Source organism: Setaria viridis, chromosome 3, assembly GCF_005286985.2.
Source record: "Setaria viridis chromosome 3, Setaria_viridis_v4.0, whole genome shotgun sequence".
NCBI lineage: Eukaryota > Viridiplantae > Streptophyta > Magnoliopsida > Poales > Poaceae > Setaria > Setaria viridis.
This window is the reverse complement of record NC_048265.2, coordinates 14,575,672-14,712,527: the sequence shown is the minus strand read 5'-3', so window position 1 is coordinate 14,712,527 and position 136,856 is coordinate 14,575,672. Positions and strand designations below refer to the sequence as shown.

General features: G+C 45.5%; 15 protein-coding genes and 2 non-coding genes across 25 annotated transcripts; 11 read left to right on the top strand and 6 right to left on the bottom strand.

Moving 5' to 3' along the window:
* The first annotated feature begins 5,032 nt into the window (after positions 1 to 5,032).
* Positions 5,033 to 6,065, top strand: LOC117847240 (uncharacterized). Of its 2 annotated transcripts, none has more exons than XM_034728410.1 (3): positions 5,033 to 5,227; positions 5,348 to 5,409; positions 5,598 to 6,065. In XM_034728410.1, exons 1-3 carry the CDS (start codon positions 5,128 to 5,130, stop codon positions 5,724 to 5,726), a joined length of 291 nt encoding a protein of 96 aa, XP_034584301.1. In that variant the 5' UTR covers positions 5,033 to 5,127; the 3' UTR covers positions 5,727 to 6,065. The 2 variants fall into 2 exon arrangements, with proteins under 2 accessions (XP_034584301.1, XP_034584302.1); XM_034728411.2 differs by having other exon boundaries at positions 5,040 to 5,227; positions 5,601 to 6,065.
* Positions 6,066 to 28,825: 22,760 nt separating this feature from the next.
* Positions 28,826 to 30,143, top strand: LOC117849644 (uncharacterized). The gene has a single exon (XM_072292731.1). The coding sequence runs from the start codon at positions 29,115 to 29,117 to the stop codon at positions 29,793 to 29,795; it is 681 nt and encodes a 226-aa protein (XP_072148832.1). The 5' UTR covers positions 28,826 to 29,114; the 3' UTR covers positions 29,796 to 30,143.
* Positions 30,144 to 30,737: 594 nt separating this feature from the next.
* Positions 30,738 to 38,339, bottom strand: LOC117849643 (myb-related protein 2). Of its 2 annotated transcripts, none has more exons than XM_034731260.2 (7): positions 32,756 to 38,339; positions 32,471 to 32,675; positions 32,322 to 32,398; positions 32,184 to 32,241; positions 32,019 to 32,106; positions 31,853 to 31,922; positions 30,738 to 31,534 (listed from the first exon to the last, which is right to left on the bottom strand). In XM_034731260.2, the coding sequence occupies exons 2-7, from the start codon at positions 32,673 to 32,675 to the stop codon at positions 30,794 to 30,796; spliced, it is 1,239 nt and encodes a 412-aa protein (XP_034587151.1). In that variant the 5' UTR covers positions 32,756 to 38,339; the 3' UTR covers positions 30,738 to 30,793. The 2 variants fall into 2 exon arrangements, with proteins under 2 accessions (XP_034587151.1, XP_034587150.1); XM_034731259.2 differs by having other exon boundaries at positions 32,471 to 32,678; positions 32,756 to 38,125.
* Positions 38,340 to 39,467: 1,128 nt separating this feature from the next.
* LOC117850632 (E3 ubiquitin-protein ligase SIRP1) lies at positions 39,468 to 41,793 on the bottom strand. Its single transcript, XM_034732489.2, has 2 exons — positions 41,470 to 41,793; positions 39,468 to 40,654 (listed from the first exon to the last, which is right to left on the bottom strand). The coding sequence occupies exon 2, from the start codon at positions 40,636 to 40,638 to the stop codon at positions 39,637 to 39,639; it is 1,002 nt and encodes a 333-aa protein (XP_034588380.1). The 5' UTR covers positions 40,639 to 40,654; positions 41,470 to 41,793; the 3' UTR covers positions 39,468 to 39,636.
* A 3,394-nt stretch (positions 41,794 to 45,187) lies between these two features.
* Positions 45,188 to 45,326, top strand: LOC117851128 (small nucleolar RNA Z247). The gene has a single exon (XR_004639488.1). It is a non-coding gene; the product is annotated as a small nucleolar RNA Z247 (small nucleolar RNA).
* Positions 45,327 to 52,527: 7,201 nt separating this feature from the next.
* Positions 52,528 to 56,475, top strand: LOC117847537 (NADH--cytochrome b5 reductase 1). Its single transcript, XM_034728754.2, has 9 exons — positions 52,528 to 52,735; positions 53,336 to 53,477; positions 53,587 to 53,677; positions 53,788 to 53,865; positions 54,511 to 54,591; positions 54,684 to 54,773; positions 55,829 to 55,894; positions 55,997 to 56,083; positions 56,167 to 56,475. The coding sequence occupies exons 1-9, from the start codon at positions 52,624 to 52,626 to the stop codon at positions 56,257 to 56,259; spliced, it is 840 nt and encodes a 279-aa protein (XP_034584645.1). The 5' UTR covers positions 52,528 to 52,623; the 3' UTR covers positions 56,260 to 56,475.
* A 2,028-nt stretch (positions 56,476 to 58,503) lies between these two features.
* On the top strand, positions 58,504 to 68,179 carry LOC117849070 (type I inositol polyphosphate 5-phosphatase 10). The gene is made up of 18 exons (XM_034730673.2): positions 58,504 to 59,087; positions 59,564 to 59,644; positions 59,821 to 59,896; positions 60,223 to 60,282; positions 60,387 to 60,456; positions 60,534 to 60,638; positions 61,088 to 61,709; positions 61,792 to 61,985; positions 62,064 to 62,172; positions 62,309 to 62,457; positions 62,869 to 63,074; positions 63,961 to 64,162; positions 64,281 to 64,338; positions 64,445 to 64,549; positions 65,386 to 65,443; positions 66,936 to 67,111; positions 67,295 to 67,352; positions 67,432 to 68,179. The coding sequence occupies exons 2-18, from the start codon at positions 59,615 to 59,617 to the stop codon at positions 67,725 to 67,727; spliced, it is 2,574 nt and encodes an 857-aa protein (XP_034586564.1). The 5' UTR covers positions 58,504 to 59,087; positions 59,564 to 59,614; the 3' UTR covers positions 67,728 to 68,179.
* A 2,712-nt stretch (positions 68,180 to 70,891) lies between these two features.
* Positions 70,892 to 72,691, bottom strand: LOC117849949 (uncharacterized). The gene is made up of 3 exons (XM_034731698.2): positions 71,894 to 72,691; positions 71,703 to 71,807; positions 70,892 to 71,286 (listed from the first exon to the last, which is right to left on the bottom strand). Exons 1-3 carry the CDS (start codon positions 72,303 to 72,305, stop codon positions 71,159 to 71,161), a joined length of 645 nt encoding a protein of 214 aa, XP_034587589.1. The 5' UTR covers positions 72,306 to 72,691; the 3' UTR covers positions 70,892 to 71,158.
* A 4,613-nt stretch (positions 72,692 to 77,304) lies between these two features.
* LOC117849947 (ADP-ribosylation factor 2) lies at positions 77,305 to 80,562 on the bottom strand. 2 transcript variants are annotated; one of them, XM_034731696.2, is made up of 7 exons: positions 80,402 to 80,562; positions 79,765 to 79,925; positions 78,906 to 78,976; positions 78,468 to 78,587; positions 77,994 to 78,112; positions 77,719 to 77,800; positions 77,305 to 77,624 (listed from the first exon to the last, which is right to left on the bottom strand). In XM_034731696.2, exons 2-7 carry the CDS (start codon positions 79,910 to 79,912, stop codon positions 77,619 to 77,621), a joined length of 546 nt encoding a protein of 181 aa, XP_034587587.1. In that variant the 5' UTR covers positions 79,913 to 79,925; positions 80,402 to 80,562; the 3' UTR covers positions 77,305 to 77,618. The 2 variants fall into 2 exon arrangements, with proteins under 2 accessions (XP_034587587.1, XP_034587588.1); XM_034731697.2 differs by having other exon boundaries at positions 79,765 to 79,920; positions 80,402 to 80,549.
* A 1,204-nt stretch (positions 80,563 to 81,766) lies between these two features.
* LOC117850508 (ABSCISIC ACID-INSENSITIVE 5-like protein 2) lies at positions 81,767 to 84,555 on the top strand. Of its 3 annotated transcripts, none has more exons than XM_034732341.2 (3): positions 81,767 to 81,915; positions 82,090 to 82,939; positions 83,165 to 84,555. In XM_034732341.2, the coding sequence occupies exons 2-3, from the start codon at positions 82,106 to 82,108 to the stop codon at positions 83,456 to 83,458; spliced, it is 1,128 nt and encodes a 375-aa protein (XP_034588232.1). In that variant the 5' UTR covers positions 81,767 to 81,915; positions 82,090 to 82,105; the 3' UTR covers positions 83,459 to 84,555. The 3 variants fall into 3 exon arrangements, with proteins under 3 accessions (XP_034588232.1, XP_034588233.1, XP_034588231.1); XM_034732342.2 differs by lacking the exon at positions 81,767 to 81,915 and having other exon boundaries at positions 81,940 to 82,939; positions 83,165 to 83,236; positions 84,208 to 84,555; XM_034732340.2 differs by lacking the exon at positions 81,767 to 81,915 and having other exon boundaries at positions 81,941 to 82,939.
* Positions 84,556 to 87,038: 2,483 nt separating this feature from the next.
* Positions 87,039 to 91,609, top strand: LOC117848261 (uncharacterized). Its single transcript, XM_034729598.2, has 8 exons — positions 87,039 to 87,348; positions 89,115 to 89,203; positions 89,434 to 89,497; positions 89,922 to 89,999; positions 90,318 to 90,394; positions 90,482 to 90,548; positions 90,633 to 90,740; positions 91,312 to 91,609. Exons 1-8 carry the CDS (start codon positions 87,277 to 87,279, stop codon positions 91,339 to 91,341), a joined length of 585 nt encoding a protein of 194 aa, XP_034585489.1. The 5' UTR covers positions 87,039 to 87,276; the 3' UTR covers positions 91,342 to 91,609.
* Positions 91,610 to 93,387: 1,778 nt separating this feature from the next.
* Positions 93,388 to 98,667, bottom strand: LOC117848262 (histone H3-like centromeric protein CENH3). The gene is made up of 7 exons (XM_034729599.2): positions 97,820 to 98,667; positions 97,679 to 97,704; positions 97,540 to 97,579; positions 97,035 to 97,156; positions 96,863 to 96,937; positions 94,636 to 94,711; positions 93,388 to 93,685 (listed from the first exon to the last, which is right to left on the bottom strand). The coding sequence occupies exons 1-7, from the start codon at positions 97,917 to 97,919 to the stop codon at positions 93,633 to 93,635; spliced, it is 492 nt and encodes a 163-aa protein (XP_034585490.1). The 5' UTR covers positions 97,920 to 98,667; the 3' UTR covers positions 93,388 to 93,632.
* A 3,798-nt stretch (positions 98,668 to 102,465) lies between these two features.
* On the bottom strand, positions 102,466 to 104,989 carry LOC117848260 (histone H3-like centromeric protein CENH3). 2 transcript variants are annotated; one of them, XM_034729597.2, is made up of 7 exons: positions 104,766 to 104,989; positions 104,641 to 104,666; positions 104,485 to 104,524; positions 103,897 to 104,033; positions 103,711 to 103,788; positions 103,375 to 103,450; positions 102,466 to 102,849 (listed from the first exon to the last, which is right to left on the bottom strand). In XM_034729597.2, the coding sequence occupies exons 1-7, from the start codon at positions 104,863 to 104,865 to the stop codon at positions 102,800 to 102,802; spliced, it is 507 nt and encodes a 168-aa protein (XP_034585488.1). In that variant the 5' UTR covers positions 104,866 to 104,989; the 3' UTR covers positions 102,466 to 102,799. The 2 variants fall into 2 exon arrangements, with proteins under 2 accessions (XP_034585488.1, XP_034585487.1); XM_034729596.2 differs by having other exon boundaries at positions 103,897 to 104,030; positions 104,766 to 104,988.
* A 7,744-nt stretch (positions 104,990 to 112,733) lies between these two features.
* Positions 112,734 to 118,260, top strand: LOC140222162 (uncharacterized). The gene is made up of 3 exons (XM_072292365.1): positions 112,734 to 113,240; positions 115,544 to 115,607; positions 117,635 to 118,260. Exons 1-3 carry the CDS (start codon positions 112,820 to 112,822, stop codon positions 117,780 to 117,782), a joined length of 633 nt encoding a protein of 210 aa, XP_072148466.1. The 5' UTR covers positions 112,734 to 112,819; the 3' UTR covers positions 117,783 to 118,260.
* On the top strand, positions 113,244 to 115,446 carry LOC117847150 (probable sphingolipid transporter spinster homolog 3). 2 transcript variants are annotated; one of them, XR_011897763.1, is made up of 5 exons: positions 113,244 to 113,928; positions 114,403 to 114,500; positions 114,591 to 114,667; positions 114,903 to 115,016; positions 115,089 to 115,446. XR_011897763.1 is itself a non-coding variant. In XM_034728315.2 (5 exons), exons 2-5 carry the CDS (start codon positions 114,425 to 114,427, stop codon positions 115,117 to 115,119), a joined length of 270 nt encoding a protein of 89 aa, XP_034584206.1. In that variant the 5' UTR covers positions 113,244 to 113,928; positions 114,403 to 114,424; the 3' UTR covers positions 115,120 to 115,446. The 2 variants fall into 2 exon arrangements, 1 of the variants encoding a protein (XP_034584206.1); XM_034728315.2 differs by having other exon boundaries at positions 115,117 to 115,446.
* Positions 118,261 to 121,300: 3,040 nt separating the features above from the next.
* Positions 121,301 to 121,439, top strand: LOC117851129 (small nucleolar RNA Z247). Its single transcript, XR_004639489.1, has one exon. It is a non-coding gene; the product is annotated as a small nucleolar RNA Z247 (small nucleolar RNA).
* A 4,786-nt stretch (positions 121,440 to 126,225) lies between these two features.
* LOC117848288 (helicase-like transcription factor CHR28) lies at positions 126,226 to 134,847 on the top strand. 2 transcript variants are annotated; one of them, XM_034729631.2, is made up of 11 exons: positions 126,226 to 126,435; positions 127,339 to 128,132; positions 128,262 to 128,434; positions 129,666 to 129,737; positions 129,821 to 129,895; positions 129,982 to 131,020; positions 131,540 to 131,670; positions 132,057 to 132,278; positions 133,021 to 133,521; positions 133,625 to 133,834; positions 134,371 to 134,847. In XM_034729631.2, the coding sequence occupies exons 2-11, from the start codon at positions 127,511 to 127,513 to the stop codon at positions 134,473 to 134,475; spliced, it is 3,150 nt and encodes a 1,049-aa protein (XP_034585522.1). In that variant the 5' UTR covers positions 126,226 to 126,435; positions 127,339 to 127,510; the 3' UTR covers positions 134,476 to 134,847. The 2 variants fall into 2 exon arrangements, with proteins under 2 accessions (XP_034585522.1, XP_072148826.1); XM_072292725.1 differs by lacking the exons at positions 126,226 to 126,435; positions 127,339 to 128,132; positions 128,262 to 128,434 and having other exon boundaries at positions 129,695 to 129,737; positions 129,968 to 131,020.
* Positions 134,848 to 136,856: the final 2,009 nt, after the last annotated feature.

Genomic DNA, 136,856 nt, shown 5'->3' with positions numbered 1-136,856 from the left:
ATATGGCGTTGTACTGGTAGGGTACATCCACCATGTCACTGACAATGTCCTCCATGTGGGCATGTTCTCCAAGGCCGAAAGACATCGGTAGTTGGATTTGGCCTAGGGCCTCGACTGCTTGCCCTCAGAAACCGTGCAAAGGGATTCTAGCCCGAGTGAACTGGGTGCAGGAGAGCCCCATTTGATCAAAGGCTGAGGTGAAGAGGAGGTCCGCCAAGCTCCCCCCGTCAATGAGAATGTGTTGGACTTCCATCCTGATGACGTTGGCCGAGATGACGAAGGCATCGGCGTGGGGGTAGAAGGGTACGTTACAATTCTCTGCTTTGAAGCTGATTGGGATGGTGGCATAGTAGGGGAGCAGGACCTGCGGGCGTGAGGTCACGTGTTGGACATCCCGCACGTACTCACGCTGGTGGCGCTTGGACTCCAGGGGCTGTATGGATCCCTCGGAGATAGGGAGGACCGCGAGATGAGTCCCTACCATGTGCTGCACGTCTCGAGCAGGCACCTCTTGCCTCGGGGATGGCAGAGGGGCTTGCGGCTACCCAGGGGCGGTGGCGGTGGCGGTGGCGGCGGCATTCCGTACGCCACTGCGAGCGACCACTGATGGGCGAGGTGCGGCATCAGAGCTGGAGGTGCGCTGATCCAACCCATGGGCGGGGGTGCAGCAGTGTGCATGACGTCCCTCCTTGTGGCAGAGGCCTTTCGGGCAGAGGCGGCTGCTTCAGCCTTGCAAGCAACAATGGAGGGGCACTCTCGTGTGGTATGCCCTCCCCTTTGCTCGTGGATGTTGCAGTATGGCTTTGACATATCCCCGTAACGAGTCTTGCTTGATTCAGCTCAAGGCTTAGTGTTCCGAGATCTGCAGGAGGGCTTTCGGGCGTCGGAGGTCTTTTCCCTCTTCCGGTCCCCTCGAGATTCCTCCCTCTCTCGGGAGGTCTCCACCATTTGGACCTCCCAGTAGGAGCGACGGGCGTGATCCCGCCACTTGCGCTAGTCGTCCTTCTCCCGGGGATGCTCCAGAAGAGAGTCGTGATGCCTTCTCTCCTGCCTCTTAGGCTGGGACTTCGAAGGGATCTTCTGCTGCGCCTCGCGGAGCTCGTCATCCTCCGCACGCGCGTACTCCTCCATCTTGCACTTAAGTTCCAACACGGTCTGAGGAGGACGCCGAGAGAGGCGTGACTGAAGGGAGCCGCTACGCAGCCCCTCCTAGGCAGCGTCGATGATGGTTCTCTCGCTTAGGCCATATTTGGGAGTCGGGGGTCTTCCGGGAGAGCCCCAAACGACTTGGACAGGGGCCTTCACCCTCTCTGCTATCCCGTGGGCCGTCCCACTCTCATCGCATCTTACTGGGAACCTCAGGATTCATCAGCTGGCTCCTATGTGCTGCCTTTGAGGGACCCCAGGGGTTCGCAAAACCCTTTCTCTTCCCTCCTCCATGGCCTCCCGCCTTCCTCGCCTCCGTGGCTCGGGAAGGTAGGGGAAGGACGGGGTGATTTTCCGTAGGGAGAGGTACCTCTGGAAGCACGGGATTGCTCTGATGGGAAACGATTCCTCCACCCCGTGATCTTCGGCTAATTCCCCAACAGAAACTCATGTGAAACTTCTATTAAGATTGGCTTAACCTTGTAGCCTGACAAGGCCTCAAAAATCATTTTACCCTCTGCCATAGACAGACACAAACACAATTGTGCTTGCGCTTGCGATATGGAATGGTGAGGCCATGATTTGAACACGTGAGTCCCTTGCACGCCCGCCATCAACTCCCCTTATTCCAGGGGTGCTGCCGCGGCCAACCGCGTGGGCAACCTCACGTCCTTTTCACGACCGTCTAATCGCGGCCGATCCGGCGACCCCGGGGCCGCCACCGCGGTGCATGGCTTCGTGGTGGGCCCTTCGGGTTCGCAGCTTATCTGCTTCAGGTTCGGGGGAGGCCCTCGGTCTATAGTAAACGCACCCATTTTTCTTGCGATGCGCCCCCGTGCTCCAAAATATTTCTCCACCAAGAAGAGAAAATTCAGAGATCGTGCCGGTATTGAGGAAACACGGCCGCCTGGCATTTTGCGAGGAGCCCCCCCGCCGCGTGCCCGCAGCCCGAGGTGCTCCGTACTGAGGTGCGGGGCTACGTGTCCGCTTCGTGCCCCTGGACGGTGCGCTGGACTAATTCATGGCTTGTTAATGGGGGTTCTTCTCGCGGCCTCCCGGGCCTGGCCACGTCGCCTCGAATTTGCAGCCATCCAGGGCTGCCACCGGAGCGCATCGTTTTGTAGGGAGCCCCTCGGTTCTCGCCTTGTCGATTTCGGGTCCGGGGGAGTTGCTCCACCCCGAGGTGCTAGGCTACGTGCCTTCGTCCTGCTGGTTGGAGGCCTCAAGGATAAGGATGCGCTTGATTGTCCTGTGTTTGTTTGTGTTAGATACATAAAATTTGTTGCAGGCGGCAGTGGTGGCGTGTACGTGTGCATTGGCGCAGCGTTGACGTGTTCTTTGCTGCGTCGACGTGTCCTTTGCTGCGCGCATGTGGCCACCGACGCGTCGGTATGTAGTGCCTTTTTAGTTTTGGGTTCTGTCCATATATATAAACTCTTCGCTTTACTGTAGTGGTGTGTGGAGTCCCAGAGTTTCCCCTATTTTGAATCGCCTGCTGTGATCATGGCGTGGTCTAGGCTGCACGATATTTCACCGACGAGCAAGAACTGGTGCATGCGTGCTCATATCGCTCGCATGTGGGATTATTGCGGTGCTCGGAATGGACAGCCTGCTTTGCATCTTGATTCGGTGCTTGTGGACAAAAAGGTGTGTGCTTCTCAGTCGAGTTGTAGCTGTGTTTGTGTGTGTGTGTTGATCTGGCTTTTGGGTGTGTGCAGGGGGACGTTATGTACGCAGAAGCTGGTGGGCGTGATGTTGATAAGGTTAGGAGTGCCGTCGAGGAAGGTGATGTGTATTCGTTTAGTAAGTTCCTTGTGGTCAATATGAAGCCTTCCTACAAGCCTTTTTGTGCAAAGTATATGATCAAGCTTACCGCGTGGACGAAGATGGATCGTGTCGAACCTGTCATTGAATCATTTCCTCGATTTGTGTTTCACCTATCACCACTTTATGATCTTTCTTCGCGGGTAGAAAGTCAGGCATATTTTACAGGTCGGTGATGTGATATCGATTGTTAGGTTATTTACTATTCTTTTAGATTTTATTTCCCTCTTACAATGATTGTGTGTGCTTTCAGATGTTATAGCAATGATAGTTGGTGTGTCTGATGTTACTCATATACGGGTAGGGAGTAACTCGGTTGATACACCTAGGAGAGTCATCAGTCTCAAGGATTTGAAGTATGTTGCTTGTTCGTTGGACTTAATTATATTGGTTTTTATACGTGGCTATTTATATTTGTATGTGCCATTGGTGATGTGTTTTTATTGTATGTTTGCAGTGGTGTGGAGACGAAGCTTGTTCTACGGGGAAATCATGCAAATGAGTTTGACGCTAAGGCGGTTCATCTGCTTGGTCAGGAACATGCTGTTGGTGGGATATTTGTTGGGACTTTGGTCAAGTTGTACCGAGGTTAGTTTTTGAATTGGCGTTGTCTTCTTTGTATTGGTTGTTTTGGGTGTTTGCTGCGCCAGGTTTGGTACTCATTTCATGCAGGTGAGGAGACTTTGTCTAGTGGGTCCGCTTGTAAATGGTACCTTAATGAAGATATAGCGGAAATAGATGAATTCTATGAAAGGTGTCCCTTGGATATTTTAGATTTTACGCCTAATTCGTCGATGTTGTGTCTATTTTTGTTTGTGTTTGCCAGGCTTAGTAATAATTTCACGAAAATAGATTGGATTATCGATGAGCAAGGCGGTGACCACCATAAGTCTGGTCAATTGCTGTAGAGGAGTGTGTCTGAACTTCGAGCTTTAGATCCTTGGGAGGATGAGCTTCAGATCCTTGGGAGGTCGAGGTAACTTAACATTTCTGTTTCCGTGCAGTTTCAATGTTGACGTATGCCGTAGCATTTTATTACGATGTGTATTTATTTCTCTTGTAGGCTACCACTTTTCTATGTACTGTGACAGTTCTATGTACTGTGACAGTAGTGAGGATTAGCATCGCTGAGCCATATATATTATACATGGGACTCATCGAGTTACATGTCGGCATCACGCCATCATCAAGCTGATCAGGCAGGAAGGACGATCAAGTAACAAAAAGTGAAGAGTGAACTGCATCACGATCCGTCTGTGCTGGGATGCCCTCACAAATATCTATCTTCAATGATTTGCTAATAAAGTAAGGACAATAGTCTACTCCATCCATTTCAAATTATAGGTGGTTTTAGGTTTTTTAAAAATAAATTACTTTTACTATGCACCTAGATATATGTCATATTTAGCAAAATCTATATATATTAAAGTTAAAATGACTTATAATTTAGAATGGAAGGAGTACAAAATAAAGGCTATCAAAGATCCAGGTGTTCTGAATGCAAATTTCAGAGAGATAAATGTACAACCAGGAACCATAGTGGCATGGCAAACGGCATAGCCCTGCTGTCCAATTTATGATCCGGCATGTCGTGTAGGTTTTACCACATAGATGTGGTGTCACTAGTCAGTATTTTGCATCTCCATGTTCTTATAAACAATGACCATGGAGCTTCTACACAGCTCAACTTAAAAAAGGCCGTGAGTTCTAAAAAACCTTAAATGACCATGAAAAGTTAAATTATCATTAGTTAATTTACTGACGAGCGGGTTTTCTATTACAATAGTCTGCTGACTAGTGACTTGTCTATTACTCTATTACAGTAATTTACTGACAGTTGAACTAATTGAGTTGTCTAGCATGCTGCCAATTGTTAGATTTGCTCACTGCAGTCCATAAAAAAACGAGCTGTAAAAAGCTGTATCTTACCTGGTGCCGTGCGGGCCACAGAACATTCACATTCTAAAAAAAGCAGGCAGCAAGATTAAGTTGACCTTTTAGCCAGAGCGAGAGGATGCCAGTGAGCTAGCAACGGCGGTGGTCCAACTATAAAACCCACGGCAACACCACCACCATCCAGCGTCATCTCATCCCCGTTTGGCCATTCAGAATTCCTTTCGCCTCATTCCGAACCCGCGGCTGTGAGCCTGTGACGAAATGGCGCGCCACGCCGGGAAGCCCTTCCTCTTCGCGCTCCTCCTCGTGCTGTCCGGCCTCCTCATCCTCCTCCCGCTCGCCTCCTCCGTCCCCACGCCAAGTGAGTCCCGGCCGCCACCATGCAACTCGATCGGCCATGGCCGGCCTTCTAGCTCCCTCGATCAATTCCTTTCTCGGTTGCTGATTCTGTCTGTGCGTTCGTGGCTTCGTGTGGTTGCAGGAAGCTTACGCTTGGGGAACCCGCAGCAGCACCCGCCGGCTCTGAAGCTTGCTTTTTCTCAGGTACCAGTTGATTCCTCTTCTTTCTCTGGTCTCCTGTATAGCTCGCTGTCTGTTCTTCCTCCTGGATTTTACACAACAACTACTAGCCAGCAACAACAAAAAAAAAAAAAAGGATCTTGCAGGATAACCCACCCTGTAGAGTTGATGGAGCAGTGGTCCTGAATTCCTGATGGCTCTGTGTTGTAAAGCAGGAGATGGCGATGGCGGCGAGGAACCTCGGCCGGCGGGCGGCTAGGATGGCCGTTGAGGTGAACGACTACCAACCGTCCGGCCCCAACAACCGCCATGACCCGCCCAAGGGTCCCGGGAGAGCGTGAACACGGAGCTGGACCCAGCAATAATCCTTCATCTTCACCAAATCACCAGTAGTACAAAGTTTGCTCCTGTGTTCTAAAATGGTAGCAGAAACGGAATCACCTAGTAGTTACAGAAGGGGTGGGTGTGAGTGTGATCAGTGCCTGTCCATATACCGTGTCCGTGTGCGTGCGCGTGTGTCGGGCAGCACATCGATCGGCTGGCTGTTCTTAGGTTTGTTCGTCGGAACTGCAGGTCGATCGGTTTCTCGTGCTGCAGGTGTCGAGAATACAGTGCTGCCAGATAATTCAGCCTCTGTTCCTCCGATCTTGTCATGGATTATTTAGAGCACAAATTTGAGATGAGTGGCATCATCTGGCAGTGGGGTACGATGCATCATTGCTCCCTCCTTCCTTGCAAGTCCTCACCTTTTTTGTTGCGTCACGGCTGCTCCCGCCCGCCGCCGCGGCCGCCGCCGCCGCCGCCGCCGCCGCTCGTGATATACACGTACTTACGCGTGCGCCGCTACAGGGCCACGACGGCGAGATGGAGATGACGCCGAGCTGAGTGTAGCCCGCCGGCCCGCCCTGTGGATTCTCCGTGACCGAGATGACTCGTGAGCAGCCTCCGCCAAGCTAGCTAGAAAAGAGCCTCGGCCACGTCTGCTCCGCTCGTGTCCCCCCTCCCGGAGCGTGACGCGGGGTGATGCGGCTCTGACTTGGGAGGGACCGAGGCGGAGAGCGACGCCTCGTGTCGTGTCCTCCTTGTCCGGTGGCGCGCGCGGCCCTGTGGGCTGACGGAGAAACCACAGGGGGGGCATTGACGCGCTCGGGCACCGCCGCTACGCGCCGCTCCACGGGTTTTGACTTCTGGGGCGCCCGTGAGGCCGTGATCGCGAGCTCCGCAGAAGAAGATGCGCCGGCCGGGCCACCACGGGTCGCTGGCTGAGAGCGGCGGGGGGCAACAGCGACGCGCTGACATGTGGAGGGAGGGGACGCCGGGCGCTATATGTTGCAACGGCCACTCGCTCATACGCCTCTCGCTTGTGGCCTTGTGCCTGGTTGCCTTGTTGGTCCTTTTCTTTGGAGATAAGCGAAGATCTGATGGGAATGCGATCCTATGCTAGATGCACCGTACTGGTACTGCCACATCGCTGCCTGGCTTGATACACTTGTGCTACGTGGGCTTGTTTGGTTGGAAAAGTGCTGCCTGAGACTTGCCCTGTAAATTGTTTGAGATCTACTTGGTCAGGCAAGTTGATCAGTAGTCCATTTAGTTGGAAGTCTGTGCATGAGAGTACTAATAAGAGAAAATGACATATCGTGTTTTGTAATACCTATATATGATTATGATTAACATTATTTTTTATTAATTTAATAAGGTTTTTAAAAACACGTTTGAAAAAATATCCAATATTTTTTGTGTCCAATATTTTACACACCATATATTGTAAATGCTTCTATGGAAAAGAAAACAAAAAATAAATCGTACTTCAGCTCACTGCAGTAAACATTGGACTTAACTAAGTAGCAACTAGCAATAAAAAAAGCTTTAATACATCATAAGGACCTGGCAACCTGAGCTGCTGGAGTCAAGCACTCGATTTTGGATGCCTGGACCTGCGCGTTGTTTCCTGCGTAAGGCAGATTGGTAGGACTACATCCAAACAACGCCCAAGAACTTCCAAGCAACCTTCCAACCAGGCAAATCATGCTAAGGACCGCATCCAAACATGTCCTGTATGCGTCAACTTGTGCAATGGCATTTTATCATAATTCCAGATTCATTAGGGGAGCCACATAGATTTGCTTAGGCCGGAGTGTCACATAAAGAATCAGTATTGAGAGTGAGCTAAAGAATTTTATCCCCTCGTAAGATGGATTTACTCCAAAAAAATTGTACACCAAAAGATGGATTTACTCCTCGTAAGAGGGCTTCACCTCTTTCTTATTTATAAGGCACAAAAAATTCAAAAGAAATTAGCATAAGGGAGGGCATTTAGTTAGTATTGGGGAGGTCTGAGGTTTAATGTGGGACTACCTTAACTCCAATGGTTTTAACTCCAATGGTTTTAAAGGGGTGACAAGGAGCACTATGCCGTAAAAGATTTGTGCTGACGAGTAAAACACATTTGCGCTGGCAGGTTGCCTAACCACCAACAACCTTGAGCCAACAGAAATGGGCATCCATGCTGGTGGGTGAGCGCCCGCCAGTAGAGATGCAGATCTGTGGTGGCGTGCGCTGAAGACACCCGCCAGCACAGATTGTTTTCCTTTTGAATTTTGAATTTTTCCAACCATTTTTTATAATTTTATTTCCAAATTCTAAAATTATTATTTCCCACCAATTTAAAATATGTATCTCCAACCACAAAGAAAATTAAAACATGAAGAATATATAAATTTTCATAACATTAAACACTATACAGGAATATTACATAAATATGAAATATTCATATTCACTACTACATAAAAAACAAAATAAAAATATATAAAATATAAAAAGAAAAGAAAAAATAAAAAAAGTCGACGCGTCCCGCCGCCTGCGCCCCTGGCCTAGGGCTGGCCATTGCTACCGTGCGCCCCCCCGCGCCGCTCGCCTGGTGCCGGCCCCGCCCGCCGCTCGCGTGGTGCTGGCCCCCGCCCACCACCCACACCCCCGCGCCTAGGACCAGCCTCCAGCCCGTGCTACTCGCTTGGTGCCGGCCCCACCCGTCACCTGCCGGGCCGAGGCCGCCACCGCCGCGCGCCCGCACCCTACGTCGGGGGCCGGCTGCCCACGCCCGCCGCTCGGCTGCCTGCGCTGCCGACTGCCCACGCCGGCCAGACTGCTTGTGCGTCGGCCAGGGCTATGCCGGCTGCCTATGCGCCGGCTAGGGCTAGGGAGAGAGTGAGAGATGAGCGATGAGTTTGAGACAGATAAGGTCTAAGCGTGTGGGAGGGAAAGAGAGAGACAAGGTGCTGAGCCGGGCCAACCTCGTTCAACCAATGGGAGATCATCATTTCAGAGGTGTGGATCGCTGATGTGGCAACCACCATAAATTTAGAAAGCATCTGTGTTGGCGGGCAATAAGACGCCCACTAGCAGAGATGGATCTCTACTGACGGGCAGCATTATAGCCCGACAGCACAGATAATTTAAAAAAATAAAAAGTTTTTTTAAAAATAGTAAATGAATTCAAACATGTCTGAAACTTGTACATATGAACATACATGTCACATAGTGCATCTAAAAATTACAGTCAGATACAAATCATAATTTTTATGAATTAGTTAGTTCATATGTTACTATAGTACTAAGTTAGTTCACAAGCTTAAAGCCTCACTTGTGTTATATGAAATGTTGTTGGTGAAGTATACATTTGTGAATAATATATATTCCAATTTTCTTATAACATATTAAAACTTTTATGTCAAGATTGTGAACTCATAAAATGATTCCATACCAATTTATATATAGTTTTTGGATCACGTTTAGATATTATTAGAATTTATTTTCACTAAAAGTTTTAATAGAAGTGATAAATGTACCTAAAAACTTTGTGAATCTTTCATGGACTTTCACGGTTGTAGTTAAAATGAAACATGTGTCTTTAACGTAATTTTTCTGAAATTTTTTATCTTATTTGTGAAAAAATTAGTTCAAATACATATTAATTCCAATAAACATCCTTATAATCATTTAAACCTTAGAATAGTAAATTACTTATAAATTTTTTGCAACGCCTACACAACAACATAGGCGTAGTCTAATATATATTAAAAATATATCATGATATGTAAAATAAAGTTTTTAACTAGTTTAAAATTTTTTTGTCCTTCCCATCCATATAAATTGAAAAGACCCGCCAGCAGGCAGGTTTTGACGGAGTGAGCCCAGACCCTTTTATGCTAGCAGGTGCCAACATCGCCCACCAGTACTGAAAATCCCATGAGCCAGCACAAATCTTTTCGGCGAGACTACCCAGCCTAGAGGCAGGAAGAGCCTGTGGACTCCATTGGCTGCCGTGGTGGAAGACCGGCAGTCCTCTCCACCGAAAAGAGAGCAACTGGCGAGGTGGGGCAATGGTTGATCCAGCAACGTACATATGGTAGATAGAGGAGGATGGGCTGGAAGAACACAATGCACTAGTTGTGAAGACGATGCAAGTATAGAACCTTTTTAATGGTGCATGAAGGCAGCCCAAGATCTTAATTAGGATGGGAAAGGCACCGGCGGAGCTATGTACAGGCCAACCTGGGTCATGCCTACCTACTGTGTACAATCTTTTAAGGAGCCATGCGTACATACCGCTACTACTCATGCATGCACGTTTGGCACTGCTGCTTAAAATCTGCATGGCGTTGCATGACCGCATGAAGTCAATCATCTCTTTACTCTTCTATGTATAACCTTCTGAATCCATGTGAATTGTTATGGCTCTTTGACCGGGCACACCTATTACTAAAATTCTCAATTAATTTAGTTTAGGTCTACCCATATGAGTTCGCAGTTGCAGATATCAGGGGGCTTGAGTCCCCTTGAACCCTTGAATCTGCCCAGTCACTTCGTCTTCTTGAAAAAATAAGGTTTACATGGCACTTCAATTGTGTAGTTGTTGATTAGCATCATGTTAATCCTAGCTCCGTCACTGGGAAAAGGGATAAAGAGTAACCATCAAGTTGTCGAGAGGTAGAGCAATACTGCATGTGGGATTAATGTGTGGGCGCGCAGTCTTGGGGGTGGAAAAATAGAATGGGATGGAAGTAGAGACGTGGGTTAAAAAAAAGGATAAAGTTGATCTGAACCATTGGATAAAATCATAAAAGTTAACCTACGAAATAAATAAATGCAAGTTACCTATGGAACTCGACTGGACCTGTTCGCTTCAGCTTATAAGCCGGCTGAAAAGCTGAAACGGCTGATTTGTTGTGAGAGGAAAATACTATTTGATGGCTGGCTGAAAAGTTGAAACGGCTGATTTGTTGTGAGCGGAAAATACTGTTTGGTGGCTGATAAGCCAGCTGAATAAGCTGTAGCGAATAGAAGTGAGTCTATAAAACTTGAGATAAAAATGAGGTGACATATGAATCAATTACTACTGTACCGACTCTAAAAAAATTTTATATTGTGGTGGTGTAACAAAGAATCCTTAAATTATTCTAGTTGGGCTAATTGTCTACGTATACGATCACCCTAAGTAGAGGCTCCAACGTATGACCAATAAAAATAGGTGGAAAGAGATGCACGTTAAAATGGTATACAAGTAATTAAATAATTGAAAATACAAAAGAGGAGGGGTAGGGAGGGGGAGAGGGGCACCTATGACAGTAAAGGGAGGGGCACATAGGCTGTGGAGTTGAGGTGGACACGATTTATCCTTTATTGATGTGCCGTCAAGTTTGATTTTTGGGCACTCTAGCAAAGTTAGCTTAAGAGTTTAATTTCACCTCACTTTGAGCCTTTGAGATTCTTAGAGCAGTAACAGTAATGCAACAATCTATTGGAGGAATATTGGAGGAAGAATCGGACGCTATAAGCCTATGTGTTGTTTTTAACTTCTTTTTAGACGAAGGAAAATAAACCTTTATTTAGTGAGTTCCGGACTTTGTGACAAGTTGTATATAAGATCTTGGATGTGTATTTCCTGTCAATGCAATTTTTATCTTAAAATTTTTGGAGTTCCCCGATTGAAGATATATGTAAGACTATACGCTGCGTGGACGAATGCTTTTGCGCACCTAGAATTATTGGAACCCTTATCATTAGCGCAAGCTACACCGATGCACGGGGGGTAGCGGGGTCCCTCCCTGGGAGAGAAGCGTACAAAGCCGGCGCTGTCTTTGGGCGGCGTGACGCTGCCCCGCTCGACCGGGACAGCAAGATTCCCCTACTCCCGCCGGTCAATCGATCGATCGATCCGCTGCACAACAGCACTCATCCAACCATTCACCGAATCACCGATGGATCAGCTCCGCGTCACGGAAAAGCGTAGCCGCGGCCCAGCCTCACCGATCCCTTTCTCTATCCTTTGACTTCGCGCGTACGTCTCGAATTCGCATGCGATCGATGCTGTAAATGCTGCAGAGATTCGTCGATACGTTGAGACTCGGTGACACACACATTCACATGTGACATGCCGCAACTCGCCCTTAGCTCCACGTGTTGGTGGCGCGTCGTTGCGAGGCTATCCGCTTATCCATCCGAGACCCTGCCCACTTCCACTCCACTGGTCGACACGACAGCAATCTCCTTTCTGCATGGTGACCGATCTCATCTCGCCGTAGTGTGCATGGTGGCTGCTGGGCCCGTGGGATGCGCAGCTCGATTCCCAACCCTCCACCTCAGCTAGTTTTCATGACATTAAATAAGGTGCCACATAAGCAAAGATGCTGAGGTGACAGGTGATTTAGAGCCTGTTTAGGAAGGGGTGTTAAAGTTTAACACCCTCAGATGAGGTGTTAAACTTTAACACATGTGGGTGTTTGGATGGGTTGTTAAAGTTTAACACCTTGGCTGGAAAATGACTGCATTACCCCTCAATAAATGCTGTCTAATACCCCTGTGCACAGCTGGTTGTTTGGCGCCAAGTGCTGGCGTGCTCACTTTTGGCGCCAGGAGCTGCTCCTGCTTGTGCGCGGTTGCTGCTTTCTTTGGCGCCAGGTGCTTTGGGCTTCATTTTTTTTTATCATTCGGCCAAATGAAAGAAGTGAAGGAGAAAAAATATTCAAATTATTTTGATTGTCCTATACACACGATAGAACACAGAGACTACACAAATGTTGTCAATGTCATTACAACACAATCAAACAAATAATCTACGATTTGTTGTACAAAGCATTAGCTAATTCATCACGAAATGCATTCATATTACAATCTTCATCCCCTGCTTAGGTATTTGTCGCATGTCCTTCGTCGTTTGGCACTTCAACCATAGGAACGTAATTTTCATCCCGATCGCACATACCAAAGGCATTATCGGCTATATCATTCTCTCGTATGAAATTATGAATTACCATGCATGCTACTATTATTTTACTTTGTTTGTGCATTGGAAAACTTGGTATACCCAACAAAATCCTCCACTTCATCTTCAACACTCCAAATGATCTCTCGATAACATTTCTAAGGGACGAATGGGCGTAATTAAAAGTCTCTTTCATACCTTTTGGCATTGGGCCACTCCTAAACTCCGGTAGATGATACTTAGTACCCTTGTAGGGTGCAAGGTAACCCGGACGATTTGGATAACCCGAGTCAACTAGGTAAAATTTGCCTACAAATGAAGACAATTTTCATGAGGTTAATAAAGTTGCCACGATCTACTAGACAAATGAAAACAAAGCAAGTGTACCTGCAGGAGGATGCGGAAACTTGTCACCATATTTGTTTAAAGCATCATTGAAGACTCTCATATCATGAACCGAACTAGGCCATCCACTCACAGCAAACGTGAACCTCATGTCGAAATCACAAATAGCCAGCACATTCTGTGAGGTATATCCATGTCTCCCGGTGTGCTGAACCACCTTATCATTTGGCACCACAACCGGTACATGCGTCCCATCTATAGCTCCTATACAATTGTTGAAGTATGGGGCAAAACGAGGGTTTTTCAATCTTTGGTGCACGATCTTAAATTCTGGATCCTTTGGCTTAATAATATCCACTGCTAGCTTAAGAACACTACACAAAACATTATCGAATGTACGGCTTATTGTTTCTAAGGACCTTACAAACCGGTCCTCAACCTGTCTAAGGGATTGTGGTGCACCAATTATCCAAAGGAACATTCCTAAAGCCTCCATCGTTGACATTCCTCTAGTTGCCCTCAACCCATAGATGTCGACCAACAAGTCATGCAGCTGGTGAAACAATGGGTTTGACATCCTAAACATGTTGTAGCAAGCGGTTCTGCTAGACAGTGTTTCCTGCACCGATTCTATACCTGACACAGTAGCAACCCTCTGTGGACCTTTGTCCATGTAAGTTTCACAATACGTACCAATCATGATTGCGGCCGTTAACATGTCCCGAGTCCTTTTACGACAATACTGTTTCATCCACATGAAAGCAAGAATCTCTTTTGAAAAGTCGTCATCTGATGAACTTGTCTCATCATTATCAAAGTAAGAATCCTAAGGCAGCAAAGAAAAACATGTCAGCACATTCAATCCATTAACAGCACATTCAATCCATAAACAGCCACAAAGCAGCTACTAATTTAGCCCATTCAATCCTTAAAAAATGAAAACAGCCACAAAGCAGCCACTAATTTAGCACATTCAATCCTTAAAAAATGAAAACAACCATATTTTTAGCACATTCATCCTTAAATAGAACAAACATTCATATTTTTTACATATTCAATCCATAAAAATAGCAAACAGCCACATATTGTTCAAACAACCAGACTTACTACATAAAGGAACTCTAATTCCCTAAAACAGCCACATTCACTCTTTAGGATAACTAGTTACTGCTAACAAACTGAGGCACATTCACTCAACAATATTGTTCTCTTTGCAATATCTCTTCAAGTGACGCAGCCTTCCTTCAGGAATAGGTATGTTGCAAAAAAATTCCCTCTCATATGGATCTTTGAATAAGTGTCTGCCTGCATAGAACTCCACACTTTCTGGGGTTGCTCCACATTCCAAAGCCAGCTATTGACACTTCTTAACAGACTGAACCATCTCTTGCATAGGGTTGAGCTTCTGTCTTTTCTCATTGAGACTGGTTGCAAGACTCTCCCCCACATTCCTGAATAAGTTATCATCTTTATCAGAGGTACTCAATTTCTCAACTAGGCTGCTCACCATCTTCATCAAAGGGCTTTTAGATTTCTTTCCAGGACTAGTGGTAGTGGACATGGTGTTGGTGCTACTTGCCCTCTTCTTACTGTTATTGCCGATTGGGCTATCTTCATATCCATTAACAAACCCATCTAGACCATATTGATCTTCTTCCTGTACATCTTCACCATCTTGGTCCTCATCCTCTTCACAACCAGCCACAAAAGAGGTATAGCTATCCACTAAAACATCATGAAACATCTCCTCTAGGTGATCAATGTAATCTGGAACACCATACTGAAATTTCTTACATTCACTATATTTGCCCTGCAAATGGATTTTGATGTTATACATCAATGCACATAAAAGTTACTGCAAACTGATTTCAAATTTAGTGAATGCCCCTCACCTTGGTGTCTTTTTTCCACCACCAATCTGGGGCATATATACTACCATCCCCATTCCTTCCAAGACCAGTATCTTTTTGTATTGCTTTCCAGAAAGTATGCAATGTTTTCAATTGATTAATTCTGTTCCTGATCTGGGACTTCTGATGTCTCAACCCAGTGGCCATGTGGTATTTCTCAACAACTGTCTTCAAACCACTTGCAGTCATAGATCCTTTGGGACAGTTGCCTGATCTAATCTGCTCAACCCATAAATCACACAACAACCTGATATTTTGTTCTGTCCATTGTGCCCTGTCCTTATTTATCTAGTGCATAACAGAGACATAGAAACCCATCACACACAAAACAGGTAACAACATTGCACATTATCACAGTGTAAAATTAACCATCACAAAAACAGCCACTAATCCTGTTTCTGAACTATAGCAAGAACACACAAGAACAGCCACTAATTCCTGTTTCTGAACTATAGCAAGAACACACAAGAACAACCACTAATTCCTGTTTCTGAACTATAGCAAAAACACACAAGAACAGCCACTAACCATCACAAAAACAGCCACTAACCTTCACAAGAACAGCCACTAACCATCACAAAAACAGCCACTACCATTTCATCTTTCTGAACTACCAACGTGGACTAATCAAGGACAGATGAAAAGATCAATAGGATGAGTATCAGAACTAACCTTGGAGGTGGGGAAAATAAGCTCGACATTCTGTGCACCACCTTCTTCGTCGTCAACATCAACCCAATCCTCTCCACCAAAGGATTGGGTGTAATCAGCAGTGGATGTACCACCACGACCGCCGGAACGTCTTCCGCGGTCGTAGGAACGGCCTCCGCTGCGTCCGCCGTTGGTACCGGCACCGCCGGGCAACGAACCAATGAAGAGAGGCCTTGTCGCATGTACTCCGCTGCGTCCGCCGCTGCTACTGGCTCCTCGGCTACCGCCGGTGCCTTTGCTACCGTCGCCGCCTCTGCCGTCGCCACCTCCTCTACCTCCATTGCGAGGCCCGCGTAAGCTGAGGGTACGACTGCCGCGGCCCTGGGGTGCTCCTTCTCCCCAAAGAATCTCGGAGTAGGAGTTGTAGTCGGTGAAATCTTCGGCCTGGGAGTTCAGATCCAGGGCTTGCAAGCCCTCACGAGGAACTCCAGAAGATTCCGCCTGCGAGAAGAGGTTGAAGGCGCCGGTGGGGAAAGGTGGATCCGCGTGGGGGAAAAGATCTTGCAATCCATCATCGCCGTGCCTATCCATAAGCCCCGGGGAAGGGTTCAGGGCAACGCGGCGCACTCCTAGCGGTGTAGATGCCGTGGATCTGGGACGCGGTGGGGAGAAAACGAAGAAGGGCGGGAGGGGAGTTCCTGGAGGTGGGGTGGGGATGACGGCGGGGGCAAGAAATGGATTGGGAGGGGAAGGCGACGGGACGGAGATAACGGGGAGAGGGGACGGCGGGAGGGGATGAACCGCGAGCGGGATGGATGGCCGGCGGGAGGAGATGGCGGCGGGCGCGGAGGAAGCGATGCGGGAGGGAGGGTGGGGAACAGAGCGGGAGGGGAAGGAGTGGGGGACAGATGCGGGAGAAGGGCGTGCTGGCGGCGGGTAGGGGAGAGAGAAGAGGAGAGAGGGGGGCAACCAGGGAATAAGTGGGGAGGGGACCACTTTTAACACCTTTGGCACATTTTAACACCCCCTCCATGTGTTTATGAAAAGAGAGGTGTTAAATTTTAACACCACTCTTTTAACACTTGTGTTTGGCAACCAAGGTATTAAAAAGGTGTTAAAAGGGGGGTGTTAAACTTTAACACCCCCTTCCCAAACAGGCCCTTAATAAAGAGAGAGGAAAACAATAAGAAACTAAGAAAAACGAAACCACGTCGGCTCATCATCCAACGAGCAAGGATACGATCCCGAGCGCGTTGGGAGTTCACCAGTTTCCTCTCCACGCATTTTGTGAACCCCACCATGACGCCGACCTTACCGCGCCGCCAGGCCTCGTCCGTGACCTCGCTGCGCCATTGGACCTTGTCCCTGAGCTTGTTGCGCCGCCAGACCTCATCTCTAAACTTGGCACTGGACACGGACATCGTCGGCCGCTGGGACACCCTCACCGCAGATCTCACGTAGGCTCCCAAAAAGGCCTTCTACGACATTGGCTTCATGGGCAAGGTCGAGGAAGCCTCGACGAGCGGAGACGTCATCACAAGCTCATCTGCTTCTGCGGTGTTGGCTTCGCATGCGAGGTCGAGGAAGCTGAGGACGAGCGGAGAGCACAGGTAGCCTTCATCAATTTCTTCGTATGCGTAGACGCGACGGTGGGGATATGTGGTGTTGTTGAGCTAGTACTTGACAAATGCGGCGCACGAACTAGGAGACCACCAGCCGAGGCTTGTGAGGAGTATTGCCATGAAGCAAGCAAGCTAGATATCCACGTAGAAATTGAAGTATAATTTCACAAATCAAGTCATGAATCGTACAAATTGAAATTGCCTTCCACTCAAATCTGACACACCTGTGACCGCCGGCGAGCTGCCGCCGACATGAGCAGGACAAGCACAACGAATTTGGGGATGGGGAAGGGCGGCGAACCCTGACCTACTGAACTAGAGTTTGTATTTTGGATAAACAATTGTTGTTTGATTACATGGCACAATACCCCTTTAACCCCCACGCGACACCGACCATTCAGGCCCACTACACAATCTAATAACACCCAAGCTCTAAAACATATTTGTCCAACTTCATCTCCTCTACATCCTTGGCGTCATGGTCATGACATCTCCCCTCCCTCCAGAACTTGCTAGTCCTCCAGCAAGACAACCTGGGGACCGACGCTGAAGAACGTACCAATCCTCCCATGTAGCAGCTTCAGGTGGTAGATGAAACCACTTGATCAAGGCCTGTGGAACAACTTTGCCTCCCTTCTTCACCAATCTCCTTTGTAAGACAGCTTCTGGGACAATGTCCTTGTCATGGAGCACTGCAACTTTTAGCAAATCAGAGAAAACAGGAGTATAGTTAGGCAAAAAAAGGTTTCAATTATGAAACATGGAACACTGGATGAATGAGTGTGTCATCTGGCAAGTCCAATTTGTATGTAGCCTTGCCAATGTGATCCAAGATTTGGTATGGCCCAAAATACTTAAATGCCAACTTGGGGTAAGGACGGTTGACCAGGGATGATTGTGCATATGGTTGAAGTTTCAGGAGCACATGCTCCCCTACCTGATATTCATGATGACGTCGTTTGCTGTCAGCAGCAGTCTTCATTTTGTTCTGTGCTCTATGTAAGTGCTCTTTCAGAATTGTAGCCTGTTCTTGTAATTGCTGAATCACTTCGGCCACTGTTTGAGTTGTAGTAGTAGTAGGTTCAGGCACTGCTCCAATATTGGGGTCAGGGCCATGGAGTCCTTTGAATGGTGAACAACCCAAAGATGTGTGATATGAAGTGTTGTACCAGAATTCATCTTGTGGTAGCCAAGACTTCCACTGTTTGGGGTCTTCATGAACTGCACATCTCAAGTACATTTCAAGGCATTGTTGACTCTTTCTGTTTGCTCATCGGTTTGTGGGTGATATGTTGAACTCATAATCAGTTGAGTGCCCATCGAATTGAACAATTCTTTCCAAAAGGTACTAGTAAATACCTTATTCTTGTCAGACACAATGGTTTTTGGCAATCCATGTAATCTGACCACCTAATCAAATACTGTTTTGGCAATGGTTCTTGCTGTGAAGGGATGCTTGACTGGGATAAAATGTGCATATTTAGTGAACCTGTCCACAATAACTAAAATAACATTGAATCCCTCATACTTGGGTAATCCCTCTATAAAATCCATGGAGATATCCTACCAGGCACCTTTGGGGATTGGCAGAGGTTGAAGTAACCCAGGAGGTAAAGCATTAGAATGCTTGGCTTGTTGACACACAGAGCATTGCTTCACAAAATCCTCTACATCTTGTTTGAGGCTTTTCTAATGAAACGACCCCTTAACTCTATGAAATGTGGCTTGGATGCCTGAATGCCCACCAATAGCACTAGAATGCAATGCAATAATGATTTTTATCCTAAGAGCAGAGTTGTTGGCCACCCACAATTTACCTTGATATCTAATGATTCCCTTATCTAGAGTGAACCCCTATGGATTAGGACTCTGAATGGCCAATTGAGCCAAGTACTATTGAGCTTTAGAGTTAGTAGCATAGGAATTCAACAACTCCTAAATCCAATCTAGCTGAGCAAAAGAAATAGCTTGCAGAGAAAATAGATGAGGCATTCTGGAGAGGGCATCTGCTGCCATGTTTTATTTTCCTCTTTTATACACCACTTTAAACTGCAGACCCATTAGCCTGGCCATAGCTTTCTTCTGCATCTCTGAATGGAGATTTTGTTCAGTCAAATAGGCTAGACTTTTGTGGTCGGTTCTGATGGTGAATTCTTGATTCTGTAAATATTACCTCTATTTCTCCACTGCCATAATTAATGCCAAGAATTCCTTTTCATATATAGAGAGATGTTTGTGCTGGTTGGATAGTGCCTTACTAAGAAAAGCCACTGGTTGATCTTTTTGCATCAGCACTGCCCCAATTCCCCCTTCACATGTGTTGACACCGAATCATCAGACTTCTATAATTAGTTTCGGAACATGAAGCCTTCATACTCCAAAACTGGGGGGCCTGTGTTAACACCAAAATTTAGAAATGTGCTCTGAAAGGAAGGTATCGGCCGATGATGCAAAACAATAATGAAATCTCCTAAATAAGGCTGAAGAAAGAAAAAGCAAGAAAGCTAGAAGATTAAAAGAAGGAAATCAAGTCACTTGCGGGAGGTTGAATAAAATATTCTGGAGATTAAGTTGGTTAGGGATAAGCTTGGTTAGAGATAGAGTTGGATTAGTTAGAGATAGAGTTTTTTTTAGGAAAGATTTTGTACATGACTTTCCTTGCATGTGGTGCATCAGAGGCCATCCGCCCTATAAATATAAGGGTCGTGGCCATTGTAATTTTCATCACACGATCAATATACAACACATTTATCCTTTATTTACCTTTTCGGCTTCACGCCATTTCATTAGGAGTAGGAGTAATGTAGCTTCTCAATGAGTTTCTTCTAGCAAGCTGGGTTGCATCGACCTCGATCTCCGGCGAGCTGCAAAGTTCCGTCACCAGGTGTTCTAGGCTTTAACCACCGGGCGCATCGCTGTGGTTTCGTCTAGTTTCATCTACCAGTTATCGAATATCTTGGATCTTTGACTTACGGCGCATCACTTCTATCTTGATCTACGGTAAACCAGTTATCCTGCCTTGATTAAGTCTGCATCGGCTGATATTTATCTGTTCTATCGTCTTGCCATTCAGTTTGCTTTAATTAGCTTTAGATCGGTTCATTATAGATGACAGATCGCTTAATAGCCTGTTGCATCTTAATCTTGGTTACCCCTTCGAGTGTTGTTGGGATTAAGTTTCGTTATGATTGGATTCATCGGCTGGTGGGGTTCAGATTAACATCCTGCTAAATATTTCTAGACTGCAACTACCGGACGCATCGCTATGGTTTCATCTAGAGATATTGGTGGAGAGTTTAGTTTAGATCTCATCGGTTTGTGGCTCTAGCTATGGTGGAGCGGCAGCTCAATAGCATCCTGTTTTCTATCGGCCGCCTAGCCGATGGTTATCACAAAATATATTAAATCGGCTGGATGGCTGATGGATTACTCACGCTCGTCAAGGATCATATCGGCCTGATCGGCCAGTTGCCTCGGACTTCAAAGGATTATTTTCACCTTGTCAGTTGAATGATCAAACTGACTGGCACGCCTGCGCACACCACGCATGCCGATCTACAGGACCTGTACCGAAGTGAAGCAAGTCTCCCAGGTCCTCATGTGGTGATGCAGGGTCCACCACCATCGGGATAAATGGTTGGTTGAGATCAGGCAAAGCCGGCACTGGAGTGGAGGACATAGCTTGCTTGAGAGCTTCAAAAGCATGTTGAGCTTGTTCATTCCAGCCAAATTGATTTTTCCTTAATAATTGTGTCAATGGTCTTGCAAGCAAGCCAAAATGTTGAACAAATTTTCTGTAATATTCAATAACCCTCAAAAATCCTCTGAGCTCAGTGACTATTGTTGGAACAGGCCACTTCAACATATCTACAGTTTTACTGGGGTCTATGGCTACTCCCTAAGCAGAAATAATATGACCCAAATACTCTAGCTGTGTTTGTGCAAAAGAGCATTTATTGGCCTTCATGTAGAGCTTGTTATCTCTTAATTTTTAAGGACTAGAGTTAGATGTGTAATATGTGCTTCCAATGTGGACTATATACCAAAATGTCATCTAAGAACACCATAATAAATTTTCGTAGAAATGGAGCCAAAACCTCATTCATGATACACTGAAATGTTGCTGGGGCATTGGTTAAGCCAAAAGGCATTACCTTGAACTAGTAGTGTCCTTGATGAGTTTTGAAGGTTGTCTTATATTCATCTTCTTCTTTCATTCTTACTTGATGATAACCAGATCTCATATCAAGCTTTGTGAAGTATTGGGTATCAGCCAACTCATCCAGAATCTCATCAATCAAAGGTATTGGAAATCGATTTTTGACAGTAATGGAGTATAGCTTCCTGTAATCAATGCAAAACCTCCAGCTGCCATCTTTTTTCAGCACTAACAGTATTGGGCTAGCAAAGGGACTAGTACTGTGAGTGATCAGGCCAGCCTCCAACAATTCCTTAACCTGTTTCTCAATCTTATTTTTGTGGTGAGGTGAATATTTATATGGTCTGGAGTTAACTAGTATAGAATTTGGGAGTAGTGGGATTTGATGATCATAGAATCTTGATGAAGGTAATGTAGTTGGCACTTGAAATACATCCTGAAACTCCTGAAGTAATTTCTGCACTTTTGGGATATTTTCACCTTGCTGTGGAGAATGTAGTGTTTCCACGACAGCCACAACCCAAATATCATTTCCTTGGTTCCATTTCAGCACTTGTTGCAGTGGTACTTCTTGAAGATAGTGTTTTGGTGTTTGAACTCCCTGAAGGATAATTTGTTGGCCTTGTTCAGTGAATTGTAGAGTTTTGTTCTTCCAGTGGCACTCCATAGGACTATGTGATGACAACCAGTCATAACCCAATATGGCATCATAAACCCCCAATGGTAAGACCCTCATGTCGCTGTGTAATGTATGACCATTGGTCCACCACTCTAGCTTGGGTACCCAATGATATGTTACAAGAATTTCCCCATTGGCCAGCCTTACTTGTCTTGGTACTGTGGGCAAAGCAGAAATCCCCACTATGGATAGAAAAACCTGACTGACAAACTGTGTGAACTGCCACTGTAAATAAGGATGAGCATGACTTTATTATTCATTAGTGCTCTAACTTTCATTGTATCACCTATATCTATGCCAACAATAGCATTTAGTGACAATTGACAGAAGTCTGTAGCAAGAGCATCTTCTATTGCTAGTTGATTGAGTACTTCTTCTGTTAACACCACATCCAGATCATTAAGTGCTAAAGCATTGGCCTGAGCTTGTGGTTGAGATCTCTTGGTATGTACATTTTTGTGGGCAACATCAAAAGGTTCAGCACAAAAATAATAGAGTCCATTTGCTCTCCTAAAGTCTCTGGTCTGTCTTTCTCTCCACAATGCATTAGACTGAGTAGTTGTTCTGGTGTCCTCTTTGGTGAACTATTGTATCTGTTTGGGTGCGCTACTTGTCTTGTGCCATTTTGACCTCCCTTTGTCGACTACTTGTTGCTGTATCTTAGTTAACAAAATGGCTCTCTCCATGGTTGCTGGGACTTGAGACTGCACCACATTGCCTACCTCCAATTTGAGACCTATGATAAACTGTGTAACAAAAAGAGATCACCCAATTCACTATTGTGCATTGTAATCTAGTACTGCAGGTCCTCAAATTGTAAAATGTACTCTTCCAAAGAATCAGTTTGCTGCAGTTCAAGTAACTGAGTAAGAGCTTCCCTGTAGTCATTATCCCCAAACTTAGCCTCCACTGCTTGAATGAAAGTATCCCAATCTCCCAAGCTTTATTTCTTCTTATACATTTGCAGCCATTTTGCTGCATTATCATCCATATTCATAGAAGCATAAGTAGCCTACATGCTCTTTGGAATATCAAAAATCTTGAAATAGTCTTAGCACTTATCCTTCCAAATACAAGGGTTTCTCTCAGTAAATTGAGGAAATGTCATCTTGGGCATAACCATTCTAGAGTTGAATTTGTCTTCGTGTGCTTTTGTGCCTGAGTGACTCTCAAACTTGGTACCTCAGTTTGTAGGTGCTTCCTTAGGTGTGTGGTGGTAGAATGGCTGGTCCATTGAAGCATCTGAAGAAGTGGGGCTCTGTGGTTCTTGTCGTGCTGCCATCTGTGCTAGCGTCAGCTGTGCCACGGCCTGGCCTGTACTCTCCATCTGTTTAGCCAATAATTGCTTATCCTGGAGCATTTGCTCGAGCACCTTTGTGGTCATGTTGAATCTGGTATCCAATTTGTGCTTATTGACATCGATCTCAACAACCTTCGCAAAGAGCAAATCCAAACTCTTAGTGACCTGATCCCACCGAGCATCATCTCGCTTGGCTTGTTCCTCCATCTTTGACAACACGAAACGGGTCTGCACCGAGGGCTTAGGAGGAGCTGTAGTGACTGCACCCGAAGCCAAGCAAAGTGCAAAGTGTGTATATGTTACCTCCAGTCAGAGGCACGCAGGGCACTGCTCCAAGCCGAGGGGATACTGCAATCACCAACTGTTGATGCCAGATTTTGACACATATAGAATCGGCGTCAAAAAGGGGAAAGGATCAGCTGATGCGGCAAGTTGAAAAGGTCACGATTGGGAATCCGCTGATTGGTGCTATAGTTGGAGATCGGCCGATTGGCGCTGTAGTGTTTTGGCGGACGGAGTTGGTAGAAATCGGCCGATTAAGAGGCTGGAGCAGTTGGGCCAATATGGGCTTAAAGTGAATCGCAAATAGAAGATAAAGGAGGATTGGCCCGCAGGAGCGCAACAACCAACTCCGATACGAGTTGTACTTGTAAATATTCGTTTTTTGTTTAAAATTAGATATAGAATCCTAGTCGGTTAAGAAATTGGTTGTAACAGGCTATAAATAGCCATCTTTAGAGATCTGTAAAGAAGACATCAAATCAATACAATAATCTACTATTTCCTTATACTTTACTTTCAAGTCGGCGACTTCGCCAATACTTTTTCTCTTTCACGAGTTCGTATGGGTTGGCAGGGCTGCATCGACACGATCTCCGGCTGATTCTGTAAGTTTCGTTTATCGAGTAATATCTAAGCTTTAACTTCGGGCGCATCGCTGTCGTTTCGTTTAGATTTATTCACCAGTTATCGATATTTACTAGAATTTTAGGTTTTACCTGTCGTTCTAGTTTTATCACCAGTTATCCAGCTTGAGATTAGAGCTTTCGGCTTATTTATCTTTATTGTTTTTCTATTGCTTTTGCATAGCCGATTAGATCTATTTCAAGTGTTGCTCCTGTAGCGTTATCTAGCTTACTCCAGTAGTTTTCTTCATAAACGTTACCTAGTTGTCGGCTGTACCATAGCCGATTACCTTGTTATAGCAAATCGGCCGATTCGCTGATACGCGTCCTCGAGATCGGAACCTTAGCCGATCGCAGCCCCTGGAATTTGACACGTTTTCTTCTTTGCCAATCAACAGATCAGATTGGCTGGCACGCCGCGCGAACCGCACCAGGGCGATTACCCGAACAGGAGCTAAGCAGATTCTCCCGGGTCATGTGTCCGACGCTGAGAGTCAATCGGCTGACTTTTAGCGCCAACACCAACTGAACCCTACAAATAGGCATTAAAGGAATTGACCCTGCACCTGCTTGATGATCTTTTTTGTCTACCGCCGCCACTCGCCTCCAGAAATCCCCAACGAACCCGACACCCGTGCCACCAGAGAACAGAATAAGGAACAGATCCAGGCGCAGTGCTGATAACCACACCAAAGCGATTCGCCAGTAAAATCAGTCGGTTGAAGCATAATTCCCCACAAATCGACTCGCGTGCGAAGGAATTACAGGGAAATCAAGGGTAATGGCCGGTTCTACGCAGCATAAGACCCGATCTCACCCTACCGCCGCATTTGCGAAGTCAACCGATGGTTTATTGGAATTACCGCAGCAACGTGCCGAGGATCGATGAATCTGATACCACTTGACACACTCGTGGCCGCTGGCGAGCCGCCACCGCCATGAGCAGGGCAAGCACAACGAATTTGGGGATGGGGAAAAGCGGTGAACCCTAAACCCCTGAACTAGACTTTGTATTTTGGATAAACAATCGTTGTTTGATTACATGGCACAGTACCCCTTTAACCCCCACACGACACCGGCCATTCGGGCCCACTACACAGTCTATAACACACAAGCTCTAAAACGTATTTGTCCAACTTCGTCTCCTCTACGTCCTTGGCATCATGGTCATGACAAAATCAACATCAGAGATACCCTTACCGCTCCCGACGATCTCTATCGCGATTTTCCCGATCTAAATCGAGCGGGTTTCCATGAAGAGGCGTCGGCGACCTTGGCCTCGTGGTCACCACGCGGCAGTTGCTGAACTCGAGCTGGAGTTTTGAGGAGTCCGTGGAGGGGTCGTTTTGGAGGTGGCATGACGAGGGGCACGCGCGGCAATCCGATGCCTACCAGGAACTCAAGCTTTGCCTGTGCTTGGCCCCGCCGCTCGCCCCCTCTGCTCGCTCGCCGCTTGCCATCGGCTCCTAGCCGGCCCCCGCACCCATGCTTGGCCTGGTCGCTGCCCATGCCTAGACGCTGCACCACGCGTGGCCGGCCCTCACCGCTCCTCCTGGCCGGCCGCTGCCACCCACGCTAGCGTGGCCGCCTATTGGGTTCGGCCGGCGCCGCCGGTTGAGAGAGAAACGAAAGGAGGGAAAAGGGAAGGGATGGAAAGGTTAGAGAAACATAAAAATTATTACGAGCCCACGTGAAGAAGTGGATCCATGTGAAGAAATTATAGGTTAGAGAGATAGTTTCTTGTTGACATGGCAACATAAACTTTGATTACGAAAGTCATGGGCTGGGACTGCCCTATCCGCATCTCTCGACATATATTTTCGGATACGTCGTTCCTATCTCTACTACTCGACCAGCATATATTCCCAGATTCTAACATATCCGCCCGCCGACCGTCCCGTTACATAGATACAGATTCTTGTGTTTAATAAGCTTGAACATATCTTCGTTGCTTAGCTTCCCAAGAGACCAACAGGTGTGCATCGGCATCGATGCCCTGACGAGATGTTCCTTGATTCTGTGCTTTGTTCCCTTCAATTTCCAGATCGACGAACGCGGCGGCCGACGAGGAGCGCCGAGTGGGGTGGTGAGCTAGGGTACGATACGATACGCCGGCGGTGAGTGCAGGGAGGCGGCGGTGGATATAGGGTCTGTAAAGCGGCCGCGCTTTTGGCCTTTTCCCTGCCTGAGCAATAAGTCCGCCGTTTCTAACTCCGCGGCGGCAGCGCCGCAAAAGTGCCCCGGCGGGCGGCGACCGGAGATACACGCGGTCGGTCGATCTCGTGTGGTTGCCGCACGTTGGATTTGTAGCGGATACGTTTCGGCCGCCCTCCGTGTTTTTGGTTGGTGGAACACGTGGGGCACTGAGGCTCCGTGCTTCGTTTTGACGTTTGGTTGGTTGCCCTCGGAAGTCAGAAGCGAATCATCATCCATACAAATCGAGGTTCGCCAAGCCGATACGTACTGGAGGGAATTGTAAAGAAGAAGCACAGTACATCGCCACCCTTTACCAGAAAAGCCCCTGGAAAAAGTAAAATTACAGCGCGCGCACAGCTTCCAGCAGCTTCTCATCGTCATCCTCACGCGCGAGCTCCACCGACAGACGCCGGAGCTCGAGCAGATCTTCTTCCTCCCTGAACGAAGGACTCCAAGCCTTGGTTAAGCCGCAAGAGCCCACGCCCGGGACTCGCCTGGACGCTTCGATCTCGGTAATAGCACATCGGCCATCACTTCGCCAAGAAAAAGAAGACCACAGATCCGCCGCCACCGATGGGAACACCAGTGACCGGAACAGCAGTCCAGGGTTGCCGGAGACTGCAACCCGCACAGACAACCCAGCAGGGATGCCCAGATCTCCCACCCTTTCGCAGAAAAGCAGGAGAACAACAAAATTCAGGCTAAACTCACCGGCGGTGTTGGAGGACCTGCAACCGCCGGAGACGAAACCGAGCAAGACGCGCCGCGCGCTCTCCTGACCATCGACTGACGGCTCGACAGAGGAGGAAGCCGGCACAGCAAAATCCCCAAGCGGAAGCACCCACATGGGAAACCACAAGCTACCCTATCTAGATCCTCTTCCTCTCCGGCGCCAACGTGGCCACCAGAGAAGAGGGGGAACCGGAGGGAGTGGCGCCGGAGCGGCGGTCGCCTCCGATTCGCCTTTCGAGTGCTGAAGCTGGAGAAAGGAGAACGGGAGAGACACAGCTGATTGCTGTTTCGGGAGCGTGCAAGTTGAAAGTGATACGTACTGCCATCTGATCCATCGATTCTTCAAGCGGACTCGGCGCAACCGCGCAACCTTTACTGCAGCATTAAAACTCTTATGTTTTTGGATTTTTTTTTGCTTAGGAAAACGTTGACATCCTGTGAAAGCACGAGCATACTATAGAGTGTAGTACGAGTACTCTGCAAGAATAACAAAGTACTGTACCCCCTCTGTGACAACTGACAACACAGTATGGGCCAAGTCGCGTGAACCTCCTGTTCGGCCCGAACGACAGCGGCCCGTTCTCACACTGTCACCTATAATACCTCCTGTTTGGCCCGGTAGCATACAATTCAGAGTCTGCTGGTATATGTAGTAAGCCCACACACTTAAGTGGGCCTATTTTCTGCTTGACGGGTTATTTTTTTTCCCCGAGGACAACTATCCATTCTTTCTTGACTCTTCATCGTCCTCGATTTTTCAAAAAAAGAAAAGAAAAAAATAACTCTTCTTCTTCCTTTTATTTAAGGGACCTACCCTTCGTAAGGCTCGAAACGCTGCCACTTATGCCTGCATTGGGTGATTGCATTTAGGAAAGAGAGAGAGAACGAGACAACGGGTCCATGACGATGTGAGCACTCAAGTCATAAACCAGTTAATTGATCGAATGATCAATACATGGAATATTGGAAAGGTCTGGTCTGGATGGCCTCAGCCCTCAGTGTTAGCCCAACAAAACTTGCTAGAAATGCGCACGGGTTCAGGAAACATGCAAACAAATGTGCGGGGCAAGGATTTTGTATGCATGGCTCGTGAAAAATAGGAAAATTGCAATTTTAGGACTCCAAACAACACTCTTCGTTATTATAGGACTCCAAACATCAACTTCGCTAAAATGATCCTCGAAACGTTGGCACTTTGTTATACATAATATTTGTGTTTTTAATCACTTTTCTCAAGTGAGAAGACCGTATTGCCCTTCTGCCCGATATTTTATCATGATCGATCAGGATATCAGGCAGAAGGCAATGCGGTCTTCTCATGACAAAATACATGTATTTCAGTTGAGAAAAGTGATTAAAAATATTAAATGTCATGTATAACAAAGTGTCAAATGTCATGTATAACAAAGTGCCAACGTTTCGAGATTCATTTTAGCGATGTCAACGTGTAGAGTCCTATAATAACGAAGCGCGTTGTTTGAAGTCCTAAAATTGCAACTTCCTCGTGACCTCCGCAGCCAGGCGGTGGCATGTGATCGGTGGTTGGTTAGCGTTGCGCATCTCGAGCGGCCTCGCCGCAAGTTCATGAGGTGCGAGGTGGCCGGTAGGATTGCTTCAAGCTAGTGGAAAAGTTTCAGAACGATGGAGAGAGGGTGACATTTTAATGACGTTTCCGATCGTAAACACCGGAAGCTTCAGGGCCATTTCCAGCGCGCCTGACGTGACCGGGCGCCCAGTGCCTCACGCGGCGCTCACCACGCCTGCGACAGGACGAACTGCCCGCGCCACGAAACAGAAAAGGCATCACGCGCACGCCGACGCCGCCGACGCGCGGCACCGCGCTGACGCGAGCGCCGGCCCGATCGCGCGACCGGCTCGGCCCCCACCGCCCCACGCGCCCCACCCTTCAGATCCCGATCCCAAATTCCCTTCCATTTCGGCACCACCACCCCGCCCCGCCATCGCCATGGCGGACTGCCGCAGCCTCATCGAGTTCCTCCGCGCCTTCGAGCAGCACCGCCGCAGGGCCTCCCCATCGGACCCTTCCTCCCCGCGCCCCCGCCGCGCGTCGCTCTCCTCCTCGTCGTCGCGGCCGCGGGGCCGGGGCCGGCTCTTCCCCGCCCTCTGCGACCACTCCCCGCTGGCCGTCGTCGACGCGCTCGCGCTCCTCGCGTCGCTCGCCGCGCTCGCCTTCCTCGCCGCGCCCTACGCGCGGCTGCTGGCCGCCGAGGCGCGGGACGCGGTGGCCGCGGCGGCGACGCGGCACCCGGCGGCGCCCTGCGTGCCGCTCGCCGCGGGCGTCGCGGCGGGGGCCGCCGTGCTGGCGTGGGACGCCGCGGCGCACCGCGCGCGCAGGTGCGGCAGGCCGCGGTGCCGCGGCCTGCGCAAGGCCGTCGAGTACGACATCCAGCTCGAGACGGAGGAGTGCGTGCGCGGCCTGCCGCACGCCGGGGGAGGTGTGGCCGCGGCCGCGCCCGCGCGCCCGGCGTCGGAGATCGGGGACGACCACCGGGAGCTCGAGGCGGTGCTCAGGAAGATGGCGCCGCCCAACGGCCGCACCGTGCTCATCTTCCGCGCGCCGTGCGGCTGCCCAAAGGAGAGGATGGAGGTCTGGGGCGCTAAGAAGGTGCGCCGGATCAAGAAGTAGGGAGGCTAACCGAAGGCTCTTCTCTCCTCCTACCATGGCGAGAAATAATGAGCGAATCATTACCGTGGCTGCTCCATCGCAAATGATTACAGTTTCTAAATACATAATACTATTACAGTTCCCTGCTGTCGTAGTAAGTATAATGCGCATAAGGAGAGGAATAAAGGGGAGGTAGATACAATGTCATCAGCGACCATTCCTTGGATTATGACAATAAGTGGCTGTTGCCTGTTCGTATATAAATAAGTGCAGCAGAGACAGATCCTTTTTGGTTACTTGGAAACTCGTTTATGCCATCTGAATTACCATATCTTTTTAATTAATATATGCTGGTTTTATTCTGTGTTACTACTAGGCAATGACTACGAATGCTGATGGCTGGTTGGAGAAATTGCTTTCATTCCTATTGTACTTTTATACGCTATCTAAAATGTTACCAAGCAAGGGTAGCAGTAGTCCCTCAGTAGCAACTCATGCATTTTTCCTTTTTGTTTCAAGGTTTATTAAGCCGATAGTTTAGAATGTTAGGTCTGTGGTGGAACACATAATTTGTGCCACTAGATTGATTTAGCAATGCTATTTGAGATGCCATGTTTTTTCTGTTTCTGTTTTTCTCACTGCTTGACCTTGGAAAAATGGTGTTTTCTTTATGTTGATGAATACTCCTCAATTTGTCTCTCTTGGTTTCTTATAATGCTGGCATTCCCTTTGTTGCCATTATCTACTTCATATGCTATATCCTATGGAATCTAATTTCATTGTTTTATTTGCGTGCTTTCTTAAGTAGACTGTTCATGTACTTCTATTTCACTTTTGAGTAAACTGCTGATGGCCCAAAGCAAATACCATTCCTGTACCCTATCCTAAAAACTCAAAGATATGAATGACGCCTTGACACCACTTTATATATGTTGTTTGATCATGTATCAATGGTCTCATCAATGCTGGAAGAAATTATTTGTAATTCCATTTCTTCACTTTGATCATCTTACATATTATCAGCTCCAGCTGAAGCCATTCAAATCAAAATGTCTGTAAGCTTGATCAGTGTCGTCGACATTGTGGGTGTTCAGGTCAAGTTTCTTCCCCGGACATGAGTGCCCAAAGTCTAGTAGCTTGCTTTCTCTGGGATATTCAACCGCCTGTCTCGTGCAGTTTGGTTCTTCGAGATATGGCTTCTCTGCGTCTCCTTTGCTTCCTGACGCCGAACTGCTGGTGCTACCTCCACCATTCTTTGGAGGTCCAATATACTCAGGTGCCATCTCTGTATCATTTTCATACCCTAACTCTGCTTTACTGTACCCGTTCTCAATCTGCAAATGAGCCATCCTACGTTCACTTAAGCTTCTGTTAAGGGCCAACGGGGTCTCATGTTCATGAGATCCTTTTCTGCAAAATAATGAACTATCATCATGTGCTTTTAGTACTCCATGATGGTGTAGTCTGTGCTCCTTGATGAATCCTTCAGCTGCAGTCAAATAATTATTTGTTGAGCTTTCAACAAACTGGATTTGTTTGGGCTCTAATCTATGCACACTTGAACTTTCTTTTATATCTGTAATTGCATTGCTGAAGCACTCATTTGATACTTGTGATACCAGCTCTGATATTTTTATTTTTGCATCTTCAAGGTTTGCAGGACCCAAATTCTGTTTTCCAAGTGTCTCTTGTGCCTGCTCTAAAACTGCCTGTAGGTACTTCCCTTGGGCTTCTATTCGTAGTTGTAGATGCCTTTGCACCTGTTGCCAGTTCAACTTCAGATCAGAATCACTGCAGCAATAATCTATTTTGTAGACGCTAAATGTGACTTTGCTGGAACATGAAAAATGTTTGGTTCTATATCAGATAATCTAGATAGTAAATAATTTTGTCATCCTGGGAGTTAAGTGCAGATTATAGGAGGTAATTTGGAATTCATGACCTTCTTATTATTCTCTTTTGGAAGTTTGGGACTGCTAGGCAAAATGCTTGAGTTCTATGTTATTTCGATCTACCTTATCCACCAAGTGAAAGATCTGAAATAAAAGTGTGTTGTCTCGCTGGTGCCAATAACTCACCTCAAGCTGTTCATTTAGCTGCCTCTGAACCTCGATTTGCATCTGAAGTGCTTCACCAATTTGAATAGTCCTTGCACCCAGGAAAAGAGACTATTACTTCAGTTTTCGTACTATTACTTCATTTTTCATATTACACTCAATTACAGTGTTACCACTGAGTCCTTACTTCTCTGCTTGTGGAATGGCATTTGTACTGCTCATTGTTGGTGCACTTGTTCCAGGCATCCTATCAGCAATGTTTGTACATCCTATGGCTGCAAATCGGTAACAAGTTGCTAACTCTCATGCTGTTTCTATAATGATAAAGATGGGAGTTACAACTTGTTCTTACCATTCTTTGATGTACTGACATTCGCTTGAGCTTGGAGGTTCTTGCTAAGTCTGTATTTCTGTAACATCCGAAAAATAATGTTTACTCCCACAGTTACAGATATCATCTTTACCAGGAGGATTTCAGATTCTCAAGTACCTGGAGATGACTTTTCAGATGGTACAAGGTGAGTCCTGGAATGCCCATGAGCCTCATGACTGTTTTTGGTGTAGCTTCTGGGTGATGAAGAGAAATATTAGAATTCAGCTGGTCTCTGTACCTTGAGAAGATAAGAATATTATACTTACTCTCAGCTCCACCTAATTGATTGACTGCATCTACAAATCGCTGATGTAACTCAGGTGTCCATTTCAGCCTTGGTTTAGCGTCAGTTGAGAGAACCAGCCCAGAATCTCCTTGGGCATTTCCCCCACGCAAAAACAGATGCTGCTCCATTGGAAAGGATGTCCTTGTAGTGAAGAGCTCACTCGGGCCTTGATGTTGGTGATACATCTGCTGTAGAATGAATGCAAATTTTTAGAAGTTATATCAATGAAACAGGGGGGACTGAAAATTTTTGGAACCTTTCTTGCCTCTGTTTTCCAGTGGCCTCTTTTCTCTGTTCTCAGACGTTGAAGTTGTTCCTGTTGACTAGCTCAAACACACTCTTGTCCTGCCTTAAGCTTGTTGTGATACCCTTTTGGCCTTCTCAGGTTGATAAGGAGGGCCTTGCGAGGTGCTCCTTATATGGGAAAACATAGAATCTAGCATCTAGGAACAAACATCAAAAGAATAATCTTTAAGGCTACTAACAGAAGATGCTATCTTTAGCTATTCTGGAATCAATAACCCAAATAGAAATTTTCATTTTGATTTTCAACCTGTGACTGCTATGTACACCTTACTTTTCTCTCAGTGTATTCTACTGGTTTAATTCAGTTTAAGTGTGTGTGTGCATGTATAGAGATAAACACAAACACCCATTGATGAAGCAAGTTACACTTTTATCATATATGTAGCTTTCTGGCATTCGATTCTGCTATCTGATCTGTTCAGTTTGTGAAAGATGCCATTCTGAATTTATGCCTTATGAATCACCAGGGAAAAATGTTTTGAGTAGCTTCTCTATCCTGCTTGCTGGAGGTTATTTTGTTGGTATTTACGAATGATTCAGTCTTACTGCACTATGTGGTTCAGTCTTACTGCACTATGTTACATGATTAAATTAATTATTGTTTATAGTGGAATCGGATGCAGTGTGGGCTAATTTTGTTTAAGCGACACGATGACACTTGCTGTTATACTTTTTGGAGGAGCTATTCTGCTTACAGAAATGAAGTTTTTATATCAATTTTATTCTGTCCGTTGTACTACTTTAAAGTGCATGGAATATGAACAAGAATAAGTTCCATCAGTGTCCTTTCCTAAGATTGGTACATATTCACATTGCAGTCCAGAAAAGTTTGGGCCATGCGTTTTATGCTCTTTACGTGGGATAAGCTCCTTTTGAACAAGACCACTTTGATTGTAATCATCGCCAGTCAATGCAAGAGTACTTGTGTACTATGTTTCTGTATATGTTACACAATCATTACTATTTCAGACTTTTGCTACCATAGGTAACGGGTTCATTATAGTCATGTCTTTTAGTTAACCAAGTTTTAAGGGAAACACTTGTAAGCCAATGTTGGCCAGTCTAGTCCCTCCCATTTTGTCTTTTGAAAAACAGTAACATCAATCAAATTCTATCAATTCATACAGTGCATAAGAGAACTGCTTTGTAGCTTTTCCAGTCTTAGTTTTGTCATCTTCCTGAAATCAAAACAAGCATGTCAGAGTTTTTCCACATTTAGCTATTTTTGTTCCTATTGATATGTTCTTGATGTATGTAAGAATAAGTGTTTTCCTTGTATATAGTATGCTTGAGAATTCAGGACATTGTGTTTCATGTGTGCTATTTAACTATGGTTATTCACTGTGCTTCTACTCTAGATATCCGTATAACATTTGGTTGGTTGAAGAAGTGCCTCATTAGAACCATACCAATAACATATGTTGACATTCAAGACCACTAGTAAGATTTTTAATCTTACATTATTGAAGCTCTTCGATTAAGGATGGAACATCTCTCTCTTTCTGCTTCACTGTTTCTGTTGATATTGATGGGTCCCCTCCCATTTAGAGCTTTCTTCGATAGCCATGGGGGATAGTAACCATAACTTCCCCTATTCTAATATATATTTTTTAATAGGTTAGAAACCTCATGAATTTTTGGAAGAATAGAGTGTTTGATAGTTTGCTAATTTTCTCATGGTGATTGGGACACTAAGACGTAATGGTTATGCCATTTGTGACATCATTGTATTTACTGAGTTCTTGTTGAGGAGTTGAGCAGGAAACATATGTTTATATTTCCTTCTCTGCAATTTAGTTTTCTTACTCATTTGATAATTTGATCAGAGACTGCATGCTATTTGGAATGGAAGGTGGGCTGTCTAGCTATCAGCATATAAAGAAGTCATCGATAGAAGAATCCAAAGCATCATCCTGTAACATTCATCTTTTGCAAAGCAGCATCACTTGTGGGGGCATATTCAGCTGCAAAGATCGGTCTGGATAGCAGTTCTAGAATTGTAAGTTACATATAACCTGAAGCTTCCTGCGCTAGTTTCTATGAACTAATTTTACGTGAGTTGCCTCTACACATCTCTGTAAGCGTAGAGCCTTGTCGGTTCAGTAGCAGGCAGGCTAGTGGAATGAGTTGCTTGAACTAAGGAGTCATGACCACCACACTGTGTCTCTGTTAATTGTTATTGAATGACTTCTCTTAGAAAAATAAGAGATCCTGTAGATATTATCAGTAGGAAGAAAGGGCATAAGAGTATTCAGTTTGTCTTTCGAAATTATATGTTTTTTCCTTTTGTAATAAGAAAGTTAAGCATGTTACATTGTAGGAAATATTATCAATGAACTATCATAGCACACCTAACAATTGTTATTCAATGGCTACTTTCTCAGATAACAATACAACTTGTTTATATGGTCAACAGAAAGAAAGGGCATAAGAGTGTTTGGCTGGTCATTGGAAATTCAGTGTTTTTTAATAAAAAATATAAGAAAGTTAAACCTACTAGATTAAAGGGAATATCAGTCTATTTTCATGCGTTGTGGATACGAAGGATCTGAGAAATGTGCTCATCATAGGAGTACATGATTTTTATTCCTGCTTGTAGGAACCATGTAGCACAGTCCAGTGACAAGATTCAAAATACACAAACAGTTAGATCTTATGAACTTTGGTGTTGTATCATTGAGTTAAATTAATGTTTCCTACGAAAATGATCTGTGCTTGTAGATAACTTAGCATTCCTCATCTTTGGATCTCCAAAACCTGCAGAAGATAGATAATTATCACCAAAACTCAACTGCAAGAAGTGATGTTATCTGATTGGTGCAGGCAGAGCAGCGAACTGATAAAATGGATGGATGTACAAATTATGTATTTGAAAAGGCAGCCATCTAGGTGATATGTGGGCACCTAATTTCCGTATATCCTGCCTACCTGCCAGCTTAGCATGGTTATTATGCATATTAGGAGCCACCTTGCCTTCTGCCTAGCACCCACTACTTTCAGAACAAAACTAGTTTGAATATTTGAATGATCGATATCATCTGGTCTAGTATCTTTGCATATGACTCCACATCTTTGAACAGTGTTTACTGGGAGCTGGCTATGGCAATGGCTGCTGACCAAACTGGTCTGACATAACTGATCTGAGATCAAACGATTTGGGCCTAGAAACCTTATCCATTGTCTGGACTCTGGAGTACACCAGTGCAGGATTAGTTTTCCATCCAGTCTTTTCAATCATATTTTATAAATTGGCCCTACAGAGCAGAATACCAGCCAATTAAAATCAATTATTTTTTTTGAAACATATAAAATCAATTATGGATAATGCAACCCAGTTGCACAAGCTACTCATTATTGGATGGAGTCTTTGTCCAGACACCATGAGCTCCATGAACACATAGATTCTTGAGCTCAAACTATCTTTAGGCATCAATTCTTTCTTCAGTGTCCTTGGCATGTATTCATCCTCAAGTTGCCTGCACATTTCCGATGGGCTATGCTTTTTTGTCAATGTGCATTTCTCATCAATCCACCTAAATCTTTTTTTCTTATTCGCCTTGCCAGCATCCTAATCTCAATATTCCTTGTGCGACAAAGAAGCTTTCTGTGGCTTTCACGGAACATATGCTGCCTGAGAATGCAAATAAACTATCACGGCGGCGACTATCTTACGCTTAGTGATAGTTACTGTTCTGGGATGCTCTTTGAGCAACTAGTCTGGTCTAGTGGTTATGTGATGCTCTTGCAGTTCACAGGCAGCGAGGAAGCACCTGAAGGATTCATTCCCGATATGGCATCTAATGCCAAATTGGCACTCTATATTTTCGTGCCTTGTTTATAGCTGTACATGTATGATGCGCGCTGATGCTGTGTGCTAATGCTTGGATTTGTTTGAAGGAAATATGTGGTTAAAGCAAATCAAATTGAGGTGATGAGGTGAACATCTTTGATATTCTTTCATTGGGAGCATCGCTGGAGCATATGGCATTTCTAGTCCTGGTCAGTGCTTTTGGTTTGCCCCTCTTTCCAATATTCCAAGATCATATTGACATCAGTTGTTGTCACGAGCAATATTCCTGGAATCGTAACTCTTCCACATTTCGCCTCCTGGTTTATTGCAGGTGCCTTTTCCATGTTATTACTTGCTGAAAACATGCTACATCGTACGTGTATGGTTGTCCTTCTGCTCTTAACTTTCCAAACTCGTTACAAATATGGCCATTGAAAACTTCCTTTTTGTTTCCTGTACTATTATCACTCACATATTAGTATTGTTTTTGAAACGGAGCTTAGCTAGAGGGTTTTCAGTCGATGTCCCTCTTTTTGGTTCCACAGGTATCTGATCTCTCTCTTTGGAAGGCTTTTGCTTTGGGCCCGGAAAAGAGAGCCCGGGTGACTATCTAGCTCTGCCTAAGAGCAACTCCAGCAAAGGCATTATTGAAAATTTGGAGGCGCTACTTCCCTTCCACCTTGCTTTCTCCCTCCTTGGGAATGTGTAAATTCTTATCGAAACATCTAATATTTGGGTGGTGCTAAAATTTCCGTTTCGGAACGGTCAATATTTTGCTTTATATACCTTTCTTAGCTGTGCGTAGTACAATGTATGGTTTGCCGGGTGATACGACCGCCTTCGATGCCAATTTTTGTCTTGTAAACGCTTGTTGGTCAACGTTTCGGTTGGTTTGGTCAAATTCTGGCTATAAAGGCGAAAATAAGCTATACTATGTTCATGTTCAGCATCTATTGACGATACACACGGATGTTATTGGTCAGTATCTACGCATTTGAAGCTTTCAGACGCTGGCAGCTTACGTTTCTGGCTGACATCTTTTGGAACGGAGACTATGAGCATCTCACGTTTGCTGGCTTTGTGGTTGGAACAGGTTCTCGTGCTGGTGTGACACGTCAGCCGTTGGCCTCCGTGTCTACACCTTGTGCCAACTGCTACCGGAACATGCAGAAACATCACGAGCTCCTGACAATCAGGCCTGGTTAGTAACAGAACCAGACTTGGTAGCTGTCCTTTTGCAGCGAAAAAGGGGACGAGAACCATCCACCTCCAGAGCTGACGATGCAAAGCAAACGGCGGCGAGAGTGCTTGTCACGGTCCGCGGGCGCATCTTTGATCTTTCTCGCCTTCTCGCTTTGACAAGCAGGATCAGGAGATCAAAAGTTCAGAGCCCGCGCACGGGGAGCCTTGCGTTGTATGCCGCGACCTTGCAACGGCGATTGGGCAACAACAAAGCGCCCGGCGCGCGGAGGAAGTCAGCTGCTTCGTGTCCGTCCGCGGCGGTGCGGCCGAAGAATCTCCCGTCCCGATAGCGAACTCGAAAGCACCAGGCGGGAGGGCATCACGATTTCACGTCCCGCGTTCGGCGGCCAAGGCCAGTGCCGGGCAGCGATAGAAGTAGGCGAGAGGTGTAAACCAAACGCATTGGCTACTTCACCTCACTTCGCCCGCCCTGCCAAACAAATTTCGGCTTGGGCTAACCTTGGATGGAGCACACTGGAAAAGAAGCCGGCTGGCTTTCCTTGCACCCGGCAGCAGCAGCTCTTCGAACCCTGAAACAGTTTGGAAATCTTAGGAGGCTCTTCGAACCCTGAAACAGTTTGGGAATCCTTGGAGTTGGAGGAGATCGGTTGTCACTGATCTGCAGATTGCATGCGCGTCCATGCCTAGCTCGGGCACCTCGTACATTCCCTGACGAATAATGGCTAGAAGATGAGCGATGCAAAGGGCCGGCCGGGCATAGATCCCCTATCCCGCGGCCACTAAGCACGCTTTTAATCACATCCACGGGCTACACCCCGAGGCCCTTAATCGACGCAAAGATTGCCACTGCCAGGTTAAAAAATAAAAACGTGTGCCGATGTGGATGCGTTTAACGTGGTCAGTGGACACGATGCCATTTTTTCCTTTCTGGGGAAAGGAGAGGTTACCAGCCAGTCATCTGGAAGAAGCCGTGGTTACAAATGAGCAGACAGGCGGAAGCTGTTCTTCTCATGGTCGCTCATCAAGAATGTATCTCGAACCTGCACCAAGAGAAGGGGATGCGACACAAAACACATGAGGAAACATATGTTCAAATACGTACGAGCAGGAAGGTCCTTTCTAAGTCCAAGCTGCCATATTTCCACTAAGGGCTTGTTTTATGACAAGTGAAGCATCAGAGGAAATGAATAAGATGAGGGCGTTCTCCTAGTATTTAGAAAATTTCAGTTCATTGAATTCGCTTGAAAAAAACAGCTGGTACCCAAAACAATTCAACCGGTAAGCGCAAGAAAAAAGGACAACCGAACAAATTCTAGGCATGAAAGATTATAAGATTCCAGGAAATTGCCCAAAGGCATTCCATCAAAGCAACAGACACCACCAGAAATTCTCAAAATCTTCAACCAGATGTTCAAATTTCCTCACAATATTTGAACAGGTTGCCTTGCTCGATATTGACATCTGTACTTCCCTACCCATAGATCCCCCCCCCCCCCCCCCCCCCCCCCCCCCTTTCAAAAAAAAGGTGCCCATAGATTTCCCACGAGAATTGAAGATGACAAGGTGTATCTCTACTTTCATGTTCGCAAGCATCTAAAAACTGCCATTAGCTCAAGACAGTGAACTTGAAGAAAGCACATGATTGCATTACGCAGGTTGCAGATTGACTTAGCAGCAATGAACTCAAGAAAGGTTAAATGATAATTAACCATAAAACAAAACAGCCACAAACTTTGCACCTTGCGATTCATCCAAGAAGGATTATCAGTACAAAAAAAAAGTGCTCTACCAACAAGGTTCATTGCTATTCTCAGATGTATGAGCATTATTCACAAAGGAGGATGGAATCAACTTTCCCCAGCATTCGGGTTCGTTCCAGTAGCTGAAGATGGCTGTTGATCGGTGAATGCACCTCTGGCAGTTTGCGGTTCAGGTGCTGAGAATAGCCCATTGAACCAAGGAACAAGGGCCCAAGCTCTGTTACTGCTCTCACTGACACTCCCAGGGCCATCAGCTCTGACTTCCTCATGGATGCTTTCTGTTCTGACAACACTGCTTGGCTCGTTCAAGTCTTTCGTCTCTTCAGATGGTAGCTCAAACCGGCACACAGGGCATGAACTATGGAGTTCAAGCCATGGAAGGATACACGGAGAGTGAAACTTATGCTCACAAGGCATCTGCTTTGCCTGGGACCCCAGCTCAAGATCATCAAGGCAAACTGAACAGCTGACAACCTCTTCAATTTTGACAGTGGGCAGAGCCTCAACTGCCTCTTTCTTCGCAGGAGGGGTACCATACCGGTTTGGGTCGCTCTCAGCCAAATGTTGAAGTAGCAAGCTCAGCCCAGCTCCCAGCACATACTCCTCCAGCAAACCATCATCATTGCTAGATGTGCCTTGGTCATCCCGGACCTCATCAGGATCAAGCACTGAGCCTTGCAGAGCAAGGGCCTGGTTGAAGGCATTGATCAGAATGGAATTGTCTCTTTCCCTGTCAGCCCTGAGGTCGTCTTGGATGCTGTCAAGTACCCGACGAAGAGCTGATGCCCGTCGATGCCTCCTGATGAAACCCTCAAACTCACGGCCCATATCATCATCATCTTCTTCTTCATCATCCTCGCTGTCCGCCGTCCCTCCTGGTTGCTCAAAGGGGTTGTCAGACGTTCCCCATTGTGATGAATCCCGCTCTGACCGCTGGCTAGCCAACCCCTCAAATTCCGCGCCAATCATCTCTTCAATGAATCCACCATCACAGAATGGGCACTTGATCTCCTCGGCCATGGCCTCCTCAATGTCAACGGCATGCTCACATTCATGGCACCAATACCTTGTAATTGCAGCTTCTGTCATCGTCCAAATCCTTCCCCTGATCAAGTATTGCACACAAACAAAAGCCGTCAACAAGGCACTGCAGTTGAAGGGTAATTTGTAGAGATTCCCAAGCAAACAACTGAAGGATCAACTCATCATCCATAGGAGTAAGTGCAGCATCTAAACAACAATTTTATCAAGAAGAAATGAAACAAGATGATGACTACAGTGCCCATTTGTGACTAAACTTCACTCGGCAATGGCAGGCATGGAGATCTTACATAAATTGGCATCAAGAATAAGAACAAAGCTAAGTTTTGCATCTAATACGAAGATTAAGACTTTCTCTGGTTCTTTAGGAACAGGAGTATCAAGCTGTCCTGAAGAGAAGGCCCATTTGGAGACAAGAGCGCACTGGCAGATCTTGGAGACAGGGAAGGCAGAGATTAGGAGTCGAGATTCTTAGTTGAAGAATCGGGTCTCAATTCCACACTTTCTATTTGAAGAACAAGATTCTATTCCAAAAAAAAGGAATTGAAAACCCATCAGAAGGCATTGGGTGACACGAACGCGAAACTTAATTCCCTGTCCGCTCGAGATTCACTCACATTGCACTACTCTTATTTGCAAACTCATCTTCCCCGAACAATTCCCTCGAGAAATCCCCAATCTATCTGACCACAAGCAACAAAGGCGATCCCTTTCCTCAGACAACACAAGATATTATCCAAGGGGAAAAAGGAAGAAGTAAAACCAATCGCCCTCAAGGTTCTTGATTTCGGGCACCGGGACCAATCGCCCCCACCAAAAACACCGTTTTTTTTAAGGGAAAAAAAGAAGGGAAAGACGAGAAGAGACGAGACGACTGACCTTTGCGCCGGCGGTTCCCTCCCCCACCTAGCGGATTGGGCTGCGGCGGCGGTCCTCCGCCCCCGCCTCTCGTCCTTGGTTGCTTCGGCGGAAGTAGGATGATGATGTTGATGAAGACGAGCAAGAACAAGTTACGGGGCAGGTGGGTGGCATGCTGGATTCTTTACTCTCTAGAGGCCATCGTCGTCGCCCGGCTCTAAACGGAGAAAAGGATATTTTATTTTGATCCCGGCGCAAATCTCCAACCAATAAAGATTGTTATGACTTGGAAGCATACAATTGCCCTGGTCCCTTTTGCGTTTCAGGGATCTGGTTTAGCACCCGTAATTCGCAGCTTGGCTGATAAAACCTCCCTTTCAGCCAAAGGTGCCTACCAGCTAATCCTCCAGCCCAGACCTTGGCCTCTTCCTTACTAGTTTTTTCTTTTTAACTAAAAAATAAATATTTTTCTGTACCAAGTAAAGTTATCATCAGAGTACGTACATCCAACTCGTTTTTTTCCTGAATAAACAAAGAGAGGGGAAAACCAAAGTTGCACGTATTAACGGATTTAGTGGATACTTGAAGGTATGCGTAATTTCATAAGAAATTTCCGGCACTGTTGTGGCAGGGCGTGGCGTTGACCGACCGCAAGGCCAGTAGGTCACCGGCACCCTTATCCAGGCAACGAAAACGCTCGCAAGTTGCTTCCCATCTCACCTCGTTACAGTTCGGGCTTCTGCCTGCCGGGTCAGTCAATATTGGCGGACACGGCGTGGAGCACAAACTTCGCTCCAGAGGACTTAACGACGAAGGTATACCACACTGCCCGCTTGCTCCGGCTAATTTGGACTCTGACATGGACCAAACTGATACTGATACGAGCTACGGTCTTGTTGGGAACAATTTAAATTTTACTTATATGGTCAAGATAAGCTGAAACTAGCAGCCAATCGGTACGGTTTTTTCAACTTTTTCTAGTCACGTTTCTTTCCACCACTCCCACTTGTACAAAACGCTCAAACTGGATCAAACCTGCTTCTTAGGGGAGCGCTTTTTTCATCTTTGTGCAGCTTATTTGATAAGCGCTTCTCCCCGCCGTTGTGCTAAACAGGGCTATACTCTAGCTAGCTGATAGAAAGAAATGATCCGGTGGTTATTAATATACGAGAAAGGACAAAATGCAGATAATAGAATTGTAGGTGGTTTGGTCACCTCCAATAATGTTATTTCTCTTTGGAGATCAATATGTGATATAAGAAGACAAAATTTGGCTGCTAGCAGTGTTCCTATCCTATTATACCTACGAACTGCCTGGCAACTCTGCCATTGTACAAGGCGTGTATGGAAAATACTACTGGATGCATGGTCTTATTGTACTAGTAATTTATTGGGCATTTGATACCCAAGCTCTCAAGTTTTGAGGTATTCAAGTGATAAGCCAATCAATCCTCTGTCCAGCCGTCTATGCAGGAAGATGATTTCTTTGTAAGGATGGAATGCAAGGATGCCAAAACGTTTGAACGGGTGGTTTTCGACCCTATCTTCAGTGTTGAGAACATCTTCATCATCTGAATTCCATTCAGATTCATGTTCTACTGGTGCTTCACTGCCGTCGCATTCGCAACGGTTAGCATTTTGCAGCACCCAGGGCCCGTTAATTGCTTTCATGCCTCAGTACCCACGCCATCCGACCGCATGATTCGTCAAGGATCCAAACCCGGAGCTGGCGTTCATCATCAAAATATGCACAATAAACTCCCTTCTCAGACCTCCCTAGATGAAGCTCCGGGCATTCGCACATTTCAATACCACATAGTGGTCGGATCATCCGGTATGTGTCGTCTGACAGTGATATCCTGCAACAAAAGATAGCATTTACCAAAAGAACTCATCAATCACGTAATTCAGTTGAGTAATTTTTTTTGTGAAGAAAGATCTCGAACATAAGAAATTAAGAAGATGGTTCTTAAAGAAGCATCGCGTCTTACCTTATAACAAAATCCATTTCGCAATGGGCGTAGAGCGCCCCACGCCAATACACGGCTTGACGCCCGTCAAGCCATGGTCCGCCCTTTCGCATGCCGGCGACGGTTCCTGCAGCCTCGCCTTCACGCCTGAACGATCTCTCCGTCCATCACCCGGTCACCATCGAGAAGACGTTCATCACGCACGGTGACAGTGGCCACTCTGACTCCAACAGCGCCGCGCTGATCTCTACGTGCTGAACAACTTGATCACGCCGTGCCCAAGGACGATTGCAGCAACGGGGAACGCTTGGGATCAAGAGCACCTCGCAGTGCGGCGACACGACCACATGTTGTTGGTGGAATGCTGGGCCAGGAGCTCCAGCAGGGGCGCCCACCACCGCGCGGCAGGGTTGAGCAGGCCGTGGAAGAGGAAGAGGACGCCGTTGCAGTGGCCCCGGACGCGGGCGTTGGGCATGTAGTGGCCTGCGGGATCCTGCATGGAGGAGGGGCAGCGGAAGAGCTCTGTGAGGGCCATCTCGTTGTAGTTGACGAAGAGCCCCGCCAGCGAGCGCGGGACGAGGTCCTCGCGAAGGAGGCCGCGGCCGTCGATGAGCGCGCGCCACACCGTGCAGACGCGGCGCGACGTGGCGACGACGCGTGGCGCGCCGCGACGGAGCACGTCCACGAGCACGTTGTCGGGGAGCAGTCGCATCGGGCCCTCCTCCTCCGCCTCGTGCTGCTGGCTCATCATCTGTCTTTCCTCTCCTCAATTTCGGTTCCTCCCCTGCAATGTGCCAACCCGCGCGGTGATCGCTCTGTTATGGCTATGATGATCAGCTGTCGATTCGTGCTCTAGCGCCCATGGCTGGTAATCACACGTCTATAACGACATGAAGTCGAATCCGATGGACCTCCGTTTGATTGTCGGTTTCTGTACCCCAGTCGGAGTAGGGCAGCCAAATCCTCGAGACGGGCAGAACAACGTCACTAGCTGCGCGCCTCTGGAGGCCTTGGCGACGAAGGCAGTGTTAGAGATGTAAATGTATGAGGAGAATATCTGTTCCTGAGAGGTATGGCTGAGAAATACGGCTTGTAGTTTGTTAGCTTGTACTTGTCGTATACTCCAAGGTCTGTAACAATCTATTGTATTCCATGCGTCACGATCTTTAACACCCATATAACACGAACCAGTAGCGATGAGCGGCGTTCCTTCCACACTTATTGCCCTTTGAATACTTTCATAGTATACAAATCCAAAACCAATCTATAGCCTCACCTCCAAACCACCGTGGCTAGCTCCTCCAACTTTGGCTTCTCCAATCCATTGGCGAGCCACACCATTACCGAGAAGCTAGCCAAGAATAATCATGCGCTATGGGAAGCGCAGGTGTTAGTAGCGGTACGAGGTGCGCGCCTTGAAGGCTATCTGACCGGCGCCATAGAAGCTCCAGCAGCACTCATCGACGATAAGACAGCGGACGGCAAAGACAAGGTTCCCAATCCACTTCTCGATGATTGGAAGGCTACTGAACAGCAGGTCCTTAGCTTTCTTCTCGGGTCAGATTCAAGGGACATACTGTCTCAAGTGGCGTCCAAGAAGACTGCTACCAAGGTATGGGGGGATCCAAGAGATCTTCTCCTCCCAGACGCATGCACGAACAGTGAACACACGGATTTAACTATCAACCACCAAAAAGGAGTCCATGACGGTTGCTGAGTACTTCACAAAGATGAAGGCCTACGACGACAAGATGGCGGCTGCCGGAAGAGAACTTGATGATGAAGAATTGGTGGAGTATATACTGACAGGTTTGAACTACGAGTTCAATCCGTTAGTGTCAGCAGTGGTGGCCAGAACCGGTGCTATCTCCCTGGATGAGCTATATGCCCAGATGCTCGCCTTCAAGACAAGACTAGAGCTGATGCAAGATGGTGGTCAGTCAGGATCATCCGCAAATATGGTGAACCGCGGAGGAAAAGGAGGTGCAAACCGTGGCTGAGGTGGTGGCCGCATGTGTGCCCCTAGGCGTGGACCTCCCAGCCCTCCTGGTCGAGGGCGTGGACGCGGCCCTGTTGGTTCAAACCAGCGCTACAACAACAATGCAAGAAGCTACAGCAACAACAGCAACAATGATAAAAGGCCTATCTGCCAAGTGTGTTTCAAGAGGGGACACATGACGGTTGACTGTTGGTATAGGTTTGATGAAAATTTTGTTCCTGATCAAAAACTTGTAGCTGCTGCAACAAGATCTTATGGAGTAGATTGCAACTAGTATGTTGACACGGGAGCTACAGACCACGTGACTGGTGATCTGGACAGACTCATAGTTCGTGTCAAGTACAATGGAGGAGATCAGATTCATACAGCCAGCGGAGCAGGTATGGACATTAGTCATATTGGTCATTCCATTGTTAAAACCCCTAGTCGTGATCTACATCTTAATAATGTTCTTTATACTCCTGAAGCTTCAAAAAATCTTGTGTCGTCTAGTTTTTGATAATTCTACCTTCCTTGAAATTCATCCAAATTTCTTTTTACTTCCTTGAAATTCATCCAAATTTCTTTTTAATCAAGGATCAGGATACAAAGAATACTCTACTTAGAGGGAGGTGTCACAAGGGACTGTATCCACTTCCTTCTTTGCCTCCATCTAAACAAGCTTTTGGAGCCACCAAGCCCACGTTTGCAAGGTCGCATAGTTGTCTAGGCTATCCGTCTTCATCTATTGTTGAGCAAGTCATTAGTAACAATAATCTCCCTTGTTTAGTCGAGTCTAAAAGTGAGTCTATTTGTGATGCTTGTCAGAAAGCAAAGAGTCATCAGTTGCTTTATCCTAAGTCTTCCAGTGTATCAAAGTATCCTCTGGAACTTGTGTTTTCAGATGTCTAGAGTCCAGCACCAGACTCAGTTGGGAGAAAGAAATAATATGTTAGATTTATTGATGATTACAGTAAATTCACGTGGATCTATCTTCTTCATTTTTAGTCTGAAGTTTTTCAAAAATTTCATGAGTTCCAAAGCTTTGCTGAACGACAATTTAATCGTAAGATCGTATCTGTTCAGACTGACTGGGGAGGGGAATATCAAAAACTCAATTCCTTTTTTAATAAAGTGGGGATAGCTCATTCAATTTCTTATCCTCACGCTCATCAACAAAACGGTGTAGCTGAGCGCAAGCATCATCATATAGTTGAAGTTGGCCTAGCTTTGCTTGCTCATGCCTCTATGCCCCTAAAATATTTGGATGAAGCCTTTCTTGCAGCCAAGGTACTAAATAGCATTCGTAGCGCCCGCAATAGCGGTAGCAATATGCAACCGCTACCGCTACAAGGTAGCGGACCCAAGATAGCATGTTTGGACTTAGCGACCGCTATGTCCGCTATTGCCTACTATTGCTCATATTAGACCGCTATTTGCTACATTTATGATTCAAGTGATATATGAATATGAATCAAATGGTAATAATAATGTTTAAAAGGATTATGTAGGTAATGATGTAGGATTATGAGATGAACAATGAATTTTTTATTTATTGATATGAGAATTTAATATTAATATATATATCCATACATCTTAATTATATCTATTTATTCGTGATTCTTACTGTATAATGTAATGGCTAACTTAAAGTTTTACTTTTTTAAGTAAATTTGATGTTAATATTCATATATGCTCTAAAATTGTGACTATTTTTTGAATTCCGCTATTTGGACTTAGCGTCCGCTATAGCACCCACTATCCGCGATCCATTACACCGACCCTAGTCCACTACCATAACACTAAACGCTATTTAGTACCTTGCTTGCAACAACATATCTGATTAATCGGGTTCCTAGTAAAGTTATTCAGAATTCCACTCCCTTTGAACTTCTTTTTCATCAAAAACCTAATTACTCCTCTCTGCGGATTTTTGGTTGTGCTTGCTATCCCAACCTACGACCATATAATTCACACAAGCTTCAATTTTCGCTCGAAGTAGTGTGCTTTTCTTGGGTATAGCAGTCTACATAAGGGATTTAAGTGTCTCGAAATTTCATCCGGACGTGTGTATATCTCACGTGATGTGGTTTTTGATGAAACAGTCTTTCCGTTCTCCCACCTTAACCCCAACGCAGGAGCCCCGTTATGAGCAGAAATTTCCCTTCTCCTGTCTAGCTTGATAAATTCTAGACCAGCTAGTATTGGGGGTGATCAAACTTTGAATTCCAGTATGAGTAATAGTCCTAATTTAACTACTGTCTCTGGTGAAGCTATTGTTGAAATCAGGAATAGGTACTGCCAGCTAGAGGTGCACGTAGCAATCTAGCTGCTCATGCTAAACACGGAGAGGTTTCTGGCGCTGAAATCCAGGCCGAACCCTCCCCGGTATTGCACGCTGCAAGCGGCAGCGGATCCCCTCCAGCATCTGTGCGACGTACGGCTTCCGCGCACATGCCTGGTGAACCAGGCAGCGATGCATGCTGCCCCATTCTGCAAGCTCAAGCGCGGGATCAAGGGGGTGCTTCTACAACATCACCTACAGGATCTGCTGCGCTGCCTTACTCTACTGCAGAACATGTGGCATCCGGGGCTGATGCTCTAGATGTGGCACCAATAGAACCTGTGCATCAAGCTCCTCCTGTTGCAGACAAACCAAAGACACGTTCGCAAAGTGGGATCAGAAAACCTAAGGTATATACTGATGGCACTATTAAATATGGGTTCTTCACATCTACAGTAGAATCACAAAGTTTAGATAAAGCCTTGAATAGTAAAATTTGGAAAGATACAATGGATGTTGAATACATGGTGTTGATGAAAAATAAAACTTGGCACCTAGTACCACCTCAAAAAGGAACAAATATTATTGATTGCAAATGGGTCTACAAAATCAAGAGAAAAGCATATGGAAGTTTGGATAGACATAAGGCTCGCCTAGTTGCAAAAGGTTTTAAGTAACATTACGGCATAGATTATGAAGACACGTTTAGTCCAGTTGTAAAGGCTGCTACTATTAGGACTGTTTTATCTATTGCTGTCTCTCGAGGGTGGTGCTTACGTCAGCTAGATGTACACAATGCCTTTCTTCATGGTTTTCTAGAAGAAAATGTCTACATGAGGCAGCCACCTGGTTATGAGGACTCATCTCTTCCAGGTTATGTGTGCAAGCTTGACAAAGCTTTATATGGTCTCAAACAGGAGCCAAGAGCATGGTATTCAAGGCTAAGTACAAAATTAAGTGATCTTGGTTTTAAGTCATCCAAAGCAGATACTTCATTATTCTTTTATAGCAAAGGAGATGATTATTTTTCTACTTATCTATGTGGATGACATAATTGTAGCGAGTTCATCATCCAAGGTTGTTTCAGCATTGCTTAGGGACTTAAATCAAGACTTTGCACTTAAAGATTTGGGTGATCTACATTATTTCTTAGGAATTGAAGTTGCGAAGGTACATGATGGTATACTCTTAACTCAGGAGAAGTATGCTTCAGATTTGTAAAAAGAATTGGTAACTTGTTAATATTCCCATGTCAACTAGTGAGAAATTGACCATAGAAGAAGGTTCTTTGCATGGTTCTAGTGATGCTACACAATATAGAAGTATTGTTGGAGCTTTACAATATTTGACTCTGACTAGACCAGATATTGCATTCTCAGTTAATAAAATCTGTCAGTTCTTGCATGCACCTACCATTGTTCATTGGGCAGCAGTAAAAAGAATCTTGAGATATGTCAAGTATTCTGTGCGGCTTGGTCTCATAATTACTAAGTCAGCCTCTACACTGGTTAGTGGTTTTTCAAATGCAAAATGGGCAGCCTGTGTTGATGATAGAAAATCTACAGGAGGATTTGCTATATTTTTGGGGACAAATTAGTCTTCTGGAGTGCTAGGAAGCAACCAACGGTGTCAAGATCTAGCACAGAGTTAGAATATAAAGCTATTGCTAATGCAACAGCTGAGATTATGTGGATACAAATATTATTGCGGGAATTGGGAGTCCCAAGTCCAAGAGCTGCTAAGTTGTGGTGTGACAATATAGGAGCAAAGTATTTATCTGCAAACCCTGTGTTTCATGCAAGAACAAAACACATAGAGGTTGATTATCACTTTATCAAAGAACGAGTTCTTGAGAAACTATTGGAAATTGATTATGTTCCCTCCAGAGATCAAGTTGCAAATGGGTTTACTAAATCCCATTCTGTTCGACAGCTAGAAAACTTTAAGAGCAATCTAAACTTAGACAAGTTAGATTGAGGGAAGGTGTTAGAGATAGAGTTGTAAATGTATTTGGAGAATATATGTTCCTAAGAGATACAGCTTGTAGTTTGTTAGCTTGTACTTGCCGTATACTCTAAGGTCTGTAACAATCTATTGTATTCCATGCGTCAGAATCTTTGATACCTATATAACACGAACCCGTTGCTGTCCAAGGCAATGAGCGATGTTCCTCCCACACTTACTGCCCTATGAATACTTTCAGGGAGGATGCCATACCACGCTACATGGGGCCCGGCTAATTTGGACTCTCGTGCCAAGATAGGGTCTGAAGGGAAGATACGACCAGTCGGTGCTGACCCGGAAAGGCACTACAAAATGCCTGGTGAAGTTGGGAAGGCTGTGCTCCTGTGTTCAATGGAGATGGTCAGTTAGATGGTGCGACCGGCGAGGTCCTCCTCCTCGCCGACATCAATGTTTCAGCGACAGCGTGGGCTCATATTTTAAGACCAGCCCGGTGGACGTTATGTGGGCTATTAATCCCATCAACCTCCTCCGATCTGCACCAACCCCATCTCCGAAAATCCTATCCATCTTCCGGAAGATATATAACTAAACATATATAACCCAATAGTAGCTCAATAACAGCCCAATAACTAAGCGAACCAGATCGGAGCGGGGCCTAACACATGAGCGTTGGGTGGAGCTGTGGACAAGTGTCGGTGCATGTGTGGGTGGCTGCAAGAATGGTTGGTTGCTTTTGCATGGTGGTGGATAAGTGAGATTCCTTTTCGGTTCAAAACTTTAATCTCATTTTTCTCCCAAACCATAAATGCATTTTGGATTCCGATTGAACCATAATATTTGTTGGAATTAATACTACAAAATGAGATCCAATATGATTATGTTTTGTTGCATTTTTAAAAATTAACATTTTAGATGAACTATCTCAATATTTTTTTAAGTAAAAAAAGTTGGTGAACCTCAAAATACATTAAGCCAAAAAATATTGGTGGATGCAAAAAAAAGTTGATGCGTGTAAAAATATGTTGACCAATAATGTTGATGAGTTTAAAAAAAGTTCAAGGAAAATATTGGTACATATTTTTATACAATAATTTTTATAAAGTGTTGATATATTTGTTTTTTAAATCAACATTCAAAATGCCCTATTTCAACATTTTTATATTTTGAAATAAAAAATATTGAATCAATTTATATAATGTTGAGTTAGATTTTAACTATGGTTGAATGATCATAAAAATGTTGAATTAGTTTATATGAAATGTTGAATGAGATTTCAAACTATTGTTCCATCAGATCAGGAAAATGTTGATTAAAAATCTTGAATCAATTTACATGAAATGTTGAGTTAGATTTCAACTATCTATCAGAAAAATGTTGATCAGATTACTAGCTATTTTTGAATCAGATCAGAAAAATGTTGGAGAAAATGTTAAAATAAAATGTTAAGTTACATCTCAACTATTGTTGAATCGGATCAGAAAAATATTAAATATATTACATTGCTCCGTTGGGCTGACTGCATGCATTCCTACGCTGCTGGCCGTGGATTAGCATTAATTGGGTCTTGTATGGGCTTTAAAGGTAATAATCCTATCTGCGAAAGACAGATCGGAGCCCCCCTTTCTCATTCTGCTTTTGGGCTGATCCGCTGGCTCGGTCCACCATGGTAATCCTTGTACAACGATGGGCCGCATAAATAGGGAGCCAGTGCGGCGGCCGCAATGCTTCTTTGATGCGATGCCCAGTTCGCGCCCACACAACGCCGAGCGGGGCGGAAATCCTATCCATCCTTCGGAAGGTGGATAGAGGTGCTAACTTCCAATATTTGCAACGAATAAGGTCCGTCAGGTCTTTATCAAATCAAAGGGCCTGTTCGCTTCAGCTTATAAGCCGGTTGAAAAGCTGAAACGGCTGATTTGTTGTGAGAGGAAAATACTGTTTGGTGGCTGATAAGCCGACTGAATAAGCTGAAGCGAACAGGCCGAAAATCCTATACTCCACTTCTCTCTCCTCCCCTAACGCCACCGCCGCCCTCGCGCGGGTCCACCGCCACGTTGCCGGCCGCAACTTTTCTTTGAAAAATGTTGGTGCAACTTTTCCCGAAGAATGTTGGATTCAACTTAATCTAAAGAAATGTTTGGTTCAACTTTTTCCGAATAAATGTTGATCCAACTTTTTTTAAAAAATGTTGGTCCAACCTTTTTAAAAAATATTGACAACTTTTTTTAAAATGTGGATAATATTTTCTCAGTTAAATAAACTTTTGGTCTACAGCGTGCTATAATGAGCTTGTTTGACCTTATTGAACTTTATAGTTTTATCCACTAGCTATCTTTCAGTAGAGGTACAGGAGCCCCACCACCTATTGCCGCAGTGGTGCGATTGGTTGCCTGGAGAAGTCTAGCCTGGCTCTCCAGAGCCAAGCCGATGGCGTGCAGGAGCATGGTGTTTGGTTGCCTGCTCGCATGAATCAGGCTCTCCCGAGAAGCTGTTTGGTTGCTCGTACGAGGACGGGTTGCATGAGATGAAAATATATAAATAAGCATTGTAATGAAATTTATTACGGGAAAACTCTTATAGCTCTTAGTTTATCTTATTACTTCTTAATTTTAATCGAAATATGTTAATATCATTTAATATATGCTAATAATGTCATTAGATGACTAATTACCTGCACCACGCGAGCCTGGCCCGGCAGATACTGTCGATTTGCTCGCATCGGTAGAGCTAGCTGTGGAGGGAATCTTGCACGCGCAGAACCTGACTAAGCATGTACGCAAACTAAACAAATAGGGAATCTCGCACGCGGAGAGCTCGTATCCTGGATGGGGCAGGCAACCAATCGCACCCAAAATCTCACTCGTACTACCTGACCAAACCAAACCAAACCCCGCCCGCGAATCTCCCCCCTCCGTGCCAAACCAACCAACCGCGCATCCACCCGCGGGACAGGAAGGGAAAGGGGGGCCGCGGGGGGCATGGAGTTCCTGCAGGGGCAGAGGCTGGAGACCACGGTGGCCGTCGCGGTCGCCGTCGTAGCCGTGGCCGCCGGCGCCGCCTACCTCTTCCTCCGCAGCAGGAAGCCCATGGGTAAGCCGTGCCCTGCCTTGCCTTGCCGCGACCCACAACGGCACAACCCCGCGTGTCTCCGGAGAATTCTTGTAGCCCTTGTTAGCGCCGTGTGGCCAGAAGCCACCCCGCCTGGAAACTGCCGGCCAGGGGAGTGGAAACGAGTTCGGCACCGTGTGGCTTTGGCAGTTTGGCACCCGGGACCTCTGGCTCTGAGCATTTACGCGCTGCTGTTGTGCTCTGTGTGGGGCAGAAATATTTGCGTTGATTCATGTTTCTGGGATGTTATTTGGTGGATTTGGCTGTTGATATCCTCGAACACTAAGCGTCAGAAATTTTTACATATTCGTCAAAGCCAAAAACATTCGGAGATAAGGCTTATTGGTGAATCGTTTGTCTAGCTAGCTGCCACCTCCACAGATTCTCAAACATCTGATCCTAGGAGCAGTGACTGTGATTATTTTCTTACTTCTTAGTACTTTATGACTTTAAGCGTTGATTCATATTTCGTTTTACCTTTTCAAGCGAGCATACTGCTTTTGAACCTTGCAACTCATCCTTTTAAGAAACACAGGGATCACAACCTGGTCCTAATTTCGCTTATGATTTCTCCTCCTGTAGGTTGCTTGGACCCTGAGACCTTCAGGGGGTTTAAACTCGTCGAGAAGAGGCAACTGAGCCATAATGTTGCCAAGTTCAAGTTTGCGCTTCCGACACCTACTTCTGTCTTGGGTCTTCCAATAGGACAACATATAAGCTGCAGGTTTGGGTTATGTCTTTCACCACTTCAGAAGACTGGTTCCGCAAGGCAGAGCCTTTAATTTTAATTTCTGTAGTCTCAATCCGGCTTGTGTTTTCCCCTGTTGTTCCAGGGGACAGGATGCCGCTGGTGAGGAAGTAATCAAGCCTTATACTCCCACTACACTGGACTCTGATCTCGGGCACTTTGAGCTTGTTATTAAGGTAATATTTCATTACCACGTGCCTTTGTCATTTCCTGAAGTCATCTTCAGTTATGTTGGTATGTTTACTGAGTTGAACTCACATCTTATTTGGTCCATCTTGTCATGAAGATGTACCCCCAAGGAAGAATGTCTCATCATTTTCGTGAGATGAAAGTCGGCGACTATTTGTCTGTGAAGGGACCTAAGGTGTGTCTTTGTTCCACTATAGCTTGTTTGTAGCTTTTGCTTGTTCCATGTCCAAATGTACACATGCTGAATTTGGCACATTCTCATGATGCATATTCCGGATTTGTTTCAATTTTGTCTATACGTTATCATGAGTTTTAATAGGCATCCCAGTTCACTATTTTGCTGATGAACATCAGAACATGTGGATATACACACAGGGGCAGATCTAGGATAAGTCCAAAAGGGATGCTCTATCTCTTGTAATTAGGCTAACTTTCATATTTTAAGTGCCAACTTGAACTCAAACTAGCTAAATTTATACTCCCTCCGCTCCAAATTATAAGTTGTTTTAACTTTTGTCCTTAGTCAAACTTCTTTATCTTTGACCAAGTGAAAAATATATAAATATTTATAACATCAAACTAGTTTCACTAGATAGACCATGAAATATACATTTACAGTGCTTTTGTTTGATATTATAGATGTTAATAAAATTTTCCTATAAGCTTGGTTAAAGTTAGATAAGTTTGATTTAGGACAAAACTAAAACGACTTGTAACTAGGAATGAAGGGAGTATAAACTTTCATGGGCGATATACACATAACATGTGGTATACATTTTGGCCTCTTGTATTGAGTTGAATGGATGCTTCTCTATACTAGGGCCGTTTCAAGTACCAACCTGGACAAGTGAGAGCATTTGGAATGATAGCTGGAGGATCAGGCATCACCCCAATGTTCCAAGTAATAACACATGGTCCAAAGTTCTATCTGGTATTTAAATACTGAAACATTTTTGTTAGGACTGATCAATGTATTTTCCACTCTTATCATAGGTTACAAGGGCAATTCTTGAGAACCCAGAAGACAATACAAAAGTTCACCTAATCTATGCGAATGTCACATATGATGATATTCTTCTGAAGGTACTTTCTTTTTGTTGACGGACATGTTATAGATGAAATAGATTTTCACTGGCTCTTGACCCTTGACCCAATTGTTCTCAGTTGCATACCTGTATGTAAAAGAGTTTGATTCAATTGGTGTTGCCTATGTGGTGAAACTTAGGTGCTATTTCTCCATTTCTTCAACTTACGTTATTTATAGGAAATGAGTAGACCTGATTTCTTAAGGTATTGAAAGAATGCAGTCAATTTGAAGTTTGACCAGAATTCCTTACAAGTTTTTAGTTGCATACCTGTATGTAAAAGAGTTTGATTCAATTGGTGTTGCCTATGTGGTGAAACTTAGGTGCTATTTCTCCATTTCTTCAGCTTACGTTATTTATAGGAAATGAGTAGACCTGATTTCTTAAGGTATTGAAAGAATGCAGTCAATTTGAAGTTTGACCAGAATTCCTTACAAGTTTTTAGTTGCATACCTGTATGTAAAAGAGTTTGATTCAATTGGTGTTGCCTATGTGGTGAAACTTAGGTGCTATTTCTCCATTTCTTCAGCTTACGTTATTTATAGGAAATGAGTAGACCTGATTTCTTAAGGTATTGAAAGAATGCAGTCAATTTGAAGTTTGACCAGAATTCCTTACAAGTTTTTGCGTGAATTGTTCTATAATTATACGAAAACACTCTTCTTTTGTACAGACAAATACATGTCTTCCTCCACAGTATGAACTCCAGTCCAGTCTACAGTTCTTGTAGGCTGTTCTGTATTTCTGTTATATTCTTGTAGGCATTTCTTTACTTGTTAGGTTTAGAAGAAAATTGTCAGGTCGGACTAATGCTTTATGTATGCCTTTGCGTCACTCATTGAGCTTATAACATTACTTTTGTATGATGAAATTGCAACTCGCTATAATCATGTACTCCCTCTGTTTTTAAATATACAATGTTTAGGACAAGTTAATTAGTTAAAAAAGTAATCTACTTGTCCTAAATGCCAATATATTTGAAAACAGAGGGAGTAGTATGTTACCTTATTTGTGTGCTTGCATTCTGTTTTCTCATCGTTCCGTTTCATGCAGGAAGAACTGGACAGTATGGCAAAAAACTATCCCGATCGTTTCAAGATCTACTATGTCTTGAATCAGGTTTATTTCTGTTCTGACAAGTAGTAGTTTGCGCACCTATCATAACTTGATACCCTATGTTTCGCTCGTCTGCCACTTAATATGCATTGTTTTCATGTGCAGCCTCCTGAAATCTGGGACGGCGGTGTTGGGTTCGTGTCAAAGGAAATGATCCAAGCCCATTGCCCAGCGCCTGCTGCCGACATTCAGGTAACTCTTTACTGTCCAAAAACTGAAAAGTACTTGCCGGAACTTGGAAGTGAAAGCCACCACGGTGCGGTTTCTCTTTCCAGGTGTTGAGATGCGGGCCTCCTCCCATGAACAAAGCCATGGCCGCGCACCTGGACGATCTTGGCTACACGAAGGAAATGCAGTTCCAGTTCTGATCCCGCCTCTGCCGAAGCATACCAAAATAACAGCGACGGAACAAGTTTTCCTTCCCCTTTGAGTGGACAAAGTCTGAACCTGTCGCCATATAGATCCAATAGACGTAGCTCGTCATCCACAAAGCACCAAAGTATCTCTCTCGATGAAAGCACGAATACCTAATTTGTATCGGTGTCGTGACAGTGAACCATGCCATTGCTGATTTGCTGCTCCAACCTTCCGTCCAGACATTGAGACACCCAATGCCCTGTATGTCTCCAACAACATTACCAGTGGCCCCGGTGCTCGTGTGCTGGAGGCTGCCAGACCGTCAGTTGGAGCCAGAACCAGTTGGACAGAGCCAAGTTCCTGCAGCTGTTTCGGATCTTTGAAACGCGCCCTGATCCAACCCAATCGTTCTGTCGATCCAAACAAACGGCCAACTTGTATTATTCTGACGCGTTACACAAAGGAACACAGCGCGACCGTGTCTGTTCGGGCAATCCGCCAATCCCTGTCCGTGCGGAGTCGTGGACGCACGCCAGACGCCACGCCCATGACGCCAAGCGAGCGACCAGCGCGTGTTCGCTGCGGGGCTCCTGCCCTATCCGGCCGAAACAGCACAGCGATTGCAGCCGCTTGTTTTAGGCGCCAGGTGCGGGCCGGTGACAACAAGGCGCTCGTCGTCTTCCTCCCGAGCTCCTGCTACATGCCCTACATGGGCTCATGGCGTGTCCGTACGCGTACGTGTGCGTGCCGCGTGCGCAGGGGACAGCAGCCAGTGCAGTGCGTGCTCAGGGTTACAAGTTGAAGGCTGCAAGAATTGGAATGCGATGCAACGAACACACGGTCGCGTAAAGAAATGGATGAAAAGATTTTCTTTTCGTGCTAAAATGTCTTTGCCTTTTTTTCCCCCTTTTGTCGCAAGATCGTGAGCTCTGGCCCTCCCTGACCCTGGCCCATTCGGTGGTGGTAAGTTGCTGTGGTCACTGGTTAGTGATTACTGAGCCCAGCAACCATGGAAGCTTAGCGGCTAAGCTTCCTTCGACATCATCGCTGGCTCATCAATTTTACCACCGAACACGATCGCTCGCGCGTGTAAATCATTGTTACAGAAATCATAAAATTCTGGCGAGACTAATTAATCTTAGCGGCTAAGATCGTACTCCGTCGACTTCCCTCACAACCAAGAAGAGACGTCGAGTTTTGTTTGTTGGTAGTGTATACCGACAGATTTTTTTTCTCTCTCTCTCTCACAATGATAGAACTAAGAGAGAGAGAGAGAGAGAGAGAGAGAGAGAGAGAGCTCTAGAAGTTTAATTTGACCTCAAGCATGTAAAGCTTCGAAAAGGTCCTCCTCCCTCCCTGCCAGTCTGGTGCAGAAATACACGAAGCTTTCCCTCTAAAAGGCCAAACAGCCTTTGTTGCTTTGCAAGGAAAGCATGGTGGGCGATGGCTGCTGGCCTGCTGCATCGCCTGCATCCTGGATCATCTCACCTCCCGTTGAAGAAGAAGGGGAGGAGGAGAGCAAGAGCTCACTGTCGCCACCGTTTTAAAATGGGCATCACGCACGCACGGTCCCCCACTAATCCCCCGATCGAGTGGTCTCGCCTCTAATGATGGGAACGATGATGGCATCCTTTCAGCTAGCTCGCCGTAGCCTCTTGCCCGAATCATATCTCCCTCTCCCTCTCTCTCGCTTGCGCTTGGACCATCCATGCACCTGCGCTTCACACACGGATCTGCACTACCTCACTAAATGCGCTGCACCACCATCCCGCACCATTTCAGTTCAATCATCGTCGAGTGAAACATCAGCAAAGAGAGCGAGAAAGGTTAGAAGAAATTGCAGTAACGTATGTGATCGATCTGGCCACTTTAATCAGTGGTAAAAACACGCGACGCGTGTTTACCTCTAGCGTCGCCGGCCGACCCTATAGGGTGAAAGGGTCGTTCCTGACGCCTAGCTCCACCTAACAACACATTAAAAATTCGTAACGTGATCTCTCGATGCTCTAGAGCTCGCTGGCAATAAGCCAAGTATACAATAATCCACATCTTATCCTTTCTGAATTTCTGAGTATTTACCCGGGAGGAGGGATCGTCTGGACTGGTGAAGATCATTCCAAAACCTTTTTTTTTTGGATAAGGATGAAATCATGAATTAGTAGTGCACTAATCGCAAGCTTTTCAGGATTTACCCCGTACACGGAGGCATGCAGGCTGCAGTGGTATAAAGCACGCAAGGACCGCGTTGACCCATGGCGCCCTCTCGTCCTGCTGGTGACCTTCGCCTCCATCGTCCCCCAGGTCCCAAACCCAACCGTCTCCGCTTCCCCCGCGCCAAACCCCAATCCTACGAGCCGCACGTGCGCCGCTCAAGCCTCAAGCCCTCGCGCCTCGTCCTCCTCCTCCTCCCCTCGCGGTCAACCACCCCCACCCGCTAGAGACCGTGCCCCGCGCCGCGCCTCTGCGCTGCGCCCGTAAACAATTGCCCCCCCGATCCCCCCCACCAAGAAATGCCGTGGAACCGCGCCGGCCCACGCCCCGCTGTACAGTTGTCGCGGCCGAGTAGTTTAATCCACGGGGGAGGAGGGGAGGGGGCCAACCCGGATGGCCGTGCCCTCGTCGGCTTCCTGCAGACCCAGCCCCGGGTTTGAGGCGCCCCTCCGCCTCCGCCGCCACCGCCGCGGCTCTTTCTGGTTGCGTCTGGGAGGAATGGTTGCGGAGTTGGTGGATTCTCCGCTGGAGTTTTAGTAGGATTCCTTCCGGGCTCTCGGCCGGGGGAAGCGGGGCTCGGAGGTTCGTTCTGGCCTGCCGGGCGGACGGATTGGGCCGCTGCTGATTGGTGCGTTCCTGCCGCTGCTGGGAAACCTCTGCTTTCACGATTGTTTTTTTTCCTCTTGTGTTTCTCGTTGCTTCTGTTGTGTATTGCGTTCTGAATTCCGGAATGGTTGGATTTTGAAGGGGTCATTCTTCGTCGAGGGACTTGTTGGCGTAATGTTCGATTTTTATGTGAAAATTGCATCTTTTTGTTAGTTTTGCGGTGTTTTTTCTGTTTTCTGTCGTCGAGCAGTGGGGGAACTTGGTTTCGAATAACGGTCTGGATCCGGCGTAGTTTTCGTACTTGCTTGGAAAAAGTGAAGTTTTCGTACAACTGCTCCTTTTTTATATATATTTCCTGTCAGAATTCCATGTGTAAGCTTCTTTTCTCTGCTGCTAATGTCTGGATTTCTCAGTTAGTTTCATGACTCATCATGCTTGTCATAGCCTTTATGATCTGTTATCAGCCTTTGATTCTATTAGGAGTTATTATGTGTTCAGGGTTGAAGTTTTGGGGGCAAGCTGCCAACGTTCTTTTAACTTCAGAAGGGGATGGCTTTCCCAGATGATGGAAAGATGAAGGTATCTGTTGATGCGCCTATTGTTTTACCTTTGTTCATAATCATGATCGTATTCTTTCTCAACTTCTATCCTTGTACCTTTTCCCCTCTATTTGTCTAGGTAAATCTTGAATGCATTCGCATAATTGCAATTAAATGGAGCATTTGACTTAAAAAGTGTTTTGTTTTGTACTATAGGGCTGTCAGCCAAAGCTTTTTGGGACAAAAGATAAGAAAGTCGCAAAGAGGACAGACCGGGCAAGCTGCTCCACAGGTTAGTTCATCTTCTTTCTTTTGAAAAACTTCCATCAACAATCAATGTCGATCGGTACGCTGATAAAATGGTAACATATATCTTAGGATAGTTTTACCAAATTTCATCCCATCTGGATTGAAAATGGTGATGAGTTTGAACTTTGGTTTGTACAAAATGTTGAAGTTCTGAAATGAAATGAACAGATCGAACGAATTCAAATATAGTGCTGCACTTGATCTCTTCATTTCAGGACCTAGCATTTGTATAAACCGCATTAAGAACAACTTTGCTACTTTATCTTAATTACAAAAACCAACTGTTTCATGTTCTCTTGTCTATTGCAGCTAAGTGTGGATCAAGCAACTCGAAGTCACCATCTTCGTCCCCCTTCCGGAAACTTTCAGGTTGATTCCTATCAAATTTGCTTCCTGGGTTACTCTACTGATGGTACAGATTTAATTTGATTGGTTTATTTTTATTTGTGTCTTCTTGGACTAAATGGAAACAGAAGTTAGGAGCATACGGATCAGCCATTTTCTAAGCCACTCTGCAAACGCTACAAAATACGAACATATCAGGTCAGACAATTAACCTTGCATGCTCAGTTATATATGAAAACCATAACAGTTTCTTAACTCTTTATTTCCTTATTTAGGATATTTGTTTCCACATGGAATGTTGGAGGAAAAGCACCTACCGCTGAGTTGAAACTGGATGATTTTCTTCCTGCTGATGACCATTCAGATATTTATGTTTTAGGGTAACCAATCTTATCGCAACTCAGGACTTTATCCATCTCAATATTGTTAATTGCAGTGCTACTATTTTCTCAGAAAAATGTGTAATATTTCCCATATGTTTTATTCCATGTTTCGTTCACATACATATTTTAGAATGTGCAATGCATGTTGTTCATTAAGGAGACAGTGTTACAAGACAATAACAAGGTAATAATAAAGAAAAGAAAAAAGAAAGAGAGAGCAGGAGGGACAAGCCAACACCAGGATATACTTGCATATAGTATTCAGTATTTCCAGGATTTTCTTGATTTCTTAGATTCCATAGTCACTTTTACTGTAACTGAGATTCTGGAATTTATTTATGTTTTCTAAAATGAGGTTAATGTTTTGTTTAAGGCTTGGAATTGTTTTTATTGCTTAAATCGACAAAAGATGCCTTTATATCTTTTCTTATGTAATCTTCTAACAGATTTCAGGAAATTGTCCCTCTCAATGCTGGTAATGTGCTTGTGATAGAAGACAACGAACCAGCTGCAAGATGGCTTGCTCTTATAAACCGCGTGCTAAATAGACAAGTTGACACTGATGCTGATATTTTTCAGCACAAACCATCTCCCTCCCTTGATTCAACCTCATCCCAATCAACGCCAGGCCTTGATGCTTCATTCTCCAACCGTTCAAGAACTGCTAGCGGCTCTGTAATTTTCCAAAAGTCCTTGAAATCCATCAGGAAATCTTACATGCCATCCCGGAGAAAACAGCTTAAATTCTGCAATTGCCCAGTGGAAATGGCCAAGAAATCCTACAAAGATGCTTGCTTTCGGTGCCCACAAGCATATGCTAATGAAATGGACTCTTCAGAAGAGGATGAATTGGATGACAAATTGAACAATATTTTTGGTCTCAATGATGATGGTGTTACTTCGTCTGCCACTGCCTCCAGGGACCAGCTTAAGTATAACCTCATATCTTGCAAACAAATGGTTGGTATCTTTGTCACCGTATGGGCAAAGAAAGAACTAGTGCAGCATATAGGCCATTTGAGAACATCCTGTGTTGGTCGCGGAATAATGGGATGTCTTGGAAACAAGGTAAGAACCAAAAAGGAAATATCTAAAAGTATTTTATATACTGTGCAGTAAATCTCTTAAGTGATCCTTGTTTTTGATTCAGGGATGTATATCAGTAAGCATGACACTGTACCAGACGAGCTTTTGTTTCATCTGCAGTCATTTGGCTTCAGGTGAGAAAGAAGGCGATGAGTTGAGGCGGAATTTAGATGTGTTAGAGATTCTGAGGCTCACACAATTTCGAAGGATTTGTAGAAGAGCTGGGCGAAGAATCCCTGAGAAAATTCTTGATCATGAGTAAGAAAGTCATGTTGTAAATGCTCTAAGTGTTTCTTTCTGCCATGTGTTTTTTATTCACGTGATGTTTATTTTCAGTCGGGCGATATGGTTAGGGGATCTGAACTACCGTATTTCCTTGAGCTATGAAGATACCAAGAAACTTCTGACTGAAAATAACTGGGATGCCCTTTTTGAAAAGGATCAGGTGAACTCCTGAAATATAGCTCCTTATTTTTTTCTAGAGGGAAGACTAGTTATGGATTGAGAACTAGGCTGTGTTTTAATTTTATATTCTGGTTTTAATACTACAATTTACTGACATTTTACACATATTTTCTTAGCTCAATATCCAGCGTGCATCAGGAAGAGCGTTCAAGGGGTGGAGTGAGGAGAAGATATATTTTGCTCCCACATACAAGTACTCTTGCAACTCTGATTCTTATGCTGGAGAGGCTGCTACATCAAAGAAAAAGAGGAGAACCCCAGCCTGGTAAGTACACCGTTCAAGATAGTTTCAGACATTTCAGATCCCGTATGTTAACATTTGTCAATGGCTATAAGCTATCCACAGCCTGGACTTGCAACCCAATAACCTGGCATTGCCCCTGTTCTTTACCACAAGAATGATTTTTATATATGAGATAAATTGCATTTGGACAGCAAGTTGGTCAAGTTTATGGTAACATAACAGATGAATTCTCATATTCACTAAAAAAACAGATGATTCACACATTCTGTACTCTGAATTACATTTCCCAAAATTTGAGTCTACAATAGGCTACATGTGTCATTTCATATTGTTTTTCATCCCAACTACCAGTCCAATCTGTTACCTGTTCAATCAACTGTTCCATGAAGAACACTATACAAGTTATGGCTACTTACTGTTCCACGTGTTCAGGTGTGATAGAATACTATGGCATGGAGATGGTATTTCTCAGTTATCCTACTTCCGAGGGGAGTCTAAATTTTCCGACCATCGTCCTGTCTGTGGAACCTTTATTCTTGAGGTTGAAATGCTAGATGGCAAATCAAAGCGGCGCTCATCAAACACTAACATTAGAATCGGTGCTGAAGAGCTGTTACCGACAAGTAAGCACAACAAAGGTATGTGTCTTCTTGATTTTATATTAACTAATGCTCCGCAGCAATTAATCTGCGTTTCCTTTAGCAAGGCACAAAACACTGTGAATCCAGTATACTTGCCTAGCCATGACTAACTACTATTATGGACATGACACTGCAGGGGCTGGAACCTAAAATCACCAATTAAAGCTAGTTTTTTGTATGACCCATGAACACGACACCGCGGAACCTTCACAAGGACGTCTAGGTGTCTGTTCCTCAGGGGAATTTTCTGCAACCAGAGATATACCATTAGGGATCGTATGATTGTTTTGTTGTACAGAAAATGTAATCGAGTACAGTTTCGAAAGGAGCAGTTAGTCATTAGTTTATATTGTATACCTGTAAAATTTCCCCACGATATTGGCTCGTTTGCTTTCAACATATTAGCCAAAGCATGATTTTTCTTTTCAAAGTTTGTATTTTTTACCTTTGTAGCTGTGTCAAGTTCTGAGTTTCCTGTAACTGAATCTTACTGAAAGGAGACGCTCTTTCGAAGTGTACAAATACATCCTCTATTTGTCTTTAACTACTGTGAACGGATGAAGGACTGGTAGTTTTTTTTTAAAAAAATATTTTCTTCTGTAAACCAATCGAGCAAATCGGACCAGATGGCGGCGACCTGCGAGGCGGTCAGGGGCAGACCTTTGCCTTCGGTCGTTTGCCGCTCGTGCGCGCACGTCTCCTCTACCGCGAGGTTGGCCGTTCGATCGACGGGGTGGGGGCTTGAGCGGCAGGGATCTGTCTCTCCACCCGCGGAACGTGGCGACCACTTCCAACGGGCCACTCGCCGCCGCGGTGCTCGCATCACCGCGCGCCGCCGCACGCCTCTTCCTTCCCCCCTCTTCCTCCGGAGCAGGTGGGTGAGTGACGGATCTCTCGGTAGCAATGGCGAGTTCTCCGTGCAAGAGGGGCCGTCCTCCTGCCCTCGCGCGGCTCCTCCTCCTCTTCCTCCTCGCCCTCCTCGCCGGCCGCGGCGGCGCTGCGGGGGGAGGCGGCAAGGGCAGCTCGGTGTACCCAGCGGCCGTCGTGTACCCGCACCACTCCCGCCAGATCTCCTGGAAACCCCGGTAGGTGCCCCCCACCCCAACTCGATCGGTCGCTTGTTCCTGCTTTTCTGCCGTCTCGATTTCATCGAAATCGGATGGGATGACTGATGCGCGAGCCATGGCGCTTGTTACGGCGCAGGGTGTTCCTGTACCAGCACTTCCTCAGCGACGACGAGGCCAACCACCTCATCTCCCTCGTCAGTGCCACTCTGCCGCCCCCAATCCCACAAAACGCTTGTCTCTGCTTTCATGAATGCCCGGAATCGACTGAATTTTGGGGTTCCTTAATCTGCGTTTCCTCAGGCTAGAGCAGAGCTCAAGAGGTCGGCGGTCGCTGATAACTTGTCCGGCAAGAGCACGCTCAGTGAAGTCCGCACCAGCTCGGGCACCTTCCTCAGGAAAGGCCAGGTTAGGCCCTTTCTATCGCCTCTTTACTTGCACTGTTTGGTTAGCATTGCCTCTGCAAAACAAAACCCTTCTTCCTGGCATGGCAATGCTTAGTGCAAATTAGTTCTATAGAGGTCAGTACAGAAAGTTAGAATCCTCTTCTAGATCAGTATGCCATACATATTGCACAATCCTACTTCATCGTTTCCAACAAAATGCATCTCACTAGTTTAAGCGTCACAAATTGCCCCTAAAATGAGGAATTTTTTAATGAACATGTTTGCCTCTTGCTTGTTGACACTAATGAGTAGTGCTTAGGTCCCCTTTCTCAGTATATAAGATAAGATATAGCTGAGGGGGGAAGCAGAAACAGAAAATGCCGTTGTGTTTGAATGAATGAGATGGGAATTCTGAAACATTCTGTAATACCTTCCTCGAGTTTGGTAAATACTCTCTCCATTTTTAAATATATTACGTTTAGGACAAGCTAATTGGTTCATTCTTTAACTAATTATTAGCTTGTCATAAACTGGTATTCGGGTCCTAGCATTCAAATTTTAGAATACCAATTATCGTACTGCTACCGTATAATCTCGTCTAATAGAGGTTGGCATGTTCATTTGAATGAAAGATTGAATTTCGTTTTATCTTAAGGGGATTTTTAATTACATGAAACATGCTAAGAGGGGGCAATCTGCTGTTCATATGCACACGTATTTTCTTTAGGCATCAAATATATCCTAGGAGGCTATGACTAATTGTACTTGGAGTCCAAGAGTACAATACAGTCAGCTGTTGAAGCATTTCATTTGTTTACATGGTTCTTTCTTGATGAACAGTGATGCTCAAATGTGTAGGATCCAATTGTTGCGGGTATAGAGGACAAAATTGCTGCATGGACATTCCTTCCAAAAGGTTGTGGCTCTCATTGAGGAAATAACTCTGTACTTCTATATTTTAACAATTTTGGAGGGCTGAAACTCCTAATACTAGAACATGTTGCGGATTTTATTCGCAATCTCGTTTCCTTTTGTGTAATTATATGTAGTGGTCGTCAGAAGTTGCATGATAAGAGTACTTTGCAATTTCAGCATATACTGCTAAAAGCCGTGATCTCTGTGTGTCAAGTTACGCCTTCCATTTAGTTCCTCTAGATCACAACCCACTCTCTTCCTCTGATCTTTTGGTTTGAGTGCTCTAGAATGTCTATTCATGTTAGTAGGCTGTATACTTGCATCAATTGTATAGTCAAATCTACTGCATACTCTTACCTAAAGAAGCCAGGCATGTCCTTTAGTGCCAAGCTATATGACCTGATTGCCCGAAAAAAAAGCTATATGACCTGATTATGTTGATGAAAGTCGAGCAGGAGTAAATAGGAAACTGGAGTTGTGGCAGGAGATCCTAGAGTCAAAAGGATTTAAACTCAACAGAACTAAACTGAATATATGAGATGTGACTTTGGCACTACTACACATGAGGAGGGAGATGTCAATTTGGAAAACCAAGTAGTGCCCAAGAAGGATACATTTCGATATTTGGGATCAATGCTACAATGAGATGGGGATATTGATGAGGAGGTTAGTCATAGAATCAAAGCGGGGTGGATGAAGTGGCATCAAGCATCAGTAATTTTATATGACAAGAGGGTACCATTGAAGCTAAAAGGCAAGTTTTATAGGACGGTGATTAGACCTGCAATGCTTTATGGTGCAGAATGTTGGCCTACAAAAAGACGACATGTCCAGCAGATAAGTGTTGCGGAAATGCATATGTTGCGTTGGATTTGTAGTCATACGAGAAGGGATCGAGTCCGGAACGAGGATATATGTGATAGGTTAGGGGTAGCACCAATTGAAGAAAAGCTTATCCAACACCGGCTGAGATGGTTTGGACATGTCCAACGAAGGCATCCGGAGGCACCGGTGCGTAGTGGAACCCTAAGGCGTGACAGTAATGTGAAGAGAGGCAGAGGAAGACCAAAATTGACATGGGAAGAGGCAATAAAAGGAGATTTGAAGGGATGGAATATACCCAAAGGTTTAGCCCTGGATAGGAGTGCTTGGAAAACAGCTATTCATGTGCCCGAACCTTGATTTATGGCTCTTGTTGGGTTTCAACTCTAGCCTACCCCAACTTGTTTGGGACTGAAAGGCTATGTTGTTGTTGTTGTTGTTGACTTGATTATGGGGATTAGCTTATCCAAGGTTTTTCTTCATAGCATCTGTTCTGGCACTTGGTCCTCAAAAACTCTGCTTTGATAATAGAATAAGTTGTTTTGACATGTTTCCTTGTGGCCCTTTTGTTTATATTTTCCAATCTCGTGTATAGGTTGGACCTGCCAGAAGAATAAAGTATTCGTATCGCTTTTCGAATATTTTGCTTATGGGTGTTCTATTGTACTCAGAGAATGGTGAAGATATCCAAGTCCTGAGATATAAGCGTGGGGAGAAGTATGAACCGCACTATGATTACTTCTCTGACAATGTTAACACTGTCCGTGGTGGTCATCGCTATGCTACTGTTATTTTGTACTTAACTGATGTAGCAGCAGGAGGGGAAACAGTTTTCCCCTTGGCCGAGGTAAATTTTGTTTTTATTTTTGTGGTGGTACCATTTAAGAAGATGGTAGAAAATGGTCCGTGTGTTATTTCCTTAGAAAATGGTTCCGACTGTTTTTTTCTTGGGTACATGCATCTGTTATGCATATTTCCTAGTTTATTTTGCAGTCTCTAATTAGATAATTCGCTGTGATTTTTTCAAAAGGAGTTTGACAACGGTAAAGATGCAACCCTGTCAGAGTGTGCTCAGAAAGGCATTGCAGGTATAATTTTCTAACCATAGTGGTTTTTGTATTCCTAACTTTGGCATACTTCTCAATTGACATGCAACTTCTTCCTCAGTGAAACCACGAAAAGGGGACGCACTCCTTTTCTTCAACCTTAAACCAGATGGTACCACCGATACAGTGAGCCTCCATGGTGGATGCCCGGTCATCAAGGGTGAGAAATGGTCAGCTACAAAGTGGATCCGTGTGGCCTCATTCGACAAGGTCCATCACAGGCAAGGCAATTGCACTGATGAGAACGAGAGCTGCGAGAAATGGGCAGCCCTGGGAGAGTGCATAAAGAACCCAGAGTACATGGTGGGAACCGCAGTGTTGCCCGGTTACTGTCGGAGGAGCTGCAACGTGTGTTAGCGTCAGGATACGAGAAAGTGGGCTTATTGGAACCATGGATCTTGACTCGAGGAACAGGCTACACCGAGTTGATTCACAAGGTTTGGCCAGGATTCTGCCGTTCTTTTTTTGGGTGCTCCTGATTAGGTATTGGTTTTTGAGTTACCGCTAGCGTTCTTCGGCGTTCTTCGGCGGTAACCAGGCAGGAGCCGGAAAACTCTTTGTTAGTGCTTACCATTTAGTCGTCCATAGTCTATGCTGCATCTGCTGTGTCATAAAAAAAGGTCCATAGGCAATATGCTGGATGGAGATGCATTTTGAACAACCTTAGTGTATTAATTTATTTGTTTAGATTGCTTGGATCTGCTAGCTTATAATCCGTGCCAGAATTCAAAAACATCTGGATCCATTGTCATCTGTAATCTTTCCTGTGAGTGGTGTAAATTTTCCACGAGTCCCACGAATTCATCTCAGATCTCTCCGGCCCTACAGCTTGTGCACTCTTGTGCTTTACTATTTATGGTGTCCAGTACCTGCATGAGAGAGTTAGGTATAGATCTTTGAAACACCACCTCATTTCTACTTAGCCAAATAACCCAGTAGAGAGCCACAGCTCCAACAAAAATTTGATTTCTGATTAAAGCTCTTGAGCCAAGGACAAAAAAAATCCTCAACACTGGAAGGTAGCCGAATATCAAAAGTTATATGTACTGCATTCCATACAGACCTAGCCACACGACATTCAAAGAATAAATGTTGAATCGTCTCTTCCAAACTACAGCACTTGGTACACCCTTGCCTTTGGGCTTGATCGAAACAGCTGACTGCAGTTGCGTTGCGGTTGCGGCTGCAATAGCAAGCCAGCAACAGTTACAGCGGCTGCAGCCAGCATGTGGACAGTTGCTGTACAATTTCGTTTATAGCTCAAGGTGAGGCTGCGCAATTGTTTTTTGGACGGAGCTTCTTGAGATGCAGGCCGCAGCAGAAGCTGAAGTGACCGCGCCTATTTTCTTTTAGCCAAGTTATCTTAGTTAAAAATAACTTCATTTTCAAGTACCAAAGAAATACTTTTATCTTAAGCGGGGCGGGATTTTTAACTTTCAGGAAGCACATTTTGAAGGTATACCAACATTCCTCATTAAATCGGCATACATAGAATTAACTGTAAAGCCTCTACTTTTATGCAAATTCCAAACGAAACTATCCTTTTGGTCGCTCAAATGAACAAGTGGTACCCTCGCCACCAAATTCAGCAATTGAATCCCCTTATCACCCCTCAGAGCACGTCTAAACCATATATTCAAAGGGGTTGTGCTTAGCACCTTAGCTACTGTAACCAAATTGTACAAAGAAGGATATGTATCCATCAATGGCTCATTCCCAACCCAACCATCCTCCCAAAACCTAGTCTGTTTCCCGTTATTTACTTCAAATTTTCCTTTTGCAAAAACTGTTCTTTAACATCCACAAGCCCTGCCCAGAACTGAGATTCTCCACGCTTCCTTACCACTTGTGTCAAGGTTTCGTTGCTCAGGTATTTTTTTTCTTTATAAGATTCTGCCATTTGCCATCTTCATTGAGAAGCCTAAAAAGTCACTTGCTTGGCAAGCATTGATTCTATACTTCTAAATTTAAGATCCCCGTACCTCCCAAACACTTTGATAAACAAAGAATGCTCCACTCAGGAAGTCTGTACTTTTTTTTGTGTGTGCATTAGATTGCCAAAAGAATCTCAACCTATAATAGTCCAACTTCTTTAGAATTCCTTTAGGTATCTAAAAAAAAGACATTATAAACATCGGCAAGCTAGAAAGCACTGAATTTATTAGTACTAATCTTCCCCCAACTGACAAAACCTTACCCTTCCAACTGCTCAACTTTTTCTGAAATCTCTCTTCAATCCTACCCCAATCCCTATTGAAGATTCTACGATAGTTCATCGGGACCCTAAATAAATAAAAGGAAACCCAAAGGGTGCCACATAATCCCCTGCTAACTCTTTTGCCTCTCCAAAGCAAAACAATTAATTTTTATGAGAATTAATTCTAAGGCCAGAAAGCTTCTCAAAAGCACATAGTACCAACTTTAGGTTTCTTGCGTATTCTAAATCATTTTCAATGAAAATGATTGTATCGTGTGCATGTTAGAGAATCGAGAGCATGCCCTCAAGTGGGGTACTGGACCCCTAAATTGTTCATTCTCTTTTGCTCTTGGCATGAGAACGAGTGACAACGGATCGCCTTGCTCTCTTGATCAGTACAGTAGCTGAACAAAAGACGCTCCCTCCCCTGGCTCAACCCGATGGCCAGCCGGCGAAAATTGTCAAGGAAGTGGCGGTGCGGTGGTTCGCCGCGGCTCCGGCCGAGGCTGCTGGACTGGCAGTCCTTGGTCGGAGCTGGTGGCATCAATACTTGCGAGCGGGTCGTGGCTGTGATCAACGAGACAAGCGCCACGGCTGGCCATGCCACGCGTTCGACTTGGAGCGCAGGACGGCGAGCCGCAGATCGGCCATCACGACCGGACGAACATGCCACGGCTGGTCTCTGTTGAGGGCTCCCATATGGATGCAGTTTTTCTGAATGTCTACACGAGAATCCTGAGCCTGGCCCATCTGGCCATCTATCCCATGAATCCTCCTGCGCCTCCTTTTCCTCTCTCTGCACGCATCCACCCAACGCCCCAACCGAATCCTGACCACACCTGCACAAAATCTTCTTGGACGCTTGCCCGTAACCCAGTGTCTGGCCTGGGCGCCTGGCAAACCGCAGTTTCGCAGTTCTGCCACTGCCACCGAGCTCCGTGGCGTCACATGCATGGGAGCGCCGCCCATCAAAGCGGCGGTTGGGGGAATTCAATGGACCGGGACGAGGCATCAACGGACTGACGTGTTCGTTCGTTTCACCCGCTGAACTCAATCAATGCCGGCGAGGACGTACGCCGCGCTCGGCCCGGTTCGGTTCACGCCGGCGGCGTTGGCCGATCAGTGCGTGACCGCGGCTGGGATTCAATGCCGTGTTTGCCGCCGGAGTTCCATGCATGTTTTGTGAGCTGTGACGACAGCCAAAAGTTCTCTCTCTATGTATGTATGTACACACACCTGTAAAAGATATGCATACCATACCCAAATCACACGAAAGGCGTGAAGGGAAGGAAGAGATCCAGGGAGTTATGTATGTCACTGACACTACGCATCAAAATGTAATCTTCTCATCAGCAGCCAAGAACACAGGCCAATGCCATACGAGCTTAGCCACCACGGTATACAATAGCTAGCAGTACAGGACATGATGATAAGCATAGATACATGCAATGTGCAGGACAATGTTGGGTTCGAGACAGAAGGAATGGATCAAAGCCATCGTGGACCGCTCTGATACGATCTCTGCACTCCGATCCCGTTCCGACGACCTGATCGAATGCTTCGGGTTGTAGAACGCCCTCTACGGCTCTAACTAGAGCATCCCGCTGACGGCGGCGGCGGCCAGCGGCAGCACCGCGAGGGCGGCGAGGTGGCCGCCGGCGGAGAAGCGCCGCGCCGCGTGGCTGGTCGACGGCGGCGGCGAGGCCATCGGCGATGCCCCTGCAGAATATGCAGATGTGATTAAATACGTGACGAGTACACGAACCAAACTGTACGGAGCGTCAAAGTGTATTAATTATCAGTGGCGATAAGAGCATCTTGTCACTTATGATATCACCTACGGTCACCAACATCCGATGCTGCCTAACATGACGGGCAGCAATTTTGATGTTCTAGTTGCAAAAAAAAAAAAAACAGTCAAACAAGTTCTAGGAGTATATGTTCAGCATTAACAGTATTCCTCTAGATTTTGATCTCCTATTAAAATTCTTTGTTCGAACAGGATAACCTCTACATGCCGGCCCACATCTCATTTTTGGCTGACTGATCTCCATGCAAAACAGATGCAACATCATAATTTAACAAACGGATCAAAGTAGGAGCGTCCATCAACCGCTGATTCGATCTGTGCTTACCTGGGAACTGTGGGCCCTCCCCGGAGGGAGCCATGCCTGACATGGGCGACGGAGACCCTGGCACGGGCGCTGCGGCTGGGCCCACGCGGACGTGAAACCCCATGGCTGCAGTTAATTTCCCATCGGTTAATCCCTTCCAGGGTTGTATGTCCAGAGAAGGGTGGCGAGCAGAAACGACGAAACCAACGAACCTGTGCAGGTGGAGACGGGCGGGGTGGCGACGCGGCAGATCCCCGGGAGCGCGAGCGCGCGGGCGTAGTCGACGGCGATGCCGTAGGAGTCGGCGGCGCCGGAGAGGAGCTCGCAGAGGCAGACCGGGTTGGAGTCCACCATCCCCGCCAGCTCCGGGCAGCACGGCGCGTCCGGCCGCCGCGCCGCGCTCCCCTTGGTCACGTACGTCAGGCAGTCCGACATGTTGAGCAGCGAGTTCATGCACGACGAGTCGATCCCGCCCGCCGGCCCCGGCGCCGACGCCGACGCCGCCGGCGAGGGCGCCAGCGGCTGCGCGCCGCCCGGCGACGCCAGCAGCAGCGCCGCCACCGCCACCGCCACCACGAGCGCCGCCGCCGCCCACGGCCGCTGACGATGCGCCGTCCCCGCCATGGGTGTGAGGTAGCTAGCTAGCTACTCCGGGGTTAGTTCCTGGCTCCGGCCGGCCGGCTTGGATGCGGCGGCGGGCGAGGTCGCGGCTTGTTTTCTAGGACTCGGAAGCGGTGGCGTGCAGGGAGCGAGTGGATTCGGAAGCGGCCGGCCTGCCCGAGCGATGATCGTGCCCGTATATATCGTAGCGGTGCACGCCGCTCAGCTGCCGGCGTGTGAACGAACTGCGCGGTGCGTGCACGTCTCGACCGACCGATCGATCGATCGGGCGGCCGGGATCGGCTGGGGGCGAGCGGCGTGCGACCAGCTGGGCTGGTGGTCGGACGAGGCGTGTGAGCTGCGACGACCCACTAGCTTAGGTTGTGCCCGGATCGAGAGCGGAATTAATTGGGTCGGTTGGTTTCTCGTTGGCGCGTACTCCTACTAGTAGAATCGCGCGCGGCGTGCATGCTGTACGTGTCGGGGACCTTGAATTCGTAGCCGGGTACGTCCTGGTCAGGTTTCCAGCGGCTTGCAGTAATAATGCGCTGCTGGCTGCGGCTGCACCGCACGGGATGTCGAGGTGTGGGCTGCACGGGAACTCGATCGGCGGGCATCAGGTAGTTTCAGGGTCTCGAGATGAGACCTACGACGAGATCACGAGAATTAAGCACGGGCGTGTTGCATGGCATGGCATGGCATGTCATTGACGCGTTGGAGATCAATGGCTCTGTTTGGTGAGTTACTTGGATCTGGAATTCCATGGCTCCTGACGCGGGACACATGGAACCTCTTACGCGAACTCTCATATACTCCAACGGTCAGGTTGTCGTGCGGGCTGGCTGCCGATCGATGTTACCCCGTCCATCGTGGGTGGGGCCTCCATTAATGACGGCGGCAGGAGCACCGGTAGAACGAACGAACGAACGAACGCACGCACTCGCCATTAATGGATCGCGATTCCGGCTGCCAAAACAACCCCCTTCTATGATCTATCCTATCCATCCTCTTGTTTTTCTTCAACCTTTTTCTCTCGATTGTCCATGCGCATCTCATCGCATTCTGCCGGTGCCGCCTGCCCTCCGCCGTCCACGCGTTCGCGACGCCAGACGCTGCGAAGAGGCGCACGGCCGGCATGGCGCAGGCTGCGTGATCCGCTCGGATCCGTCACGCCATCGTCATTTACGTGCGCGCGCATATATTCCTACAGGGCACAGGCTGTACTACTATGTGAAACCGGGAGGGAGTACGAACCGGAGAAAGCCCATGCATGCCCGGAGGCCGGAGCCCCCGGCCGGTGCTGTCGCCGCCGCAACCAAACCGGGTGACGCGTGCCGGTGTTGCCACGGTTCACACGTCATGCATTAAAGAAAATGGATTTCTTTCCCTTCTCTTTTCTTCCTGGGACCTGGCGGCCGGAAAGGGCCATGTATGTGTTTTCAGCTTCCTCCCGTGCCGCCGGAATCCGCACAGCTCACATGATCGGCGTTCAGATGGGGCAGGCGCCAGGCGGCATCAAGGGCGCATTCAAGATGTTCCGATGCTCGCCTCGAAAAATCTCTTTGGTCGAGTCAATAGTGTCACGTTACGTCGCATGTTGTGCCGTTGAGGAAGCAAATGGGGAGAGTAGAGGTATTTATTCACGCCGATCGTCTGAATGGCCTGTTCTTGGGTCCTGCCCGTGAGAAAGTGTGAAGTGTACGACCGGAGAAAGCATGTCGCCGGCGGGGCCAGTGAGGCAGCGGAATCGGAGCCGCTGCCTGTGTTGTGGTTCATGGTCCACTTCAGAGTCAAAAGGGTAAAAAATGTCGCGCCGAATTTTCAACACGACAGCGCAGGACCAACGCACGACAGCGTCGGTCTTCCGGTGAGCTCAGCTGCACCTGCAGCCTGCATGGGCCAAGCAAGATTTTGCGCCTGTGGCCTGAGCTTGGCCAAAGGTTCCAGATAGGAGAGTCCGGTGCACCAGTATAACCAGCCAGCCATGACGTCAGCCGAGGGCCCCCGACTGGATTACAGTACTCCGTTTCAAATTGGACCGCGTTAATACGCGACTAGTTGCACCTTAGATCCAAGGGCTAAATTTTAGCTCTGCACTTTTAGTCCAAAATTTAGTTCTTGATCTAAATAGGTGGGCAAAAAGTGTAGAATAGCTAAAGTTTGGACTAAAAATTTTAACCCTCAAAGAGATCTTAAAAGAGGCTAAAAGTGCTCCTCCCCCAATTTCCACACCCTGGCCCCCTTCCTCTCTCCTCTCCGCGTGGTCCCCCCTCCCGCACCCCTCCCTCTCCTCCGCCTCCTCCGGCCGGCCTGCCGCCTACAGCCGCCACCGCCGCCTCCGCCTCCTTCGCCCGCCGCCGCCGCCTCGCCGACCCCACCGTCTCCGCTCGGCCCCACGGCGCCGCCACCTCCTCCTCCGCCTTCGCCTTGCCCCCGCCGTTGCCGGCCACCTCCTCCTCCGCCTCCGCCTCACCCCCGCCGCTACCTCCTCCGCCGCCGCCGGACGCCAGATCTGGGGGCCGCGGCCGCCGGCAGGAGGGAGGACGGGGAGGGAGGCTGCCGTGGTGGCGCTGTACTCCCTCCACGTCTCGGTTGACGGCGAGCTCGACGACGTGCAGGACCTCCTCGGCGGCGCACTCTTCCTGCCGCTCTTCAAGTGGACCGTCTCGCCACCTCCGACGCCCGACCCCGCCATCTCCGCCTGCCCCCGCCGCCTCCGGCCGACCCCCCGCCTCCGGCCGCCCCGCCCCCCACGGCCTCGGGTGTGGTCTGGTTGTGTGGTGGTGGTGGTGGAGATGACGCTTTTGCGCGGCGGCGAGCGCGGCCAGGGAGGTGCCCGAGGCCTCGGTGTCGGCCAGGAGCGTGCGGACGGCGGTCGCATCGCCGGATCTGGGGCCCACGGCTACCGGCGGGGAGGAGAGGGCCGCGGCACCGGCGGGTGGGGATGGTGGCTCGGGAAGACGGCGGCAAGATAGGGGTGAAGGGGAGAGGAGAGAGAGGGAAAGGAGGAGGAGGGAGTCATTAATAAGGGCAAATCAGTCATTGTTTGATGAGGACTAAAATTTAACCCATGGATCCAAACATCCCAGCAGAACTAAATTTTAGGGGCTAAATTTTAGGAGCTAAAGTTTAGCTCATGAACTAAACACCACCTAAAGTGATCGCGCGATTCTATACGAAGCAAATGCGAGCGGAATACCTCTATCCAACAAGCGTGCATGCAATTGGAACGCCAAGAGGAGAAGAGCAAGTTTTTTTGTCGTGTAGCAATTCATTCGGAAGGAATAAGATATGCAATGATAGCAGGTGGATGTGTCATGTTGTACCCTCCCATATACTTTGTTCCATTTTCTTTGATCTACGATAACTTTTCCAATAGTCTGTCAATTTTTAAATCCGATAGCACTGCTATAATCCTTATAGTTTTATCTACGAAATAAGACCCACTTTCCATAAATTTTGAAGTGATTTTACATTTACTAAACTTATGTAGTGGTATTAGCAACTTAGAGCAACTCCAAGAGGCTGCTAATCTTACCCCCAATACCCTTTTTAGGAAAAAGGAGAGAAAAAATGAACTCCAACAATCCACCTAAACCTTCCCCAATTTTTTAGCGATGCTAAAAAAACAGCCTGCCACCGTGTATATTTTAGCGTTGGCGTTCCTCCCCCAATCCTGATTCCCGCACGCCCGCGCGTCCCTTCCGATGGGCCCAATACGATGATGTGGCCTGTGTTTGAAATATTGGGAGCTATTTATTAGCGATCTGCTGTGGACTAATATGTTTTTGGGGGAAATTTTTTTTGGGAGAACCCCCAATACATAGTTTTGGGGAAGAATTTTTTAGATACTCTTGGAGTTGCTCTTATGTAGATATTTTATACATATAGTAGTAACTTATATTCAAACGATCTAGTACTTTCTATAATACTTTTAGAAGTAAAAAGTTGTGTTCTTTGTCCTTTAGAATTTTAAGCAGGAACACGTAGTAACTTGTGCCGTGCCAGTAGCATCTTTACTTATGTAAGAACTTGTATCAACTAGTTAGTTTCAGCTTATGTATATAACGTGTGATAACTTCTATGTAATTACAACTTATGTAGAGGTAATGGAACAACTTATGTAGGGATATGTATCACTTTATCTAAAGGAAAATATGACAATTTACTTAGGTACTTAAGATACATAACAACACATAAAATAGCTTTGTAGGAAGTTGCATATAATTGATTGGTAGATTTATGCTCGACAATCAATACAGAACTATCTATTGTACATTCGACATAAGTGGTTGGGTATATAAAAATTATACAAAATATATTAATCATGGATCTAGTTTTGTAGATCTCATCGTAAAGGATGTAATGGGGTAAACGAAATTTAAAACGGACACTTTAGAAAAAAAATTATCACATTTTAAAACTGTAAAACAAACTAAAAGGAATCGTGATGTAAAAAAAGCTAACTAGATCTGTATCTACCCGTGTGTGCACAGTAAAAGACAAAAGCTAACTAGCTTTTGGGCCACGATGCAAAGGCCTGCTTTGAGACAAGCACGACCAGCGCGCAGTACTTTTTTTTTTCATTTTAAACTGTAGGTCGTTTTAGCAACAAAAGCTAAGGGCCTGTTTGGTCCCTTTGCTTATTTTTAAGCACGTGTCAGAATGTTTAGACACTAATTAGGAGTATTAAACGTAGACTATTTACAAAACTCATTACATAAGTGGAGGCTAAACGGCGAGACGAATCTATTAAGCCTCTGTAGCAACACATTGTCAAATCATGGACTAATTAGGCTTAATAGATTCGTCTCGCCGTTTAGCCTCCACTTATGTAATCGATTTTGTAAATAGTCTACGTTTAATACTCCTAATTAGTATCTAAATATTCGATGTGACGGGTGCTTAAAAATAAGTCAGGAACCAAACCAGGCCTAAAACGACCTGCGGAAACGGAGGGAGTACTAAACAGACAAGAATTGGACATCAGACGCGGGAGGTAAGATACGCTGCACACAACAAATTACGCGACCATTAAGCTAGCTATGCCATAATGCCAAGAGGCAAGTCTGATACTACAACACCTCACCTCACTGTCCAGTACACAGCGCAACGGCGCTTCATAGTATACCTTGAACGAACCAAAACGGACAATTAGCAATACCCACGAAAACATCTGATAGCTAGCTCCTTGACCAAAGAGCTTTAGTACTCCCAAAAACACCCCACATTATCTGTCACTGTCACGACTATATATAGTTCATAGCAGTATGGTAAAGGCAGTACGCGCTCCAACATCCGAAGTATTTTCATTGATCAGAGCTCTGCCAAGATGCCTCAAGCCTGTAACGAAATTAAACGGCATATGGTAAGCTGCGCAACCCTTTCAGGTGGAAATACCAAAGATGCGTCATGAAAAGCAACTCTGCTGAGATACCTTGTTGGCAATGTTGTTGGAAAGCCAGTCAAGCCCCTCGTACAAACCCTCACCAGAGGTAGCACATGTGCTCTGGATGTACCTGAAATGGGTGAAAACACAGGTAATAATTTGCATTTGCATCAATTCAACCAAGGCACAAACAATAGCAATTAAATCATTATCAACAAGTCATATCATACTTCACTTTCTAATTGGAGGTATGTTGCCATTGACCATCCCTTGATTAAATATTTGTGAATGAGCAAACAATTTCTGAAAGATAAGAGACATACCAATGCCGCTGGCGCAGGGAGTGAAGGCCAAGCTTGTCGGTGATTTCAGCAGCATTCATGGCATTGGGAAGATCTTGTTTGTTTGCAAACACCAGAAGCACAGCATCACGAAGCTCGTCCTATCACCATAAGATAACCATGTCACTAATCAAGAGATATACGAATTCTAAGGGCTAGTCTTCTTCCATCAACACTACTTAGTTACATATATCATGCAGAACACTTTTAATTTTGAAAAAAAAAGGAAATGGTACATTTTTTTCACCAGTGCAAGCTAATTTTGATGGTGATTTAAAAACCTTTTAAAGATTCACTGCGAATCTTAGTGATAAATTGTGCACTACTGGAGCCCAAAAGATTAAAAAAATAAGGCCCCATTTTGGCCATAGAATATGGGACCGTATGTAATCTACAATCGCTACAGCAATTACATCTCAATTGAATGCACTGAAATAGTAATGCACTTTGATATACCTCGTTCAGCATCCTATGGAGCTCATCTCTGGCCTCAACAACACGCTCTCTGTCATTGCTGTCCACGACAAAAATGAGGCCCTGGGTGTTCTGGAAGTAGTGCCTCCACAAGGGCCGGATCTATTTAAAAAAACACAGAAGCAATTAGACCACAAGAACATCATGCTAAAAGTAACCTGCAATAAGGCTCCTAATGTTTATGCAAGACTGGTATGTTACCAATAGAAATTGAAGTTAATCGGCATCTATACTCTGAATCATCGATACTTGATAACAACTTAAACAATTAAACATATCAAGACAAAAAAAAAGTCTGGGTATAATTCCCTATTGTGCAAGTGCTAAATTTCATGTTGTCATATCACAAATGAAATTGGCAACACCAAACATCATGGTATATAAAGTACCATCACAGAAAGAAAAAGGTCTTATTCTTACCTTGTCCTGACCACCGACATCCCAAACAGTGAAGCTAATGTTCTTGTACTCAACAGTTTCGACATTAAATCCTGCAGTTTCAAGGATAAAAAATTTAGCTAAATGTAGATAAATGAGTCAGATAAAAAAATGCAAAATCCCCGCAGCAGAATATAGTGAAAATGTACTTGGGGATATATATCTTCGTTAAGAGAGTAATATTAGCATGAATGAACCAAATACCAATAAAAACAGTACAAGATGTTCAGCAACTCACGAGCAATCAATAAAGACACAATTGGGCATTAGCACAACTAAAGGATAGCAAAACAAGTATGGGTATATTTACTTTCAAAAACAATTGTTTGGTGACCAAATTTAAAAAATGATAACATGGTGAACAAGTCTATTCCCTTCAGACCATATGAATACTAAAGATGATCCAAAAGGTACAATGCAAGCAATAGGCTGACACCTCACTAGTTTAATCATAATCTGTGGTATAGCCTGTGTCCCTTCTGGAAGTCAGGCAGTCAGCTAATAGGTCCAAAGACAAAATGAAAAAAAAAAATACTGAAAGCCAACAAATGAGATGAAACATGCAGCCATTTTGTGTAAAGTAGCATACATATTTTAAACTTCACTGATATAGAGAAATAATATCAGATGTGAATTTATTTCCAAATACATTTAAAGCCTAAAGCGCTAAAGGGCATTGTGCAAAGATAGAACACTCCATAAGTCTGCATAGAATACAGTATAAACTGGAGCAAGGAATAGACTGCATGCCTTCACAAATTACCAACAGTCCAACAGCTAACATTATAAACATACTGTTAACAGCAGTGGCACATGCACAAGATGCGGATGAGAGTGGTACCTATGGTGGGGATGGTGGTGACGATCTCGCCAAGCTTGAGCTTGTAGAGGATGGTGGTCTTACCGGCCGCGTCGAGACCAACCATGAGGATCCTCATCTCCTTCTTGGCGAAGAGGCGGCTGAACAGCTTAGTGAACGTGAGCCCCATCTCCGCTCCTGCGCTGAGATAGAAACGAAATCGAAAGCCTCAGCCCCACAGATCCACACCGCTTCTGCAGATAACAGTAACACCAGAAACAAAGACAGTGCAACTAGATCCGCTGAAGGCGATGCCACCAGTACACAGATCTGCGGCAACGGCGCACGCGAACCGCGGGAAAGGATCGGATTCGGGGGGCACAAGCGAGGAAACCCTCCCGAGATTCGCGAGCACCCGCGTCGGAAAGAAGCTGAATCGAGCGGGCCCGGTCAAACACGCCGGGATTCCTCGAATAAATTCCCCCAAAATCGATCAAACCTATCAATGAAACTACGCGTTTGAGCTCCCGTGATCCCCAAAACCTAGCGGATCAAGCCGATCGCAGCGGCGCGCAGAAACGCAGCGAACCGAATCGGCCAAACCCATCGGATTGGGAGCGGGATCACATCGACCAAGAGACCAGCCAGGAGTTGAATCGATGGGAGGAACGGTGGTTACCGAGATGGTGAGGCCTCGCCCTGGTGATCAGGTGATCGCCTCTCCTCCCTGCGGGGTGCGGGCTCGGATCGCAGGGTAAGAGGAATGGAGGGGGGAGGGGGAGGCGGAGAGAGAGGCCGAGGCGGAGAGCACTGGGAGGTGTATATATGAGAGGAAGGGGGCATGGGTCACGGGCAGGTGGGTCCAACGAATTTGAGGAGCGCAGCCTGTGGGGCCTGCTGGTAAGTGGGGGCCAGCGATGCAAAGGCAGTGGGCGTGCCTGGCTGGCTCTGCCTGTGTAGCGCGTTTGCGTGGTAAATGATTTTTTTTTTCCTGCAGAGATTTGGAAGTGCTTCGGAATGAAGGAACCACTTCGAAGTTCAAAATCACCCTCTTTCTCTAGAAAAATTTCAAACTCATGACGTTGATTAACGTCCAAGTTGTGTCCTAACATCTCCAGCTTTTCGCTCCTTTCCTAGAAGTGCTTACGTAATCGATCATTTGATGACAAAGTTTGTGCAATTTGTGTGCTTGGACGTGTTGACTTATTTTGTGATTTGAAGCGGAGCCAATTAGATGAGACCTTGATTTTATTTGGCTAATAAAAATTAAAATACAGGGACAATGAAAAGCAATCATCATCAAATGTAATTGCATTGACAATACATGGGCACAATGAATACGGCTATTATACAACTAAAACTAACCAATTATTTGGAAATATTGAAAACATAGTTTCTTTGGGCTTCCGGCCTCTAAATGTTGGGTCCAAAAAGCGAAAGGTCGGCCATAATTACACCCGGCACGCGGCACTTGACATCAAACTATCACATCAATGCATTCTTAAAAAATGAGCATCTGTTTTAAGAATCATTGAAGTGAGATGGTGCTTATAAGTAATTCAACAAAAATAAGACCCACTGCATATTTTTATTTTTTAAAATTAATGGCTTCAAACAAACTAGCTCTTGTAAAATGTTGAACCAACTGTTATAGAATACTGGCCTAGATTTTTGTAAAATGTTGATAGGTGCAAAGTTAATCAACTTTTTCAATATTTGGAATTTACAATTTTGGCATTTTGATATTACAATTTCAACATATTGAACATGAAATGTTGAAAATATGTTAAAATTTATTGAAATAGATTCTACATAATGTATAATCAATAATTTAAAATTGTTGAAAGGCACATATTTATGAAATGACGAATTGTTGGAAGTATTAAAAGAAGATGGAATAAAAAGGTAGACATGAAAAAAAATGGGGAAAAAACTGAGTTGTCTCGCGCGCTGGGCCAAATTGGGCCTTCTGATCTTGCTTTTGCTGTTCGTGCGTGCGGCGGGCTGACGAACTCGTGGGCCGCTGCTGAATTTCTGGCTCTTTCTCCTCTCTCCCCACCCCCAACCTTTCTCGTCGCTCTCTCGGTCTCGGCCTACCTTTCCTAGCGGCGAGCCGGCGACGACAGGGCGAGTGGCGCCAGCCCTTGCCAGTTATTCGTCGGGCGCCTCGACGGCGACGAGCGTCCGACAGGGGTATGCCCGCCCATTCCCTTCCCCTCCCTTCCTGCTGTGCGAAATCGAACGCCCAAACCCCTAACACATGCTATTCGTATTCGGATCTGACCATGTATTTTTCTTACTAACTTCGATTTTTTGCAAAATTATTGGGTGTACATGTGTACATCCATGTCCTATACTGCTATACAGGGTCCGTCCCTGGTTCATGATCCAGGCAATGGCATCACAGGCTGGAGGTGGCGGAGGTGGGGATGCTGGCTCGGCGCAACGCGGGCAGATTCAGGGTTTGGCAAGACAGGGTTCTTTATACAACCTTACCCTGGATGAGGTGCAGAACCATTTGGGAGAGCCATTGCTTAGCATGAATTTCGATGACCTCCTGAAGACCGTGTTTCCTGACGGTGTAGACCCGAATGGCCCTGTCATAGGCAAGCCTGATCCAGCATCGAGCCTGCAGCGACAAGGGAGCATTGTGATGCCTCCGCAGCTGAGCAAGAAGACTGTTGATGAGGTGTGGAAGGGCATCCAGGATGGACCAGAGACCAGTGCTAGAGAAGGTGGTCGGCACAGGCGGGAGAGGCAGCCGACGCTTGGGGAGATGACACTTGAGGACTTCTTGGTTAAAGCTGGGGTTGTTCCGGAAGGACTTATGAGGGATTCAGATGATTTGCTGGTCAATATGGATACAGTTGGGAGCAATGTTATGGTGGCTGGCACTTCCAGTTTGAACCCTGGAGCACAGTTGTTGCAGCAGTACCAGCAGCAAGCTTTGGAGTCCCAGCAACCGAGTTTGGTGGGTTCATACATGGCTGGTCAGTTGGCTCCCCAGCCATTGTCTGTTGCTACAGGTGCTATGTTGGATTCAATGTACTCCGATGGCCAGATTACTTCACCAACACTTGGTGCATTTTCGGACCCTCAGACACCTGGGCGCAAGCGTGGTGTCTCAGGGGAGGTGGTAGATAAGGTGATTGAAAGAAGGCAGAAGAGGATGATAAAAAATAGGGAATCAGCTGCACGGTCAAGAGCGAGAAAGCAGGTCTACCTCTTCTGTCCTGTTCATTTCTAATTTCTATACCCAATGTCATCGTTTGTTATGACGTTTTGATTGCAACATGAAGGCCTCATGAAATGTTGAAGGCATGGGTTTTGGTATTTATTTTGTACTGTCTAGCTAGGATATGAAACCTGCTACAATTGGACTTTCCTTTTTCCTTCTATGTATAGCTATCAGTTTCATTACTTTATGCATTGTGCTTGGCAGGCTTATACTAATGAGCTCGAAAACAAGGTATCCCTTCTTGAAGAGGAGAATGAGAGGCTAAAGAAACAGAAGGTACTTTTATCCTTTTCTTGTTCTTTCTGTGGAGGGTATTCAGCAAAAAACATTTCACTATGTCTTCATATTAAACTGTCAGTTCTTGCAAAACTGTTGTTCTTCAGATGGTCAAGTCTTCTGTTCTATGTTAACTATTTATTCATTTCCTGGTTCCTTTTTTTTCTTTTAGTGCTCAATAGCTATGTCATGTGCTACCTGACAACCACAATTGACGTATGATGCTTTAGATCTCTCTCTCTCTCTCTCTCTCTCTCTCTCTCTCTCTGACCTCCTAAAAGTTACTACTATTTTCTTTCAGTGTTGGATGAACAATTTTGAAGTTAGTCAACCAGGCTTTCATTGTTGTTTCTGCTTTCTACAACATCACACATGTGTTGTTTGTATTTTTTAGTTTAGCATCTTAAATCAGCAATAAGAATCTATATAAGGGGGAGAGGAAGTATTTTCCTCATTATTAAGGTTTGCAATGGGAACAAGTCCTCAGATTCAGAGAACCTAATGGACATTGGACAATATCTGCAATTGCATCATAACTTACTAGTTATATATGGAGATGCTTGATGCCAATACTTTTGTTATGACTGCCAGAAACAGAGCTTCTGCTGAGCATTAGAAATTTTAGTTATGTTGAGAAACTTTGTTCCATTCATCTTTATACTATTTATCAGATTTTGCACTGATCAGATTTGTTATTTCACAATGTATGACCTCACAATCCATTTCTTTTTAAGCCTAGCACAATGAGATTGTGACGCTCCTTTTCTATTCTGGCGATGCATCAAATTTTGGCACCATGAAGTAATTGAGTGCTTGATCTGCATGCTGCGTTTTTTCTTGACAGTGGGTAAACGGTAGCGCTTTACTTGCATGCAATGCTGCTTATAATTTTTTTTCGTGCTTGTATTCATTCTGATGTCATTTCTAACGTTGCCTTTTCATTGGGGGTCCTATACTTACATTATTTTCAGGAATTTGGTGAGATACTGAGCTCTGCTCCTCCTCCAGAACCGAAGTATCAGCTCAGGAGAACAAGTTCGTCCGCCCTTTGATTTTGGGATGGTGACAATGCTCATAGCGATTTTTGTACATTACACCTATATAGTTTGCTTTCTTTTTCTTTCTTTCTTTTTTTTTTGTGTGTGTGTGTTTGGGGGGGGGGGGGGGGGGGGTAAGAAACAATTGATAGATTGAGGCTATAGGATCAGTAGCAACCCTTGATCATTTCCGAGGCGTTGTCAGTATGTAAATCTTCTAGACACATGATTAGTCCTGAGAGCTCTTATACTGGATAAAGCATTCAAGTGCCTGTTGCCCAAGTGCGCCTCTTGCTGTTGTTTTTCGTTGGTACTACGTGGCATCGTGTTCGACCTAATGAACATCTGCCCTTCATTTCCAGTTTCAGATAACGTTCTCAGGTGAGCCGTGAGCGGCAGGCAACACCTCTGCCAATCCGTGAGTTCTTTTTTTCTTTACAGAATTCGAATCTCAGTTCGCGAGTCTTGTTTTTACTATGAAATGCTCACGAACTGAGACCCAAGTTCCAAATCCCTTTCGGTCTTTCACTCGGTCCATCCGGTACTCAACCAACCCTCAGCATTCCCTCCCTCGCCTCGTCGGCGTGCACGTTGCTACGACGTGATGGTAATCGGCGCCAAAGCCAAAGCCCCCAATGATGAGGGGTGTGGGCACCTCGCGACGTGATGCGTGGTCGAGGTCTCGAGGAGATCCGCCGGAGCGCGCCGCTGGATTGCACGACGAGCCAGTGATTCCAGTGGGGTGGGTGAGGCGGAACGCAAGTGCCCCAACCCATTCAGCCGCGAGCTCCTCGCCTGATTTCCTGGCGCTTTCCTTTCCTCTCTAACCCACCATCATCCAAGAACAACGACCGAGGCGTGGCGACACGATGACATCGGCGAGCGAGATCAGCATCACGGCTACGTTCCGGCGTCCAGTGCCAGTGGCTCTGGCTGTCCGCAGAAAACTCGGGCCAGCAAAATCTGAAAAGGAACAGTCGAACAGAAGGTTTCTGAATCCTGATGGGCGAGAACCGAAGGAACAATCGGACAAGAAAACGCAGCCGGATCAGGTCGCGATCGTCGGTTCCCATGTGACTTGCACGACGCTCGCACTCGACCTCAAAGACGAGCAGCGCACGCTGGTTAGGTGTGCGATGGAGACCGTACCAGTCCAGCTCGCCGCAACTCGTCACTCACATGCCGTTGGCATCGCAGCTGCGATGAGCCTCGCCATCACTCAGTCAAGGCTGCCTTCGAGCCTACTCCACTGGAAACCTTTCCGTTCACAAATCACCTGGCAGCTCGTATCCTTCCTAGCAGTGGCTCGCCTAGCCTCTCCTCTGCAATCACGCATCCTGGTCGGCGGCGATGAGATCCACCGCCGTCTGCGCTCCCGTCGTCTGCGCCCTGCTACTCCTGCATTGCCTGGCCTGCACGCCGAGAGCACAGGCAGATCGCGATGCCTCGGCGTCGGGAGACAGCTCCCGGTTCCAGCCACGGAAGCTGCTGCCGGTCGCGATCGCGAGAGCAGGCGGCACGCAGCTGCTGAATGCGGCTGCTGCGGCAGGGAAGGACAGCCGCGTCGGCGTCGGGGCGAGCCTGAAGAAGCAGACGCCGAGCAAGTCGAATCCGAAGCAGAATTAGCAGGACCTGATGAGGAAGGATTAAGGAAGATCTCGGATGATTGTATATAGAGTTTGTTTGCTGACCGTTCTGGAGTTGTAATCCGAGGCAGGTTAGAAGAGCTGATGCTGATCCCTTGGTTTTGTTCTCTTGATTCCTTCTTGCAGCTTTGGCAAATTTTGACATCTCCCATCGAGGCCCATGGGATGAGAAAGCCTGTTTTCTCTTCGTTCCTGTAACTTGAGTTTGATTCAGATAGTGGAATTGTACTTCTTCCCTTGCTTTTGTGATTTTGTCTGCTGGCTCAGAACCTCATAGTAGCCTGAACCAACTCCGAACAAGAACCTTGTTCTTTAAAACAGAGGCTGAACAAGAATCTATGAATCTACTTCCGTTACTAACTGCTTTTGAAAGCTTTATAAACAGCTTTTCTACCGTTTAATTCAACATACACCAAAAGCTTAACGAAGCAACTTATCAATTTGAAAAACAAATCAACCACTTTGCTATATAAGTGAATAAGTGACCATCTATTTAAAAAATGTAATAATATTGTGAGAAGTAAGAACAAATACCACTAGTCAACAAAGAACTAAGTCTATGTTCCCACCTTTTTTGGCTTGAAACATTTTCTTATTGTATCACCGTCAATCCCTCTAAGAATCTCTTTCTTGAGTTTAAAAAAATATCGATCCGTCTCAATATGACACAAAATCAAGCTTTTGAGCCACTAATAAGACATCCTGTTGCGCAAATCTGTCTTGATCATGTTTATATTCATAACCGAGAAGGCTGTTTCGATTGATGTTGTTTTGGTAAAAGCAATGCTAACTCAACGAAGCCATAGACCAGTGCAGAAGCAATGTATTTCTCACTATCACCGTCTTCATGGGCTCATGGTCATGGCCGTGGCGCCCTGAAACCCATCGCCGGCAGCCTCTTCTGTCTGCTTCTCCTCCCTTCCTCTCTATCTCTATTCTCCACTACTTCCACCATAGAAGGCCAGGCACTCCGGCCTGTCTGCATATCGTCGCCATTAGCCAAGTTCAGAGAGAACCGTGATGAGTTCGCAACGTGACTGCACCTGGGCTATCTGGCAGTAGTTGGGCTTTGGCATTTGGCAAAGCCTAGTAGCCGCTGGCCCAATAACTCATCACGGTTCTCTCTGAATTTGCTTTCCTCCTCCTCGGCTCCCCTCTCCTCCCCTCTCCGATCTCCGCTCGCGACCGGCGTGCTCTCACCACCGCGCCCCGTTCCCCTCCTACGCCGCCTGCTCCTCCCTTCCCCACCACCGGCGCCGCACGCCCTCCTCGCCCGCACACTCCCCGCCGCTAACTATCCCAAGAAACCGGCGGAAGTGGGTGAAAGAGCGGGACCCAGCAGGAGGGAGCGGGCAAGATGATCGGCGTCGGGAAGGCGAAGCAGTACGCCAACGTCCTCGACAAGCCCCTCAGCCGCGGCAGGCAGGAGGTACGCGGCAGCCCCCGCTTCGAATTCCCTTCGGGTCTACACGCGCACGGCCACCCTGGATCCGTGCTCGTGATGTAGATCTACATTGGGCAAGCATTTCACCGCACCGGAAAAGTGATCCCTTCCAGTTCGTTGCACTCCCAGAGGATCATTTCTCTTAATCATTTTAGTTCAAGCAGTGGCCAGATGATTGGTCCACTGAATAATTTGATGCTTTTGGTAACAATCACTTGAATTTGTCTCAATTCATTTGTACTCCTTCTGTTCACTAATTGGTGTTGCCTTTTAAAGCAGAATGGACTGCAGAACACAAATTTGATCCCCCGATTTCTACTGTAGCTTCCTTGTAGACACATATTGAAATTACAGTATGATTGAAACATTTTGAGACAAATATGCTCTTAACATTTTTCATCTTGGATATCTACTTATTTCGTATTGATAGTTTAGTTGAAGAGTTTAACTAACAACTACACACATTTTAAAACAAACCTTGCTCGTGACTAGATGGAGCACATTCATATCAATTAGAAATTGGAAAAAAAAAAGTAGATCCCATTGCTTTCTGAAGTTCATCGAAGTGGACCTAAACTATTGTCATTGCTTATAAGCAAAAAATCAATGAAGGGAAATTATGTTTTCTTTTGCCTGTCAGTTGCAAACAGAGTTCATATGATGGGTAGGAAAATATCATCTCAATTGTCGATGGTTGTTTTCTAAAATAGAATCCTCACTATTTTAACCTTTATGGAACAGTATCATGAGTGCGCACTGCAGTAATGTGTTTGCTAGGTGAACAGAACTGCATTTTTATTGAATTTGAGATTTGTTATAGAATGTTAATTTCCAAGAGCTCAGTTTGTTTATTCATACAAAAGCATTTGATCATAGGGGGTCAGTTCTGTTTTGGAATTTAATAATACTTGGTTCATCTGTTCCAACATGTTCAAATAATCTCCACCCAGCCAGCTTGAAGTAAAGTTTAAAGAAGGATAATGAACTGAAGTCTTAAAAGGGTGGAGTTTATAGAAGTGAACCGAAGAACACTTAAAATTAGAGGGCTGGGAGTAAATTTCCCTTGTCTCTCCGAATCTAATACGATTAACAACTGCAAAACCATACCGCCAGCCTACCAGACAATCGCGTTGATGCAGACCATTTGTTATTATTAAATTTGCTGGTGGTGGCATGGGATTCTAGGCTCTCAAAGCCAGCCAGACACAATATGGCTTTTTGGTATGAGCCCTAGGCTTTCTGACTGGGCTCACCAGCCTTGTCGCTGGCCATTTGTATTGTGATCTCAGTGCCCAAATTCATGGTTGAGGACAGTAGGAATGGGAATTAAAATAAGGATAAGTATCACGTTAAAGGACCCTCAAAACTATCATATACATAGGGATAAAATGCAGGACCCCTCAAAAGTGCCATTTTAACCCAGTTCACCAAGTGTAAGTACCCAATACCCTCCTAATTTTGCACTGCATCCAGTGTCTAAGTGTGATCACCACAGTCCAACAGAATATTTTATTGCATAGAACATTTTTTGTCATTCTTCTTTCTACAATTGAGGTTTCTTATTGACATGTTTATTAGTGGCCAGTGAGTTGTTGCTTATCGACAAATTTTGCAATTTCAGTGGTCAAAAACTATGATGAGCTTTACTCATGGGCTTGGTGTCTCTAGGGTTTCTGTTTTGTAACTAAGTTGTTTTTTCTCGTGGCCTTTTTTGTTGCATTATATACTAAGTGATTTTCTATCATCTGTAGGTCAGTTTGAGTGCATTTGCATTCTTATTCTCAGAGTTGGTACAGTACAACCAAACACAAGTCGACAACATTGCGGAGCTGGAACGGAGGTAGTCTTTATTGCGTGTATATTGGTCTGATGAACTTGTACTGAGTTAATTGACTATTTGCTATCATGATGCTTTTTTTCAACATTGTCTTGATTGATATGTGGTTCAACTCTCTCAGTTACAACATGCTATTATGTTATACCGAGATGACATAAATTTATTCTATAAATTTTATCCATGGACCTATAAATTCATCTGAGCTCTATATTTTTCTTTTGCTTTCTTCTCAGACTGGAGGATGCTGGTTATGCTGTTGGTGCAAGGGTACTTGAACTTCTCTGTCACAGAGAGAAGGTTTGTTCCCAGTTTTTTTGGCTTGCATTATATATTTTAGCATTGTAAAAGGCTGAAATAAAACTTTCTCTTGGCAGATAACATTTTATAGTTTTATTTATTTTTGAAAATAATTTGTTTTTTTAAGCAGAATTTACTCTTGAAGCTCATATCTGATATATCACATATGGATATCCAAGCAGTGTACATTTAGTATAAGCCATAGTGCATTTTCATGAACAAATTGAATAATAACTGTAGTGTCACTGTATCAGCTCATCTTTTTAATTAACTATATAAGATGGAATGTTCATATGCTGTAATATCTATAACAACTTCAAGTGCTCTCTGGATTTAAATAATTAATCTGTGCTTTGTGTTTCTTTTCCTAGTTTTTCATTTTTGAGGTAGTGATGTTAGTAAAGATTATGAGTTATTATTTCAGGGGAATAGGCGAGAAACACGACTTCTGGGGATTTTATCATTCATTCACAGCACTGTATGGAAGGTCCTATTTGGAAAGGTAACATGTTACTGGTGACTATCTTTCTGATTCCTATTCTATCTCGTAATGGAGTGATTGACATCTTTTGTGGTCCTTGAGCTTTGCTATCAGCGAGGAATTGCTGTGAATGTTGCAGTGTTTTCTGGTTTATTCCTTAGTATAAATAGCTCAACTCAAAGATCATGGCGATAGTAGCCTCCTGAGACTTGGGCATGAGCAACAACCTGCTGCATGCCGCAAGCTGACCTTTGACTCTAACTGACAACTAGCTAGACTCTGACTGAAACTATTGACATTTATTTGCTGATTCCACCAGTTGATTTCTTATGTTACCAGGTGGCTGACTCACTTGAGAAGGGAACTGAACATGAGGATGAATACATGATTAGTGAAAAGGAGCTTCTTGTTAACCGGTTTGATGACCTATGAGGACTTCATAATATTTTCTTTTTTCTACAGTTCTAAAATGTGATGTTTTAAATTTCCCCCTGTTTTGGCAGGTTCATTTCGGTGCCAAAAGATATGGGAGCATTCAACTGCGGAGCCTTTGTTGCAGGAATTGTAAAGGTAGGATTTCCAATTCTCACGTCCAACCGTTGATCTTATCATTTGACCTGAGCTTATTTCAAATTATTCTGTAACTTTTTGTAGGGTGTATTAGATAATGCTGGCTTTCCTGCAGTAGTCACTGCACACTTTGTGCCAATTGAAGGCCAGCAAAGGCCAAGGACGACAATCTTGATCAAGTTTGCTGAGGAGGTAGAAGTTTGTATTGTTTGATGTTATTAGTTCAGTTGCACGTGAATGATGTGTGTGCTATTTTTTACTAGACTCAGAAATTAATAGAAAATTTTGCTGGATTGCTAAACTCATAAATATTGTTCATATTAGTGATAACTCTGTAACAAAGACCATGCATTATCAGGCATTATACTGATGGACAACTGATTATTGTCACTAACTGAAATTCACAACACAAAATCTGCTGTAGTAAACAGACATTATGTTTTTGTTTAAACACTTTTGCATCTAATTACATTCAATATAGGAGTCTAATGTGATATGTTTCTGCCAGACATATAAGACATCAATCTTAAACCTTTTCTATGCTGAGTCTAAATTATTCATTTATCTATAAGCCACTAAATTTTGCTCTGGCCCTTGCTAAAGAGATTTGGGTTTAGATAACAACATGATCTCTAACATTATTGAAGTCCTTCCATGCATATTTGTTGGTCAATTGTCCAGAAATTTGACCACATGCATTTTATAATGTCATCTATTTGTTGTGCTATATTACAATAAGTTCATGCAAATATATTCTTTTCAGGTTTTGCACCGAGAAGCAAGACTTGGCTGAGTTTTATGCTATGCATGTACACCAAACCTTTTTTTTTCTGGTCTATTTGTGAGGTGAATCGAGGCTGGGTAGTTTGGCAGTTTCTTGTACTCGATTTATGTAATAGTAGTTTGAGAATAAAAGTGGTGAAGATGATATTGCAGGGGCTTCATCAGTCTTGTTGGAATTCGAAATGTAAGGCATTGCTTTGTCTACCAAATCCGCTCCTGTATTAGATACTTTTCATTGACTTTCACCTTATATAAAAGGAATATTTCATCTTTGACCAGTCTTGTTTTTCTATTCTGGAACCTGGCAGATTTTTATGTTTTGAGCAAGTGTACCAAGTCACATACATGGGTCTATAGTTTTTTCTTTACCATTTGATCTGCTAAATACTTCTTACATATCCATTTAGGTGTGGTGTGCCAGAAGAACATAAATAGAAGTAATGGTGTATTACTTTATTTCTTTTCCCATGTCTTGTTGATTCTCGAAAAACTGTCCAGTTTTCACTGTTTAGTATCTTTTCATGAGCATTTGAAAATATCACGCTAATTTTTATTGATAAAACTGCAATTCAAACTTCATGTAAAGTCAGTTCCCTGTACTGTTCTGGAGTTTTCAAAAGTTTGCCTTCGGTTTAACAGCGCAACCAATACTGCAAAACTTTCATTACTTTATCTATCGGAACCTCAATTAGTGCGATACACATCCCAAGTGAATGATTGACCCCCAAAGGCCCAAACACATTGGATAAAGGCAAAATCTCAATCCAAGATCCACCACAATGTATGGTAAAAAACCAGTTGCTAAATGACTTTCGTTGACTTCCGTAAACTATCGGGTCCATGCCAAGGCGAGTATACTTATGCAATATTGAGCTTTTCACCGCATAGTAAAGACTCAATTACTCTTTTAGATTTATATGCATTCTAATTCAAGGTATGTTTGATTCCTCATGAAAGTCCAAATTTTTGGAAACCGCTCACTGGTCAGGAGCCACCAGAGGATCTTAATTGAAATCTGGTTATGACATACCACGACAATTATTCTGCTACTTCTTTCTAGTACAATTTGAAACAGGTGTTTGCCGCTATCCAATTGAAGGTCACAGATAAACCTGACCACGCATGCTTCTCCCGACCATGGATAAGAGGATGGGACGACATAGTGAAAGGCAAAGATGGGCTAAATTATTGAAATCAGTGAAGAGGTGCTTGAAACGGGGATGATATGCTTACTACTCAGGTGTTAGCAGCATTGTTAGGAGCCACGTACCGTGTTTCCCTACTTGATATCAGGGCAGATAAGAATTGCTGGGAAGAAAATCGAAATACACACAAAAATAGAGCAAGAAACATTTGAGGCAAATGCTTTATGTTTTGGAGGCTCTGAGATTAATCCTCTATTTCTTCCCAATGTTGTTCATCCTGACGATCATCCTGTCGATTGCCTCTTGGAACATGTCCTTGGTGATGAAGTTGTCGTCGCCCATGGTGGCAGGGGAGCGATGGGTTGGTGGCAGGGGAGCGATGGGTTTAGCGGCGCGCAGGGGAATTTGGGAAAGGTGGAGCGGCAATTGCTCGGTCAAGAACAGACATTTGCATGGTCATTTTGGAGCAAAATTGCGCCATTTAAGTTTGTAGCTTTAGAGAGACAATGGTCGAACTCCACTTTCATACTGAATGATTTGTATACTTGTGCCAAAAAAGTGTTGTAACGTAGATTGTATGGGACAGCAAATACAATGCCATCACCTTGGGGTGATTTTGTTTGAACTCGTGACTTCATTTTCAGATGGCATTTTTTTATGTGCCTCAGCCAAGCAGATTGTTTTTATCTTTACAGATTCTTTAGTGTCTCATAGACAAATCTGAATCGCCGAGCATGGCAATGTTATCCATGAAGATTGTCTAGGTTTTTTTTGGAAAGTAAGATGTTCTAGTTTTGCTTGCTGCTAAAATTGCAATCTGCATGATGCACTGTATATGCGATCATTGATTTTATCAAATTCGCCGTTTATACATTCTAACTCACAAGCATATATACTACAGTTTCAACCCATTGGACAAGCAAGAAGGTAACAACTCCATCACTGCGACCATTGTTATGTTTCACAACCGAGATTGAAGTCAGATGTTTGACCTTGGTGCACTGACATCGAGCAAGGTTCAACAAAGAGTTAAAATTAACTAAACTAGATTTAGAACGACAGTACAAAGACATCTACCAAGTCAAGATGCTACGAACAAGATGTACAGGAAATGTTTCCATCATGCTGCAGGATTCAGAGTACATATTTAACTAGTCTATGACCAACGTCTTCCCCCAATACGCCTAGCAAGTTGAATGTCCTTTTGCACTGCAGCATCACAGAAAAAGTTTTTTTAAAAAAATGTCATGAGAAGGAAAGCAGACTTAAAAGGATGTACACTTTATTTATCCCATCTTATGTAGCTCAATCGAAAAATAGTTCCTTCTGTTTAAGAGAAGGTTTCGTTGAAGTCAAAATGTAACACCCAGCATCCAAAATTTGTTTATGGCTCAAGTGACCTTTCCGATGTGTCCACGGACACATAACATCTCTTACATTTTCATCCTTGCCTCACGTAAAATGGTTATCCCAAAAGTGCTACGTTAATATAAGCTAGGTCGATGTCCACACCACTGCTAACAGCCTAGGATGTTATTACACTCAAACCACCACTACTAACACCCTCAGTGACTCACTGCTCGGTGCACAGCTGTGCCATGGGCCTATCCACATGCCCGCATGCACATGCATCAAGGGTGCCCGTCTCTAATACTAATTGGTACATCCTAGCCAGTTAATCGTTAGTTAACATTAGTGTGGTTGGCCCATGTGTGATGGTTTAGTACTAGTAAGGACAACTTATAACTCCAAACATAACACATCAGGGTTAATCCTTTTTACACAAAGCAAAGCGACTTATTTAATCTACAAAGTTTTAAAGAGGATTAAAACCAGCATGTTTTTCGTTTCAGTTCTGCCTGATTTGAAACCACATTTCCTATTATTTAGGTATTTAGTAAACACTTCAATTGTACGGCATCTCAATCTGAACTAAACCCTAATTAGCAGATTCTGGTCCACTATCAAAGACAACCGTTAATGACTAGTTAGTTGAAATCTTCATTGAGAATCAAGTATCAAATAACATGTACATCAGATGTCACAGCAAATCTAAGTAGAATTGTTAAATAAAATCACGTGATGGAGATTCTTTTATGAATTATAAAGACATTCCAATTCAGCGCAATGAATGGAAAAGGGATATCTGTTTAGCTTACTGATGGTAACACGCTTTCCATGGATGGCCAACAAAAGTGCCACTTCGAACAGCTCAATTAAGTGGAACTCTGCTGCCTGCAAACAGGGAGGAAACAATATCAGAAACAAAAAAAAGTTTGCAAAATTGCAGTGGTTAAAAAGTAAAAGAAATATAGTCAAGTTTATGTTCCTTTTGCCCATTATGCGGAAGATGGCATTTCTAAAAATAGATGGCCAAAGGAAATTTATACTATCATAATAATCATGCATAAACACACGACAAATCAGAATGGCTGCAGTCCGTTTGTGCTTTAGTCATTTAATAAATAGTCACTCTACTTTCCAATTCGTAAGCCATCATCGGAAGATATTCTATTTTGTTGACCGAAGGATAGTTTCTCTTCTGCAGTTACTGGTAACCCTGATCATTTCCACTTCCTCATTTGTCTACTGCAGACTGCATTCTAATTTGAAATGGATCTTAAATGGTGTAGTAAAGAGACACATGATCTTGTTGCAACTTGCAAGACACTGCATCTATCCTATACCAAACAAGATAGACATAAGAAGCATGCCAATTCAGACAACTTGGAATCTAAAATGAACATGTCACAGCCCTTTCTAATATCATATTATCTTAGTATTTGGCCAACAAGAAAAGCCTCCAGGTTTTGCTCTCAAGACCTAAAAATTACCACGTCAACTAGAGAAAAAAGAAAGAAAAAACTACCCAGCATTGCCATTACGAAAAAATTAACCTGCAATACTCCTATATGCATTCATAAATTACTCACCAGTGCCATTAGGAAAAATTAACCCAAAACGCCCCTATACTGATTATAAACTACCAACCATTACCATTACAAAATAACCTGAAAGCTCACTATATAGCTATACCTATTTATAATTACCCATTACTGCCATAACAAAAGAAAAACCAATCCAAAAGACTGATATGCATCTTTCTCCATTATTCTACTGTTATTAATAAAGAAGTCAAGTGCCGCAAAAAAAAAAGGTAACAAAATAAAAATAATCTGTGAATTCGTTGCACATTGTATCCATATTAGGGATCAAGGTTACAATTGAAATAATCTTTTGATGTACAATGTAATAAGAAAATAGAAACATAACTAGGTGTAAACATAAATAAAAGAAGATAAGACTTGATACAAGAGGGCGATTGATCTATTCTAAATTTCTAATCATGGGAAAAGGCAAGCGTCCCCTTAAAAAGAATAACATAATATAGTATCCCTCCTTTCCGTAGATAGTTTGGTTGGCTGACACTATTTGTACACTATGCAGTAGTACAAGGGAATGAATTTGTTGTACCGGTTGGGAGAACGTTGACAGTTGACATGAAGTGAAGTAGTGTGTATCAGAAGATGACCTCGGACCACATAGCTAATGGTAGATAGCCGAGGAGGATGCAATACTACTATGCTACGCCTTCGAGAGGAAAAAAGGAGGATGCACCAAAAAAAGAGAAAGCTCAGCATACAATTTAGTAAATGCATAAGTTTCTTGCACATCGCATGCATTTTTAAGATCAAAGGTGCAATCCACATGATCATTTAATGTAATATATAATAAAAAACATAGCTAGGTGCAAAAATAAAGAAAAATGTTAAAAGACTAGGATCTTTTCACATCATGGGAAAAAACTATACTCGAATAAAAATAAATAAAAAAGACAATTAGACAAAGTATAAAACTGATTATAAAAGTCACAATGATACAAACAGTACATGCGCACTTGGATTTCTTAAAACTAGCCGTGCAATTGCACAGATCACCACAGTAATTGCTCATAAATCTAGCAATATGAAATTCTGAACTAGTACCATACCAATTAAGTAAAAAAAGAACATAATGGTGAGAAATTTATGTAGACAAGGTAAAGCAGTTTCCAAATGCTGAATATCACATTGAATTTCTGATCAAGCCATTGAACAAAATATGCTTGATAAGCTTCAGAATTTCAATCATTCACATTTTAGTCATCAATCGGTCAATCACCAATAGCAAGCAGGTTAGATCAGATAAGATGCAATCTACAATGAGACATTTCATTCCATTTTATATATTCACTCATAAATATGTACCATACCAAGTTACCAACAAGGAAGACAGGATTTCAAGATGACAATTCATGTTTTGAAGATTTGATACTTTAGGGGCCTCCAATTAATGCACATTAATTTTTTAAATTAAATGATACACGAGACATGCTTCAGCATTAACCTCTTGCATTGCAAGGAGGGCTTCAGGAGTCCAGCGTGTCACTTCCTTTGAATAGTCATTCGTGATCTCCCTCACCTGCAAAGTCATCAGCAACCACTGCCTCATTAAGACAGTGTGGATTCCAGATGTTCTGTTATGGTCTATGGAGAGGACAAATCAAAGATGCACCCACCAGACGAGCAAAGGGAGCAAATGGGATAAGAAGGTTGGTAGATTTCTGGAATTTCCTGATCTCCCGCAGAGCCACCGTCCCTGGTCGCCACCGATGCGGCTTCTTAATACGCCCCGCCACCCCTGTTTCTCCAATACCACATCCTAAAGTGAATAACCAATCGAGTAAACAAGAAACAAGAAGAATGAACGGTACTCCCGATGGCAAACTAGTGCGGGAGCCATCATCTTGCAACAACCGAAACCTACTACCACAAAAGTAAGGAGAAACCACCAACCCATCCCCAAATCACCAAAGAACAAGCATAACTAGAGTTCTCCAGCGACATTGCTAAGCCTTTGCCACTGATAATATGCCCCTTGCGTGCTCAGGGCAATTTCTGCAAAGGAAGGCCGTTGAAAAACAGTACAAATAACCCAAGAACCCCCCCCCCCCCCCCCCCCAAAATCCTGGAACACGCGCTGAAAAAACCCCAAAAATCCGACTGATAACCAAGAGACCTCACCAGCGGCAGCCGCTCCATCCCGGGCCGGCGCGCCCCTCCCCTGCATTCCATCAAAAAGGTTACAAGCAGGTCCCAGCAACCCAAAGCAATCCTAAAATAAACAACCACCGCAACGCCCCCTCCGCCCGCCCGCCCGTACCGGGGTTCCCGAGGTGCCCGCGCCGCCTGCACAGAAGGATCAGATGAGAATGCGGTTCAGCATTAGGGGATGGAAGGAAAGCAGCAGTGGCGAGTCCTCTCGCCGGAGGATAGAGTGGGTGCGGTGGACGGGGGTCGCTACCTGTCTGCGCCGCCCTCTGGCGAGGGGAGCGCTCGAACTGCAGCTTCTTCTTGGGCGGGCGGCCCGCCGTCCTCACGGCGGGGTGCTTGGTGCGAGCCATCGCGGCGGAGACCGGCGGGCGGGCGACGGCGGGTTGAATTCGAAGCGGAAAAAAAAAGTGCAATTATTAAAAAAAACTGTGGGAGGGTCGCGGGTACAGATGTCCAGACGGCGGCCTGGCCCGGCCTGGCACGGGCCCGGCTAGGACCGGCCAACTTCATGCCGGGCCAGGCCCGACACTACGCCTCCACCGTGCTGTGCCCGCCCACGGGCTGCACCAACAGCCCAGGCATGGACCCACGGGCCCATTTCGTGCCGGACCAGCTCATGAAGCACGATGAGTTCGTCGGGCCCATGCTGCCTGGGTGGGAAGGAAGAGAGAGAGGAGAGAGTCACACGCTCATCACAAATCCGCACTAGTGCCGCTGGCCCGTCGCAGATCCGCGTGGGGAGGAAGTAGGGGAGGGGCGGCGTCCTGCTTGTCACGAGGAGGAAGAAGGCAAGGGGAGCAATGGTGGTGGAAGGAAGGGACGAGCGGCAGATGGTGGGGGGAGAGGGGCGAGTGGCGGCGCCGAGCATTGAGATGAGGAAGTAGGGGAGGAGAGCGGTGGCCTGCTCGTCACGGGGAGGAAGAAGGCGAGGCGAGCGGCGGGTGGCAGAGGTGAGTGGTGAGCCTGCGGTGTAGCGGTGCCCTACGGTCGGCCATCTGCGTATGCGGGGAGAGAAAGGGAGAGAGAGAGGCGGGCAACGGAGGGGAGGTGGCGGCGTGGGGTCTTAGGGAGACTGGGAGGTGGTGGTGCCTAAGTCAAAGAGTTAGGGTTTCTAAATTTATATATGGGCGGGCCGGATGTTGTTTCACGGGTCGTGCCGTGCTGCCCGGCGTGCGGGGTGGCGGCCCACGCCCAGCACACGAGCTAGTGGGCCGGACCAGCTTGGACACGGAGGCCACCGTGCCGGGCCCGGCCAGGCTAGAAAAAGGGCTCCTGGATGGGCTGCCGGGCCGTGAGCCATCTGGATATCTGTAGTCCTGCGCGGGTAATTATCACGAAGTTGAAATCTGTGACAAACCACTCATAATTCGTGGTTCTAAGAAATGCCATCGATGATCAAAGAGATACATCCGAAGCTACTCAAAAGGTGTATGTGCTTTACAATATTACATGACATTACTTTCTCTTTATTTTATAATGGAATATCCATAGTCGCTACGATGAAATACTAATATATTGTTTTTCAAAGATCACAGTATTCCGTAGGTACAACTAAAAACGTGAAAACTAAAGTGGGTTGAAAATCTAAAAAATGCATGTTTTTTTTGTAAAAACTGATGAGATATGAAAAAAACTCTATTCATTTTTGGAAGTGGCCGATTGTTTATCAGCCAAAACACTATGGGTGCGTTTGGTTGGGAGACAATGCGGGACGGGACTATCCCATCCCTGTTTTTTAGATGGGATCGTCCCATCTCGTGTTTGGTTGAATGGGATGGATCCGTCCCAATTTTTTATTTGGTTGGAGAGATGGAGAGTAAGGGATGGATGGTGATTTTAACACCGTTAACAGTGGACCCTGTACATTTTCGTCGGCCCCATCAGTCATCCACCTTTTCCCTTTATTAATTTTTCTTCCAACCTTATGTCTTCAACCGGCATAACTTTTGGCCGTCATTGTTGAGCTCGAGGCCTCGCTCTGCTCGCCGAGCTCGGTCAGCCGGGCTGCCCCGCCGGGACGGCTTCGTCGGTGGCAGCCCTGGCTGCCCCACCCCTAGGAAGGGCTTTGTCGGAGGCGGAGCCTTGGCCGCGCCGCCCCCCCGGGACGGCTCCGCCCGCGGGAGCCCCGCCCCCCCCCCCCCCCCCCGGCGGCAGCCCCTGACCGCGCCGACTCCGCCCCCGAGATGGCTCCGGCCGCGCCGCCTCCGCCTACCGGGATAGCTCCGCCTGTGGCGGTCCTAGCCGCGCTGCTGCTGGGATGCTCCACCTGACAGGGAAAAATGGCGTTGACAGGAGACGAAGTGGGATGCCCCCGTCCGCTCGTTTTGGAGGGAGGGGGGTGTCCTGCATTCGGAGGGAATATCCCCTTGTGGGGATGGACTCATCCCTCGTGTCTCCGAACCAAACGTGAGATGAAGTGGGATCGTCCCGTTCCGTCCCACTTCATCCCACCAACTGAACGCACCCTATGTTTCTTTGATTCTTTTTCTCGTCCACGTCTCAAACCACACGACCACACCCCTGAACCGCGCTCCCTCTGTAAATATAGGTTATATTTAAGTAACTGGAAAATTATGCTCCACACGTCTCAAACTCATGACTTCGTGCTATATGTCACTGTAAGCGCTCCCTCGGTCCTAAATTATAGGTTGTTTTTACTTTTCTATATATATAGATATTATTATGTATATAAATACAGGTTATATTTAAGTACGTAATAAAGTTTATAAATTTAATAAAGTTAAAACGATCTATATTTGGGACGGAGGAGGTAGGTTATAATTGTTCTTTCTGATACACGGCTGGTAACTTTAGGGTCTTGTTTAGTTCCCCTTTTTCCAACTTTGGCATTATGGAAAAAGAAGATTCCCCATCACATCAAACTTGCGGTACATATCGGGCATATACCCCAGGTCCACGAGTAGGCCTTGGACAGCCCACCAAGGGACGTACTCGGACAAGATCAGGACAAGGATGGGAGTATCCTACTCGGACTAGTCAAGTATATTTACGGAAAACTACTCGGATCATTACCGAGTAGAACTTTGTAATAGTACCCGACTAGGACTCAGACTTATAATCCTGCCCTCCCGTGTATATAAGGGCGGGCAGGGACCCCCCTCAAAGACACAGATATACACATCTCAACATACCTCAATACAAACCAACACACAGGACGTAGGGTATTACGCGATCTAGCGGCCCGAACCTGTCTAAATCGTGTTCCTTGCGTCACCATTGATTCCTTGATTCTCGACGACCCTTACCGCATAAAAGACCACCTAGGGTACCCTCTAGGCGGGTTGCCGGTCTAAAACACCGACAGTACATGCATGGAGTACTAAATGTAGACGAAATCAAAAACTAATTGCACACTTTTGTTGTACTTTACGAGACGAATCTTTTGAGTCTAATTAGTCAATGTTTGGACAATAATTCACAAATACAAACGAAATACTACCGTTGTGTATTTATGGTAAAATGCAAACTTTGCCACTCCCAATTTGGGATGTCTAGGTTCGGTTACTTCAAATTCTGCACTCGCTGTTTTTTAATTTTTAGGATATGTACTCACCTTCATTACTTGTGTAAGCCCCTGCAACTGCCGTTGCAGCAATGGTTCAGTTCTGCCGCTCCTGCGTTCCAGCACGCATGCAGTTCGTTCCGGACTGCAGAGCAACTCCAAAAGTATAAAAAAATTATTCCCTGAAATTATACATTAGGTTCTACTAATTTTTTTCCCCAAAAATCATATCATCACACGACAGATCCTCAATAATAAACTCTTCTATACTTCAAAACTAACCCATTAGCACGTGTGGATCCCTCAATTGGGCCGCCACCCCCTTCCCCATCCGATCATTTCTCGTCGCACACCGAGCGTCGTCGCCAGTCGCCCTCCCCGTGCCTCTTTTTTTTTTCCGCCCCTCCTACTAGCCAAATCCGCCGCTGCGATGTGCAATTGCAATTGGAGATAGGTAAAATGGATTAGTTACAAGCCGACGAATCCATTCCATGCAACTGGTGCTGAATTCGTCATCAGATGATGATTGCACGTGCGGGTAGAGGAGCGCCACCGCCGATCGCCCTTCCCCGTGCCATTTTCCCCTCCTACCAGCCAAATCCACCGTTGCGTTGTGCAATTGCAATTGGAGATAGCTAAAATGGATTCGTTACGAGCTGACGAATCCATTCCAGGCAACTGGTTCTGAATTTGTCGTCGGATGATGATTGCACGTGCGGGTAAAGAAGCACCACGGGAGGGGGATCGGGGAAGATCGCGGCGATGGACATATGCGGGGTGATGGGGAAGGATTTGGGACGCTTGATATTTGCGGGGAATTTAGGGGAGTTGTTAGAGCCTATTTTTTTCCCCTCCTAATTGAGGTATTGATGCTAATAAAAGGAAGCTCTTGGAGTTGCTCAAGTACCCGGTAACATGTACGGGTCATGATTAATCGATAGCCTGAACCAATATCTGTATGTGTAAACAATGGACACCAGGGGAGATAAAAAAAAACCAGAGTATAGTTTCAGAATGTAACCTGCAAACAAAATGGTTTCTTTCTTCAATCTATAGGCTCGCTGAAGCAGCAAATGGTTGAACAAAAGCCAGGACAAGTTGGTAAAACCACAGCCCTCGCAAACTCAACGTAGTTACAGAGACAATCTCCAGATATTCAGCACTTTCAGTTTCAAGCATCAATAGCCGTTCCTTCAAAAAAAAAAAAAAACTACAGCCAGAATGACAATCTATCCCAAGAGGCACCCTCTACCGGCCTCCTACAGTTGCCACATAATCCACAGATATGACAAGTTCTCAGCATTGTGTTGTCTGCATGTTAACAGATCATCCGAGTAACATTCATCAGAATAGAAACATATCAGAGGCGCATGGACCAAAAACCGATACTTCAGTCTGAATATCTTGAATGCTACCTGAAACAAATTATTCCATGCAAACATTCATTGACACCATAACTCCTAGGAACCAGTTCATCTGAACATGTCAAATAATCACTTGAATTACAAACGAGTCATAAAATCTACTGAATCTTAGCCAATGTCAGGCTGCTCCAAAAGCCACCTAGCAAATCAGATTGACGATAAGCTGCTCCCTGGATTAAGATACATCTACATTACACTCCAAGATGCTAAGACCAACCACACATATTTCATGTCCTACATCAGGCAGTAGGGTCCACAAAACATATGATTAGTCTATCACCATTCACCAAAACCTTCCCCCGATACGCCTTGCAAGCTGTATGTCCCTTTGCACTGCAACAGCAAGGTAAACACTTTTTATTGTTGTGATTTTTACCATAACAAAAGGAAAACATAACGACTTCCAAGTGCAGCAATAATTGGATCAAAAACACGTCTTTCACTTCAGAAAACATTTGACATTCATACAACTTAGGCCAGAATAAATACAAAAACTGAACCTAGATCGTTGGTATTTCAGAATTTTTAGCCAACGTTTGTTGATATTTTTACTGTTTAGCAAACTCCATTCCACTCTATTTGCTTAGATCTTTGTTGAGAATCACACTGCATGACTGTAATGGCCTTTTAAAAATTGAGAATTGCACTTTGCACAAACTAACTAAACATTGTTAATTTGTTATGTCTACTCATTAGCAATTTTGCTGCTTCAAACAACATCATCAGATCCAAATGATATTTTATCATATCAAATATCAGCACAATCATCAAAGAATCATGTAACTGATATTTTAACATATATATTTCCATTTGCTGAAAAGAATGCAAAGAAAAGATGTCCATTCAGTGACAACTTACTGATAGTAACACGTTTGGCGTGGATGGCACAAAGATTTGATACTTCGAACAGTTCGATCAGGTGGAATTCTGCTGCCTGTAGGCAGGAAGAAAAACAATCCGAAAAGTCAAAAGATGCACATGCCAAAGTCTCACAATCTAAAACTCTTAATTAACCAGAGCAATTAGGCAAAAGGAATTTAACGGTAAAAAATTATCACCCAGAAAGGTCACAATCTGAAACTGTTAATAGTAGTATTAAGATACCAATTAAGAGAAAAGGACTTCATGACAACAAATTATCTATGGAAAATCTAAGCCATTAGGTATAGCCGTATAGGTATAAGTATAACTGACCTCTTGCATCGCAAGGAGCGCTTGCGGGGTCCAGCGCGTTACCTTGCCCTTTGAGTAGAAGTCAGTGATCTCCCTCACCTGCAAAATTATCAGAAGCAATAGCTTCCATCAGACAGTCTGCAGTTCAAACCCATTTTTATGGGGAGAACAAGCCAAAGGTACACGCTGCAGTGCAGCTGCACCCACCAGACGGGCGAATGGCGCAAAGGGGATAAGCAGCTCAGTGGATTTCTGGTACTTCCTGATCTCTCGCAGTGCTACTGTCCCTGGCCTCCAGCGGTGGGGCTTCTTCACCCTCTGCTGCTGCCGCCCCGGCGTACCTGCTTCCCCGAGAAAACATCCTAAAGTGAATAACACATAATACAACAGCAAGCAAGATAGCAACCCCAAAATCGAGACATCCATATGGCGAGCTGTCACATTAACCCTCATCTTGGTACAAAAGAAGATACCTCTTGCATAAAAAAAATGGATGAAAATCTGCCAACCCAACTCCATAGTGACAACACTGGGAGAAGCATAAAAACGGCTTCTTGTGCAACAGTTCCATGGCAATGGCAGCAACCAAATGATGGGTTAAGCAGCAGCCAAACTAAAGGGTACAGCTAAATGGTGCACCGTGCGCGCTCACCCTTTTGGCAATCTCAGAGGAACGCCTCCAAACTCCCCACTCACCAATCCCCAAAAAAGATCAGAAACCGATAACAAAAGCACTGAAATCTGCCAATTGCGCGCCGAGATGCCCGCACTCAACAAAGACAGACAGAGCCTCACCTCCAGCCGCTGCTCCGTCCCCGGTCCCCGCAGCCCTCCCCTGCATTCCATCAAACAGGTTGCAAGCAAGTAAGTCCGCCATAAACTAGCCCCTCAAAAAAAAAGGCAAAAGGAAGGCTAGAAGCGATCCCCGGCTCCCCGCACGCACGCACTCACCGGAGTCCCCGAGGTGCTCGCCCCACCTGCAAAATAAGGAAACAAGGACGCGCTTAGCACCACGAGCAGAGTCGGAGAGCAGCGGCAGCATCTGCTCGCGAGACAGGGGAGGGGCGCGGGCTTACCTGTCGGCGTCGCCCTCCGGTGCGGGGAGCGCGCGAACTGGAGCTTCTTCTTGGGCTGCTCCTTCGATTTCTTCACGGCCGCGTGCTTGGTGCGAGCCATCGCTGCGGCTGCGGCGGCGGTGGCGGCTTCGCGCTGTCTCTCCCGGCCGGCAGCGGGGGCGGTTTGATTCAAACTCTCGGGAGGACGACGAAATGGTTGAGGGCTGCGGCGGTTTTCTAGGTAGGACCCTGAGATTATATGTATTCACTATTATTTCATCGCTCGGTGGCCCGTGCGCGGGTTGCTACTTGCTACCGGAGTAACGGTACCTGGGCGTGCCGAACGTTGGGGTGTGGGCCCGCACAGCAGTGGGTGATGCATGGGAGTACGTTTTGCCGGTTGACCCTCTAGTTTTGCATTTATTCTCTTATTTGGCGTGTGAATGGAAGTGACAGGGAACGACAGGAGGAGCGGTTCCTGCCTTGGAATACAGATGGCTAGATGGGCCAGGTCTCAGCACGGGGGTAATAGTGCTCGGGCCAGTCCAGCCCTATACACGGGTTAGTGCTTGGGCCGCAACCTCGGCACGCCGGGCCAGTTCGGGCACAACATGATTTTTGGGCCGGCCCGAAGTGACCCAACAGCCTACTTAGCGACCTCACAAGTCCCATATATATATATAGGCCTCCGCTATTCGGTACCGGGTACAGAATAGCTTATTCTGTACCCGAGTCCCTCCGCGCACCCGCCCCCGCGCGCTCGACGCGAAATGGGCGTCCCCGCACGAGTCCGGATTTTTTCCTCCGCGCGCTGGTGTCCCCGCACGAGTCCACCGCCTCGGCGCTGCCGCCACCGTCCAGATACTCGTCGAGGCCGGGATCAGGCCGTGCAGGCTCCGCGACATGCGCTGCATCATGCACGTGCTCACCGTCTCGGGCACGGTTATCGTCCAGCACCCGTATCTCTTCATCAGTGGAAGAGTCTGACATCATTGTGGCAAGCTTCAGTTTTGGACTGCACAGTATCTCCACCTCAACGAAAACCGTATGTCCTGGACGTTTGTCATCGGATTATTCTTTTTATCATCGATATAGTTGATTGAATGGATAATTAGTTTTGTGTCAGCTCATTAATGTATATTTTCAAACTTGCGCCATTATCATTTGTGAATTTTCTGACTCGTCCTTGTGCATGCTGCAAGCTTTTGCCTCTGCTTAATTTCATCAAGTTGAAATGTTGAATTCCAGTGGAGTGGTTTGATTTTCAGGTTTGCGTCACCTCTTGCCTACCACTTATACAACATCAATTTGTTGCTTCTTGCTCCCAAGCGCTGTTGGGAATATTGTGCAAGGGCTTTGAGCAAACGTGGCCTGTGTTTGCCTGATGCGATGAGATCACAATGCATGTACTCTCTTTCATCATTTCATATAAGAGAAAAGAATCCCTTCTGATGGCAGCAGTTGTTCTTCAGCTCTGCATCTGCATCCTTTTAACACTGTTTCTCATGAGCTACGCTTGATCCATAACCACAGCTCTAAGGGCGGTTTGCATGTTACTTGATTTATCACTAGTGTAATGCCCGAGCTAACACTATGGTGACATATCTAATAATACAAATCAAACAATCAAAATGAGATTTTTGTTCATGATCACATACAACACCCGCTGACGCTACACGACATTTGGTAATGCAAAGCAAACCATAAAAAGGCGAACGTAGTAGAAAACATTATCAATGCAGTAGTATCTATTAGGTGCAAAAGTTCTATAAGACTATGGCAATTAAAATAAATATACGTCATGTGCCATTCAACAAGACATGAAACTAAACGATGCCACTGTCAATAAGTTGGGCAAAGTGAGGTGACCATCGCCACATTGGTAGTACAAGAAGAAAAAAATTGGAGCCAAGGCCATAACCCCCACCCGATGATCTTGCTTTGCTTTCTCAATACAGTCCCAACCAACATTTCAGAACAAAAAATGTTATGACATAAGAAGATGTAGCTGAGGGCATGCTTCAATGCTTGAAAGGCTCAACGATCAACCAACATTTCACCACACCATTTCCAAGTGCAGAACCTTCTCTATTAGCAGTTCTTGTTCCTCCTTGAACCGCATGACCTGCTGCGACATAAGTATAAATATGGCACCAAGAGAAAGCATCAAATTTGTTTGATATTCCAACAAAATAAGTTTATGGGAATGATACAACATAGTTGATACCTGAGCATTGCAGTTTCTTGGACTTGCACCAGTGGTGGACTGGATCTCACACCTCATGGTTGGGGGAATCACATTGACAGAATGCATGTGCTCCAATGCATGAACCTGCAAACATAAACATGGTCTTAGCCTACACCTACCACTACACACCCTGAGCTATATGCCATCACATATGCTAATCATGGCCTCTGATGGGGTTCTGAGCAGTGGGCAGCTCATTCTTTGAAGAACACTGCATGAAGTGATTCCACTTGAAATAATTGCTCAAACATAACTAAATTGACTATAACATTGTTTAACTAAATTCTTGCAATCAACTATAAGTACATTGTTTAACCATATTCTTGCAATCTGAAACTATTTAGCTGACTGAGTGACTCATTGCAGTGTTACCTGGTGACCAATTAGTTCATACAATCAATTTCAATCTTCTGGTATTTACATATATCCTCAGTCAACTTGACCCCTCCCTCATTAGAACCTTACAGTATTGATGAGAGGCATTAGCATAAATAAGATTGTGTGTTTGTCAGCATTTCCTATCTGCACTTCATTGCTAGTTAGAGAATATGGAGTCCAAAACTCCAAAGAAAAAATAAAGCATATCTCCTAGTAGTTCATAAACATGATTATTAGTCTTTTTTCGACAATGAAGACAAACCAAACCAAACAACAAATTAAAAAATGGCAATATTTCAGTATTTGGCTCCTGCCAACATTTCAGATGACAATATGAGCTCTAATCTTAATTAGCCTAAATTAGAAAATCTAACCATATCACAAAAGCATATCTACATATCCAGATGGGTAAATTTAACAGAAGGAATCATTGATGACTTCATGTCTTAACTTAACTCGAGCTATTATCATAGTGCCATGTCATTAGACCCTCATACCAAGTTGATAATGAATTTGTATCACAGTTCTATCGCACTCAAACAGCATTTAGTCCACGTCTCAAGACAATCTCACCATTCTGATGGAAGGCTTGAATAACAGCATCTAGCACAGGCAACATAAGCATGCCGGTTATCTCTCCCTCTATGAAGATGCATGATTTTCTCAGAGAGATTAAGATATGCTTGAAACTACCACAACCTAGTTCTAATGAATCTGTGCAGCATCATATAGAAGTACACGGGAAAAACTTCTCTAGTTTTTAAAAATGTGAATGATCACGCCGCCGGCGACCTCCTCGATGCCCTGCGTGAGCTGGTTCATGGCGCGCACCTGCATCTGGAGCGCCGCAATGTAGTCGTCGGACACCTCGGCCAGCAGCGTAGGGAGCGACGACAGCCTCCGGCACCCGAGCACCAGCCTTCCCAGCACCCGGGTCTTGCTCGCCAGCAGCGACGTCCCCGGCCTGCTGCTGCTGCTAGTGGTTCCTGCGGGGGTGGGGAGGGTGGAGGGGAGGGGAGGCTCGCGCGCTGGTGGAGCGGGGCGAGGATGGCGCGGCTCCAGCGCGACCGGCCGCCTGAACGCACCACGAGGCGCAGCGCATCGAGGAGCTTGGAGGAGTAGGCGCCGTCACCTGCGGAGGGCGGAGAGGCCCCAAGGGCCATCCGCGGCGCCATCGCCTGCGCCAGCGGGCTTAGGTATCGTGAGTGCCGTCGCCGCCAGTGGGAGGAACGGAGTCAAATAATGGAAGAATACCTCCATAGATCCAAACCAAATACATTCGATCTGCAGCATGTCTATCGATTAATCTCTCGCAGAATAATTAAGGAAATAGCGCCGGCGGCTAAGGATGTGGAGTGGCGCCGGGGGCTACGGATAACGCACGATGGCGGCGGCGACCGGCGGCGGCGGCGCCAGCTGTGGACTGGCGGCGGCGGCGGGAGCTGTCGACTGGCGGGAGCAGCTGGTGACCGGGGGCGGCGGTGGGAGCAGGCGACCGGCGGAAGTAGCTGGCGACCGATGGAAGTAAATGGTGACCAGGGGTGGCGGCGGAAGGAGCTGGCGACCAGCATATAGTGTGTGTGTATGTATGTATATATATATATATATATATATCACCTCCCCCAACATCCAGTAGCCGCCGCCCTTTCCTCCCCTCTTGCCTCCGCCGCCGCCCCTCCCTCCCCTGCTAATAGTCGAGCTGGCGGTCGGTTACCGCGCTCATGCACTCCGGGCGCCACTCCTGCAAAGGGTGCGGCCGGGACCTGTGCTGCCGAGGGCCGCCGCGGGAGCGCGGCCTGCAGGTGTGCCTGCCATCGCCGCAGGGGTGTAACCTGGAGGTGCACCCACCACCGCCGCCTCTGGGGCCGCCGCCTGGCGACGCGCCCACCGCTGCCGCCGTGGCGCGGCCGTGAACGGTGCAAGTCCTCGCCGCCGGGGCCACAGAGCCGCGCGCTCGTCGCCAGATAACCATTTTCCATGGATTTTATGTCATGTATTTTTTTATGTGTGTATTTGGTGATTACTATGAATCTGTGAAGAATTTCTTGATTTTTGCATGATTTTCTCTTCAATTTGCTTTTGCTTGTAGGCTTGGCCCTGCACTAGCACGATAGTACCTGTCGTGCCATCGGGTCGGCCCAGCACCACAAAAGGACCATAGTGCCGAGCTTGGACCGGCAGTTCAGCACACAGACCCAGCACCACAAAAGGATCATAGTGCCGAGCTTGGACCGGCAGTTCAGCACACAGTGCTGGCTCGGCCCGGCACAATTAAGCCATTGGGCCTAATAATGGCCAGTGCGTCGAATGCAAGTTACCGATTGGAGTATTTTTCTTTTTAACGGAACAATTCCATTTTAGGATAAGCAAGCAAGTACGCCCTTTATGATGCACGCAATTTTGAGCATGGTAGAGACGTTGGTAGTTTTTTTTTTCCTTTTTGAAAGGAACGTTGGGAAGTTCAAGATGTCGCCCGAATGGTGTAGCCCGGGGCCTGATAGCAGCCCAACATTTCACTTTCACAATATCAATTTTCAAATGGAGATCCATCCAAAACTTGGACTATGTCATTATATCATTATGCTCTACGAACGTAGTACATGCATAATACTCCCTCCCAATTATAGATCGTTTTAGTTTTTTTAATTGATAGTCTTTGTTATGTTCTTAGTCTAGATGCATAATAATATTTAGGAAGAAGTCCATTTTTAACCATCCAATTATTGCTTCAGCTTGGTTTCAACCACGAAACTCCAAAATCAGGGATCTTTGACCATCCAACTATTAAAATCATAAATTTAGCCATCACGTTGTTAGGGTCCATATGTCAGCACATCTTCTCTCTTCTCTCTCCCATCTCCACCTTGCTGATGTCATCCCTTTCTTTTCTTCCTTCCTCTTCCTCTCTCTCCCCCTTGACCCACCGACGAGCTCTTCTCCTTGGTGGGTGCGTGGCCGCGTTCATGCTCCCCGCCGACGAGCTCTCCTCTGAGCGCATGGAGCCCAAGATCCGCAGCACGGAGGTGGCCTTCTGCGGCAACAGCGTCCCGCCCCCAAGTGCAGTCGTTGCGCCACTCATGCTGCTACCCACGAGCGGCGGTGTGCCCCCTCGCGAGCAGCTGTGTGAAAACGGGTAGGGCCCTAGCGGGCGGCGGAACGGCTTTGGCTGCAGTGTGGAACGGTGTTTGGTTGCCGCCCGCCCTCCTCCCCCGCGGGGGCTGCCACTGCTGTCGTCCCTATGCCGGACCCCGCCGTCGTCCACCCTCGTGCGAGGCTTCCGCTGTCCTCCCCTGTGTCGAGCCACCACCGGCGACTCCACTCGCGTCGGGCTGCGACCGCCGTCCTCCCCATGGGGCCACCACTACCGCCTCGACGGTGAGCCTGAGGGTGGTGCTGCTGCTAGCGCCGGAGCCGAAGAAAGAAGTTAGAGAAGAAAGAGAAAATGAGAAAAGAAAGAAAGAGTACCTGACATGTGGGTCCACTACCATGTGTCATCCACGTGAGCAAAACCACCTATCAAACTAGATGGTCAATTTTGAATGGTTTTGACAGTTGAGTGGTCGAAGATTCCTGGTTTTGGAATTGGATGACCAAACTCAAACGGAGGGAACAGTTGGATGGTCAAAAATGGACTTTTCTCTAATATTTATGCATCTAGAAAAAACAAAACGACCTATAATTTGAACGGAGGGAATAGTAACTCCGCCACTGTTTTAGCTAGGGTCCATCTAACACTCGGATTATACCATTCTACACGATATGTGCGTAAGACTTTCTTTTTCTCGGACACACAGGAAAACTAATCATTATATTAAGAAGAAAATAAGATGGAAACCCTTACGAAACCCACCTATACTAACAGCCGAGGAGTCTTACATAATCAAGCGTGCCTTTGCAAACAGATAACGGCCTTGAGCTGAGTTCAATCCTCACTAGGTACTACGGCAAGGAGATGAGCCCCAGCCAACCCCAAGAGCGCAGCTCCTCACTAGCAAGCAACAAAACTCTAGTTATACTTGGGATGCACCATCAAACACACATTTTATTACGGTGATTCCATAAAGTCCAGGTTCCCATTATAATGAGAGAGTTGAGACTCTTTCTGATGGGATTAGCCGTAACACCAGGTAAAGTTTTAAATTTCGCGCTATAGCCGCCGCCATAGCCTATTTGAAGCATTATACCACTATTTGTACCCATGTACAAATTTAACCGCTATAGCCTCTTTTATTCTGCTATTAGTTGTTTTTAGAGTTCAGTGTCTAAACCCCTTATTAGTCGACTATTTAGAACCATGACACTAAGTGCATGCATATCTCTTCACCTTTTTAGTTGGGGTCCATTCAAATTCCGGATTATACAATCCTACTCGGTGAACATGTAATACTAAGTATATATTTCTTCATCGCTTTGGTTAGGGATCCGTCCAAAACTCGGACTATATCATTCTGTTTGGCGCACGCCATGCATAGAGTTGCGGAGTATACTAGTGATGTAAGTTCAGAGAACACCAAAAGAAATGGTGAGGTAGATAAGCATATAAATAAATCATGCCAACCATACTGGCAAATACTCCCTCCATTCCAAATTATAAGTCATTCCAAGAATCTTGGAGAGTCAAAGCATCTCAAGTTTGATCAAAATTATAGAGAAAATTATAAAGATTTATGACCTCAAATAGGTATACTATGAAAATATAATTGATGAAGAATCTAATGATACTTAGTTGACATCATAAATGTTATTATGTTATCATATAAATTTGGTCAAACTTGAGATACTTTGACTCTCTAAGATTCTTGGAATGACTTATAATTTGGAATGGAGGGAGTATTTATCTTACGGGAGTGTACGTTCCAATATGTCATGAACATATTTCCACAAATATACATGTTTTTAGATAAAGAAAAAAGTGTTCCGGCCTCTACACCCAAACATGAGTGTATGTAGCCAATCTAGAAATATACATGTATATTTAATTAGCAAATATTTATGCATTTACATTGTATGATTAGAAACCAATGAACCAGCAATGCATTTCTACCACGTTGAACTATGCATGTGTTGGCATGTATTGATTGCCATGCACTAAATCCTGGAGCACAGCTGTTACCTACAGATTTTGACTAAATTAAAAATCCTCTATATAAGGTGAACAAAATCTACAGTCTTAAACTCTTAACGCCAACCTATTGGTGCTAAATATAGTAACCTCGATATAGGGCCCACTGTAAGTGATACAGTGGGATACAGTAGGCTTGCTGGTGCCAAGCCCAACTGCCCACAGCATTTCAGCTAGTGATAACCGAAGCCGTCCACCCTGGCTCCATCCAAAGCCTCCCATCTCGGTTTATAAAAACCACCCCAAGGCCAAGTCAAAGCACACAACACCGCAGCAGCAGGCCTTGCAAACATTCTTGCTTGTCTTGCTTCTCTTCCAACCCACACCATGGCGGTCGTCACCGCCAGGAGAACCCTGTCGATCGCCGCCGCGGCCGTTCTCATGGCGATTGTCGCGGCGGCGTCCTTGGCGGCGGCGAGCAAGGACGCCGACGCGCTCACGTCCCTGCGCAATGGCCTCAAGGACCCCGACGGCGCGCTCAAGAGCTGGGACCCGACGCTGGTCAACCCGTGCACGTGGATGTCTGTCACGTGCGACGGCGACAACCGCGCGTCACCCGCCTGTAAGTGGCGCTGGCGCCTCGCCGCTTCTTTCTTTCAGACCTCCTTGTCTATCTGGGTTAGACTGGGATTAGGAGAGAAGCGAGATGCATTCGTGATTCATCTGAGGCCTCGTTCGTTTCGACCGGAACCGCCCGGAATGAGGCCCGTTCCGGGCGGTTTGGTCCGTAAGCGTTCTTGTTCTTGGGGTTGAGATCCGTAGGGATGGGAATCTAGGCGAGGCCGGCACCGACAACGCCTGCAGCAGCGGCATCCGGTGCTTCCTGTCGGGTGCCGACCGGAGGGTGGCGTCACGGGGGACGGGCTCCGCTGGCTGCTGCAGGGGCTTGGTCCGGCACCGGAAGGTGGGCGTCGACGGGTTGCTGCTGCCGCTCCCCCTGGTGGCGTGCGTCGTGCAGGCGGCGCTTCTTGTTCTTGGCGTCGCCGTCGTCCCGCTGGACAGAGGCGTGCACAGCGCCCTCCGCCACCCCGTCCCCATCCCCTCCTTCTCGTCGTTGATTGGTGCGGAAGAAGAAGCACAGAGGAAGGTGGCGAGCTGCAACTGGTGCGGGAGCCTGCTGCTGCTTGCTGGCTGGTGGTGCTCTTAATTGCTACGCGCTGCTGCTGCGGCTGCTAATAATAATACGCAGGTGAAGGAAGGATGAGGATCACATGGCAAGGCAATGGCTGAAAGGTCTGCCTTTCTTTTCTTACAGTTATGGTTAACTAAGCAAACAACTCCACTATACAGCATTTTGTAATTGTCATCTTGTGGTACCTGATGTTTCTCGCTTTTTTGCCTCTTTGGGGGCTGGAGATTTTGTTTACTAGGATTTGCTCAGAATAGAACAAAAGAATACGGCCAGATGCTTAATCCTGAGGTTCAAGATCAGATAAGTATGTGCCTTGTGTCAATTTTTATCCTCCCATTGGACAATAACAGTTTTTTTGTTGCAATTTTGCTTTTTGGTAGAACATAGAAGAATAGTCTCCATTGGAGCCATTTGTTCTTTATATGCTGAAATTCTTCTGGATTCTGATCTTCTTGTGCTTCTGTTCATCTTTGTAAAACAAACAATTCTGAGCTGCAGATCTAATTTAATGATGAATTGAACTAGCTTGGCTTTTATAACCATCTCAAATAGTTCGTAAGATAAATAATTTAAGACTAGCTTGGCATTCATAAGCATCTCAAACGATTCATAAGACAAGTAGTTTAAGTAGTAAGGCAGTTGTTTTGCTAAGGATATTAGCTTATTTTGAATTTCCTTCTATTTAAAATTCAGAGCGGTGACCAAGTATAATTTAAGACTAGACTTTTCTGGACCTTATAATGATCTATCGAAACACATCTCTGTTTTGATCCTGTAGCTCCAGGTTTGGCCAGAGTCTCATGACTGAAATTGGTCATCTCGGCAAAGATATGAAAGAACTACTACAAGAGATGCCTTTTTTCATCATTGTCTTAGGTCAGATTGTCCTCTCAATGTCTTGTCTGTTCCACACTTTTTGTACATCTACTTATGATTCTGAAGTTTCATGTCCCTATATTATTTCAGGTTACATCTCCTATAACTTTGTCATTGGTGCTTATTCCTACTGGGGCCCCAAGGTGGGCCAACAGATCTACAATATGGTAGAAGTCCTGTCTTTCACTCACATGTGGCAATATCTTGGCATATTACATATAATCATACATTAGATGTGTGACCATTGTACATTTCTTATTTAAAAAAGACTGTTCAATCTCGATGGACCACAATTTAAGTCCAGTTTAGCACTGATCTAGATTAATACTCTATTTCACAATATCACAACTGAGTACATTCTCTATTCACTGTGTAACCTTTCTCATTGAATTTTTTCATCAGGCGAGTGCAGGTCTTATGTTTGGTGGAATAACTATAGTGTGTGGAATCCTTGGAACTCTATCAGGAGGTATCATCCTTGACAAGATAGGGGCTACAATTCCTAATGCTTTCAAGGTAAGAAAATACAATACCTAATCCTTGACAATATAGCAGTCGAAATGCAGTTTGCTATTTTCATAACAAAAGTGTTTTTGTTTTGTTTTTCCTTCCGAAGTGAGCTGCAAGCTAACATTCTGCAGTCCTAATGAAGTGACATGTGCGCACAGTTCTATTTGGAATGAACTAATGAAGTTAGCAGACTGCATACCTTTATGCTTCCATTTCGTTAGCGTGGATCTGTGGTGACTCATATGTTGTTGTCATTGTGTAGCTAATTTCGATTTTTGTCTTATTTTATCAAAAGGTGCTTGCTCCATATCCAAATGTCAGACACTGGCCTACATGCTAGCTCACTGGACAAATTTGATGTATTGTTTTGGTGAAATAGCTCTGTTGAATACAAATGTTCAAGAACAAATTTGTTGCTACGTTCGTTTTATTACTACGTTCATTCTGGTTGAATTCGTTGTTTCGAGAACAAATTTTTTGTGGTGAAATGGTTCTGTTGAAATAGCTCTGGTCCTGAAATAATTCCTATCCAGCCGAGCAAATTATTTATGGGATTGGAATAGTTCCTGAGCAGGATTTGAAGCAGATCAGGATTGAGTGAGGAAAGGAGATCCACTCAATCCTGGACAGGAACGGTTTCTGGGCAACCGAACGAGGCCTGATTGTTTTAAAACTGATTATTTCACAAGGATCTTGGGGGACTGAAACTGTCTGGCCCTCTGGCGCCCGAGCTGGGGCAACTGGAGCGGCTGCAATACAGGTATACATGCTCTTCTGAACCAACCTATCCGTCATACATGCTGGTGAATGCAGTGTTAGGGGGCCTTTGGCAGAGCTCCGTGGGGGGCTTCTCCCCTGCCAAACGACTGTTTTCAAAATGGCTCCGCAAGTGAAGCTGTTAAGGAGCCGGAGCCAACAATGACTTGAACAGCCGGAGCCAATATTTGTGGCTCCTCCCGGCTCCTCCACTGCCCAGTGCTGGTGTTACCGAAATACCCAAGGAAGTTCACGTGAATATCACCTCAAAATGACATGGTCGTTCCTTCTCGACGGACGACGGCGCACACACGGCGATGAAGAACGGCCGCTCGCGCACAGCGGCGAAGGTGACGCGCACACGGCCTGGCAGCGCTGGCAGCGGAACGCCAGTCGAGAAGCACGCTGTCGGCCCACGGCAGCAGGAGGGCGGCGCGGTGGGCCGGAGTGTGATGGCATGGGTGCGGCGGCGGGCGAGCAGCTCGGTGGGCCGCAGCAAGGCGGCGACCGGCGAGGGCGCAGCGCTATGTGGCCGTAGTAGGGCGACGTTGGGGCGGCGCAGCTGGCCGGAGCAAGCAGGCGGGGGTGCGACGCGGCATGGTGAGGAAAGAGGAGGAGCGTGCTGCCGGGCAGCTGCTAGCAAGAGCGGCGGAGCAGCAGCATTGGTCGGGCAGCAGCGGCGTGTAGTAGTGCTGCGGCGCATGGGTAGCAGGAGCACCAGAGCAGCAGGAACAGCGACAGGCTCGTGGCCTTTCAAGCGGCAAGAAGAAAGGATAAGGCAGAAGTGTGAATGGATAAGAAAGAAAATTAAATGGAGAAAAAAAAAGAAATTATGGTTTAACTGACAATTACATTCATCAATCAATTTAATTATATATGAAATCAAATTATAAGTAGAGGAAACTCATAAAAATTATGTGCCAAATAAAATTAGATAGCTAGGGGTATGTTTGACATTTAATCCTTCCATACATTCATCATAAAATGGAAGAGGCATTTTACCAAACGTTTCAACTCCACTAGAGAAGCCGGTCCACTAAAAGAGCCGGAGCCATTTTGGTAGGCGCCAAAGCTTTGCCAAACGGGACCTTAGGCCCCCTTTGGCAGGGCTTCCCAACCGGCTTCACCACCGGCTTCTGGTGAAGCCCTGCCAAAGAGGTGGGGGAAGAAACGGCTCCACCATCGGAGCCCCGTGAAATACGGTGACCGGAGCATATTGATGGAGGTGGAGCCTTAAAAAATGGGCTCCCCACGGCTCCATCATGCTCCCGTGGCTAAACTTCCTAGTTTGCCCATGGAGGTGGGGGCGAGTTGGCTGGTGGGTGCATTGGAGGCGCCCGGCAGCGCGGGCAAGTTGGGGGCGGAGCTTGATGGCGGCACGGGCGCGTCGGGGGTGGGGGAACTCGATGGCGGCGCGGACGAGTCGAGGGCGAAGCTCGACGGTGGTGCGGGCGCGTCGGGGGCCGGGAGGAGGTCGACGACGCCACGGTCGAGTCGCGGACGGGGGAGAGCCAGACGGCGGCAGGGGTGAGGCAGCCGGCAGAAGGCCAGACGGCTGGTAGGGAGGAGACTAGACGGCCGGTGGGGAGCATAAAGGATAGAGATGGATGGCCGGCCAGTAGAGACGAAGATGAGAATAAAAGGAAGGGAAAAAAAGAATAAGAAGAAATAAGAAGAAATGAGAAAAAATGAAAAAAAGAGAAGGGCATCATGGACATTTCACATTCTTATCCATTTTAAACTATCAGGAGAAGTTGTTTTTGCTAAATGTTTTTCTAACGCCGGAGCCAAGAAAAAACTGCTAAAAAAAAGTTACAGGCGGAACCGTTTGAATCACAGCCACAATCTTTTGGTTTCTGATCGATCAGGGAAATATACATCAACGATATCCAGGAACGGATCCTGTCGGAGCTTGGTGGCTTCACGAATCTGATCGGCTTGGACCTGCACAGCAACAGGATCTCAGAACCCATACCCTTGGCGCTCGGCAACATCGAGTCCCTGAAATTCTTGTAAGCGCAGTTGAATCGTTCTCTCTCAGTTTTTGAGTCGTCTTCCCGTGCAGAGATTTCTTCCATGATGCGATGAGATTGCTCTTCCTTCCTGCTGCCTGCTGCAGAGATTTGTCCAGCAACGACCTCTGCGGCACGATCCCGACGTCCGGAGCGTTCAAGGACGTTCCTTCCAGCAGGTAGGCGGAGCTTCCTTCCGTGAGTTCATGTGACTTTGAGATGCTGCGTAGGATCAGTTTGGTGGACCTCCCACCGGTTCCGGCTTCACCTAACATGTCACTATAGCTACACTGTTCACGGGAGCCGATTTTCTCTCTCCCCCTCCTCACCCTCATAGACAGTTAAGGAGCTGGTAAGCCACAAATTTTAGCTCCACCGGCTCCAGCTCCTCTCACACTCCTGCCACGTACAGTGCAGGAGCCGGAGCTGGATGGAGCGGCACCAACCGAGGTCTACTAATCACATGCTTCTCTTGGTCCCTTGCAGCTTCGCCAACAGTCCGTGGTTGCATCAGGGGGGCAAGTACGAGGCCAACTGCTAGATGGCTGTCACCTGTCAGTATGAACAATAACCGAGTGTCAGGTACGGTGGGGTAGTGCACCGAAAGATTGTCGCTGATCTACCGTGTTAGGGCGACGAGCCTCGTTCGTACTTTGTACCCGGCGCAGATCGCACGGGGGAAAAAGAAGAACCGGTGATGTTGCTATTCGAGTGTTCCTCGTCAGAGGAATTGATGTGGTTGATTGCGGTAGCATGATCAAATCGTTGGCTGCCCTGAGACGATGCGCCGTTGTTTGCTTGGGTTTTTCTCGTCGCGTGCGCGCGCGACAGTCGAGCTAAGCTCACGCCGCACGGAGGCATGACGCCGCCTAATCGAAGGAAGCATCAACCCAGGCGTCGGCGTACGTGGCGCACCCGCACCTAGCATGCACAACCTTGTGTTTCAGCTCGCGACGTCAGCCTGTAGTGATGTAGTCGCCCGGTCCGGTGCGCGCCGCGCCGGCCACCGAGCCACCACCCACCGGGGTCCGATCAGTTCTCTTCCTAGCGTAGCCTGGTTCGCAGGAGGGAGCCAGGCCGGCTAGGGACGGGCTCAATGCATGCAAAAGGCGCGTGATTGGTTGCTTGGTTCGTTTCAGCCAGGTTGTAGGAAGATTTTGATTGGTTGCATGCATGTACCTATTTTCCTCACATGCTCTCGCCCGCGTGCTCGACGCCACATCTAGCCAGCCAGGCTCCGAGAAGACGAATGTTGTGACCGCACCCTGGGAGCCAGGCTCGGGGACCCACACACAGAGCCTGGACGAGGGGGCATGCAACCGAACCAATCAGCCCCCCGAGTCACGCATGGCACCACACGGCACGGGCACACCACTGCGACTGTGAGGCGGAGGGCCCGAGCCAACTACACTTACCCCCAACTCAGCGTAATAACTGAAGCGGAAGAGCATTCTGCCTGTCGATCGTATGTGCGTGTGGCGCTAAATAGCTTGTTTCGTTTGACGACTGACCCATCAAGGATCCGTTGGTACTTCACGGGATTATATTAGGCCCTGTTTGGGAGTTTGGTAATATCGTTCACTTGTAAATCTCACGTTGCAGGATTAAATCGGGCCTTTGCGGCGGTGGAGATGGCTGTCGTAGATGAGGATGAGGAGGAGCCTGGCTGTCGTAGATAGGGATGAGGAGGAGCCACCATTGCCAAAGGGTTGGAGCTTGCATCCAGCTGTTCAGGTTGAAATTTCGCAGATTAATCGTTTCATTAGCTAGTAGCCATCGTCCATCGAGTAATTCTGATCAGCATGCGCTGGTTCTCCCCATGGTGGTCACCATGCCGCTACCCCTCAAACTCAAGCTGTAGAGTGAGCGATGCGATGCTTGTGACTCGCGAGGGAGGAATCCAACATTTGTCATTTCTTTTGTGTTGCCTCCAGAGCAGATTTATATTTTTCGGTTGTATTGGCCTAAACCGGGGGTAAATAATTTGTGTTTCCAAGCCATCCAAACAAATATTTCTACATGTATTTTACACCAGTTTTAGAAAGAATTATGACCTGTATTTTACACCGGTTTTAGACTAGAAACCAGGCTTCCAAACAGACCCTAGGAGCGAGCGGATTTCTCCGACAAGGTCGTCCAATCAAGGAACCCTTGCGGCCTTGCGTCACCGATTCAAGCCTATGGGATACACCGCCCGGTGACAGACAGGTTGTTTCGTTCCGCAAACCAAACAACGTGGTTAAGGGTATCAAATAGACGATATGGATATACAGTGAGAGGGGTACAGGATGGCGGTGACCTTGCATTGTCCCTTCCGGGTTTCGACGGCGGGGTTGTTTTGGTTTGTACTCTTGGAGAGACGGTGGAATTCCACAGGTAGGAGTAGGATGTCAAAATGGTTGGAAAGTAGGTGCTACGACGGCTTAATTTGGGGGTAAAACTCTTTTTTGTTGTTGTTTCGAGACCTTGCTATTTATGTGGTGCTGTAGACTATAGTCTAAGTACAATTTGTCATGTAACATTTAGCTCCATACACTTATGTATGGGTGTAGAGGTTGGAGCGCTTTTCCTTTATTAAAAAAACACCATACGAGCATGGTAGTATAATGTATAATCTGAGCCTTAATCCAAACAAGTTCATGACTTTGGAATGGCCAATTCTGCTTATCTCCATATTCTCTACAACATTGAGCTTGAGCCTAAACAGTTCTCCACACGTATCAAAAATGTGTGTCATGGGCAAATCATATGAGCACAATACCTTTTTTATGTGCGGTATGTTAAATGATATGTATCTTGTGTAATACGCATGCAACAGATTGTACTGAGTTAGTTTAGATAGCCTAACAGATGACCTATGTAAATAGGAGATCTCGGTTCAAAGTCTGCTGCTCGTGATGTAAACCATGCCAAGGGTTGTTCCTGGCCCTATATAACACGCAGGCGTAGTACGGAGAAGATGCAACGCTTAGACCAAATACTCATCTACTCATATATGGTATCAGAGCCTAACTCTAGATTGCATCTAGTACGGTGTTTCTCCAAGGGGCCTCCTCCTCCGGCCAAGCCATTGCGTCGCCGATTGGATTCCCCATCTCGAGAAGCTCACCAAGACCAATCTGGTCCTTAGGAAGTCTCAAGTGCTTCCAGCCATCCGCGGAGCCCAGCTGGAGGGGCTCCTCGATGGCACGGCTCCTCCTCTACCGGCGCAAATCGACACCAAGGAAGGAGACAAGACGGTCAAGCGGCCCAACCCCGACTATGGCAGATAGGTTGCCCTTGACCAACAGGTGCTGAGCTACTTGTTCAGCACCATATCGCGCAAGGTCATGACCCAAGTCGCGACATCCAAGACTACCCGAGAGCTCTGGACGGCGGTCGAAAAGGTGTTCTCGTCATGGACCCGAGCATGGTCTGTGCACGCGCATTGCGCTGGCAACTACAAAGAAAGGTAATGGATCTACTGTTGATTTCATTGCTAAGATGAAGGCCCTGGCGGATGAGATGGCTATTGCTGGGAAACCGCTTGGGGATGAGGAGTTTAACTCCTAAGTTCTCACTGGGCTTGGCCTAGACTACAACCCGCTGGTTACATCTATTGTGACTCGCGTCAAGCCCATCACCTTCACCGAGCTGCAAGCACAGATCTTGAGCTTCGAGTAGTGCCTCGAGCTCATACTTGAGGGCCATCAGTCCTCCGTCAACTCTACTATGCGTGGGCGTGGTCCTAGTGGATCCAACTCTGGTGGCTATAACAGCTCCAATGGCTACAACTCTGGAGGCTATGATCGTGGCAACCGTGGCCGTGGCAATGCTCCTCGCGGCGGCGGCAACAATGGTGGCTGCAATGGCCGTGGGTGCGGCAATGGGTCGGCTAACAAGGGCGACGGCAGGCAACGACGCTTCTCTGGCAGGTGCTAGGTGTGCTTCAAGGAAGGGCACTCCGCTGTCCAGTGTTGGCATCGTTTCAACTCCGACTAAGTTCTTGATGAGTGCCACGTCAACGCCGTCACTCATGCATATGGAGTCGACACCAACTGGTACGTCGACACCGGCACCACAGACCACGTCACAAGCAAAAGCAACCTTGAGAAGCTCTCCGTCCATGACCAGTACAACGACACTGATCAAATCCGCACGGCTAGCGGAGTAGGTATGAACATTAATCGTATTGCCCATGCTATTGTTCATGCTCCTAATCATAATCTGCATCTTAAAAATATCCTTCATGTTCCCAAAGCATCGAAAAGCTTAGTTTTTGTTCATCGTCTTGCCTTTGATAATCAAGCCTTTCTTGAATTTTATCCTGATTTTTTTCTTGATAAAGGACAAGGACATGAAGAAAATTCTCTTGCAAGGTAGATGTGAAAGAGGGCTCTATCCTCTTCCCACTTCAGAAGGAGTGGCACTAAGTGTGGTCGAACCCTCTAGCACTCGATGGCATAGTAGATTAGGTCACCCTACTTTTCCCATTGTTCAACAAGTTATTAGTCAAAATAAACTTCCTTGTTCGAAAGAAGTCAGTCCAAAGTCTATTTGTGACGCTTGTCAACAAGCCAAAAGTCACCAACTTCCCTATCCTAAATCAACCAGTATCTACTATTCCTTTAGTGTTAGTTTTTTCTGATGTTTAGGGACCCGCTCCTGACTCTGTTGGGAGAAAGAAATACTATGTCAGCTTTATTGATGATTACAGCAAATTCGTGTGGATCTACTTACTTTAGTACCAATCAAAAGTGTTCTCTGTGCTTCACAACTTTCAACAACTAGTTGAACGCCTATTTAACAGGAAGATTATTGCTATGCAGACAGATTGGGGAGAAGAGTATGAGAAACTCAACTCTTTCTTTAAAACAATAGGCATTACTTATCTATTTTCCTATCCCCATGTACATCAGCAAAATATAGGGCTGCCAAGCGCAAGCATAGGCATATTGTTGAGGTTGGGCTCTCTCTTCTCTCGAATGCATCTATGCCCCTCAAGTTCTGGGATGAATCTTTTCTAGCTGCCACTTATCTTATTAACCGAACACCTAGTAAGGTCATCGATTTTTCTACTCCTTTGGAGCGTATGTTCCAAGAGACACCTGATTATTCTTCTCTACGCATCTTTGGCTGCACGTGTTGGCCAAACCTTCAACCCTACAATGCTAGAAAACTTGAGTTTTGCTCCAAACGTTGTTCTTTCATTGGGTATAGCAATCTTCACAATGGCTACAAGTGCCTTGACATCTCTATCGGGACAGTCTACATATGACATGACATGATGCTGTGTTTGATAAGAATATTTTTCCCTTCTCCGAGTTACATGCCAATGCTGGAGCTAGACTTCAAGCTGAGATAAATCTCCTACCATCCCATCTTCTCAATTTTTCTGATCTACCTAGGGGCACAACATTGAATCATACTAATACTTTTAATGATTCTGATTTATCTGCTAAAAATCCAAGTAAAAATGCTGCTCCTGGAGGTGATTTTATGCAGGAATCCTCGGACGCGCTCTTCGAGGAAGATACGAGCGTGGCAGCTGGTGCACCAGGAGGGCAATCATCATCGGGATTGCCGCCCCAACGGTCTGCGCCAGGCGAATCTGCCTTGCCATCTGCTCCTGCTTCCTCGTGCCAACCAGATGGCGCCACGAATGTCGGCCTGCACCCCGCTCCCTAGGTGCGCCAATCCGCTGCTGCCGCGCAAGGGGGCCAAACATCCTCCGCTCCCGCTCCCCATGATGGCCTAACAGCATCGATTTCTCCGGGATCTGCCCCGACGGATACGCCGGGATCCTCTGCGGTAGCCGCTCTGTTCGGATCTACTATGCCAGCTCCATCTGCAAGCCATGGTGCGCTGGATCCTGCTTCTTCACGGCCAAGGACTCGGGCACAAGATGGGATTCGCAAGCCAAAGGTTTACACCGACAGGACTGTACGGTATGGCTGTCTAGCTATCTGTCAAGAACCTGGAAATTTGCATGAAGCTCTAGAAAATAAAGATCGGAAACAAGCAGTGGGTACATAATACATGGCACTTCTTAAAAATAAAACATGGCATCTTGTTCCTCCAGAAGCTGGTAGAAATATTATTGACTGCAAGTGGGTCTATAAAATAAAAAGGAAACCAAATGGAACTATTGATAGGTATAAAGCATGTCTTGTTGCTAAAGGATTCAAACAATGTTATGGTATTGACTACGAGGACACTTTTAGTCCAGTAGTCAAGGCAACCACAATTCGACTTGTGTTATCTATTGCAGTATCTTATGGATGGACTCTACGCCAGCTAGATATACAGAACATGTTTCTTCATGGCTACCTTGAAGAAGAAGTATTCATGAGGCAACCTCCTAGATATAAAAGCACAAGTCGGCCACAATATATCTGTAAGTTGGACAAAACTCTTTATGGACTGAAACAAGCGCCTAGAGCTGTTATTCCCAGTTAAGTTTGAAATAGCAAGAGCTTGGTTTTAAACCGTCCAAAACTGATACATCCCTGTTGTATTTTAACAAGGATAGTGTCATAGTTTTTCTTTTTATATATGTTGATGACATTATTGTTGCGAGCTCCTCCTCTAAAGCTACACCTACACTTCTTGGAGCTCTAAATACTGAGTTTGCTCTAAAGGATCTTGGTGATCTACGTTGCTTCTTGGGAATTGAGGTACGATAAGGTACGAGAAGGAATATTGATGATACAGGAAAGGTATACAACAGGCTTGCTCTAAGTGTGTTGGAATGGAGAATTGTAAACCAGTCAATACACCCTTGTCTCTATCTGAGAAATTGTCGGCCTTTAATGGTGAACCTTTGGGAGATCCTGATGCTACTAGATACATATTTGGCCTTTAATGGTGAACCTTTGGGAGATTCTGATGCTACTAGATACAGAAGCATATTTGGTGCACTCCAATATTTGACGTTGACTCGACCAGACATTTCGTTTGCTGTGAATAAGGTGTGTCAGTATTTGCATAAACCCACTACTTTACATTGGACAGTAGCCAAGTGGATATTGAGGTACAAAGGTCCCTATCTATGCTTGTTAGTGCCTTTTCTGATGCACACTGGACAAGATGCTCTGATGACAGACGGTCAACAAGTGGTTTTGCAGTGTTCTTGGGATCTAATCTTGTCTCCTAGAGTGCAAGAAAGCAAGCTACTGTGCCTAGATCAAGTACTGAAGCGGAATACAAGGCCCTGGCAAATGCAACAGCTGAAGTTATGTGGGTACAAGCTTTGCTTGATGAGTTAGGAGTCAAGGCTTCGAAATCTGCAAGGCTTTGGTGTGATAATTTAGGTGCAACATATTTCTCAGCTAATCCTATGTCCCATGCCACAACCAAATATATTGAAGTTGATTTTCATTTTGTAAGAGAAAGGGTGGCACAAGGACTTTTATAGGTTCAGTTTGTGTCTACTACAGATCAGGTGGCCGCTGATTTTACAAAGGCGCTAGCTGCTTGAGGGATTCAACAACAATCTCAACTTATATAAGTTATGATTGAGGGAGAATGTTAAATGATATGTATCGTGTGTAACACGCATGCAACAAATTGTACCGAGTTAGTTTAGATAGCCTAATAGATAACTGATGTAAATAGGAGATTTCGGTTCAAAGTATGCTGCTCGTGATGTAAATCACGCCGGGGTTGTTCCCTATCCTATAACACGAGGCGTAGCATGGAGAAGGTGCAAGGTTTAAACCAAATACTCATCTACTCGTACGCGGTACTCCACGAGATCGAGCCTAAGAAATGGATCACAAATATTGTTTACTCTGGTGATCTCACAAAAGCAGCTAGCTATCGATGGCCAACGATGCTGGAAGATGCATGATGGAAATCAAGAAGGGCAGCCAAAGCCTCTGCTGGAACTCAAGTGCAGAGTAGCTGCTTGAAACGAATTCAAATGAGATCAGAACGAAACAAATCCTGAACAAACAAAGCCACCAAAATGTTTGGGCGACTCGTTTCAAAAAGAAAATGTTTGGGCGATGATTCAACAGCAAGAGCTGAATCGCCTCCCAGTTTAATCAATCCGCAGTGGCAAGATCATATGGTTTGGGATGGGAATTTCGATTCCTGCGGCAAGAACTCCATTCTGATGACGAACTTCAATGGGTCCATCGCTCACGTGGGGACGAAGTAGATTTACCAGGGACGGAGAAGATGGGCTCGCCGTCGAGCCGCAGCCCGGCGGGCGTCCGCTCCTCGCTGCCAAAGAGCTGGATGGGGCGTGGCGTCGGTGACGTCACCCTCCCCCTTGGCCATCTCCATCTCCGGCCGGCCGCGTGGACGAGGTCGTCTGGCGCTGGCCTGGAAAACTGCCAAGTCTGGCCTGCTTTTGCCTGGAAAAACGCAGGAGCCGTTGGATCGTCACTGACCGGCTGGATGTGGAGGTAACTCACGCCGTGACTTCACCGAATCCTCCTCCATCGTCGCCACCACCACCCTCCGGCCTCTCTACTCCCGATTGGCCTCCCTCCACGCGACAAGCCCCGCCGGCCGCCGACTGCCGACCGCCGACGAGGCCCCACGCCGGCGCGGCCTGGGTCTCCTCGAGCGCACGCCGTCGGCCGCCGACGAGGCCCAAAGCCACCGAACCCTGACGCCCCCAACCTCCGGCCGCCGTTTCCTCCATCTGCGGCTGTTTGCGCACCTAGGTAAGTGCGCGCCCCGAGCCCTACCTCGAATCCTCCCCTTCCTTGCTACCTCGAATGGCTGATTGGCTGATCCCGTCGAGCAGGGGTCTCCCGCTGCAAGATTTGATCCGGTTCCTCGTTTTTGGGTGGTTCCTCCTAGTAGTTGATTGGGCCGCCTGTTTAATCCGATCCAGGTTTTGGTGTAGGATTGCTCTCTGAGTGCATGCCGCATTAGCCAGAAATGGTAGATGCCCTAACGTTAGGTTTGTGGGAAAAGGCGGGCTGTGCCAGGAAACTTGCCCCTTTTGTCTCTTGAATTTCATTATTGTTTCTAACGCCACAAGTGCAGTTTGTCTGTCCGTAAACTTAAAGTCAGTTGGGAATAAGCTTTAGTCAATGCAAAAGATCATCTCGGATAAGAAGAACCAAGGGCATCATACATAAGCTTTATCTTAGGAACCAAACTGTCACAAGAGTTTGCACGAAAACACACGTGGGAAAGAATGAAAAGTTCATAATCAAAATGTCTTTTTGGGTAAAACACAATCGGATTCGTGAATCACATATGAAAGATGACAACCCCAAAGGGTTACTCGTGGTTCTGATCTGCCACTCATGCTATTCCTGCCCACTATAGTGGGTGGGCAGGTTGATTGGGCAGGCACATATTGCGATACCTAGTATGTACAATTACTAGGTGAATACCCGCATTATCATAGTCTTTTAGAATGACTGTCGGAGCGTTTAGGTTAACACAATCTTCAAAACTGTTGTTTTTTTTTGGTGATTGAGTGTTCCTATTTTTCAGAAAAAATACCTTTTTCCTCCTTATTTTCATGGATAAAGCTTGCATGCTGTTATTCCTGTGTTATTCTGTGAAAAGTTGTTATTTACTCAGCTCTAAAATAATTGATCTGCTTACAGGTTAACTGTCATAGTGAAGAGCCTCTTCAGCATGCCAATCATCTGCAAAGATTAGGAAGTGGTTTTGAATACGTCAAGATAAAAAAATCAAACCATCGGTTCAGGCAGGTTAACATGTTAAGAACAAGAAAATCCTGAGAATACATATTAACTTGACTTGCTAGCTGGCAATATGAACAATGAAAATATTATTGACTTGATTTCGGATAGTGATGATGATTTTGACCAGCAGCCAGCTTCTGCAAGCACAAGATTTGGTCAAAATGGTGAAGAGCGTCCAATCAATTTTGAGGATGAGGATTGGCAGAGGAGTGCTCCTGCCCCATCTTCTTCAAGGAATATCCATAATAATAATGGTCAATACAGGACTCTTCCACCATCCTTTACAAATGGTAGACCAATGGAGAGTGCTCGTCATACGTTTGGTTCAGGGGACATGACTCGTTCCCATCCAAGTTCTTATATGCCTATGCGACAAGCAAGGGGCCTTTCTGCTTCGAACAGAGTTGACAGTGTAGGGGAAAAACACAACAGTTCTACAGCAGATGCAAACGGCAATAACAAGAGGGCTCTTCCATCTTCTTTTTCCAATGGCAACACATCAAAATCTATGCATGCAAATGTTGCTAGTGCAACACGCAAGCTCCCACCACTTTTCGCCGATAGAAACTTACATAGTTTGGGTGAGCACAGAATGGGAACAAATATGACCAATGGAAATGCGCATCCTTCATCTTCAAGGATGGCAATAGGAAGTTTTAATGCGAGTAATACCCAGAAAAAGGTTGATGATGGTACGCACAGCTAATCTCAAATGATTCTATTTTGATCAATCATGCAAATGATGTTAGCTGGTCTGCTGGTGCAGGTTTCCTGTAGTAAGATTAATGTTTATCTTGATTTTAATATTGAGTTTTTGACAGATGATGTTATTGTATATGGAGGTCCCAGCACACATAGGGTACTGCCTTCATCGTTGGGTGTCAACAATTCTAATAACAGTGAAGTTAACGCCTTTGATCCACAAGGTCGCTTGAATCCAGAAAATAGACTTTTGGATTCTGATGAGAGAGCAGTATATCAAGAAGCCCTGCAGGTATAGCATCTTTGGCCCATTGATATGTAAATGCTGCTTGCTTCCTGCCCAGATTGTAGTGTCACATGCTGAATCCAGTGTTAGTTTCTATACAATTGAATTATAAATCTCTTCCCCTTGTGAATTGCTTTGCTGGCAATTTTTATACAATATAACTATCAATACCCTCTACACTTTGTGAATTGCATGACATAACTTGATAAATCAGTGGGTGATAGGCACTGCTTGTTATTTATTTACTAGTTAATTTCCCTCTTCACTGAAAAGAATACTCTATAAATAGTTTCTGCCGGATATAAACAGAAAGAATCACATATAGGTCTCGTGTTTACATGTACCAGTATTGTTTAATGCACTTCTTTCAAAGAAACAGAATGCATCATCTAACCTTATGAATTTGAATATACACGCAGGTACTTATCTGTCAATTTTTATTGGCTATTTCTTATGTTGTGGCACCAGTAAAATGATTTAAATTCTTTGCACATTTACTTCTTTTAACAGAAAAAGGATGTGAAAATCTAGCATGTTTTAGCAGATCGGACTATTGCTTAACAAATTTTATTGTCTAATGGTTGATCCTTTCCTATTTCTTCTATGTGACCTTCCCATATTTTCTGCTATTGGAAATGGAACAATATCTCCTGTTGCAACGTGGTTTGGAAGTGGTTTTACCAAACAAGATTGCCCTTTTGTCATATTCAATGCAAATGCCTGAAAGTTTGTACATGCAGTGCGTCTATCTTCTGAGTTTCTCATTTTGCTCCTCAAATTATTTTCTGATTCGTAGTTTACCAAAAAAAACAAGCTCAACCTCACCTTTTCACCAGTTCTGTAACAGAAAAGAATAATTTGAATCGGTTGCATTATACTTTAACCAATGAAGTCAGATTCTGTAAAGCCGATGGTACATATTACTTATTTTGATCAGAATTGTTTTATAAACATCTTAGCAGTTATGACTGCCATCTACAAATCTAGTTTAAAGTATTTCATCACATTCTGTAAACACAAGTGCCCATTTTGACTGTTGAAGAAGACATGCATTTTTTTTTCCTTTCGTTATCTGAATTAAGACATTTTGTTTATGTTTTTCTTGCTCAAAATCATGGTACATTTTCCCAGTAGGAATTATACCCCTAAGTGATCTAGGTAAAGCTGCTTTAGCTATTTCCCATCAGTTTTGAGTCTACTTTGTGAATGGCATTGCTTTTCAAAATATGTTATGCAGCATATTAGTCGGGAAAAAAGGGAAGATGATCTGCCTGAGGGAGTGCTAACAGTATCTCTCCTTAAGCATCAGGTATATGAATCTTGTCAAACTTTCTATGCCAATTTCATATATGTTGTATATCATGTTCCTTAGACATCTTTATTGCTTGAAAGAAAATGGCATTAGCTTGGATGGTTTCGAAGGAGAATAGCTCACATTGTGCTGGTGGAATTCTTGCAGATGACCAGGTTGTTTCTGATTTCAAAGTTGTTCGTAAGCAATTTATTTCTTAGTATGCTTCTATTCTAACAGCAAAGCAGTTGTCCTGTAACAGGGCCTTGGGAAGACTGTGTCTACAATTGCCCTTATACAAAAACAAAAGAGTCAACAGTCTGAATTCATGTCTGTTGATTCAGATCGCTTGAAATCTGAATTACTAAATCTCGATGAAGATGATGAAGGAGAACAAACTGTGAACGATGAACCCAAGAAGGACCAAGGGGCTAGTTCATCGTTAACAGTTGCTGGCACCAGTAGTGTTGAGCCCAAGAAGGACCAAGGGGCTAGTTCATCGTTAACAGTTGCTGGCACCAGTAGCGTTGAGCCATGTGTCAGTCAACCAAATAATGTTCCAGATAAAATGGCTGAAAGCAATGCTGAATGGAAAAAGAAAGCTAAAACATGCACATCATCTGCATCCACCACGCGGTCCATGACAAGGCCAGCTGCAGGTACTCTAGTAGTATGCCCTGCTAGCGTTCTTAAGCAGTGGGCTAACGAATTGACTGACAAGGTTAGTGAAAGTGCTAAGTTATCTGTTTTAGTCTACCATGGTGGTTTGAGGACCAAAGATCCAAGTGAGCTGGCAAAATACGATGTGGTTGTGACTACATATACAATTGTGGCCAATGAAGTACCTAAACAGATCGCTGATGATGATGCTGATCGAAAGAACAGTGGAGAACCCTCAGCTGGCAATAAAAGAAAACCACCATCAAGTGCAAAGAGCAAGTCTAAGAAGAAGAAGAAGAAACTGAAGGACTCAGACTTTGACCTTGACAGTGGCCCACTTGCAAGGGTACGGTGGTTTAGGGTTGTGCTTGACGAAGCTCAGACAATAAAAAACCACCGAACTATAGTGGCTAGAGCCTGTTGCGGGCTAAGAGCAAAAAGGAGATGGTGCTTATCAGGAACACCTATACAAAATGCAATTGATGAGCTGTTTAGCTATTTTCGTTTCTTGAAATATGATCCATATTCCACATATAACTCATTTTGCACAATGATAAAGCACCCAATTGCTAGAAATGCAGTTCATGGGTATAAGAAACTTCAAGCTGTGCTGAGGGTAGTTCTCCTGCGTCGTACAAAAGGTGATAAATGTATTTTTACTTCATGTACCTATCTGTGGTTCTATTTTTAAGCTATGCGTGCTAATTTAGTTTATATCACTGCACTTAAATGCTATTTCTACTGCTGCTCATAGCATTGTTTATTGCTACCGAACATGTGAAGAGGTTTATTGAAAGTTATTTCTGCATGTGGTTACATTTATATGTGTCTTTGATAACATTCTGTTTCAGTATGTTTTTCCAGAAAAAAAAATCATTTAGAATATGAGCATTGGAAAAACACTAAAGCTATCTTTTTAAGCTCCTTAACTAAGGTGAAGATAGCAGAAAAGAACTGTACGTTGCTAAGCATTGTTGTCTTATCTCTAGCTGACCTCAACTTGCTTGTGACCGAAAAGGCTTTGTTTTTGTCATCATCATCATCGTTTATGTTCATTTGCTACGTTATAACGATTTTTATTGAGTGCATGTGGACTTGGTAAAATCTTCCATTTGATTAAAATCTCTATTGATGATTGAATGATGTTTTTTTTCATATAGAAACTCTGATTAATGGGGAACCAATCATAAATTTACCTCCAAAGACAATTAATCTGAATAAAATAGATTTCTCACATGAGGAGCGGTCCTTTTATTTGACGCTGGAAGAACGCTCTCGGCAACAGTTCAAGGTTGGTTAAATCCTCGAATTCGACTTCCTTTGTCTGATTATTTTCTGGACAGCTTCTCTCAAATCTTCTTGGTTATTCCTTGTCCTACAGTTCACATGTGTTCAACATCAATGCCGTATCTAGAGCCATTATTTGGGTTCATATTGCTAGCTTTTCCCTCTTTTTTTTTCCTATTTGAATTATCGTATGAACTCATGCTTCTTTTATATTTCATCCATTAATCCATACTTATCCCATCATTTACTGTAGATCTAAAGATGTAAGTGTATAGTAGTTTTGAGGTGGATTTTCTTTTGATCAGTAGTTAAATATTTGGATCTCATTTTGGTGATTGGGAATATTGAAAGCAGATATCTGGATGCTGATGTGTTGCCTGCCCGTTTCAGGCATTTGCTGCGGCTGGGACACTCAAACAAAACTATGCCAATATCCTTTTAATGTTGTTGCGGCTTCGGCAAGCCTGTGATCATCCTCTTCTTGTGAAGGGTAATCAGTCAGAATATGGAGGTGATGGTTCTATAGAAATGGCAAAGCAACTGCCTAAGGAAGTTGTGATAGATTTGCTTGCAAAAGTGGAAGTGGGATCTGCTGTTTGTACCTTATGCAATGTAAGCAATCTGATCTCTCACCACTATTTCGATGTTCACCTGTTTTCTATCTCCTCTTCCCTTTATGGGTGTAATCATACAAATTTTGTGCAAGTCTGGCCCCCAAATATAGATTCTCTACACTAGCTCCACCTAAATTTGGATATGTATACTTGTTTACTTTAAAGTTATAAAAAATATTCAAATATCCTATCGTGCAAAAAAGAAGTTCGTATATGCTTTTGCAAATGAGGCGCATCTATTATCCTATTTTTACAGAGCACATATGAGCATATTTTTGCACAAATATTTATAGTTTACTTTTTCAACATGATGTATGTTTATAATTTTGTTGAGATAATTGCACAATCAAAGTCTATACTGACATATAATCTTAGAACTGCATTTCAAGTGAACCCACTTTCTTATGAATCTAGTTCATCCAAACTTTAGTTCATTTTAAAAGTATGCATAATTGGACATGAATCGATAACAAGATGAGTGCTTGAAATGGCTAAAACACACATATGCTGGACTGTACTCAAAATTTGGTGTCCAGGGTCCAGGTCTAATATTACCTAGTAGGATGATTGAGCCAGATAGCACACATTTAGTCAAGATCTTTATCCTTTTTTGCGTGCGCATTGTGTAAGCATGCTAATGCGATCGAGGTTCCATTTCCATTTTTTTTTAAAAACCTATGTTGCACTTGAAAGTTCTTTCATCTCAGTTTTAATGCTTGGAACCAAATTGTGTTTTGCAGGACACACCTGAGGACGCTGTTGTGACGATTTGTGGTCATGTTTTCTGCTATCAATGTATACATGAACGGATAACGACTGATGAGAATATGTGTCCTGCCCCTAATTGCAGTAAAACATTAAGTCTTGAATCATTATTTTCATCAGGTGCATTAAGGATTTGCATCTCTGGCAAATCTAGTACTGCAGGAACAAGTTCATCAGAAGATAATGAGTCATCTTCAATCAGTCAAAGTAGCTACATCTCCTCCAAGATACAAGCAGCCATTGATATACTAAATTCTATCATCAACAGAGATGCCCTTACTGAAAGTGATACTACGGAATCAAATCGAAGTCGAGTAGCCCCAGCAAAAGCGATTGTCTTCTCCCAATGGACTGGCATGTTGGATTTGCTGGAGCTTTCACTGAATAGCAATCTTATACAGTACAGGAGACTGGATGGAACGATGTCTCTCAACTTAAGAGATAAAGCAGTGAAGGATTTTAACACTGACCCGGAGGTAGTTTTGTTCTGTTTGTTCTTTTCATGCCTTATTTATTTTACATCTCCAGACTTTCAGTCGATATCTGTACTAAAAAGAACATTTTCCCTCTTTTCTCCAGGTCAGGGTTATGATTATGTCACTGAAAGCAGGTAATCTTGGTCTCAACATGGTTGCTGCTTGCCACGTAATTCTCCTTGATCTCTGGTGGAACCCTTATGCTGAGGACCAGGCAGTGGATAGAGCACATAGAATTGGGCAGACTCGTCCTGTTACTGTATCTCGCTTGACCGTTAAAGATACAGTGGAAGATCGGATTTTAGCTCTACAGGTAACTATTCAAAGTTTGCTGAGATGCATTTTTAACTACTTATGTGTCACGCGCCTAGTTATTGTTATTATAGAGGATGAGAATTATGCAATACAATCAGATGCAGTTTAATCATGCAATGATATTTCAAGATACTATATGACTTGATGTTTAGTTGGTTGTCCAATCTGATTTAATGTTTATGAGAAATTGTGTGATAAGTGCCGAATCATGTCTAGCTTGTCGCGTGGTGTTATGCCTAAGAAATGAAACATGACAGTGAATGAAACCAAATTGCTTTATTCTTGTAAAGTGATCTTTGGAGAACTCAAATTAGCTGAGATCAGTGCAAGGAGAAAACAGAGCGACTGTACTCATGTTTACCATGGCACTTTCCGCTACCTTTGGAACCAAACAGCTATATTCTACTTAACAATTCTGGACTATTATTATTTCTAGTTCTGATTTAAGTCATCATATCATGGAACCAACCTTGATACGGAATATTACTTATAAAATTTACAGCCATTTTGCTTATGCATGTTCCCATTCAACAGGAGGAAAAGAGAGCTATGGTCAGCTCTGCATTCGGTGAAGACAAATCCGGTGGCCACACGACTCGGCTCACCGTGGAAGACCTGCGGTACCTATTTAAGATATGATTCCTATGAGCGACGATGGATGGCGCATTCTGTTCCTTGTAATCTTAATCTGGCAAAAGTGACGCTTGTATCACTGTTGCGAGTATGTTGGAGCTGAGGCAGTGAGGCACCGTGGCCCATGGGTCCATATCTCCTCCCCCACACCCCCCTGCCACAGCTCCGGTTTTGCCGTGCTCAGATTGCTAGATGTGTAATTTAGAGCCAGATAGCCTGTGTAATATAACCCCCCAGGCTTGTAGAACCATGTTAAATGCTGTTCTATTCTCCTGGTATAGGAGAGTTCTGCTATGCTGTCTCATTCTCCCGGTGACAAGTCTGGAGCTCAGCCCGCCAGCCCGTTGTATACATATATTCACACTGTACTGTTGCTAACTTGCTGTGCTGTTTTCAGTCAGAAATGTTTGCTGTACTGCAGTTGCACCGACTGGCAGGTGGGTCAATGTAGGACGCGGGCTGTGTGGGTCCCACACGGCAGTGAGGGGGTCCTTTTTAATTTTGTACTGTATTTTTTGTTCCATTTTGCCCGTGTAGCCAGGACCCTCTGGCGTGAAGCATTCTGGGAAACCATCGGTTTTGTTCACTGTGCAGTGGGTCCCACGAATCAGCCACTTGCTCTCACAAAGCATGCTCTCTCCACTCTCCTCTCTTCCACCACCTCATGTTGTTACACTGCCATACATCTGATATTTCCATGACTGTTGAGTGCTGAAGGAGCAGTTCATAGAATGAATGGACGATTGCTATCACATTGTCCATTTTCGCTGCGTCTGGGGCTAGATCATTCTGCTGGGATACTGTACTGTTGTGATGTCCTGATACTATATTTTTTGTCGCTTGCATGCTTGAGAAACCAATTTCTGTTACTAAACAGATGTAGTTGGTTATATGCAGTATGCACTGCCTTTTTTTTTAGAGGATGCGGTATGCACTGCTGGGTGACACACCATGCTCTGCAAGGCTTTATGATCCGAAAAGAAGTTTGATGTTTGCCTGGCTATTTATTATTGTTTCTGAAAATACTACTAAGAATTTTGGTTCAGGAATAACTACTAGCTACTCTCAAACAAGAATTTCTCTGACTTTCAGACGGGAGGTGAGGAACATAATATCCATGTGGGCAGAGAGAATGTCCTAGATTTTGGGTTTAGTTTGAGGGATCATCATTATTTTTCCCTGAATATGAACTCCTGCGTTGTAATTTCATACATTTTTACTGAATGCATCAGTTGTGCTATCAGCAATTTCAGCATGATAACACTGTAGATAGCCAACACAAAGGTAAATGCCAATGGATAATGAGGAATTTACTCCAGCATGTACGAAGGATCAGTTCTGTAAAAAAAAATGTATCAAGGTCTTAGGGATCTGTCTGTAACCCGCCCTGCTTCTCATTGTAGAGTAAAGATTTTTGCGCTCCATAAGCCTTGCTCTGAGCCCTGAACTATTAAATGTTGTTAACTGTACTTATGAATACAAATGCCTTAAATCAAATGTTGTATCATTTTGGTAGGGAAGTTCTGTTGGCGAAATCAAATTTGCTAACAAATGAATATGGGAAATGCTGCGACATGCGTTGTCGTTCCTCATCGATTTTACCAGAAATGAACAATTATATGGAAATACCTTTCACTGTTTCAGTTCATTAGCAATTTAGCACACTGACAGTCAGCTTCTCGTTGATTTTCTTGTTATACGCAGTAGTCAGTCCTTATCTGGCTGGTTCTTGTCTCTTCTTTTTTCTTGATCAGGCACAGCTGTTGAATTCTTTGGCATCGCGGAAGGGGCACGCTCATCTGTACATAACAGTTGGACGCATGTCAAATAGTGCTTATTGCTACAGTTTCACTTTTAGATGTGTCGGGGAAAAAAAATCAATACTCGTGCTTCCAATCCCTGGAACTTTTGCTTCTGCTTCGTTAGGTTTCTTGTGCATCCTGCAAGATGCTATTCTTCTGTGTAGCTCCTAGGATGTGAAAGCAATGGTTGCCATCTGAAGAATATTCATGAATCGCCGCTGTTCTCAGTTGGGAAGAGGGGCCACAGGGGGGCACGGGGACGGAGACACCTGCTGCTAAGATGTTTCCCGCGAGCTCGCCACCCAATTGACCGTATTTGTTCATTCATCACGGAAACATTCTCATGATGATTACCACCTGAAGGATCAAGAATTTTGTTACACTCTTTGACTTTTATTTCTCTAACCGTACTTAAATGATGTGATGAAGGATAGCAAGTGGCTAGTGTCTTCTTCATGGTTGCTTTGACCGATGAGGACTCGAAATCACACGGTTGCATGTTCTGTATCCCAGCTTTTGCCAACCGACGCGCCTGATCGAAGGAATCGTTAATCGAGGGTTCGTGACCAGAGAATAGAGAACGGG

Excerpts from the sequence above, each read along its gene's own strand:
- LOC117850632 (XM_034732489.2), bottom strand. The coding sequence starts at position 40,638 with ATGACAGAAGCTGCAATTACAAGGTATTGGTGCCATGAATGTGAGCAT.
- LOC117849643 (XM_034731260.2), bottom strand. The coding sequence starts at position 32,675 with ATGTATCACCAACATCAAGGCCCGAGTGAGCTCTTCACTACAAGGACA. Across the intron at positions 32,399-32,470 it reads TCAATTAGGTGGAGCTGAGA|AAGCTACACCAAAAACAGTC; the intron begins GTAAGTATAATA and ends TTCATCACCCAG. Across the intron at positions 31,923-32,018 it reads GCCATTCCACAAGCAGAGAA|GACTATTCAAATTGGTGAAG; the intron begins GTAAGGACTCAG and ends CCTGGGTGCAAG.
- LOC117849644 (XM_072292731.1), top strand. The coding sequence starts at position 29,115 with ATGGCGGACTGCCGCAGCCTCATCGAGTTCCTCCGCGCCTTCGAGCAG.
- LOC117847150 (XM_034728315.2), top strand. The coding sequence starts at position 114,425 with ATGACTGAAATTGGTCATCTCGGCAAAGATATGAAAGAACTACTACAA. Across the intron at positions 114,501-114,590 it reads TTTTTTCATCATTGTCTTAG|GTTACATCTCCTATAACTTT; the intron begins GTCAGATTGTCC and ends ATATTATTTCAG. Across the intron at positions 114,668-114,902 it reads GCCAACAGATCTACAATATG|GCGAGTGCAGGTCTTATGTT; the intron begins GTAGAAGTCCTG and ends TTTTTTCATCAG.
- LOC117848261 (XM_034729598.2), top strand. The coding sequence starts at position 87,277 with ATGATCGGCGTCGGGAAGGCGAAGCAGTACGCCAACGTCCTCGACAAG. Across the intron at positions 87,349-89,114 it reads TCAGCCGCGGCAGGCAGGAG|GTCAGTTTGAGTGCATTTGC; the intron begins GTACGCGGCAGC and ends TATCATCTGTAG. Across the intron at positions 89,204-89,433 it reads ATTGCGGAGCTGGAACGGAG|ACTGGAGGATGCTGGTTATG; the intron begins GTAGTCTTTATT and ends CTTTCTTCTCAG.
- LOC117848288 (XM_034729631.2), top strand. The coding sequence starts at position 127,511 with ATGAACAATGAAAATATTATTGACTTGATTTCGGATAGTGATGATGAT. Across the intron at positions 128,133-128,261 it reads CCAGAAAAAGGTTGATGATG|ATGATGTTATTGTATATGGA; the intron begins GTACGCACAGCT and ends AGTTTTTGACAG. Across the intron at positions 128,435-129,665 it reads TATATCAAGAAGCCCTGCAG|CATATTAGTCGGGAAAAAAG; the intron begins GTATAGCATCTT and ends TATGTTATGCAG.
- LOC117848262 (XM_034729599.2), bottom strand. The coding sequence starts at position 97,919 with ATGGCTCGCACCAAGCACCCCGCCGTGAGGACGGCGGGCCGCCCGCCC. Across the intron at positions 96,938-97,034 it reads TTGCTCCCTTTGCTCGTCTG|GTGAGGGAGATCACGAATGA; the intron begins GTGGGTGCATCT and ends ATGACTTTGCAG. Across the intron at positions 94,712-96,862 it reads CCCTCCTTGCAATGCAAGAG|GCAGCAGAGTTCCACTTAAT; the intron begins GTTAATGCTGAA and ends CCCTGTTTGCAG.
- LOC140222162 (XM_072292365.1), top strand. The coding sequence starts at position 112,820 with ATGGCGGTCGTCACCGCCAGGAGAACCCTGTCGATCGCCGCCGCGGCC. Across the intron at positions 113,241-115,543 it reads TAAGCGTTCTTGTTCTTGGG|CCGAGCAAATTATTTATGGG; the intron begins GTTGAGATCCGT and ends ATTCCTATCCAG. Across the intron at positions 115,608-117,634 it reads TTGAAGCAGATCAGGATTGA|GGAAATATACATCAACGATA; the intron begins GTGAGGAAAGGA and ends CTGATCGATCAG.
- LOC117849070 (XM_034730673.2), top strand. The coding sequence starts at position 59,615 with ATGGCTTTCCCAGATGATGGAAAGATGAAG. Across the intron at positions 63,075-63,960 it reads GACAAGTAAGCACAACAAAG|TGACGGATCTCTCGGTAGCA; the intron begins GTATGTGTCTTC and ends CAGGTGGGTGAG. Across the intron at positions 67,112-67,294 it reads CAGTTTTCCCCTTGGCCGAG|GAGTTTGACAACGGTAAAGA; the intron begins GTAAATTTTGTT and ends TTTTTTCAAAAG.
- LOC117847240 (XM_034728410.1), top strand. The coding sequence starts at position 5,128 with ATGGCGCGCCACGCCGGGAAGCCCTTCCTCTTCGCGCTCCTCCTCGTG. Across the intron at positions 5,228-5,347 it reads CTCCTCCGTCCCCACGCCAA|GAAGCTTACGCTTGGGGAAC; the intron begins GTGAGTCCCGGC and ends GTGTGGTTGCAG. Across the intron at positions 5,410-5,597 it reads TGAAGCTTGCTTTTTCTCAG|CAGGAGATGGCGATGGCGGC; the intron begins GTACCAGTTGAT and ends TGTGTTGTAAAG.
- LOC117849947 (XM_034731696.2), bottom strand. The coding sequence starts at position 79,912 with ATGGGGCTCACGTTCACTAAGCTGTTCAGCCGCCTCTTCGCCAAGAAG. Across the intron at positions 78,977-79,764 it reads CACCACCATCCCCACCATAG|GATTTAATGTCGAAACTGTT; the intron begins GTACCACTCTCA and ends TTGAAACTGCAG. Across the intron at positions 78,113-78,467 it reads TCCATAGGATGCTGAACGAG|GACGAGCTTCGTGATGCTGT; the intron begins GTATATCAAAGT and ends TTATGGTGATAG.
- LOC117848260 (XM_034729597.2), bottom strand. The coding sequence starts at position 104,865 with ATGGCTCGCACCAAGCACGCGGCCGTGAAGAAATCGAAGGAGCAGCCC. Across the intron at positions 104,667-104,765 it reads CCGGAGGGCGACGCCGACAG|GTGGGGCGAGCACCTCGGGG; the intron begins GTAAGCCCGCGC and ends CTTATTTTGCAG. Across the intron at positions 102,850-103,374 it reads CGCCAAACGTGTTACTATCA|TGCAAAGGGACATACAGCTT; the intron begins GTAAGTTGTCAC and ends TTGCTGTTGCAG.
- LOC117850508 (XM_034732340.2), top strand. The coding sequence starts at position 81,983 with ATGCTATTCGTATTCGGATCTGACCATGTATTTTTCTTACTAACTTCG. Across the intron at positions 82,940-83,164 it reads GGTCAAGAGCGAGAAAGCAG|GCTTATACTAATGAGCTCGA; the intron begins GTCTACCTCTTC and ends TGTGCTTGGCAG.
- LOC117847537 (XM_034728754.2), top strand. The coding sequence starts at position 52,624 with ATGGAGTTCCTGCAGGGGCAGAGGCTGGAGACCACGGTGGCCGTCGCG. Across the intron at positions 55,895-55,996 it reads TCTACTATGTCTTGAATCAG|CCTCCTGAAATCTGGGACGG; the intron begins GTTTATTTCTGT and ends TTTCATGTGCAG. Across the intron at positions 56,084-56,166 it reads CGCCTGCTGCCGACATTCAG|GTGTTGAGATGCGGGCCTCC; the intron begins GTAACTCTTTAC and ends TTCTCTTTCCAG.
- LOC117849949 (XM_034731698.2), bottom strand. The coding sequence starts at position 72,305 with ATGGCGGGGACGGCGCATCGTCAGCGGCCGTGGGCGGCGGCGGCGCTC. Across the intron at positions 71,808-71,893 it reads GCCCGTCTCCACCTGCACAG|CCATGGGGTTTCACGTCCGC; the intron begins GTTCGTTGGTTT and ends AATTAACTGCAG. Across the intron at positions 71,287-71,702 it reads GGAGGGCCCACAGTTCCCAG|GGGCATCGCCGATGGCCTCG; the intron begins GTAAGCACAGAT and ends CATATTCTGCAG.